Genomic DNA, 123,852 nt, shown 5'->3' with positions numbered 1-123,852 from the left:
CCAACATGACTTCTGCACAACACAACTGATGGTTCCAACCCCATTAAGAAGGCAAGAAATTCCACAAATGAGCCCTGACAAGGCACACCTGTGAAGTGAAAACCATTTCAGGTGACTACATCATGAAGGTCATTGAGAGAAGGCCAAGGGTTTGCAGCACTGTCAACTAAGCAAAGGGTGGCTACTTTGAGTAATCTAAAATATAAAACATGTTTTGAGTAATTTCACACTTTTTTGTTTACTACATAATTCCATGTGTGTTCATTCACAGTTTTGATGCCTTTAGTGAGAATCTACAATGTAAGTAGTCATGAAAATAAGGAAAAACCATTAAATCAGAAGGTGTGTCCAAACTTTTGACTGGTAGTGTATCTCTACAGTAATAATGAAAACATGCCCCTCCAGGGATAATGAAACTGAATTGACGTCCTCTAAAGTTTCCCCAATTGTATTAAATGTAAAAGCTTGGGTGTCAAGAGGTTCAGTGAAGATAAACAACAAAAGCAATCTGCGGGCGACCAGCTATCAGGCATGCCAAACTTTTCCACAAACAGCACTGAACACAGCCCTGATGAAGGTAAAGCTGGTGAACTTTTGAGAGTCACTTGACCAAGTTGCAGGTTGCTCAAAATTCCCCGCAATCAGGAAGGACAAAGCACAGCAAAGGATCTTCAACAGGGCCTCAACAAACTAGAGTGAAGCCTGGTGTGCCATTCCCAACCTTTGCACAAAAAGGGCGCTGTCACACCCTGATTGGTCATGAGGGGGATGCCACTGGCTCCCCTCAGTCATTAGTCTCCACACCCTGCACAACAGGTGACCTGAATCTGCTGTGATCGATCCAGAGGGATTATGACATTCAGCTAAAATTAAACGGCAGCTCAAGTTCAGTATAATGGGCCTGCTTAAATACATACAGTAGATACACTGCAGGAGATTTCAATGAAATATGGTGGAATGCTGCTTTTCTTTGTCATTTATGAGGGTAAAGAAGCACTTTGAAGATGTCTGTTTGGGCTCTGGAAAATTGTGATAAGCATTTTTCTTTTTTTTTTCTAATACTTTATAGACTAAATATTTAATGGAATAATAATTGGCAGTTTAATGCATGATTAGAAAAAAAAAGAAGCCCTACAGTAATTTGATTGATTGATTGATTTTAACTAATACAACCTCAATAGCAGTGACACACAATTTAATAGGAAGAGAATATTCCAATTAGTACTAAATAAACAAATGATACATTTAGCCTGTTTCTTTCAACAAGCTGCTAATTGAGCAATGCAAAAATGAAGGAAGGAAGATAATTTGTAATCTTGAAGGAAGGAGGAAAGAGGGGAAGGGGATGATCAAGTAAAGAAAGAGGGTAAGAAACATGCATTATGATGACACTAGAGGGCGGCATCTCACCAGGATAAGGACGCCTATATGTTTACTTAATTTGGTTGTAGAGAACAAGCAGGCTTCATTATAACCAGGATGACGGTCCGCTGTGATTCAGATGTGGGTTGACCAGACTGATCACTGCAGACAGTCCACAGAATGAGAGTTAAATGAACTTATACATTACATCCATTCATTTTTTATTGAGCTTAATCTCATTTAATGTTAATAATTTAACGGCTGTCATAATGCTTTGAATATTTGAACACAAGTACAATTAAATGTCACTTCTGCAGGCTGGGATGTGCTCCGCAGCTCCTCAGACTCTATTCATGACACTCTGCGTTTCCTTTGAGGTTTTCTTGCAAAATGTAGGCTAATAGTATACATTATCAAAGACCACTGTATTTTTTTTCCTGCAATTGTTTCAGATTTATGTTGATTATGAAGGATATTTGCCCTATAATTCAGCTTTTTTCCACTCCACAACAGTGTTATTAACTAGAGAAGAGGAGAGACGTGACAGTGATTTAACCTGCTCGCTGGGTATTCACAGTCATCACAGGTCTTTTGCAGATCGAGTATTTCACTGTTTAAAAGTGATGGGGAGGGTACATGGTTTGATTGAGAGGAAATTAAAAAATAAATTAGCTTTAATACAGTTATTTGCTTTTTGTTTGATTACTAATGTTTCACTGAATATGCGTAACTATAATACAAATTCAGTAAACTGCCATACTTTCTGTACAGGTTAGATAAATTGGCTGATAATGCCATTATTCGACAGGCACTAATACTGCTACCAATAATATACTCCACCCCCTTCAGATACTGCAGGTAAGACTGCAGCACTTTGAAGGGGTGGAGGAAAAAAATACTTGACTGAGGACTTGACTTGCCTTAAAGGATAAGTTCACCCAAATAGGAAAATCTGATCATTTTCAAGTCACCCCCATGCCGATGGAAAGTCAGGTGAAGTTTCGTAGTCCCCAAAAGCTTTGCAGCAAAACGGCGTTGCAGCATTTGCTTAAAATACTGGAGTAAATGGGGACTTGTTTTAAAGGGAAAAAACAACCGTAAAAAAAAAATAGAAATAAAAAACAGCTCCATACAGCTCATCCCGCTCAATCGAAGTCTCCTGAAGCGCGTTTTAAGTTGAAATCTTCGATGAAGCTGCCAAGCGAAAAAGCGCGACAGCAAAGTCTTTTCAAATCCCATTCAAATCAAAAACAAGTCCCCATCTACTCAGCAGAATGCTGCAACGCTGTTTCGCAGCAAGGCTCCGGAAATGTGTTGCGGAATAAGAAACCTCACCCGACCTCACATCTGCACGGGGAGCTTGGAGATGATGACTCAATTTTTATATTTTAGGTGATATTATCCTTTAACCAGGGACTTAACTTGACAGGACCTGTGATCTGACTTGCCTTGAAGTAAGAATAACCTAGGACTTGGACCAAAACACTTGAATCACACGTCTACTAATTCTTTATATGGCCATACTGAGAAAATAAGGACTAGCATTTGTAAAAAAAAGAAAAAAGAAAAAAAAGAATCAACAGCCTGTGAAGGAGGCAGTGTTCAGTATAGAGGCGGGTCTGCTGCTGTCCGTGGTGCTGATCTGTAGCAGCACTGCGAACAGCAGAGGCATTTCCTGCATCCCATCTCCTGATCCCACATCAGACAGCCGGCAGGTTAAAAAAAAATAAAATAAAAATCACGAGACAGCCGTCGGACAGTCATCACACCGCCGCATTTACAACTCCCATGTTTGAATCTTCGCGCTCTTACGCCTTGTGTTAATCAGGTCTGCCGGTGACGTCGAAGATAAAGACCCCGCTCGCCGCTGTCTCTCTCTCGGCTGCGCGGCTCGCCTCTTCCACCGGTCTCCCCCGCCGCACCGTCCCCCCTCACAGTCGCTCCAGCCCCGCCGATGCTGACACGCACTCCTCCTCCGGGCGGCGAGCACAGGGGCTTGAGTGACACATGCTGCGGTAGTCTCCCCCGCTGTATGGCCGTGGATTAGCTATATATGCTAATATCGACAGGAGAGAGGAGCCAGCGGAGGCTTCCAGAGTCTGAACAGGCTCCTTTGCAGCCATGGCTGAAGGTGGAGAAGGAGAGGACGAGATCCAGTTCCTCAGGACCGTGAGTACACTCTCCGCCGCACCGGTGACTGTAGAGCAAATGTGCCGCTCTAGGTTTTTTTTTTTCTCTCTCTTTTTTTTTTTTCGTGGCACCTTGTGTATGTGTGTGTGTGTGTGTGTGGGGGGGATTACGCCTGTCACTTGTCCTGCCTCACAGATGTTGTGTGTTTTCTGCCGTAGCCTCTGATCACCCCGTGCCTCCTCGCAGATCTCACAGGCGGTGACAGAGCTCCATTGTTTTGCGCATCGCTCGCTGACAGCTATTGTCTCTCCTGCAGCTCCAGAAGTTGACAGCGCTGTTTCCACCGTGCCCTGTGTGGAAACTTGCAGATTGCACCTCCATGCATTGTTGGGGTCATGGTTGTGTGCGGTTGTTTGGAGCCTGACGGTGTGGCGATATGCAATAAACTCTCTCTTCTTGTGGGAGCCTCTTCTCGTGTGCATGCATGCATGCTGTGTAATAAATTCAAACCCTGGCAGTGTGGGCTGCCTGTCCAGACCGTCACCCCAGGGTTCCTGTGCAGCAGCAAAGGGTCTAGGCAAATGAATATTGAGATGAATGCAGTGTTGCTGCACCCCAGCAAGAGTACTAATGCTGTCTTTCCTGATTTGACATAAAGTAAGTGTAGATAAAAAGAGGCTTTCATTTAGAATTGAGACTCTATCATATTTGCTCTCGTTGGCTCCAGTCCCTTCACTTCAATGGGAGAATATGTGTCACTCTGTAAAAAAAAAATGCATTGGAAGTGAGCGTTTGAGATCAGAGTTTTCTGTGGCCACACAGAGACAGGGACACTTTTACACTGTTGACAAAGATAGATGGTGACACGATCTGCTCCTCTGTGCTGAAATGCACCGAGAGACGGATCATGTCTGAAAATACACACAGTCGTCTAAGGGCGGATGAAGGAGCGGAGCGCTGGAGGTCTTCCAGATAGACCCTGAGACAGTAGGAGGTGTTTGGTTGCACATATCGCTGGCTCCGCCGCTTGTGGTTTCCCTTTATTAAGCTGCTCGCTGATGCGCAGCCTGCTGTACTTTGAGGTAAACGGAGCAGTGATTATGACAAGCCGGTCATTTGTTGGTGAAATTTCTCATTAATGTCCATTTTAAGGGCTTGATTGAGGTGTTTCAAAGACACTGTCTTGTAGCAATCAACCCAAAAAATAACTGTGTTAACATGTCAACATAGATCCATGCAGACAACATTAAGTAAGTGATGGATTCTGATATAAGGCGGTGTAGGGCTGGGCAATATTGTTATCTTGATATGAGACTACATATCTTCTTAGAATTTGGATATTGTTATGTCATGATATGGAGTAAGAGTTGTCCTGGCTTTAAAGGCTGCATAACAGTAAAGTGATGTCATTTTCTTACTTACCAGACTGTTCTATTCATTCTTAGACTTGTCTTTACCCAACTAGTCATTATATACACATTACTCTGTACATTAAACATCTCATTGTGTTAGTAATTTGTAAGTAATTTGTAAGAACCAACCCAGTGACCATTTTCCCGCCCAAAAGCCGTATTAAAAAAATGGCTATCATCACTGGTGAAAAGGTTTTCCAAACCGGTTCCAAAGTGAATGTTTTTGTCACCAACTATTTGATCCAAGTACTAAGTTGATCAAGCGTAAACACCAAGACCAATACTTGCTTTCAGCTGAGACGTTTGCATGTAATTCCTTAGGGGCCATTCGTTCCCCAGTTCGTTCGCACGATAACGCTGTTTTTGGGGTCTGAAAAGGCAAACTTTTGAAACTTGGTTCCAGAGTGCAATCCCGTGGTGTATGTATATTACGTTTTCGGAATGTGGGAAATAGCAATGGCGGCCTATATAGCATTGTTTGTGCTGCTGGTTCTACTGTGTACATCAATATTTGGTGCACTTTGACGCTTCAGGTACATGTGCCATCACCTCCTTGTGGAAGAAAGCATTTGTACTCAGGCATGTGGTGTTACGCTGTTGTGTTTAATTGAGTTACACCTCCACCTATGGGCCTGGCGTGCCTGCTGCATCGCTTTCAATCGCTTTTTGCGGATCTGTGTGCTCGATGACCGTATGAACATGACATTTTTTGAAACACAAACGACAAACATTTACGTTTTAGATAAAGATGTTCCGTTTTGAGTAAGGCCTCAAAATGATGCTCAGCCTTGATCTGCACATTGGATAAAACACGTCTCTGGATCCTGATAATACATAATAATAATGATAATACAAGGAATAGCACCTGTTTTTTTTTTTTTATATTTTTTGGCCTTTTATGGCTTTATTGATAGTACAGCTGAAGATATGACAGGAAACGGGGAGAGAGAGAGGGGGAGTGACACGCAGCAAAGGGACCCAGGCCGGGAGTCGAACCCAGGTCTGCTGCAGAGCCTCGGCACATGGGACGCGCGCTCTACCCACTGAGCTAAACAGCGCCCAGCACCCAACTGGAAATCTACATTGTAGTCCCAGTTGGTGCTTAGTGGGATACATACAACATACAGTATATGTATTGCAATGTCATAATATTATTTTAAGGCCACATTGGCCCTAAGTGGGTGTGTGCACTGAAAGGAAAAGCAAAGGAAGGAAAGAAAAAACTGCCACCTCCTCCGTATCTGTCCCGCAGCCACGCCAACCTTTTAACCACAGCGCGTAGAGGTCACCACATCAGCATGCCTGCCACTCCGAAAAAAAGAGCTGACATTTTAGCACCGCTCCTCCCCTATTTCTGTGGTTTGAACTTAAATGCCACCAAATCCACGACCAGGATCTTTAGAAAAACGAGCTTCGGAAGAGTTGTGTGATTTTTTTTTCGCCTACTTCGCTGTTTTTCGTCCCATTTGTCGGATTCACTGTGAACAGTTTTTTTTCTTATTCTCCAGCAGATGTAACCCTGGGAGAAGAAGCGAGATGACATTGACTAATAGGGAACTGCTGTTGCTTTAAAAAAGGGCTTAGCAGCTTGTTGCATCCCTCCACACAGGGAAGCAGCTGACAGGCTGGATGGTGTTGGGATGGGGGGGCCAGGCAGCAGCGAGCGGGCTTGGTGTTCATGAGTGTAAAAGTCTGTGAGTGTGTGTGTGTGTGTTGAATGCAAATGTGGAGCCGTAGCTGTGTGGTGCAGTCAGGCTGCACCAGACGTGCCACAGCAGAGCACAGTGCAGAAATTATTCATCAGCCCAAGCATGGCAACGGCTGAACTGCTCGCTGCATGGGAACAGAGCAGATTCACACGAGTGCGTACATGCACATATGCATTTATGTAGTACATGACCAGAGTCAGTCCTGCAGAAACACAAGCTTTACACGTACCTTTCTCAGACCCATGCCTGCACACACAAACACTGGCCCTGGGCTCGCCTTTCACAGCTTGTAGCACCAGGCGTCAGGCTGTGCTGCGAGGATGCGCGGAGGTTATGTTTCTTTTGCCGGCAGCCCAAATGTTGCTTGTTATTGGAGTCGAGGAGCTTGATAAAGCAGTTCACAAACTGCCTTTTCTCTAACAACGCAAAAGTAATTTCCCTGGAGTGGGAGCAGAAATTACCCCCTTGCCGGACTGATGCCTATAAAGCCAACTCAGTGGGAGGAAAAGGAAGGGGAGAGGTTGGGCGCGGGGGGGGTTGCAAGAGCGAGGATTTCTCGGCCACGGGTAATTTGATGTTACAGGAAGAAGAACGGTGTTGATGGTGAGCCTGGAGACGCAGAGAAAATCTTCCCCTCAAACTGCTGTTTCATGTCAGAGGGGGCAAAGGGCGGGTGGGGGTGGGGGTGGGGGGGGTGGGGGTGGGGGCTGCGTGGAGAATTTAATAAGGCTGCATATTCTACAGGAACTTCATTCGTCCTGTTATGAAATTGGTTACATCCTCAGATGCACCGGCTTCGTTATAAGCAGTATAGTGAATAAAATATCGTCTTATGGTTACATAGCTCGGGCGGCTCATTATGTAAGAGCAGTTTTCTAAATGAATCGCTCGCCTGCTGTGCGTTGTGTCATTAGGGCAGACGAGGGAGAGGAAGTGGAGGAAGAAGAGGGGGATCTTAACAAACTTCTGTTCTTGTCTCGCTTGGCTTTTTCTGTTTCTGTTTTAATTTCGTAGAGCCGCCCTGACAGAAGCCATTTGTAAGTTAAAAAAACACACAGCATCCTTGAAGAAGCACAGACGCGCATACAAGCCCTCTGATAGAAGAATCCCCACGAGGCGAATATTAAATCTGGGTGATCTGTTAGCAGTTGGAGTGGGAGTCGAGACTTTGAAAAGGCCAGACTGGGGCTTTGACCGATGCGCTGTGGCAGCGCCGGGCTTGTTTACGAGGCAAGGTATCGGTGTCAGTGTGCGTCCAGGCGACGTCGACACAGATGTAAGTCGCTGACGTAGAACTAGCAGAGAGAAACGACCAATTCTGAGCGAGACACGAGGCTGTCGAGCAGCAAAGTGTTAATTTGTGGCTGCGCCCGTGACATCAGTGGCAGAGCTCGCTGCCTCCTCACCCACTCACGTCTCTGCAAACACCCTGCTGGGTTCTTCCTTTGTTGCCGTCGCTCCTCTCCGCTCCACGTTGCTTCTCTCTTCCTTCCCTCTCGTCACTTTTGCGCCTCACTTTTTCCCGCTTTTTCACTTTTATCTCCCTCTTTAATCTCTCGTCTCCTCGTGGCACTTCGCTTCTCCATGGTGACGTGTCGTGGCTTTGCATGTTATTAACAGTGATGGAATGTAACATTGGCACAACACGAGTACCGTACTTAGGTAAACACTCCAGGTACTTGTATTACACGCTTTACTCCACTATAATTACCTTACAGATAAAGATATTAGTTTTTTTGACATACAAAATATCAAATCAATCAATTCATCAAATATGATGTTTTGTTGTAATTTATAAAGATTGACGAGATTAATTGGAAACGGTTTCAGTTAGAGGTTGGCGCATTGTGGATTTTTAAATGCATTATGTTACCAAAGTTTCGCGCAGGGAAGAGCATTCGTTGGCTGATTATTATTGTTCTTTTGCAAAATCATTTTGTAGTTCAAGCTTAAAAAATGTGATGACTTGCTTGATTTCCTTGTTATTATTTTCAGCGGCAAATTGTTTGGGGCCCACAAAAATGTTTGAGAAAAGGGGCCCCTGATGGTGACAACAGCTCTAAACCCCCTTAAATGCGCTGAAGTACACTGATGCTAACTCATAACCAGTGTAACTGTACCATCAACCATCACCATCAACAAAGGTGCCCTTGGAACATTACTCCTTACTAAGAAACTGTCCGGAATCATCTTTGGTTCACTTTACCAGAGACCGCGACGGCCAAATTTTTCCTGACATCTCTCATCAAACGGCAAATAAGGATTTCTGCTCTCCGATGTGTCCGATATCTAATTGAATGCCCGCTTGTACACGACTTTCGCGCCACAAGTCTCTGCAACTTGCTTCACTTCTGGCTACTCCCGTTACCGTGTCACTTGCCCCGTGTATAATTACAAGAGATTACCATGAAATTATTTTCACTGATGGGAATTCAGTCCAGCACATCATTGCATTCTACTTGACACTAAGGAGGAGAGCTTTAATGTTATTATGATGGGGTCTGCCGTCATTTCATGGTTGAATTAAAAAAGTAATGGCTCAGTTTCATTAGCGACCGAAAGGCATTTTGAGCATAATGGTGCAGATTCTGGCGCGGAGATTGACTCCGAAATAGTGATTTCATGAAAACGGAAAAAGAATTCCGCTTTTCATGCAAATTGTCGCCGGGAATATCGCCTCGTCTAGTGTGTTTGTCATATGTTTTAACCAGCTGTTGCTGCGTGGGTACTGAAATGCAGAAAACCGATGCTGCGTTATGAATGCTTGACCTCGATTTATTTGTGCAAGTGTGAAATCGAATTGATTTATTATGGTTGTTTTTCCTGGAGGAATTGCGTATAAGTAAGGTGCGGTTTAGCCCAAATACTCGTTTCTGCACTGCGTACGTACGTCCTCACCCCTGCTGCTCTGTTGATTCCACTCATATCTCCCATTAGCAATCCCCCAAGACTCATCCGCAGCTCTCAGCGTTGCACTTTTAAGAAACTCAACTTGCAGAAAAGTAAGTTGGCGTAAGGTTTAATGAGGAGGGAGTCGGTGCTGCAGAAGGCTATTTCTCTGCGTTGCGTGATGAAGATGGACAGCTCAGATAGGACTATGATGTAGAGGGAATTAAGCCAGCGGGCCTGCCCAGAGACAACCCAGTGTAAAGCTGCTGTAATGAGCTATTGATCGAGTCACCAAATGAAGAAATTTCCTCAGTAATGTCAGTGGCATGCAGTAAAGGGGCCTGATTGATCTGCAGTTTCAGATAATGAATATTTAATATGGCAGTGTTAGACGCCTCCTCCCAAAGAGGACCCCGTTGTTGGTCGTGGACCTCCGACATGTCCGCCATTTATGTTTTCAACTACAGAATGAGAAGGTAGCACCTTTATTAAGACAGGTCTGACTAATGAATGCTGCAGTGATCCATGTTACTGAAGAAATATATTATACATCTCATATTAGAGAAAGACAGGGCTGCAACAGGTTATTTTCATCATTGATTATACATTTTAATCTACTGCTTAGTGTATTAAATGTGAAATGATGGCAAATGCTCATCACAAGCAGAGACAAACAGCTTGTCTTTTAATGACTCATGAATATTTTAACCAACATCCAGTATTAAAAGACAGTCACTGAAGCAATGATGTGAGACAAAAGCAGCAAATTGTCACGAAGGAAACGCTGACATTTTAAAGGTGAAATATGTAGCTGTGGGGAATGCATTCTTTTATCTCAAAAGAGAAAGCTTGTCATCGATTATCTTTGATGTCAAAAATAAAATAGAATAACGAACTCTCTTTGTTTCCATGACCGAAAAAACAAACTGACCTTTCAGAAAACCATAATTTCATCCTGTTTTACTTTGTTTACACGTGGCGGACCCTGCCACCTTTCTAGCTTCTGGGGACCTTATATTTCTCTGTGAACAAAACAGTAAACAAAATAAATATTTCTGATATGTCGTAGTATTACCTCATTATTATTGTAAATCTTTCCTCTCCAAAACTACATACCTGCTTTTTAAGTATTTAAACTTGAATGTCAACAATGAGCATACTGGAATTGTCACTGAATACAGTATTTTAGTTCTTAGACCCAAGAACATTTTCTTAACCTACTGTAGGTATGCAAGTAAATAAGCAAATAACAACCACACAAAACAATAAACACACACCAGATAAATTAGTAATAATTCATACTACGTTTAATACTGTAAACACTCAAGTAAACTTTGGGAATTATTTATCATATAAGAAGTCCTCATACACAACAAATCTAAGAGAAAACATCTGTGGGTTGTGATAAAATTCAATATGCTTGAATAATGCTGGACAATTAATCACAATGTGGCCAAGTGCAATATCCAAATTGCAGGAACAGCGAGTTTTTGACGAAGGTAAAACGCGTCACGCTGTGGCGTTATAAATGAAGCACTGCGGTGCCATAGAGATGCCCCTGCCTACAAATTACATTCTCAAGATATAAGGGAGCATGCATGTATGATAAAGACCCCAGCAGAGATCACATCATCACGATTTTTACACTTTTTTTTCAGTGAAAATGAAATGCGGAAATTGCAATTCCCACTTATACCATGAATTATTTTGCAATGTCTTTTATAATGATCTCAATTTGATTTTATTTGCATATCGTTCAGCCCTACGCTCAAACTTTTTGCGTGTGGCCAGCATCTTCTTAAAGCATATTCAATGATGTGCAGTACACCCTCTACATATTTAGAATAAACACCGTACGTACTGTATATTAAACCCCTACTGTGCAAAGAATCAGTAATGATTAGTGTCAAGACGCCTTTGGGGAAAGACTTGAATGAGTTTACAACTTACACTCTAATGTGTAGATCTAGTTAGAAGCTGAATGAAAACAATTACCAGACTTGCTGAAGTGGATTGTATTAACAATTCATATTTGCCTGCCTGTAATCAGCTATAGAGAGTTTAAAAACAAGGCCCGATTTGATTTGAAATTATTTTATTTATCCAAATCATATGCATATAAGCACAACAAGCTTCCAGGCCTCATCAGCACTCATGAAAGTTTCATATTTTTTTAAGCATTTTCATAAAGAAAGGGCTTCCTGCCAACTGATGAGACTAACATAAAAGTTTGTACAAAATGTATTGTGTTTATTATATTATTACAATGAAATAAAATAAGAACAAAACCCACCTTTTTGATTCTGTTATTGTCTTCTTTGTGCATAACAGGTTCATTGTTATTCACACCAGGGTGAAAAGAGCCCTTGAACCCAGACCGGTGCTTCCCTGGCACAGTTCACTTTCTGCAGGGACAAAATGATTTCTCTCTCTTATCTTTACAAATAGCACCGATGTCGGTGAGTCATAGCCCTTTTGGTTTCCTGGAACTTCTTTTGTGCTTCAGCCACCTCTCTGATATCCACGGCTTGCTGCTTTGGACCAGCAACAATGCGGCGCAATTAATCCTGCAGGCTCCACCGACAGCATACAGAAAAAAAAACATGCAAACATAAGACTGTTGTGCACCACTTCTGTTGTTTTCGAGCAGGGCGTCTTGTTGGCAATGGAAGATATACTATTATAATTGCTTTTGGTGTGCCATCAGTAGTAGTAGTAGTGGTGTGTAACATCACACCTCCCACAATAACGTTTGAAACACAAGTTGAGCTCATTTACTTAGAAGACACTGTCTGAACCAATTAGCTCCACATATCCTTCTGTAAGGCAGCGTGTGTGGTTCGGAGCTTTTGTGCTGCTCTCCATTTCCCTTCACCTCTTTCCATCTTGTTTAGCTTTAACGCCGAATAATACTCCAACACCGGAAGGCTGAGCGCACACTTGCAGCACAGGCTCCACCCCCACCAGCCCCTGTCAGCTTTGGTTAGCTTCTGCCTCCTCCGTGGCTCGCAGGGCCATCTCTGTCTCTGCCTCTATTTTGCCATCGCTTCTTGGCAGTTATTGTTGGCACATGCGAGGCTGCATTTCCCAAAAAATCTGTGGCTTTCCATTAGTCATTGGTCGTAGTAAAGCTGTGCCCTCCACAAATTCTTTCACTGGTGTGGCTCCCTCGAGAGTAGAAGTAGCAGACGAGTTCAGGTACGTTCATAAAATCTAGCATGGCCTTGGCTGTTGTTGTAGACGTCGTTAAAAAATACTGTAATACTGTACTATCAAATGGATATTAAATATATGAGGTAGCTGCCACTATTTTACCCCATTAACAGATAAGAAGTTTGATATTTAGACTCCCCAAATTGCATGTTAAATAAGTTAATTGTTGATCATTAATGTCACCTATATGCCAGTATCAGGCCCAACAATGGCAAAAAAAGTCATTTTGTAGGTATTCGAAATGGTATTTTATAGGTTTTAAGTTCCTGGAAAACAGTTTTAAAAATGTGGATGACTCATCCTGCACTCGAGGGCGGGTACTAGTTTGGCGTCCAATGAATGCTCTCTTAATTTTTATGATGCCGCCATACAGATTGCTGTATAAAAACACGGCTATATGACTGTATTTGGTGTTTTGGTGGGTGAAACTGGATCATATTTTAAGGAGATAGCTTTACTAAAACAACTGCTAACAAACGCTAACCAGCAGCCTCCCAATGACCATCTTCAGAAATCGGGGCAGTACACAGCCCCCTGAGACAGACAGTAACAAACAGTGCTTGTCGTGGTTCCTAATCAAGAAAAAGGGGAACTACAGTAGACTTGCGTCTACCGGTGTTGTCAAGCGCTCTCAGTCTTATCTTTGTTTTCCCAGCCATTTGATGATGAGTCGCTACACACTGCGATATGTTGCACCGCATCAATTATATCCTCCTCCAAGGTGTCACTCTTTGCTGCCATTTTACTCAAAACAAACCCCCCCAAAAATCGCTTCCTAAATTCTAATTAGCAGCGGGGCTGGCACCGCATCCGTCCAGAACAGAAAAAAAGTTTGGCTCACCGAAAAGTTTCTGCCAAATGAAACAGATTTGAACCTTAAGCTGTAGCCTTGACTAAACAGTGTACAGCTGGTGATGGGCTCAAGTGAACAGTTACACGGAGGGTACTGATGTAGTTACCAAATCAAAGAAGAAGTGTCGCATGTATTACTTGCCTCCCTGCGAGCATTCCTCTCTCGGTTGACAACCTTAACATTTTTTCGGGTTTCCCCACCTCTGCAGCCGACATCCCTGTTACCACAGAAACAATGTCTGTGTCTCTGACATTTTACCACGGATGAACACCATTAAAACTCTCTCTTCTTTCAGCCATGCTTGTGAATCATTCTCCTCCTACATAAAGCAGCTCCGGTATCTGCCATAATTATGTCCAATGTTCTGTCTCCCCACTGTGCTCCTAATAGGCCATTTAGGCGAGTGTTTACTGCTGCAATCTGCTGCTGTTGAGCTGCACTTTGTAGGAGAAAGTTGAGTCTCTTTCTTTCGTTTTTTTTTTTAAAGCAACCGTTGACAGCCTTCCGACCGAAAATGTAATGCCGGATCGCTATGCTGCTGGAGAGCTGCTCTCAGTGACACCAGTGCATGTTATCGAAGAATCCTATTGACCCGGCTGAGGGTGTGTAATTGAGTAATTTGCGGGATCTTCACACACAGGTGCATCCGGCGCTACAACAATTGCTGTGCTGAGAGAATCCAGTGTTGCCCCCCCCCCCACTCCAGGTCGGGTGCCAAAGTCCCTGCCTTTTCATCTGATATTGACAACAGTGACGTTTCCTCACCTCATAAAAGATTCACACCTCTTTAACAACCTCTGCGTTGCACCACGCCAGCACAGACAAGGCGATATCGTCGCTTTATTGGGGCTTGTTGCTGCAGAGTCAACTATGTGTGTTATAAAGAAATGCACTATTCTGCCTCACCGGCAAGCACGGTTGCGAGGATGCTCGTAAAGGCCCGCGCATGCATGCCAACGCATATTCAACCCCATGTATTTGCACCTTATTCGAGAGCAAACACCCCATTATTTTGCAGCTTCCACTTTCTTCCGAGACTCTGCAGTGCTTCTGTGGAGAGCTTTTATAGCTGGGTCTATGTCTAGCCCTGCAGGTGAGGGAGTGCAGAGAGACAGTGGAGCATTTTTTATACCTCCGCTGGGTCTCTGCAGCATTGCTCAGTTTTTTTTTTTCTTTTTCTCAGCACTCCCTCCCAACTTACAGGAGTGTTTCTGTGGCAGTATAGCTGACGAGCTGACACTTCAAAAGTGCCTCACCCAGCTCTTAATGGCCTCTTCCTGAAACGTATGACAAATCAGACTGCTGCCGGTTGATATCTGATGCAGTAAAAATTGCCCTACAAGAGGCTGTCTTCTGACTCTGAGCCCCAGATGAGTTGAGATGTGTCTTTTTTTTTTTCCGGCTCTTTGTGTTTTCCACCTGCTCTTTCGTGACTTGTTGCTTAAGGTGGTTTGCCCCTGAATTCGGCAATTGCCATCAAGTCAGACTGTGTCTACACTCGCTATTTGCCTCCGTCTGCCTTCTCTCCCCTCGCGCCATGCTTTGTCTCCGAGGCTCCGCCGCGCTTTAGCTCTGACACCAAAACCTTTCACCTGGGCATCATCACCAGTCCTTGCACAAATAGAGTTTGACACAGCGGTGTCTCAGCTGCAGTTCAATCTTGGCTCTCTCCTGTGCCGGGGGCCCAGTGAAGCTATACTTACAAGCATGTGGATGAGTGCTCTGAAGAATTTTTGTCAGGTCAGGCCTTAAAGGACAATGGATATTTTTATCCCACAGAAGCTGACACTGCGATCAGTGTTATTGCACATATAAGGAATAAGTGTAATACCTTTATACACGTTTCTGTAGAACAGTTATCTCTCCGATTTGTGAGCAGATGAACCCGTTAGAGTATTAAACAGTGTCTTTCTTGGCAAAAGCAAAGTGTTGAGGACATGTTCCCTTTAGATATTTGGAACTGTGGGATATTCTAATGATATAGCCAACAACACCAACTGCGAGTTGTCATTCTTTCATGGCTAGGTGTTTCTGATTTATTCTAAGAGAAGGTAACTCTTGGTTGCGGCTTCACATTTGATTGACAGACATGGGAGTTGTATTTATTGTCTCATCTCATGCCAGCATGAAAGGGAAAAAGCTTATTTCCCAAATTGTCAGACTATTCAGGGCTCGAGACTAATGGCATTCCCTTACCGCAGGGACAGTAAATGTGATTAGAACGGACAGAGATCTTCCCCGGGATGCCTCCGGGACGAAAGGGTTTTTTGTATGCACTTGTGTGTAACTATCCCTGAGTAAATGAGAGACTAAACCAAGTGCTAACTACAATAAAGGGTCTAATGAAGACTTGTCATGCTGCATTTTTAGTGGCTATAAAACTATCACGTGTTAAAATCTACGCAGTAAACTCCCCGTCTACGGAGGACGGGCACGGACAAAATCTGTGTTGAAATCAACAAGATGAATAAGCTAGTTAGCTGTTAGCTTTTAGCAGCCGGTGGGCAGCAGTGTGTTTTGGTGTGTTTGGCTAAGGGAGCAGACAGCTGACGGAGGTGCTACCTCACAGCTAACCGAGCTAACAAAGCTAAGAGCTAAAAAACACAGCAGGACTGAGAGTTTATGATTTGCGGAACATGTTAAGTCTTGAACAGTGAACTACAGATGTATGGAAGTACTTTGGCCTGGTATATTTTGGAGATTATTCTTGGCCGCATCACATATACAGTACTCCTACTTCCCTTGACCTGAAATCAAAGTGTTGTCTCCATCTCTTCCCCACTTAGGTCTTCCTCTGGCGTCACGCAGTTGAAATACAGAGTCAAAATTCACGCTTCGCTTGCTGGACGCAGCGTGGTTACAAATGCACCTGTTAGTGCTGCTCTCCCTTTGGACCTCCCAAGAAAATCTCTTCCTCTAAAAATACACAACACATCGCTCGTCGGAAAGCAGAGGCAGCCTGTTTTCCCTTCCCTGTGTTCTGCCACAAAAAAGTCTCAGTTCCCTCGGCGGATGAGGATACTTTGCGAAGAGGAAGCACAAGGACTAGGAGGCCGTTTGTTCCTTTTGTTTCTCGGTGAAAACCCCAGCTTCAGTGCCATCGCGTAAAACAGGGGGGGAAAAAAGGCAACACTGCCCTTATCTTCTTGCATCGTCATTGTATTAGCGCTTAAAACTATCCGGACAGGTTTTACCCCGATTTTGTTCAACGGTACGGACAGTGGACGCCTGAAGCAAGGAAGTGATGAAAATGCTTACTTTAGCCCTTCGCATTAAAGTAACTGCCGGGGAGGAGAGGCAGTGCTGCGAGGTGCAGTGAAACACTTTACAGCCTCCCTCCTCTGCTCCCCTGGTGCTGAAGCATGCAGACAGGCTTAATACCTCCAGACCTGGGGGTGTTGATCCGCCTGCAGGGCTCACTTAGTAACACTTGTTTTATAAACTTTCTCCTCACGTGACCTCCAACAGCCTTCATTTTTAACGGAAGAAATACGTCTGACTCTTTTTGTAATATCCACGCTCTGATATGCTGCGACGCCGCACCGCTTACAGCAGCTACAAACATTCCGTGCCATTTAAGGTGTAGCCATTTTTCACCCCGAGCTATTTGGTTTGCAGCGATCGCCGTACCTGTCCAATCTTCGAGATGGATTGCCCCGGCCCATATGGCCGCTGCTGTTCACAGCTGTATAGTGCGAGTCTATGGTGATTGGGTAATTAGATTGCCCGCAGTGATTAGACAGTCCGGGTCTGAAGTGCAGTATGTGCCAGATGACTGTTGCGTACACACAAGCAAACAAGCTGAGAGGATCAAATATGAACGGGATTATTGAACCACCACATATTAGATTATCTTCCAGTGCCTTGGTGGTATCTTCTCTTCTATTTATTCCTAGATATTTGACTGAGCATCGGTAGAGTCTTATTTCAGAGTGCAAAAATCTGTTCATACTCAGAGTTGCTGTACCGTAGATGTTGGTGTGGAGAGACTGGACTGCCTCAGGAAGTATTGTTGATGAGGGCCTTTAGCATCCGTTGAGATATCGAAATGATACATTCTGGGGATGCATGACAATATCAGCATGTCGTCAGTGTCGGCCATTAAAGGCAACGACCCAAAATGAACATTTCTGCTGATGTGACATTCAAATTAAATGATTCTTTAAAGATGCAGAGAGAACCTGGTGAATTCATACTCAAAACAAATAAAGAGGTATCATATCACGAGAGTAACTGCGAACTGCTGCTAACTGTAGCTGCCCTAACATTCTGTTGATAATATTAGCATTTAAGAAACTTAAAAACTTTTTTCAACTGAAATTCTTAACTATTGCACCTTTAATTCTAGGCATGCATCACAAAACTGTTGTCTCAGTAGTGTACTTATTTTTAACCCGAGAATATGTACATACAAATGTTATTTGTCTGCACCTGCCAGTGGGCAACTGCTATAACAGTAGGTTCAATATTTAATTCAACTCTGGGAAAGACTTGATGATGTTCTCTGCAATTAGGTGGAAAATGATACGTGTATATGTCAGTATTGGCATCCGCAATTGCCCAAAATGAGTAGTAAAATGTTGGAGTATTGGATTTTGGCAAAAATCCAATATCCTGCATCTCTAATATATGCAAACAAACTTGACCTACATGACCTGTGTTTAATGATTCTTCAAACAACATGCTGTGTCCACGCCAGTGCAGTCTACAATGCAGCTGCGTGCATTTTGTGCCAGCGTCTGGTCACTGACACTGTTCAATAATGAGCTGTAAAGCTGTCATCCTCAGCTCCCTTAGCAAAGCCTTTAAAGGAGGTTGAAACTTCAGTGGATGTTGGGATTAATTTATGGTGTCACCCCGGCCTGGGAATTTTAATGATCTTTGTGTATGTGTGTGTGAGAGTGAGTTCCTTGTTCTCTCGATGGCTCTGTTTGCCTTTCATTCTGCCTCTCTCCGTCTCTATCGTCCGTGCTCTGGGGGCAGTGTGTTCAGCAGTGGGCCTCGAGATGAGCGTTAGCACTCCCATTTACACAGCAACACTGAGTCACGAGGAACAAAGCTTCGCTCCTCTCGTCCAGCATTTTTCTCTTTCTCTGTCCATCTCGGCTGGTGTTAGACCACAGTATGAGAGAGAGTGTGAAGCTACAAGTCTATGAATCACAGTAAATCGGCAGATAGCATGTGTAACAACCACCAGAATATTCTGGAACAAACGTTTCTTGGCTTACAGTGCTTCCTCGGATAGTGGAGGACAATTACAGTACAGGAAAATATACACTCTACAGTCATTGTTATGCAAGTAGTTTAAGTCCTGTCATGCTAATAATGATATCTTGATTTGATCCTCATTAACAAATACAGTATGAGGGACAGGTTGTCCAAATGCTTGTTCATTGGAGAAAAGTTGAATGTAGCTCTAGACCTGCTCCATATGTTCTTGCACTGCCAGGTGCCAGTCTACATCCAGTAAGTCAGACTATGCACTGTATGAAAAGTGTCATGAGATAACTTTGTTTCAAAATTGACCTGAGTTGAGTTTATCCTGTCTTTTTCTTCCTTATAATGCTACATTGTGAACAACAAGTCAGCTGTTGTAGTCAGCAGGAAGAGAGCTAGTTAGCTAGCTAGCAGCCACTGGGCCGCAGAGTTTGGCTAAGGGAGGTAACAGCTAGCAGAGCCAGTAGCTTACAGTGAGCTGAACACGCAGCATGACTGAGAGGTTCTGTTCAGAGGAAAAAGAACCATTAAACAGTGAACTGCAGTTTGATGTGACAACACAGGTTTACGCTTATGCTAATACACGTGCTTCAGCCTAGTGTTAAGGTAAAAGTAGTGTGAATGCTAATACATTAGCAACATTAGCCAAAAAAAACCCATTTTGAGTTTACGTGTACTTCAAAATAGTTAAAGTAGCTAGTCCTGTGGTGTGTTTAGGTAAGCAAATAGCTAGCAGAGCTAATAACTAACAACTAGCAGAACAAACAGTTTTGGCTCAGAGGAACATGAAGCATTATAAAGTGAACTGCAATTTAATGTTAACAAGTTTACGATAAATACATATACTGAAGCACCTTGATGATTTTGATGATACCCGTCTTTGTTACATCACATTTAACATGTTCAGTGTACACCAACATGATCAGGAGGCATACACAGAAGGTCAGACCAATAACTGCAGTATGTTTTAACAGGACGTCATTATAGACTGCGGTCCTCCCCTGTCCTGTTAACCATGTGAAGATACCCGGGAAACACATGGTCTTTTTTCTGTTTTTACACTCGGAGAGTATTTGTGAGTAAAATTTCTAGGCAGGAGAGAAAGCTTGTAGGGGGTACAACCACTGCCCAGCTGTATTTTGTTCTGCAGTGCCTGGCCAGCTGTATCAATCTGTCCAGAACAAAGTCTGCATGTGTGAGCCAGCCTCTGTACGTTGTTGACTGGCAGCAGCAGGTCCCCCGGTGATGATGGAGACTTATTACCTAGTGCGCTGTTCAACGGTGTCACACAGGGACAAAGGCAAGTAGAGGCAAGTGCTGTGGTCTGCTGTGTATGTGTGAGGCATTGGCTTAGCTTGCAGGATCTTTTCCATCACCTTTCCTTTTTCCTCTCCTCTCTCTCTTCCTCCCTGTGGTGCTATAGCCTTTAGCCTCCTCCCAGAGGGCCGCTCGGTGCCACCCTTGGATCAGTTTGCCGTTGATTCACTAGATTCTTTGGCACAAGATCAAGCCGAAGAAGATAGACCAAATATGACCTCAAAGAGTGAGGCAGAGAGCTGCTGCAGCTGCAGGAGTGGAGTCTGGATTTTATCGCCACAAGTCTTTACTTTGATGGGGTATACTTAGCAATGGTAATTTCTTCTTAACGGGAGGTGTAATTGCCTCCCCTTTATGAACTCCTTTAGATATTTACACACCCTCATGCACCAGTGCATTCTTGTGAGACTCAGGCATGTACACAGACAATTAGTTTGGGTTGAGGCAATTTTCGCAATTCAGCTTTGTGTGCAAGCTTTATGTACTGCATTTTAATGAGGTGACAGAGTGAATCGTTGTCATGATCGCATGGCTCGTGGCTCTGTTGGTTGTCAAGGCATAGAAGGTGAAATCTGAAGACAAATGAATGATGACACTCTTTGTCATGTTGTTGCTGCCCTATGGGAGTTGTACCACTACACGCAGTGTTTGTTATATTCTCTGCAGCGTTTATGCTCTGAACCGAGCTAGTGTATCTCACATGGACGAAGATGAGCGACGGTAACGTCACGAGTGAACAGAGTGCTGCTGGCTGTAAGAGTGCAAGCTGTGGTAACACAAGCCTTATGGGAGGCATTGGAGCAGCGCACGAAATACCCGAGCAATTCAATTGAAATCACACCCAGACTCCGAGCGCACAAAAAAAACAGCAAACATACAGTTTCCTGCTGAGAGGTAGTTTGCTCTTTTCCACTCCAGCTCCGGCTCTCCGGCTCTTTTTTGTGTGTGTGTGTGTGTGACTGTAAGACATTTTGTAACCGCAGCTTTACACAAGGTATTGTAGCGCCTCCAGGATGCACTTGACTAGTGACAATGCAGCCCTGGGTGGTGCATGATAAGGTGGTAAGAGGTTCTTTTTGCTGCACTACCTGCTGTAATGCTGTTGACATCTCCTAAACCAAAAGCTGCTCCAAACCACTCCTGAGATTGTTTTGGTCCAGGTACTTCAGTCCCTCAGGGCTTTGTTTGGGATTGTTGCGGCCTAAAATGCTGGATCTCACTCAACATTTCCAAAACATTGCAACGCATCGTTGCAATAGCTCGCATGTTGCAATGTTTACAATATTTTCCTTTGCCAAGGAGATTATGTTTTCACCAGTTGGTTGGTTTGTCAGCAGGATTACACAAAAAATAGTGAATGGATTTCCATAAAACTTGAATGGAGGATGGCCCAGAATAGACCCCATTAACTTTTGGAGCAGATCCTGAAAAAAGGGATAGGACTTTTTTTACTGTCTTAAAAATTTCAAAACAAGCCATATTTAGTTGTACATTTTGTTAATTACTCAGGGAATAATGCATGGATCTTGATGAAAAAAAATCAGGGGCATTTAACTGGCTGGGGTCTATGAGTGAGAACAATTTCACGCGGATCCAAACAAAAAATCCTGATCGAGCGGATTTAAATGTGTTTTATCTGATATTGGATTAGGCTTGATTGAATTAAAGGGGACTATTGGGCCTTTGCAGATGTACACACTCTACTGATTGCTCTTCTAGTTTACAATGAAACTCTTGGAGAAGGTGTTTAATTAGCTCTAATTTAATTACACATCAACTTTGCATTTTGGATAAAGCTTTCACACCATGTTCAAACACTTTATTTGAGACTTTGTACTCCTAATTTTCTGTATCACATAACACACATAGTTTGTTGCACAAACCGTAGTGTTGTACACGGTGCAAAACAGTTTACCGCAACTTTTGTGCAGAAACACTTTTTGTTGGTAAATGTGAGACATCCGCGTCGCGCATGTCTGCATCCTTGCAACCAGAAGGAACCTAAAAAAAAAATTTGCTTTGGTGCCTGACTCTGGTGCCAGCTAGCTGTATTGAAGTCTTCAGGAGATGCATGGAGAAACACACTAAAACCCAATGAGTTCTTTCATTTTCTGGAGGAATTTGCACATCAGAAGTCAAACGACGTAGATATGTTGGGTCTTAGTTTGTTTCTCCATGCAAAGCTGGATTTGGTGACATAAAGACCTTTCCTTCCTTTTAGCCAGAAACAAGGAAATGAAATGTATGGCTTAACATTGCTATGATTGGTGAAACTATACGTATTGGTTAAATTTGCAGCAGAAAGTTGCAGTGATTGGACCAATTCGCAAAGTTGTGCTGAATTCACAGGAGCTGGTTAATGTTGTCTTAATTGCTGCGATTGCAGCAACATAACTTCCTGGAGGAACTGACTTATTCCAGTACTTAGAAAAAGCCATTATCAGAACGACGTTACAGTCCACAAACCCTTTGACTTCTCATCTCTGTTGTCCGGAGGGCTGGAATAGAAAACTAAATATGCAATCTACATAAAAAGGAAAAACAGAAGAGGTGAGAAAAAAAGAGATGCTCTTTAAATGAGTGCACACTTGTAAGGGCCCTAATGCCAGGATCATTTTTCTCACAAGCCATAGCAACCCATTAGTTGCCTCTAAACTCTGTAATCACTCCATACGATCATCAATGATGATCATTTATTTAGAAGCAGTATTGTAGTGCAGTCCATGCCAGCAACAGTACAAGGTCAGACCTGTAAGGGCAGTGCAGGCACGTTTACACACTCTGGTGTTTTAAAGGAGAAAGTCTTTCATGTCAGCCTGGATTCGTTCACAGTTCACCACAATGATTGACTCCTGCTGCCTTGTTGAGGAGACCTTTGGTGCGCCTACCTGTCACTATGCAAAAATCTCTACCAATGTCATTATTCCCCCCCCAGGGCACCAAGAGAGCGTGACTGGCTGAAACCGGGAGAGTGAGCTGTGTTGTCATCACAGCCCCGCTCATTGATATTCTCCAGCGCTCCTCACACAAGTCTCATAGGAGTTTTACGCTATTGTTGTGCACACACACGCTCACATATACACACATAAGCTCACGCATATACACGGTGGAGATGACAAATGCATGGATTTACACAGAACAAAGACAGAAGAGGGAGCGAGCGTGAGAGAGGGAGTATTATGATAGAGTGAAATTCAATCTCAAGGTGCCCTTGGAGACTCAACTCGCTTCTCACATGCAGGAGAAGGAATGATTGTGTTCTTTAATCTACAGAGAGCTGAGGCCCTGACGTCACAGTATGGTTAGGTGTTCCGCTTCTGTACTTCAATGCAGTCTTGTTGAGCCGGTCTGAGACGACTGGATGTCAACAGGATGAATTCTATTGACTCTGTTGATTCCCTGGCTTTTCATCTAAAGCTATCAGTGGGTTGACATTTTAGAGTGAGAAAGTCTCAGTTGCTGTTGCATGGATTTAAATAAAGTGAGCTGCACACATTCATGTTCCCCGCAGGATTAACTTTTGTGCCATTTGAATCTCAAAATTCCAATTTATACCAGCAAAACTATTGTTAGGTGTCCGTAACAACATAAGACATACTGTTGGACAAGGCTATGGTAAAGGTCCTTGTTTTTTATTAATTTACATTACTATAAAAATGTATGTGACAGTTGAATTAGGTTTTCTTTTTACCTACTCTTGTCCCCGGCTCTCAGAATAGCACTCTAATTTTGCTTGACTTTTTCTAACTGTTGCTCACAGTCAGCCAGAAATAGCAGATTCTCCAGATTTTTTAAACCTACCTGTCCTGAGTTGAGGAGCGCATTGTCTCTCCTTCAGGTCAGGCTGACATCACTCAGTGTGTGACTTTATGAATGATTGATAGGAGTGAGCGCCCCCTCCTGCTCTGTGGCGATAGGGGATGAGGGGTTGGTGACGGAGGGGGGAAGAGACAGACAGAGACAACTTCAGATACTTAATCGCACCTCAGTGTCTGGGTGAGACGGGGGGGGAAAGGGTCCAGTCGCGGGCTAGACAGAGGGAGTCACATGAGAGTACGCCTCTGATTGAAGATGCAGCTGTGTGTGTGCGTGTGTGTGTGTGTGTGTGTGTGTGTGTGTGTGTGTGTACGCGCGTCCGTTGTGTGTGCATCTTGGCACTCAGACAGGCAGGAATGCGATGCGTGGATCGATACTGTCCTTATAGGACCCAAATCAGCCCTGTGCTCGCTCTCCTCAACCGGGAGACTGATTGCATGTTCTGACCCAGCCAAGTGTTGATTTACCATAGAGGGCTATTCATTTCAATCTGCATCTAAGTTGAACAAGATTTTCCTATTGATCCAAGACTCTTAGCATTATCCAAAGTCTTTCCCATAACAGTCCCACGAATGGCACGATCAATTCCAGCAGTCAGTATTATCTCAATTATGTCTGCTCTCGGCTCCACTGTACAAACAGTACACATGGATCCCATACCGTGCGCTGATCAGCCATACAATAACCACTTACAAGTGAAGTGAGTAACATTTAATATTTTATGGCAGTGGCACCTATCAGTGGTGGGGATATATTAGGACATTTTGTCCTCGAATGTACAGGTGTAAGGATCTTGATGGACGTTCAGAATCTGCAGTGGTTGGTACCTACAAAGAGTGGTCTAAAGAAGGACAACAGTTGAACGGCTCATTGATATGCGTGTGAAGGGAGGGCTGGTGCATGTTGTCCAATCCCACAGAATAGCTACTGTACCATAAAGTGCTGATCAAGTTAAAGCCAGCTGCCTGTTCACTGCCGTAAGTGGCCACAGTGGACACGTTCGCATCAGAACTGGACCATGGAATAACATTTTCTTGTACATTACATGGGTAATGTTCTGTTGGGAAATCTTGGGTCCTGCCATTCATGTGGATGGTACTTCTATACGTACCACCTCTCCCTGCCACGCTGCAAAAACGGATCTCCATGCTAACAACAAATCTTTTAAGAACAGTTTTTTTTTTCATATCGACAACAGCTAACAACATGCCAAGCTTTAGAATCTCTCCCCGAACCACATCTGAGGCGCACGTGAGCGTCAACTGGAAAAAAAAAAGGGGGTCATGCGTGCTATTTGAAGGCCCCAAGGCTCATCATATTGATTCCCATGCAGGTCAACACAAGTGTCAAAAAAAAGGGCTGTAAACACACATGCACTCAGAGACACGCAGGGGCAGATGCTAGACATCTTTACCCTCTCTCTTTATCGCTCATGCATCATGCTGCGCTGTAATGGAGAGCTTTACAGTTACTACTACTACTCCTGCACTCTGCTCTCAGCACAATTCCCCCTTACATTAAATAATGCAGCTGGCCATTGTGCAGCTACGTCCCGTAGCAGCCCATATCAGCAGATTTCCGCTCACTCTGCTATCTCGAAGAGTAACTATGCCCAATTCAGCATTTACGGGGCCAATGCTATAAACCCAATCAGTCCATTTACACAAGAGCAGCATCAGATGTTTGTTTTCAGCTGTTGTTCTCCCAAAAGAAATGCATATTGGGGGGAATTTCTCTCTACTACGCCGGCCTTTTTTGATGTATATAATTGCTACAGCTAGTACACCTTCACAAAGACAGCGAGCCGCCTTAAAACCCACATGGCTCATCCGCAAGATTTAGATTGTTTACTTATTTATGGCTCCTCTTTATGCCTTTCTTTGTGTGAAATGTTATGCATAATGTTGTCGTTAATCATTGATAAGATGGTAACTTTTCCTCCATTATCCCTGTGCCGATGGCTGTTTGTGCCCATGTACCTGAAGCTAATATATTCGGAAAGGCTTGTCCAATAGTCACTTGCTAATTCTTTAATGCAAATATCAGACAGCAAGTCATTCTTTAGGTCAATTTATCCACAACTACAACAAATACAGGCATATATGCTCAATTATATCCACACATACAGCGCATTCATACGCAATTACTAATGCGACATCAAAGCGATCCCTGCCTTTACATACATAAATGCATCAATTTGCGCATACCATTATTTTTTTTATCATACAACGCGCCAATCAATTGCCTCATTTGTACCATTTAACAGAGTAAATAGCCCTAAAGGAGATTGGGTCAAATCAAAGGGATCAGCCATGGATGGTCTCTGTTTGATCATCGCATATACCCCCCCGCCAATTAGCTGTGCGGAAGCTGAGAGAAAAGGATAATTTGTGAAGGAGGGGAAATATGTTAGTTATTAGATTTATTTCCTTGTGGTGCAGCTGTCTGTCTTTGTTTATAGTTTTAGTACAATGTAGTTCCTGAATATAACCTGTGCATAGAAATGATTGAAAAAGACAGTTGTCAAAACTTAAAGATGCTATATGTGAAAATCGAGCTGCCTGCCAAACGACCTGCCAAAATGTCAACACAACCGCTAACTGCTGCTAACTGTAGCTGCTGTTATCTGGTTAGCTCAGTTAACCGTGCAGCTGGCGAGCGATCCTATTCGCTCACTCTGCTCAGGCTGGGAGCTTGGAGCGCCCATGGGAGCGATGGTGTTAGCATGCTAACTTCAATAGATATCCTTACAATCCAATACACAGACGTCTTTGACATAACATCAAAACTGTTATTTATACATATTTGGTAGATCATTTTAGTTTAGTTCAACACATATTGCACCTTTAATGTCAAATTACATAAACTGCAGTACTGCTGCAAGTTTTTTAGAAGTCAGTTTTTTCTACTCTTATTTTGAAAGTGCCTCACTGAAGGAACAAACAGTACAAGTGATGCTGCTATACCATTGTGCTAGACCTAATTCAACCTAACTCAATAATCAAGGAACAGGTGACTCATTGCATTTATGGTCTTGTTATTGCGTCCTGTAGTTTGACTTCTCCTGTTCTTCCCCTCCCACTGTGGTGGTGAAGGACCAGGGATGAAACACTTGAAAGGCCTTCGTGTCAGATAGGTCAATGTACTAGGATATGCATGAACATGTATGGATGAATTTGTGATCTCTGTGGACGCACGCTCATGGCGTCCACACTTGCATACACACAGACTGAAGTCTGTTTTGTCTTGACAGGATGATGAAGTGGTGCTCCAGTGCGTGGCCTGCATCCAGAAGGAGAATCGCAAGTTCTGCCTGGCTGCTGAGGGGCTGGGCAATCGGCTGTGTTACCTGGAGCCCACATCTGAGGCAAAGGTAGGCACAGTAACTCCACTGTTGCACCTTTTTTGATCCTCTCTGATCTGAAAAACACTGTGGAGAGAACACAGCGACGTCTTCAAAGCTTAGCTCCTTGATCAAAAGTCATCTACGTTTGGTTACTTTGCACTTAGGTAATCAATTATATGTTCAGGCACAGAAACTAATATATTCGGCAAATGTCACATGAAGCAGTATTTCAGGAAAGTGCACAGGATGAAAGGAATCGAGGGCTCCATGGAAACCAGACATGCATTTAGTTCATCCTTGTTTAGGTCGAGCAAAGATTCAGTGAAGCCAAGCAGGGTTTCACAGGAAGGCAGCTGAGCCGAAAGCCGCAACAGCATCCACTGTGGTCTCCTTGATGAGCTTTTCTTCCCAGGGTTCACAGACGACGGCGCATCTCTGGGGGCCCGTCGTCAGATGATAATTTCCTGAAATTACGCCCCTGGACGTGTTTGATGGATTGTTTCATAAACAATGCTGTCGTTGGCTTTAATTTCCTACAGCTTTTATTGCAGCTGAGCAGCACACGGTTGGAAGCGCTGACGCATTTGCTGGTTTTGTGCGACTAAGTGCAAAGTTTTAATTACGACAGTCGAGTTAAATTTAATTGTTTGCCTTCGGAATCAGCAGGTTGCCACCCAAAAGCGTTATGGAAAATTATGAAGCACATCCTCCACCTTTTTCTTCAGTAAGCTATTAGGCAGACGATGATTGGCTGTCGGAGAGAATCGTGACCATCCCGAGACACTCTCACCTTTCGCTGGCCCCTGTTGCTGTGCTGATGATCCGGCATTAATGTTTTCCTACAGCAAAGCACGTTGACAGCAGGCCTAATGGGCTTTTTCCACATTGATTGTCTTTTAATCATAATCCATTAGTATTGTGTGAGATTAATTTTGCTCCGGCTCTGACACCAGGCATATACAGTGTGTAAATGTGTGAGTCACGAGAGGGACAACATGAGGAGGCTGGAGGAGGAATAAAAGATCCTTGTACTCCTGGCATTTAGAATCTTTTCCTCTTTTTTCGACCACCTCCTCCAACGGCTCACACAAAGAGTATCTGTGTGTGTGTGTGCGTGTTATTGTCCACAGAGGGAGGCGAGGCTTTCACCCCATATTGGATGGTAATTATACCTGACAGGTGTGATGGATGTTCTCCCTGTCTTGCACTTTGTCTTCATTGCCTGCCGGTTTTATGAAAAGGCATCAACCCACCTTTGGGATCGGCACCAGAGAGGTGAAAAAAAAAAACCACAAGATGGCAATTTAGAAGTGGGCCTGGGCAACTGAATCGGATGCCTCCCTTTTCCTTGGTGAGCCGGTCTAGTAATGGGGTACAGAACCAGCACGACAGGATGTGGTTGATTTAAGGTTTGCACAGTTTAAATGGCAACATCAATCAGCCTGTGAGGAGCTGGTTGATTGTGATGTACGACCAGCAGCTCCTGCCTGTCAGCGACTTAATATTATGACCACTGGAGGGTAGATGCCCTGATACCATAAAGGCGGTGATGCTGTGTCATAGAAGTGTGCCAGTATGCGAGTAAAGAGAGTACCATTTGATATTTGGTTTGTTTTAGTTCCTTCCTTCGACCCGCCAATTAACAGTTTTAGCGACTCTTCCAGTTATGCTGAAAAAAAAAGGAATGGCAGAGTACGAGGTCACCTCCTCAAGGCAAACAGACTTTAACCCTTTTTGACCCTCTCTCTGGAGACTGGAATAGAGACGTGATCCATCCTTGCCCACCATCTAGCTACACTCTTTCCCTCGTTACACTTCTGCTCATAAAGAAAAACGTCAGGGCACGGCAAGGCAGCCGTAAAGCTGTCTCCCCGCTCTGCCCTGTGAGAGGACATCCTGACAGGGCTGGATACTCATCATCCCTTCTGGCTCTTGTGGACCTTCATTTCGCTGCCTTGCTCTCTCAAGATGGTCCCCTCCCCACCAACTGTTACAGTCCATCGCCCGGCGAGAGAAAAGGTCGGCTGTTAGTCACCCAGAGAGATAAGGGCGGGACAGGATGGCTTGACACCAGGACAATTTTTTTCTGATTCCCCCTATAATGACACTGCTGGAGAGAAGGCTGACTAATGTGGAGTGTTGTGTATTCAAGTTCAAGCAGGTTGACGTGGGAAATATACCTTTTCGTTTTGTTGTTGAGAGTTTGATGAAAAGATAGATACGACTCTCACATTTCTGTGTTGAATATGAAGGTCTGTAGGGAGACATTTAGCTTAGCATAAAGAGTGTAATTTTGGAAACGGAAAAAAAAGAATATGCCACCATAATGAGATATAACAAACAACATAAAACATTTGATTGAGCTAGAGACAGGCTGGTAGGCACCGCTGGACTCTCTTTAGCTTTGTTCTTTAGCACCTAAATGCTACTCGGCTACTGTGTTCGTCAATTTTTTTGGAAGTTGTTTTTTATTTTTTGGCTGGAACAACTGCCTATTGTTGCAGCTAGAAAAACAACACTGGCCTATGAGGGTGGCGAGACTGAGCTTTAGCTGTAATTGCTGTTGTAGTTCTCTGTGGGTTCTTCAGTTTGGACGATACCTGTCACACACAAGTAGCCATATTCAGTGTTCAGAAGATTTAACAAACAGATATGAGAGAGGCGTCATTCTCTCCTGTTTCTTTAGACATTTCGGATGAAAATTAAAGCATCTCTCAAAATTAAACTAATCAATCAACCCAATGACGAAGTTGAGTGATTGAATGTCTGTAGTCCACAGCCGGCCAGCGAGAGCATCTGGAAATACTGTTGGCATGTGTTGCAATAAATCAAGTCATCTCTATAAGGTTTCACTTTCCTACACTTTAATGGTCAGATTTGCCGTGGCTGTGCACAGCGGTGGTCATTTTAGTCTTGGAGATCTAATGCAGGGATATTTAAATATATCCTTTGATGCTTCACCCTAAAATTGAGTTGTGTGAAGTTGAAAATGAGGTTAGCTATACCTGTGTGAATGAACCAGTTTGGGAGGAGTTGAGATACTCAGTAAGGAGGTCAGTGAGGGTGTTTAGGTTGATATCATTTATCTTGTAGCCGCACTTCTACTTTCCTCATTGTGTCAGTGAATTTCCTCTATCCCCTCCTGTCCCGTCCTGTTCTGTCCTGGTTTGGGATGCAATTTGGCTTCCGTGCCTTTGTCTAATAGCGCTCCGTCCAAGACCTGGCTTATCTGAGCGCCGACTGACCTGAGAGCACTTAATCTGTTTCTAAAGTACCTTTTAATGAATATTGCCCACTTGATTAAGACGAAATTGGTTCGAGAGCGGTAAAAAATGCAGTAGTCAGCACGGACTTTAGGGCATCTAATCAGAAGATCGCTGTAGATTCAGGGGGCAGCTTAATTTTTTTTCTGGCAATGTCTGAATGTTTTGCTTATCTAGCAAAAAGTTCATTGAATCAAAATCAGTATTGCTGGGACAGGTGACCGTAGTGATCATTTGATGATGACCAAAATGAAAAGCAACAAGCCTATCATAGTGTATTCACTGTGCAGGTGCATTGTGAATCACCTATAACTACAGCAGTGACATCCATTTCAAGTAGCTTTAATCAATGTTTTTATCAACAAATAGTCATACAATGGATCAAAACAAATGAACAACAGGTCAAACAGGTGAAGGGTCACTTAACTAGTGAAGCAGCCTTTAATGAGTATTTTAGCATCTTTTAGCCAATTGTTTTGTTTTTTTGGCCCCTGCTCTCACTGCACTCATTTTGCACCTTGGTGGTCTCATAACAGTCCTTGGACCTGTGTGAAAATGTCCCAATTTTTGGGCCGACTGTGCCCCCTCCTGTTGCTGTTTAGAGAACATTTTGACTCAGTAACAACACACCATCAGGAATGAACTCTGGAATAAATCTTCTGAGGTACTCTTGTCTTCTGCTTCTTATTTATAGGCTGTTAAACTCTGCTTCATGCAGCTGGAAATTATTACTATGAGAATGTGTGAGAAGAAGATATGTGAGTGCTGCATGTAAACCCACCTCCCTGTTTTTGCAGTATGTACCTCCAGACCTGTGCATCTGCACATTTGTGCTGGAACAGTCTCTGTCAGTACGGGCCCTGCAGGAGATGCTGGCTAAGAGCGGACAGAACAGTGAAGGGGTAAGTACGCTACCTGTGCTAAAACACACACACACACACACATACACACACACACATAAACAGACAGGATACAATCTTACAATCCATACTTCAACTCTTTTCATAAGCCATCCCTGAGTCATGTACTGTATGTCCCATCCTGTTAGATGTTCAAAGAGAAGGTTGTAAAACAGTTTATTGTAATGAATGCAGTCAGCTAGGTTGAACACTCTTAACTTGTTCAGTCACTATAAAGAGATTAATGGGCAAAATAGGCCCATTACAGTGGCCTGGGGACCCCGACTGCAGCGAGGTCCGGGCCCCCATGAATATTGATGAGGATGCCGTGGTATTACTGCAGCTTTTCCTCAAGTGCCTCGTGCACTTTTGCCCATTTGATTAACACCGAGCCTTGAAGGAAAACAGCTTCATTTCGCTGCATATTTTTCTTTGTGAAATAATGTCCCTACAAGCAATTCAAGCAGCTGGCAGTTTATTTGGCTTTTTTCAACAGCTTCAGGAGTCTGTCAGGTGGATGAATGTGCACAAGTAATCATTGTTTTTAGTTGTCTCCTTGCAAGTGTGTTTGCCTCTCTCTCTCCCTGCTGTGACACATGTGTAACTCTCCCGTCTTTATCTTCTATCTTCTGTGTATAATCTCCATCTTCTGCATGATAGACACGCGGCCCGGATCGATGGGTATGTTCAACACTCATACCATTCCCCTCTCATCCCTAATGCATGCAGCAGTAGATTAGTCACAATACACAATTTGTTCTCTTACTCTCTCCCCCCATTGGTGTCCTACAATATGACTTATCCTCTATCACACGTCATCTCGGAACATTCGTCTTTGCATCAGAAAGCAATAATATTCTTGGATTATGCAGACACCAGGGCCGATGCTTCTAAGTAACTAATGATCGTATGGATTTTTTTGTGTACACTGGGTGAGAAGATTGTGTGTGAGCTCCTACCGAGCTGACAGAGACAAATAGAGTTTTGTATAGACTTCCCAATAAGGTTCCCTGCACCCATCAGCTCGCACACAACTCTCTTTCCACTGCTGGAGAACTAGAGCGGCACCAATGCTGGATTAGCGTCAGATTAACATTAGTCTTGTCCTCGGGGCATTCAGATGGATGCTCATTGCAGTATCATTTGTTTTATGCAATCCCTACCACGTAGGATAAGCTCTAATTTGTCACAGTATCTTTTGCTCACTCACTCTTGGCTGTGTGCTACGAGATACCACGAGATGATGCAAACGGCTGAGGCCAAGACTTCTGCAACAAGGCCGAAAATGATTGTGAGTGATGTGGTCAGAACAGCTCTCATCTTGAGCCAGGTCACTCTATTCATGCCACATGACTAATGATGGTGAGAATGTCCATTAATCCTCACAGTCTTCTCTTCTATGGTAAATGAATGTTTCATTGCTAGAGCTTTGCTGCCGCAGTAGAATCTGCTGCAACAGAGGGACAGAAGTCAAAATCATTGGTTCCATTGGCCCTGCAGGGAGTCTTAGAGCTAGCTGGCAGGGAATTATGAACCACATCAGAGAAAAAAGGCTCTTCAAAATATTAAACGCTAAATTAAAGCTCAAATGGGCCCATTTTACTGCTGGTCCAGCTTCGTTCCTCTTGCATCAGCACCTTCTTAAGACCTTAAGGAAACACTTGAAGTCCAACTGAATTAAGATTGCATCTTTTTTTCTACTGCAGCATATGTAGAGTATGTGTTCTGTAAAACACTTTGTCCTGTTTTATCCTTTGAGAAAATATCAGAAACCAAAAGGGAGATAATGATTTTAGACGATCTTTTTAGTCTCCTTGATCGTGCCTGCATTTTAAATACATTTTTCTGAATACAGTTAGTTTTCTGCTGTGTAGATGGAGCCATTCAAACAGCTCATATTATATAAGCGGTGGGACTCAAGAACCGGTTACAGATGAGAACCGGCTGTAAATTGTATGTTGGAGTTCATCAGTTCTTTTTATCGATCTCCCAAACAAACATTCAACAAACAACATAGCGTACTGCTGATGTCATGTGTGCAGGCTGGATAGCTAACTGCATAAACAAACTGCATATAAACCTCCCTTATCCTAACCCTCGACTTCAGCACGGTCCTTGCCTCTTCAATACCAACACTAGCAACACACTTTCAGGCTTGTTAGCTGCAGCACAAGTATTTTTTTTTTTTCTTTTGGTCCCTGACTGGGGCACAGCCTGCCAAAACAGACATGCTCCTCCAGCGGCTGAGAGTGAAATGAGTATTTCTCATCCCCATAAACCTTTCTCATTAATTTTCTTGTAAAGTAAGGGATTAAAAATTCGAAAAATACTTTTTACTTATTTTTTTTTGACTGACTTACAATAACCAAATCTGATTTCAGTTGGACTTTAATAGTGTTGCGTTTCATACTTGCTGTCAGACTAGGAAGATTTCACACCTTATTTCCCTTTATAGCAAACAGCCCAGAGGCTTCCCGATGACTAAGATTGGCCATTTTTACTGTGTAACCTCAGTGTTTTCTCTCTGCTCACTTTTATCTGTTTTCGATATTGTCTACCTATTCATCATTCTTCGCCCGCGCTGAAATGCCACTGGAGGAAGCGCCATTAAAGGGGAAATGGAGGTTGAATATGTCTCGGCTGTGGCTCTGAAATCAATACGTCTTTGAACAGATGGGCTTATCAATAGATGGTGGCTGGAGCAAATCGGTAGTGCAGGCTGTTTAGCTGGAAGACGCTGAGGAAGACGACACACTTGCAGCTCGTGTAAATGCCAACCCCTGTTTAGCTCGATATCCACCAGTGAGCATTCTGGTGTGAATTTGTCGTCCAAACCCAAAAGGCGCTGACCTGTTTGATTTGAGGGTCACTGGTCAAAAGTGCAAATGATGACATCAGCCGGTCAAAGTAACAGAGATGCTCCGACAACATCTGCTGTGCCCTAGTTTCTTCTCCTCCTCCATCACTGCCACTTCTTTTTCTTTTAGCTTTATTGAGAGAAACCACAGTACTGCGCCCACACACACACACATATAATGTAATGTGCTACAGGGCTCACACACTGGGAGGCTGCGTCCTGCTAAATGTCACGCCTTTAAATTGATATGAGGATGTCACTTGTGGTCAACAGCTGGACAGGAAATAGAGCACACTGCTTGTTTCTTCTCTTACACCTCTTTGATCCAATTGTCTTTCCCTTTATGGTTCAGCGAGCCGAGGGTAACACAGTTTTACTCAGTGCAGTTGCTCGAGGTTGTATTGAATTTTTGCTGCAATGTGTCTCCACATGTAGAAGATTTTTTTCCCCCACTCATACGAGCCACAATTCCCTGACTCCATTCTATCTGTATGACACAGCGCCCAGCCATGGGATAAGGAAGTAAGCGGAGGACTCAGGGTTTATTGGTTGTGGTGATTGCAGCTGGATATGCCTCGCCGCATTAAGCTCAGTACCTCAGCCAGGGTATAGCAGTAGCCAGAAGCACAGGAGAAGCCTGGAAGCCAGTGCTGCAGTCTGCACGACACAACTGCATCAAATCACAGGCTGGCTATTGTCCCTGTAGCCAGTCGAGGGGGCTGTAGGGGGGAAAGAGAAAAAAAAGAGAGAATTCAAACAGAATCAAAGACAGGCTGTGCATAGTAGGGTGTTTTCACGAAAACACTGCCATGATCCACATGATTCATGCATCTCAAGAGTTTCTTAGCTTTGGTAAGTCTTGACCACATGCAGTGGCCGTAGTTTCAGTTTAATGTGACATTTTATGGTTCTGGCATTGATTCAGAAATCATTTCTGGATCTTGTGCCAGTGGTATTGCTCTGTAAAATGCCAAAGAATGTTTTCCTTCATCCTTCTCAAAATAAGGCATTTTGACAATCACATAATCCCCTAGAATAGGGCTGGGCAAATAATATTGCAATATTTCCCTGCTATATCGCGATAGACAATGCATATGTTACTATTTTGGTCCACTGGAGCACTTCAGACTGAATCAAATATCACCACCTTGCGGTGTTTCCCACACGTAGACTTTACTTTGGCAGGCCACCCAGGTATATTAACAGACATCAATTATGCCACATCACAATTTAATGAGATCCAAATCTAAGATGATATGCAGTCTTACATCACTATGGCGATATAATACCATTATATTGCCCAGCTCTAGCCAAGGACTTTATATTAATTTGTACCAAAGACAAAAATAAGGCAGGTGCAGGCAGAAAGGCTCAGGAGAACAATAGTCCTTTCTTAATAATGACACTCTTTCTTACCTTAATGCTTCCTAGAGGCTCATAAGGAAGGTGAGTAACATGGGAGCTGCTTGCCGAAGAAAACCAACAATAGCTCCTCTTTATCCCCTTTGCATCTCTACCAGTAGAGATATCATCTGTTCCCCTCCTGCATCCTAACCCAACCCCATAAGCGGCGGAGTCACTCCCTGCTAATGTTGACATTGCATCAGAAAAACTGACAGTAGTTGTGCATCCTTCCCACATTCCTGTAGTCGGAGTGCTGGAAAGATGAGTCCGTATCCTGTTCGCTCACGGATACAGGAACCAGTAACACCATCTCCTGTGGCAAGTCAGATTGCATGTCTTCATTGGCGAGATGGGGTGGCAAACCCTTCCCAGGAGATGTGTGCCCCCGAGCTTGAGGTCATCATCGTTGGCGCGAAGGGTCCTCGCTGAGGTCAACTTTCAGTGTCAGAGGTCGGATGTGGATTGAAGCAGTTGGAGTGGAGGGAGACCACTAGGGCTGATCTGTCAGGGGCTTGAGCCTGACGTCTAACTACTTATTGTGTGTGTGTGTGTGTGTGTGTGTGTGCTTGTGTGTGAATTATCTCCTCAGGCAGCACAGAGCGGCGGACACAAGACTCTTCTGTACGGACATGCCATCCTCCTGCGGCATTCCTTCAGCTCGATGGTAAGAGCTAACCATCAGTGTCACCATCATGAGAACATGAAATTTAAACCCGATCAGCAGGAATTTAATGAAAACTCCACCAATGGTACAAATTTAGGTTGAAACATGTGAGAAACATAGTTTAAAACATTAAAAAAATACTAAAATTATCCACAAAATGGGAAATAAATAACAGCTTTGACTTTATATCAAATCCATCTATTTGTGTTGAAGAGATATACACTGAAGTTAGTATGCTAGCCCCAGTCCTGAACACCTCTTTCTCCCAGTTGCTAGCAGTGTCAACAGTAACACTAAGGGGAGTGTTGGTAGTGTTGGAGTATACCTTCACGGTGGCCAATTCTAAAGTATTGCACCTTTAAATTGTAGTCAGTCCTCTGTATAGTGGTGTCAAAAGTACCGAAATAGGGATAAACACCGAAACACCGTGTTTTGATAGCCAGCATGGCACTCCTAAAACACTGTTGGACTCAAATGACCTTTTTTATTCTCCCTTTTCAAAACCTGATGCCTACGTTCCCCACAATGCAATTTAGCCACTGTGCGATGTCACTTGAGGCAGTTTATCAGAATACTCACAGCTACCTGGAGCAACAAAAGGTTTTATGCTACTTTTTTCATGTATGCAGTCGTACTCCCCGAGATTTGTAAACACACTTTAATGTGTAAAATTGGTGGAGTTAGCCTTTAAACATGAACATCAGCATTTGAGCGAGGTCTACTGGACAGAGAGAGTATATATGACGTCTGTGTGGTTTGATGTGTGTGTTGACCACAGTACCTGGCCTGTTTGAAGACATCAAGGTCACAGACAGATAAGCTGTCCTTTGATGTCGGCCTGCAGGAGGACTCAACAGGTAAAAGAACACCTTTGGCATGGTTTGCTTTCATCCGCCTCTTTTCCCTCTTTCATTCTCTCTGGCTCTGTCTCTCTTTGTTTGTCACTGTCTGTCTCCGCCTACTTTTGTCTCTCTCTCTCTCTCTCTCTCTCTGAACTTCATTTGTTCATGAGCGCATGTTTTTTCTTCTTCCAGCACCTCAGATAATATTCCCTGCAGGAGAACTGTAGACACAGTGATGATTAAATCTCCGCCGCACGTTCGATAGTCTTGTCGTGGTATCCTGATACGCGGACTTCCTTATTTTGCAATTGTTATTTATTACACACCGTGCAGCAGACGAGCAGTCGCCTCAATGTGACTTAAAGAGATTGTTGCCGTGGCGCATGCACGTGTGTTCAAATTGTCATTCCTGACTGCTCTCGCCTCACTGCTTTATCAGTAATTACAGACGACATTGTGGTAGTGGCAATGTCATGCTCTCAGACCTGTTCACCATAAATGAGTTCCTTTAAATAAAAATGTGGAGGCTATATATATATATATATATCTATATATATATATATATATATATATATATATATATATATATATATATATATATATATATATATATGTATATGTGTGTGTGTATATATATGTGTGTGTATTTATATGTATATACACACTGTAAAGTGTCTACTGTGAAATATAATGTGAGTCTCATAAGTATATAGTTGTATATTTGTCCATATACATCTCCCACTGCTTCATTAAATACTTCAATGAAGGTAATCACCCTGAATCTTTTTTCTCACCTGGATTGATCAGACAAGCGAAAATTCATCAACAGTTACAAATTAAAGGAACAATTCCTGATTAGAATGAAAATAATGCGGATCAATTGAGGGTGAATTATAAAGGTTCCAGAAATGAGGAGTTTTGTGATGTGAGTTGTCATCCATTCTTCCCGCTCTAGGTGAGGCCTGCTGGTGGACGATCCATCCGGCCTCCAAGCAGAGATCCGAAGGAGAGAAAGTGCGGATCGGTGATGACCTCATCCTCGTCAGCTTGTCCTCAGAGCGATACCTTGTAAGTTCGTTGTTTGCCATACATCCCTTGATGCTGTAGCAAGTGTGTGTGTGTATGCATAATGTCGAGGTCTCTGTAGGCGAACTCTGCTTCTCCTGATGTGACAAAATTTCAGATTATCCCAATCCTGTTACCACATACCACACTCTCCCCATGACCTCTCCTCCTGCAGGAGGCTTAACGTTAAAAGCGTCAACTTCTTCCTCCTAAATGACTGCCAGACTGCTAACAATTGCATTAAGTAATGTTTGATTTGCACTGGAAATGTCTGCTACGGTGGATTATGACTTCTTTAGACTGCTGCCAGTGCTGTTTCAAATGAGCCTCCGCCGTTATCATCCTCCTTGCATCCCTGCATCCAACCGCCATTAATAATGGTTATGTACCTATTGTGCTTCTGAGCTGACCTTTTCAGCGCTAGGCTTCCTTTAGTATTGGACTTTCCTGCCCTCTAAGTTTAGCATCATAGCACAGTGCTATGTTATCCCCGGGAAAAATGTCCCCTGTGATCCATGAAGTTGGTGACAGCAGCCAGGCGGTGTTTACCCCCCCCGTGGCGGCAGGGGGCATAGCCAGATGACCACTATCGCCTTACAGTCGCTGATGTCAATCCGGTAGTCTGTCCACGCTGTCGTCCTGACAGTGGTATGTGGGGACAGCACCTAAGGGCCGCAGAGGGACTCTGGGGAGAGAGGATCTGGACACAGCTGCCACAAAACTGTGTTGTTTGGAGTCTGATACACAGAAATTGTGGAAAACACACCCATGTCCAAGCACAGTCACACACACACACACACACACAAGCACAGCATTACAGCCCCCCAGATGGTTTAAATCCCCATACTCTCATGGCATCTGTCAGTCAGTGAACAGGCTGGAGTTTTCTTTTGGATCAGTGATTACAGAGAGAGTTTCAAACCTAAGCTGAACTCTGCCTGAAAAGTCAACATTTGATGTTGAATTTTCAGAAATCCAGTGATGATCTTCTAGAGATTGATTGAAAAAAAATCATGTTTAGCATAATCTTATCGCATTAAATCATTTCATTCTGTAAAGCAAAACTGTAGAACCACACAGGTATACGGAAATGATCTCTCACCTTTCATCGTTGCCCGCTTACATACTGTGACAGTTCAGCCCATTTAGTGTCATTGGTATTGATGTATGCAAATGAGTAAATGCTGGATTTTATTACCTTCTGTCCTGCAGCACTTATCCATCTCAAATGGCAACATCCAGGTGGATGCCTCCTTCATGCAAACCCTATGGAACGTCCATCCCATCTGCTCCGGAAGCAACATCGAAGAAGGTAGAGCCTGAACACAAAACCTCAGCCTTCATTGTTTTTCATCATTTCATTATTCTATAGCATTTCTTCAGCTTGCAAATTAAATGATTCAAGAGAAAAAAAATATATAAATTAAAGATTTAAAGGAAAGGAGCGGGTGCAGGCTGTCAGATGAATTTTAACACAGTATATCTCAAGATGGGTGCGAGTTTCCACTAATTAGTCAAGTGAAGGCCCCCAAACATTCAGCACAGTTCTGTGTTTCTGAAGTAAACAAATGCAGCTATTTCATAAGTAAGCGTCTCATTTCACTTGGAGGATCTGGTTACATCCAATCTAAAAGTGTAGTTTTTTAAAACCCACTTTTGCAATATAGACAGTTTGCTTTGCAAGATTACATCTCAGAGATGATATGTGTCAAAACAGGAAATGAAAGTCCCCAGATCTAAGTCATCTGTCCTTCCTCCTCCAACAGGCTACCTGTTGGGTGGGCATGTGATGCGGCTCTTCCACGGACACGACGAGGTGGTGGCCATCCCAGGATCAGACCAGAGTGAAGAGCAGCAGAGGTGAGAAATTCAAACTCGATCACACTGGAGTATTAGGGGGACACACTGTGGTTGTGGTGAAGCAATTATGTAGCATACGACAAGTTAGCTGACCTGTAAGTTACCTACCTCAGCTCCCACCTTGCTTTACAAAAATGCCTCTACCCTGAATGACACTGGACTCTCCGGGGGGCCAAAATGGCCACTGTGTTATTTTTGTCCACAGTGTAGCTGCTTGGTGCCAACACAGAGGAGGTAGGCCGCGGGAAAAAAAAATGGCACACTGGGCTCAAAGTGGGTCAAAACAGTGGGCAAGGCCCATTCACATTCGCCAGGTGCCAAGAGATGTGTGTTCCTCCTGGGCACAAACACATACACACATTGGGTCTATTTTTAGAGCAGAGCACGGCGAATGTGAGGGGCGGGATTAGATATTAATTTCCAGCACTGGCCTTTTTCCCTCTGTTGTCCTTGAAATCAAACAGACGGAGCAAGCTTTTTAGAGGTCTTAGAATTTTCTGGGGCAGATCAAACACACTCCAAGCTGTCAGCGGGGGGTGATGAGTGATTTCTTTTATCTTTGGACCCAGTCACCCATATCGCTGATAGACAGTGTAGCTGTGGGTTATCAGGGCGCACATGTCTCTGTTTGAAGGATGTGGTGCTGTTGTCGGCAGAGTAAATACAGCCCGTGCTGTAGTTTGTGTGTGTGTGTGTGTGTGTGTGTGAGACATCCTCACAGTGAATTTCAGTGTGACAAATGAGAGCAAAGAAGTGGTGTTCTACGAAGCCAGGACGAATGACCTTGACAGCATCAGCAGTGGCTAGACATTTTAAAGCATCCTGCTGACAGACCACCCACTCACTCTTCTCTTGCATCCCCCAGGATAGTCAACTATGAGACGGGTAAAGCCGGTGTGAAGGCCAGGTCCCTATGGAGGCTGGAGCCACTCCGAATCAGGTGGGCTGAGTTTCGCTCAATCTGTTATCTATCCCCTTTCCTTCCTGTTAGTGACTACATATTTTATAGTTTTTTTTCAACTTCAACCATTCTCCTATTTTTTCATTCTTCCTCTTTTTGTTTTTTAGTCCCCTTTTTCCTTTTTCTCTCTCCACCCATTTGTCCCTTCTTCCCTCTTCCCTCCTGTGATTTGATGCTGGGCTGTGGCCTCGCCTTCTTTTTATTCCTCTGTCTCCCTCCATCTTTCTCTTTGCTTCTGTCCTTTGATCCCAGCTATTTTACAGCCTCAAGGGGTTGCAGCTTTCCCTATTTCTTTTTTGTCAAAATCACTCTTTGTCACATAATTTTAACCCTGGTTCGTTCTGATTTTCCTCAAAAGGACATAATTAGAGAAATGTTTTTCAGCTATTTGATAATCATTCTACCACATGGCATGCTGGATAATTAACAGCTGGCAGCAATGTTTGGATCAACTAATTGGCAGATTATAAAAGGCAGACTTTGTCTCCTTGTATATTAGCATGTGCGCTTCATTTTATCCTGTTGGTGCGTCCTTCCTTTACAGCTGGAGTGGGAGCCACATCCGCTGGGGTCAACCTTTCCGACTGCGGCACCTGACCACCGGTCACTACCTGGCCCTGACCGAGGACAGGGGGTTGGTGCTGCAGGACCGGGAGAGGTCCGACACTGTCGCCACCGCCTTCTGCTTCAGAGCCTCGAAGGTTAGTACACACAAGGGCACAAGATGTAAGCACTTGACTCCCTGCTGCTCCTCAAGGTGACCTGTGTCACATGGGCTCAACCGCACATTTTCTCATTAAACACCGCTGGGGACAGTCACCTCTCAACCTTCACAAAAGAACCGCCCACTCCACTCGGACTAGAAAGTCACCATTTTTCCAAGGACAATGAAAATTATTGGACCAGTGAAAGCTGCACTGTAGAGGTTAATTTAGCTGAACTTGCAGACTCTGGCTGAACCAACCATTTAGCCTTACTCTGTGTAATGGAGTCTCTAGATATGGCCGGTGATTGTGAACCAATTAGTGACCCTTCCGATTTGGATTTAAAGCACGCATTATAGAGCACAAGTGAAGTCATTTATCACTGAAGTCCTCACGTCGATTATGGGCTGCAGTTATATCTGACCCTAATAGCAAAACAAATACAATCATCTCACTGTGATGGATAGAGCCGTAAACAGCAGATGCAGATGACATTTGGTTGGTGGTTGATTACGAACAAATCTGCATGCAGTACATCTGAATATGCACATTTTTATGATTGAGCCACCATGCTCGCGTTCCACCCTGACAGCTTTTGACGTTTTCATTTTCTCCCTTCTGTGCAGGAGAAGCTGGAGCAGAGCCCCAAGCGGGACATCGAGGGCATGGGGGTGGCGGAGATCAAATACGGGGACTCGCTCTGCTTCATCATGCACGTGGCCACGGGACTGTGGCTCTCCTACCAGGCACCCGATGTCAAATCTGCGCGTCTGGGTCCCCTCAAGAGACGAGTGAGCGGAGACGAACACGAGCACACACACGCGCTTTACCGTCTATCGGATGCAAAGCACACAGGAGAGCAAAACAAAACTAATAAATAAATGAGATTCCTCGGAGCGGATAATTATTTTTAGGGTAATGAGTTGATTGAGTTAAGATGATTGCACGTTAGTTTGGATATTTGCCTCGACTAAATATAAACCCTGTCCCTTGGCGAGTGTGGCAGAAGTGATAGAGCTGTGTATGAGCGATAATGTGCACGACAATGTGTCCTCCATGTAAACACAGCCAGATAGCCTGTAGTGTCAGCACCTGTGTTCCAGACATTGTGGCTCGGAGCTGGCTGAGGACGGCTGGACACTTTTGCTCCATTAAATGACTTCCTCTTAGTCTTTTGGTTCCTTTCCCTCCTTATTTCCCTGCATTCTCTCATCATGGTTATGTCTCACACTCTTTCTCCTCCTCCCCTCTCAAGGCGTGCCTGCATTCTGAAGGTCACATGGACGATGGGTTGACCCTGCAGCGCTGTCAGCACGAGGAGTCCCGCGCCGCACGAATCATCCGCAACACCACATTGCTCTTTAACCGATTCATCAGGTATGTTTGACAACACTGCCATCCCTCACTAATGCACGCAGTGATGTGGTGACACAAATTGCCCAATTAGGCCAAATTACAGTCCACATTCGTCTTGAGTCACTTTATGGGGGTAATCTGCAAAACATCCTGTGCTGCTACGCCTTGCGCAAGCGCCACGCTGATGAAGGTAGAGCATCATTATTGGAAAGAGATGATAAAACGAGGGTCCCTCAATGCAACACATTGCCAAATCAGATATGAAGCCTAAAAAAGACATCCAAAGCCCCCGCAGGACCCTCACACAGTCCAGACAAATTGTGATGTAGTGTCCCTCTAGGCTGCAAATTCACCCAGTGGAGAGTTAAGCTCTGGGCCTTGTGAGTTTTGACTGAGTGCGGTGCCGAAGCCCCAGACAGCTCACTCAGTGGTCCAGTCATGCGTTTCCAAGTGGCAAACATTGCGACGGCCGTCACGGCTACGCACGGCCAGCTGTGAAAAAAGGAAGCCACGGAGCACGTAAGTGGATGCATCCAGTGCCCATATTTGTTATCAAACGGCCTGCCGTCCCTCGGGTCGGGCTCTGGGCCACTCACGGCAGGAACATGTGAGAGTCTGTCAGCCTCCCCCCCCCCCCCAAGGCTGTGACACATACATCTCCCCGCACCCCTCCCTCGCATAGGACAGGAGCTATTTTTAGCCAGCCAGCGGAAATCAGCATTTCAGCATGGATGAACCTGTGGGCTAAACATTGAGTTAGTCATCACAGCCTCTCCTCCACTCGGCTCAGTCACTACCAGGAGGGTATTCATTTGTGATGAATGGTTCATTTTTGCAAACTATACCTGTCTGAATTTTTGTATGTTGACGTGTCTGTGGTCTTTGTGTCCCCCTTCCCAGAGACCTGGATTGTCTGGGCGTTAAGAATAGGGTGCTGGTCTCGCTGCCTGTTGAAGAGGTGCTCCAAACCCTCAATGACCTCATCGCCTATTTCCAGCTCCCTGATGTTGAGCTCGAGCACGAAGAGAGGCAGATCAAGCTGCGCTCCCTCAAGAACCGGCAGAACCTATTCAAACAGGAAGTGAGTTTCACCATAAATGAAAGGCGTAGCAAACTGACAGCACATGAAATATCAATTAATAACACCCCGGGCTGTTGCGCAGTGCAGCAAAAATATTAAAAACTCCCCCTGGAGTAAAGATTTGACTTGTGATTTAGGCAATTTGAGTAAGTGACAGCACATATGAGTGAGCCGAGAGCAAATTGGCAAAAGACAAAGTGTGTGAAAGGCTAAAGCAGTTGATTCTCTGCGGTGTGTTTGAATGCCGGCATGTATTTGGAAGCATTGCGTTTGAGGGTGTCAGCACTTTTTGGTGTTATAAGTTTCTCCCGAGGCTGGCCCGAGTGCACTGAAGCCTTCCACTAAGCCTCCAGGACCCAAATTGCTTTCATCAATTACAAAATGTCAGCTGCCTCACTGAGGGGGCCTGTGATGTCAACTATCCGAACTCCCTTTAGCTCTAACAGGCTCCAACAGCGTGTTTCCTCAGGCCAACATGCACAAGTGTGAATTGGCTCAATGAAATATATATAAGACTTTTTTTGGTACATATTTCAGCATTTCACCTCTCATCTCACTTACCTGTCTTCCCATGATAATACACCAAAATAGCACATCCCTGTCCCACCCCTGATATATTAGATTTAGAAAGGTCAATTTGTCACCATAGAGACCTGACTCATGATTTTTCCTGGCATTATAAATCATCTCCAATTTCCATTTTATCTTCTCACCCCCTCCATTTAGCATATCTGATCACTATAGATATTCCCCTGTAGTATAAATCACTGTGACACAACCACCAAATGGGACATGAGAGAGCTAAAGGGCTGCGTTCGGCATGAATCGCTAATGAGAGCTTGTTTTTTAAGGCACAATATGTAAGAATCAGCCACCTGTCAAAGTCATACTAAAAACAAATAACTGCTAACCTCTGCTAACTGTAGCTACGCTTAGCTAGTTAGCTCAGTTAGCCTTGCAGCTAGCTGGTCGGACTGGTAGCTCAGGGATCAGGGGACTGTTAGTATTTACGCTGCTAACTCAAGAGCTTTGGACCAGGATGGGCCGTGGCTAGCTGGTTAGCATACTAACTTAAGTAGATGCAACACAATACAGATACTTCATAAGGTCAGAACTGCTCATTATTCACCTTTTGTTGATAATTTAAGTTATCTTTCATTTTTTTTTACTTGAATTCTAGCACATAACGCCTTTAAGTATGAATGCCATTGTTTAAATTGCATGAATTTCATATGTACCTTTGAATGAAGTTATGTTATGTTCATGTGGTGCATCTCTGTGCATTCTTCAGGGCATGCTGACTCTTGTGTCCAACTGTATCGACCGCCTGAACGTCTACAACAGCGCCGCCCACTTCGGCGAGTGTGCTGGGTCAGAGGCCGGGTCCGCCTGGAAAGACATCCTCAACCTGCTGTATGAGCTGCTGGGTGAGAAGCTGCTCTGCACGCACAAACACACACACACTCACACGAACGTTGCTCAAATCAATCCCAGGGCCCAGTGCTTGAGGATGAAGTAGCTGCGAGCGTGTGCAGACAGGGAGTTTAACCAGCCATTTACAGACGTCTCATAGTGGCGGATTGCACGCTGCCAGAATTCAGACAGCTTGGCATGTACACACAGACACATAACGCATGCGCCATAATGCCCCACCGTCTCCAACACTCGCATATATACTCGCATTGTTGGGGAAAGACTTGATGGCGTGTGGCCCGCTGCGTACAAAGGAGCTTTGAGGTTTATGTGATGTGCTTCCAACAATGTCAGTCGTCACACACGCTCCAAAATTTTGGGTGTCCCCTATAGGCCAGATGGCTTTTTATCCATTGGATGTCAGTTCTCATCGCAATGCTGTTTACTGCTTTGGTTGCGCGCTCTCGCTGTTCTCTTTGTATTCCTATAGCACGACGTCATCAGCAGAGATCACTTTAACCTCCTGCGCTGCCAAACATATGCTCTGTCAGACGTAGACGTGCCTCTCTAAAATGATCTGGCAGGAAAAGTAAATATTTCTTTGCTCTTTGCTTTCTTCTCTGCTCTTCCTGCCTGCTGTCTTCTGCTGCGTCTGACAAATACAATGCTTGGCTTGAACATTTCCTTCAACATCTGTGACATAAAAGACGCATTTGCGAGCAGGCACGATTTCCTTCCTGTCGTGATTTGGCTGTGTTATTGTTCCCAAAGAAGAGGACGTGGGTAGCCCATATGTGGAGTGTATCAGTCAAGCTGCTGCGTTGAAGCCCCTCTGCCCTTCAAGTGTGTCCTTCACAATCTTATTTACACTGATTTCCCCTCCTGGCTTGTACTGTATTAGTGTTCCAGCCACGTCTCTCTCTCCCACCGTTCCCTCCTCCACACACCTGCTTTGACACAGCACTAAGTGGATTTGGGATGCCTCCCTCCTTTCTTTTCCTGTCTGTCTGCTTTGGGTGACCCTGTCTTTTTTTTTTTTTTTTGAGGATGTATGTGGGTGTGTGTGGAGGGGGGGTTTGTCCGATGTGTTTATGTCTTTTCTCCCCTTGTGTCATTCCCTCCTTCTATCTTAAGAATCTTCCAAATTAATATGTATTAGGGTGTCAAAGCAGAACCTTTGTCCTTCCTTGGCTTTTGGCGTGCATAAAAGGTGTCCACCTTTGGGTGACATTGTTTCTGCTCGGGATCCATAACGCCACTTAGAACAAAAACACTCAATTCTTTTGATATTTGACTTGTGCACACTGTCTTTGTACCCCGCAGCGGCGTTGATCAGAGGGAACAGAAACAACTGCACCCAGTTCTCCCACAACCTGGACTGGCTTGTGAGCAAGCTGGAGAGACTGGAGTCCTCATCAGGTAACTCATACTGAGATATCACAAAAACTACCTAGTTCCCTTTAATACTAATCCAGCCAAAGTCTTGAAAAATGCATAAAAAGATGACGCTGCTCACTTAAAAATTCTACACATACATCTACTTTTAAATGTATGGTAAGGAATGTATGAGCAGCACCGAGTGTTCCCTGTCGATCTATGCAGGCTGGATGGCTCATTGACGAGTGTCCTCTGCGGTGTCTTTCTGTTCTGCGGGTGTTGACTAATTGATGAATTTTGCGGCCGTTGCAGGCATCCTGGAAGTTCTGCACTGCATTTTAATTGAGAGCCCCGAGGCCCTCAACATCATCCAGCGAGGACACATCAAGTCCATCATATCGCTGCTCTACAAGCACGGACGCAACCACAAGGTGAGCAGCAAAGAGCGCTGCTGCGGTGGAGGGTTAATCTGGGGTACCGTCTCTGCTGTGATATAAGATAATGACACATGTGGGCTTTACATTTTCATGTAGAATGTGGATGAGATTCAAGGAAAATGTTGAGTGGATAAAGATGAATGGAAACCACATACTTACTTGAATAAGGCAATAAATAAATGAAATATGATCCTAAAAGAGTAGTTTGACGTTTTGGGAATTATGCTTTGGGAAAAAGTATTTCTTCCACCCGTGCCAGTGGTGTAAACACCAACTCTCCAGCTCTCTCTAGCTGCATGGCTAACTGAGCTAACAAGCTAAAATACAGGTAGCAACAGTTAGCTACTCTGGGGATATGCTGCCCCTGTTTATCGGGAGGTCAACTATGCCAATCTTATGTATTGCACCTTCAAATAGATCAGACACACTGTGGTAATTAGTGAGCCTTAGAGATCCTGGTAGGTTAATTTGTAAGGTAATGAGGAGAGAGACTAGCTGTTACCCCTGTTTGTGTCCTTTATGCCATGCTACAGCTCAAAGGCTGCTAGTTCCAGCTTTATTTTTACACAAAAGCGGCATCATTTTCCTTGTGTACCTCTTGGCAAGGAAGCGAAAGAGTGTATTTTCCAAAACGTCAAACGGTTCTTTTAAGATGCACACTGAAATAACTTGGATGTTGTCAGAAACTTTTAGCGAGGCAAGAAAGCACACAACAGCCACTGAAAAAGTGCCTGTTTATCTTGCATCCAGTCATCTCCAGTTCTCTCCTCATTAGGCTCGCCAAAATGCTTCACTGGATGCACATTCATTTCCATAACAGTTCCCTTTGGGCCTTTTTGTCACCTCTTTTTCTCTTTAGCTACTAATTCATTGTGCTTACCTTCTACCAGCATACAAACTTCCGTCTTTGACAGAAGGCTCCCGGGGGTTTGGTCGCAGTGTGTCCCCATCATGAATCAATCAGTTTAACAGTGAAATTAGATCAGGAGCAGGCAGTCAGCTGGCCCAGGTCATAAATCAGACAGGATGTATCATTTTGCTGTGGAAGCAGGAGGAAAGGGCCAATGATAAAGCGTAGGGTACACTGGTCTGTCACCCTTGGCTGAGCTTCCTGGCCCATTTAATTCTATTGCTTTGTTAGTCCGACATCAAAGGGATATTATTGGACTTGTTTTTGCCCCCACTAAGCATCTCTGAGTAATTATGCAGTGGTTGCATGGAAAGAGTCTGTCCGTAGAGCAGCAACCTGGACAATGATCGGGGATAGAGATAATGAGTCATTTTTGGACAGAAATGGAGTCTTATGCAGGGTTTAACAGCGAGGTCAATGTGTAATCAGTTATTGGGAACTGTTGTTGATCTTCCTCTTGATGTTGTTGCTTATTCCCCCTCCGGTCTCCACTTTCTTTTTTAGATTCTGGATGTGCTCTGCTCGCTGTGTGTGTGTAATGGCGTAGCTGTGCGAACCAATCAGAACCTAATCTGTGATCACTTGCTGCCCAAGAGAGATCTGCTGCTGCAAACCCAGCTGGTCAATGATGTCCAGAGGTTAGAAAAGCCATCCAAGCCAAAAAAAAACCAACTCCTTTCAACATCATGCTTCTCATTCTCACATTTAAAAATGCAGTAGTTCAAAGTATGGTATTCCTCCTTTATTACCAAGTGATTAAAGCCCTAGTCTGGGATTGGTGCAAGGAACGGGTTGCACCAGCTGTGCGTTAATCCAAGTTTGTAAGTACTCCTAGCGTTCTTTGTCACTGCTAGCTACTTTCAAAATAGTGATTCACTAAATTGAATTGCAGGATTAAAACTTAAAGGGGTTCTATTTAATCCCTTTACATGTATTAATCACTTTTTTACTGGACGTATATGAGCAGATTGTAGTCAAAAAGTTGAGACACTATGCATGTGTGCAATTGCATCTCAGTGCTTCTCTCCGCTCTGCTAACGGAGAGCAACTGTAGCTAATGTTAGTTTAGCAATGGAGTCCACACAACACAACACAACAAAGCAGTTCCACAGAGCCCCTTTAAGGAACAATAGGAAAATTAGAACTAGCGATAGTGAAAGAGTTGTCATTAATGATAAATAAAACACCAAACATGCATATTAGATGAATAAAATGTATACGCTTTGAAATAACTTTTTGGAAGTTATTGTAATCATTGTGTTTGGATCTACACATGTAAAACTACATGTCCAGTATAGACCATGTGCACAACATAGTCTTTAAATTGGACAGTGAACCACACACACCCAGCCGTGACGTGATGGTTTGGACAGTGAAGCGCTGTATAAGGAGGGAGATGTCTTTCACATCTCCTGTTATCTTGTACTATCCTTACCCCACACTTTTAATCTGCATACGATGAAAACGAACCATTTGGGTGAGGTTGAGATAATTATAACTCAAGTTTTATCTCTAAAATCTCTCATATTCTTGGCTCATATTCTTGACACCAGCAAAACGATCCGCTTTGCCCTGCTTTGTTTCAAGATATCGACTTTTAAAGAACTTCCTGAACCAAACATATTAAACTAAATTAAATTATCATGTCCTAAGGGCAAACTTTTTCATTATTTTTAAGAAAAAAAAAATGTATTAATGTGAGAATATCTCACTTCCTCTGAGGGACAACTAATGATTTCCTGTTTCGCTTCATCGCCAGCATGAGACCGAACATCTTCCTTGGGGTGAGCGAGGGCTCAGCTCAGTATAAAAAGTGGTACTATGAGCTGATGATTGACCAGGTGGACCACTTTGTGACCAGCGAGCCCTCCCACCTGCGGGTGGGCTGGGCCAACACTAAAGGCTACGCTCCCTACCCTGGAGGCGGAGAGGGATGGGGAGGCAATGGAGTCGGAGATGACCTCTACTCGTTTGGTTTTGATGGACTCCACCTCTGGTCAGGTCAGTGGAGGAACAAAATTGATGGAACTTAGCTCCTATCATGATAAACTAACATATTAAAGATGAGCGGTATCCCTGGGCTACTAGCTACAGCTAGACACGACCGGTGCCCTGGAGGGATGATCTCTTCGCCCAGAGTGTGTGTAACAGTGTGCGTTGGTGTGTGCAAATTTGTGTGTTTAGTCCTGTGTGTGAGAGAGAGAGCCATGATCCATGCCAGCATCGCTCACTGGGTCGTATTTCACATAACTGTGTGTGTGTGTGTCCCAAATAGGCCGTATCCCGCGGGCGGTTGCGTCCATGAACCAGCACATCCTGACCTCAGAGGATGTGGTGAGCTGTTGTTTGGACCTGGGAGCTCCCAGCATCTCTTTCAGGATCAACGGACAGCCCGTTCAGGGCATGTTCGAGAATTTCAACACAGACGGGCTCTTCTTCCCTGTCGTCAGCTTCTCTGCGGGGGTCAAGTGAGTCTGTATTTGTTTCTCCTGCGTGTTGTCTCAGACGAACAGACTCCCCTGAAATTCCTGGATGATGAATGAGCCACGCAGAAGATTAGATGAGGCAGACAGGCTCAAGCCAAAAGAAATGCGCGGCATATTGTGTATACAGCACACCTACACTAACACAAACACTGCCTGTGTGAAATCCATCTAATCCACCTCCTCATTCTGGTCCAAATTCATTAATCCTCAAGGCCTTGAGATTGGACCCAGGTTAAAAAAAAAAAGAGGCTAGCTTCATGCTCTGCTCTGTTGCCATGGCTACCACAGATAGCGTGATTGACAAGACTTTAAAATGAAATTTCAAGCTCCGGCGGTTTTTCCATGATTCTATGATTGACTCCGACTTTGTGGAGCAAAGCAGCATTTTTGCATTAGCAGCTCTTACACTTTGAAGCCCAGAGACACCTGACACCAGGAGACCAGTCTGATTTTATTTGGTCATGAAAGCCGCCCGACAGTGAATTCAGTTCTTACTGCCTGATTAAAACGAATTCTCAGAAGGTAATAACGTACCTGATGGTTTATGAGCAGTGGTGAGGGAAATGAGATTGCTTCAGCAAATTGTGCTTCATATGGGAATTGGGGTGGACTGTTAAAGCAACTTGTTGTTGTTGTCCTGAGTTAATTCATCCTCCGTGGCTGTTCAGACTTTGTTTCATCAGTGTTCATCCTGCGGCTATAATCCCTCTGTGAGGCTGTTGTTAGGCACAGTGATTCTGTGAACTGATATTTGTATGGTTATGTGCTCAAAATGACAATGTTAACATGTTTATGTTAGCCAGTCTTTCAATGTTCAAGTATTAGTTTAGTATTTTGCCGGCATTTGATCAAAGGCCAAGTTTATTCAGATGATCTTGAATGCAACGTTTGGACATCTGTACCACAATTAATGGCAATCCATCCAGCAGCTGTTGAGGAATCTTTACCGTCGTCATGCCCAAATTTAACTGGTCAAAAAATGCTGCAAGCTCTTTGAGCCTGACGGACAGTGCCTGGTTTTTCACCTGTGATGAACACAGTGTATGGCCTATCGCAAAAAAAATTATGCCTCAAGGTAAGAAGTAACAGGAACCTTCATAGACTTGCACAACACAACACAGAAGTTCTGCAGAGCCCCTATAAGTTTTTTTTTTTTTTCATTTTACAGTATAAATAACTTATTTGAAGGGTTTGTCAAAGTATTAATAGTACTATTCACTTTGTGTAGCCACAACTTTGAGAGGTTTGGTCAGTAACCACAGGTCCAGAGTTAGGAGTTGGTGCTTGGTGGTACTTTTTCTGGGCGTCTGTTTTTCTACTCTGCTCTGTTGTTCTCTTAAGTTAGTTCAGTAATTGCCCTGTACAGCTGTCATTTTCACCGCTAACGTCACTGTTGGCAGTGGGAGTGTGTAGACAACCATAATCCCCCTATAGCATCAAGAGTTTAGATCAGACAGCTGTTATAGTTATTTTCTGTTATCGTAACATTTATTAGCCATTACCCAAAAATCCACATAATCAAATCTGACTATCAGCTCATGTTTCATCCATCTCTGACTTTTAATGATTTGCAGAGTATATGTTCATCATTTCGTCACCTTATAACCACTCCTGCGTGTGTTGCGACACCTTGCAGCTTGAGCTTGAAACTGACCCAGTGAACAAGGTGAACATCTCGACGGATTTAAGCGTGCCAGAAAATGACAGCCCTACATCTTCCACTCTTCAATAATTGAGGGCTGCAGTCAGAATGGGCTCGGTTGCGTCACCACTACTACTTGAGTTGCTATTTTTGGTCGGCCTCAGGAGAGCCTCTTCACAGTGATGGCCTGAGACAGGCTTTTTTTTCAGTCTCAGAGCTAAACTTGTCCCTGGAACGGATTGAAAAGGAGAAAAAAAGCTTTTACATTTAGCCGCGTGGTTGGCTTTATTTTTCAGTGGCTGCGCCGTTCATTAATAGCTGTCTGATTATCACTCATGATTAAAAACACCGTTTGTATTTACACACACTTTTCCCCTTATTAATTAACCTTTCCTCCTACATCTTTAGTGTGTAGAATGATAGAATACACCGGCAGATGACCATTATCTTATCTCCCCAGGGTGCGTTTTCTGTTGGGCGGTCGACACGGCGACTTTAAGTTCCTGCCTCCATCGAGTTACGCTCCGTGCTACGAAGCCCTGCTGCCGAAAGAGAAGATGAAGGTGGAGCCGGTGAAAGAGTACAAGAGGGATGTGGAGGGGGTTCGAGATCTGCTGGGCACCGCACAGTTCCTGTCGCAGGCCTCCTTCATCCCCACACCTGTTGAAACAGGCCAGGTAAACTACGGAGGAGAGCAAAGGACTGATTCTGAAGATGAACGCATCAATAACCCTGTGAGTGTTATAACTTTTTCATGCCTGTCCCTTCAGGTTGTCATGCCACTTCATTTAGAGAAGGTTCGAGACAAGCTAGCTGAGAACATCCACGAACTGTGGGGCATGAATAAAATTGAGCTGGGCTGGTCGTACGGCAAGGTGAGGAACATCACACCTCTGGATCGAGAGATATAAAAAAAAAAAAAAAAAAAAGCATAACCCATACATTTTGCCATGTTTGTGGAGAAATAAGCGTCATAATTGCACATTTTCTTAACAGATTTGAGTTAAAGGCCAGCTTGAAATGCATTAGTTGTTAGCAGTATTAGAACTGAATCATCAAAAAGCCTGTAAGTCATCTTGCTTTCTCTTTTATAATTTGCGGTTCACACCAAAAAAGAGGGTAAGTGGAAAGAACACTCTCATTTTTCCATGTTAGATGCTTTTCATACCATCCATTTAGATACCTCATTCCAGTTTGTTTGTAGGTAGAGGATTCATTGTGTCCGTACTTTAGTATAAATCATGAACTACACAGTATTGTTTCACCAAAGGGCAGAACAGGGTGTTTTGGCAATTTCAGCGCAGCAATAAACCCAGAGGAAAGGCTGTATTTTATTGTTGTATTGTATTTAGTTTCTCCTCTAGTAAAATACATTTTATTGAGTCTTTAAAGGTGTAGTTTTGGGGAAGATTTCTCCCTGAAAAGACTTAAGAAACACACTCTCTTTCACCTGACAACACAGTTTCATTCTGTTTTACTTTGTTTATATTTGGCGGACCCTGCCACCTTTCTAGCTTCAAACAGTGTTCTGGGGACCTTGTTTTCCTCTGAGAACAGCTTCTTTATTCGGTTATGGACAAAATTAATATTTCTTCCTTTGTATTACCTCAGTGATATTGTAAATATTCAAATTCTGAGTTTGAATTTCTTCTCCAAAACAACATAGTGCCCCTTTAAAGACATAATCCTACATCCAAATGTAAACCCAATGCCGGGTTGTAAATACTGATATAGTCTGACATTTCGGGAAAAATGCTTGTATGTTTTCTTGCTGAGAGTAATAAGAGGAGATCAATAACATTCACTCAGCAAAGCTTAACATAAAGACCTGAAACAAGGGAGTACAGCTAGCCTGGCTCTGTTCACAGTTCACAAATACAGGTCAACTAGATGCCAGACTTTGAGTATGGATTGAACAAACGAGGTACAACATGTTCATTAGTGAGCTTTAGATCCGTTGATGAGTTTTAGCCAGGCTCGGCGTTTCCCTCTGCTTCTAGGGATAATGCTAAGCTAACCGTCTTCTGCTCGTAGCATCATGCTTAACAAGCAGATCTCTCAACGAGAAAGAGTGTAAGTGTATTTCCCAAAATATCATATTATTCTTTCAAAGTTTGCTTAAATGTGCACCAAGTAATTTTAGGGAAGAAATTATAATCAGAAAAGAAAGATCTTCATCGATATTTGATTTTTTTTTTTTTATGCTGAAACAAAGTTGCTTTGTTTTCAAGACTAAATAAATTGAATAAACAAAGAAAGTTTCATACTGTTTTACTTTGTATTTGGCGGACCCTGCCACCTTCCTAGCTTCAAACTGTGCTCTGGGGGCCTTATCTTCCTCTGAGAACAGCTTGTTTACACAGCTGTGGAAAAAAAACATTTCTGAGTTTGTATTATTATCTCATAGATATTGTAAATATTGAAATTGAGTTTGAATTTCTTCTCCAAAACTACATAGTGCTCCTTTAAATCCTCAGAGTTAGTAAACACGGAAGTAGAAAGCTAAGAAAGATATGATCGGTTAAAAAGATCACTCAAAATGACCTCAGCTATATATGTCACTCTGCTTGCCATTTATGTGGTAAAAACTTTCATAATTTGTCCCTTTATGTCTTCAAAAGACTGATTCTGGTTTATTGTGCGTTTGCCAAACAATGAAATGATCTGCAAAATGACCTGTTTTGCCCTTAAAGGAACAGAAAAAAACACAAACAACAAGATGGAACACAGCTCTTATGTCTATAATACAAACATCAGAGTCCTCCCTTTGTTACTAACTGTCAGCTCTGGTAAGGGCAATCATCTCCTCCAACGGCTCAATGGGATCTTCAATTTAGCATGAAGGTATCGAAACGAAGTTAAACATTTTTATTGTTTAGCTTTAATTACTTAAGTTTAGTGTGTGTGTATGTGTCAGATGGTATTAAAACATTGTTGAGAGATAGCCAAGGGTAACAGTATTTGATGCAGTTTGGATGTGGTCACACTGCAGCTCATTCTATGCTCTTTAGTTGTCCTTCATTGTGATTAATTACAGCAGCAGTCACAGTAGATGCCTTCCAGCAGAGGGAATAAGCAAAGCACCGTTTGTTATTTATCCCCGGCTGCATAACGATACTTTTTTTTTTTCATTTATTGTTCGTCGCACAAATACAATTCTCTCTGAGGAAGAACCGCCAGAGAAGAGATTTCCCGTCGAGTTCTTGTACTATTCACAAAAGAGCTGGCTGGTGTTCTTTGGACCCACACACGCACACAGCTGCATATCTGTACACAGCCCTGCATGTTTTCTTGGTCAACATCCGCCATTGCCATGCCGCCTCCTCTGAGCAGCATTGCCAAAGGGATTATTTGGCAAAAGGTGCAGCCTCGAGAGAGGACTTACACCTCTCACTTGGTATTCCAGTCGTACACCTTTCTACCTCCCCCAAGAAAACATGCTCCCTTGTTCCTCTTTCATAACATGTTCACTAGAGTAGACTGTCTTATCAATGCAACCAGTAGCAGCCTGTACTGAAACCACATTCCCCTCCTTGTTGGTTCACAACGACACCGACTTACAAGGCTGTGTGTTTCATACGTATATATATTTAGTAAACTTTCCCACGTGACGTACATACACATAAGAGCTACTGCAGACCAAAGTTGCAGGCAACAAAGGGAAAGCTGAAGTATTGTTTCTGTGACTGTTCTTTTTTTCCCATAGATAAGGGATGATAATAAGCGGCAGCATCCGTGCCTGGTGGATTTCTCCAAGCTGCCAGAAACCGAAAAGAACTACAATCTGCAGATGTCAACAGAAACTCTGAAGTACGTTGAGCATTTGTGGATTGATTTTCTCCGCAGCGCTTGTGTCTTTGAAGAGAAGAAGAAAGAGAGAGTGTGGGAGGAAGTCAAAGAGAGAATCAGACCGATTAATTACAAAGAAGGCCAGATGAGTTTTTTGTTTGTTTGTTTGTTTATTAGCAGTAGTTAGGAGCATCACACGCGTGACTGGAGGTAGATACAGTTAAGACTAGTTCAGTCAGCTAACTCACATGTAATATGTTGTGACGTGAGTGTATAGGTCTGACAGTGTTTCCTCCAATTTCCTCTGATGCAAAATTCATCAGAGGAATTTGCTAAGGAAGATTATTATGACATTTGAAGGGTTCATCTGCAAAAGCAGTTATCTCTGTTTTGATTTCTCTCTCCAAATCATATTGTTTGATCTTGTACTCTGGGGGGAAAGCAATCAAACTGGTGTTTGTTTGTTTCTTTAGTTTTAAGAGCAGCTTTTATCCGGTTTTCAAATAAACCCTTGATTTATACTTAATTTCCGTGCCTGCTTGGTCATGCATTAATCTCTGTATAACTGCATTTAGTGGCAGGACAAACAAAACTGTAGACTGAATACTGTTTTCTCTCTAATTAACCAGTCATATCAAAACATTGATTAATTATTTCATTTTTTCATTCATTCATTTTTTTTAAACAAAACAAAAGAGGACCAAAAAAATAAAATAAAAAATAAACGCTATTTTAAGATTGTTTCACAGTGGCCAGTTCTAAGGCACAAGATTTAGTTTGAATGCTGCCAAAGTGCATCCTTCTGTATCTGTATCTGCCCCCTCTCTGCTCTGTGTGTGTGTAGTACAGTCCCAACCTCAGTCAAAAAAAATGCACAGACATGAGGCTTGTGACGCACACACAGAGCACAACAGATGTAACGTCACGTTGTTATTCGCCAAAGGTTATCACCCGGAACCCCCCCCCCCCCGAACAGAACAAAATCATAAGAAAACACAGGAAGAGGGCAGGGTCTGCGAATACAGACGATAACACACTTCTAGTTGGTCCGCAGTCTGTACATTGTTTTTTTCTTTTTTTTTCTAGGAATATCCGCATAGTATACCTTTAACCAACCGATACATTTTAATTTGGTTAATTTTACCTCAAAACCAGAGCGTGTGAAAGTGTGTAAAAGTCATTACTTACAGTCTAAATGAAGTTGTACAAACTTAAGGATTAAGAAACATTAGCTGTAAGATAAATGGTGTTTCATTTCCTGTGTCACTCAACCAAACAAGTCTTCTTGGTCCGTTTCCACTTGTCAGTGCTCTGGTTCTCCCCATAAAGGTCCCAGTGAGACTTATTATAAGTGTTTTACATAAACGCTCTTTAAGTGATACGGGAGAAGGTTGAGGCTCGCCGTGATTAATCTTGATCTGTGGCTGTGGCAGACACATCTAGGTGACGCTGATGGCTTCCCGAGTGACATCAAACTCATTTTTCCTGTCACTTTGTCCTCTCGCAAGGTGTGAAGGAAATTTGTCAAAAGCTCTTTACACCCAGTGCATTCCTCAGAGTGTTCTTTGGCCTTTTTTCGCTCCTGACAGATTAGGACATGCACAATTGAACCCATCACTGCTCCATTTGAACACTCCCAACCCCTTCTATTGGTCCTGTTGGATCTACATGTACTGCCCAGGTGGTGGATTAGACACAATGTACAGGACAAGCTTCATTCATTTGCTCCCTTTATGTTGTTTTCTCCCACAGGACCCTGCTGGCATTGGGCTGTCGTGTGGTTCAGGTTAACCCAAATGCTGAAAGCTCCCTCAAAAAGGTCAAACTCCCGAAGAAGTAAGTGTGCATGCTTGTATTTAGTGTATAAATCCCTTTAGAGGACACATATTCGTTTGAGACGAAGCTCAGTTTAGATTGTTTGTAATAAGTAATAGGAGACACAAAAAAGTTAATTTATATATTCACCATAGATGAAACATATAATATTTTAGGCATTTCTATAGTAAGAGCAATTCCCTATCTTTCACTGTCTTCCTTCCTGAAGCTACATGATGTCCAATGGTTATAAGCCGTCTCCTTTGGACCTGTCCGACATCAAACTGACTCCAGGTCAGGAGCTACTGGTGGACAAACTGGCGGAGAATGCACACAATGTGTGGGCCAAGGACCGCATAAAACAGGGATGGACCTACGGCATTCAGCAGGTACACTGGACGTTTTCATGTACTGCAAAACAGACTTTTATTTGGGTAAAAAAAACCAAAAAGGAACTCGCACTAACAAGGGTTAGAAGCGTGTGTGTTTTTCTTCTTCCCTCTGTTTCCAGCTTTGCCTCCTGTATTTTTTATGTGCTCAGTTTCTCCTTCATGCTTCATTAATTCACCTCTCATACAGTCTATACCTTACAAGTGCAAGTGTCAGATGGTTTGTTGGGCCTCACATTTCTCAGCTATACGTCATTATTCGATATGCAGCAAGATGTTCTGCACTGAAAGGGCAACAAGAACATACTGTGCAGAACGCGCCGATCTCTCCTCGTCTGTTGGACAAAGAAGTGCTAAAACTGAATACAGGGCTACTGTTGCTTTTGTTCGTCTGGCTTTTTGTTGAATTCGGGTACCGTTGCCATGAAATTGGATATAACACACTCTCCTGAAATCACAGATTCTCCACTGCTTTGCGGATTTTCTCCCACAATGTGATGCAGAATGTGTCAGTCCTGTGAAAATATGTATTTCAAGGCAACATGATGTTAATCTTGTAAAATCATCTTTTTTTAAAATCTGAGTGTAACCATTCATCCTTAAATAGAGATGACTAAGCAAATTTTAATAAACAACTCTCTTAGTCTCAATTACTGATTAAACTGAAATAACAAACTGAACTTAAAGGACAACACAGTTTCATACTGTTTTCCTTTTTTATATCTGGAAGACCCTGCCACCTTTCTAGCTTCAAACAGTGTTCTGGGGAACTTATTTTCCTCTGAGAGCAGCTTGTATATTCAGTTATGTAAGAGATGGTAGTTCTTAGTTTGTATTTGTACCTCATTATTAGTATAAAAGTGACAATATTTGAATTTCTTCTCCAAAACTACACGATGCCCTTTTTCTGAGTGAAGGTTTATGAATTTTACCCTATTTAGTGTGGAAAAACAAGGCTTTCTGTATGATAGCCGGACACATTAAAGGTCTGGAAAGAGGGAAGAGTTCTATAATCAGATATTGATTCAGAGTAAGCATCAACACGCGCCACGTTAGTGTTTTTCCATTTATCCCTGCTCTGCCCATTTAACTAGTGTAAACAACTGAAGTTACATCAGCCTGTTAGTTTGCATAAATAAACACTTGAGCATTCATATAATACATATACACATTATATCATATGTGAACTTTCTATTTCAACCTTCTAACCGTCAGTAATTGAAGGTACCTGTAAATGTTCACACTGTTTGGTTAGCATGTGACCAGGTAACCGAGTAGCGCTTTGGAAAAATGCCACGAGGTTTTCATTTCAGCCCTTCAGTGAAAGTGAAATCAGGGAAAGCTGCGATGAGAGACCAGACAAATGAGCCTGTGATCGCCATTGCCGGCACAAGATTTCAAATTAAGCTCCACAAATCTGCTTAAGTAGTATTAATATGATGCTTCCACGGTTGAGCCTCAGTGGGAGTGCAGCTATGGGAAATGACACAAGAAAAATAGAGGAAGTGATGGGCAGCAGTAGCCCAGTGGCAATAAATGGCCAATTAACTTCCCATTTAGGGGGATTGTCAGCACACTTGTGAGAAACACAACAGTTGGCCTCCCTTAAGCCGGCCTACATTTGATGAGAAAGTGCACACAATTTTCTCTGACTGCCTGTTTTCTCCCTGCAGGATCTGAAGAGCAAGCGTAACCCTCGTCTGGTCCCATATGTTCTGCTGGACGAGCGCACCAAGAAGTCAAACAGGGACAGCCTGCGGGAGGCTATCCGCACTCTGATTGGCTACGGATACAACATTGAGCCCTCGGACCAGGAAGGCGGTCAGTCTGACTCGTGAATGTATGCCTATCAAAATGCACAGGTGTTTAAGTTGTATAGCACAAATACAAATGGTGTTATGCTCTGATAACAATGACTTAATTATCCAGTCCAGATATAAATAAGTGTTAAATGATTGCTTTGACCTCACCCAGTGACTGTTTTGCAGTTCCATTACTGATTTCTTTATTTGTTCTACAACCTGACACTGTGCCTGCCCTTTCGGCCCAGTAGGACAGATTGTTGAGCGGATCAGCGTTGACAAGGTCCGCTTCTTCAGAGTAGAAAGGACGTATGCGGTGAAGACCGGGAAGTGGTACTTTGAATTCGAAGCTGTGACGGGAGGAGACATGAGAGTGGGCTGGGCCAGACCTGGCTGTAAACCAGATGTGGAGCTCGGCACAGACGAGCTTGCCTTTGTCTTCGATGGATACAGGGTGAGCTATATCCATCTCTAAATATGTGCGTTTTTTGACTCTATGTGGTGCAATATCGTTGAAATAAGTGTAATTTTCTTTATACTGTTGAGCCACTTCTTGTCCTTTTCCCTTTATTTGAATACTTGAAGTTCTTAAAAGAGATGAGACTTAAATTGAATTTATTGCAGGAAAAATTATTTACTTAAAGACTCAAATTGAGGTTAAATGACTCCCGGTGGATATTTTATATTGTTTATGAGCTGCAATTTATTTTCATTGTCAATTAATCTGATGATTATTTTCACGTCAAATCTATTAATTGTAAGCCTATAAAATGTTGAAAAGCACATTCAAACAGTCTTCACACCCAGTGCATTCAGTAACAGTAAACCCAAATACTTTCATTTACTATCAAGCAGGAAATCTTTTCATTTAAGAAGCTGGAGCCAGCAAATGTTTGACATTTTTGCTTGAAAAAAGACAGAAACGATAAATGGATTTCCATAATAGTTGGCTATTAATGTTCTATAAAATCTACTAATCGTGACAGCTTTATAGATAAGCTCCGATCTACTCCCAACTGTTGAGTTATATGCTTTTAATCTACTGTGTACAGGGTCACTGTTTAAACATGGGCAGCTGTTTGTTCGGGCGCTGCTGGCACGCCGGAGACGTGGTGGGCTGCATGATCAACATGGAGGACAAGTCCATGATCTTCACCCTAAATGGAGAGATCCTCATCACCACCAAGGGTTCAGAGCTCTGCTTCACTGACTTTGAAACTGAGGATGGTGAGGAAATGTCTCATTACAGAGCTGGCTGTAGAAAGTCGGCAGTGTTAGACTGATAAGGTGATTGTAGAAATACTTGTTGGTCATCTTTTTGATAAAGATATCACATGCAGAGCAAGGAGCATTAAGCGAGAAGGACCACACTGGGGATATAAGTGAAAAAAATAAGCGGCTCCCTGTAACGGAATCACCCTTATTTAATGTGACACTCGTAAATTGCCTTTTTGAAAAAGCTGGATTGTTTTTCGCTCCCTCTCCTGCTGTGTGTGTGTTCTTATTGTGTCCTCTCTCTGCTTCTCTTCCCTCTCCCTCCCCCGCTTCCTCCGGCTGTCCTCCAGGTTTTATTCCTGTGTGTAGTCTCGGTCTGGCCCAGGTGGGTCGCATGAATCTGGGAAAGGACGCCAGCACCTTCAAGTACTACACCATGTGCGGCCTTCAGGAGGGATTTGAACCCTTTGCCGTCAACATGAACCGAGAAGTCACCATGTGGTTCAGCAAGCGTCTGCCTACTTTTTACAACGTGCCAAAGGACCACAACCACATTGCAGTACGAATGAAATTAGTTACATATTTGTTGTAATATAATCAGAGGAGTTATGATCGAATGAATGCAAATGCTTTCCTTTATTCTGAAGGTCACCAGGATTGACGGCACCGTCGACAGCCCTCCATGTCTTAAAGTCACCCACAAGACGTTCGGCACCCAGAACAGCAACGGTGACATGGTGTTTTGTCGTCTCAGCATGCCTGTAGAGTTCCACTCCATCTTCAAATCCTGTCCGGTCGTAGACATGAACGGAGTCCACGAGGAGGACACCCTTAAAATCAAGCACAGGTACTCAGCTCCTGAGAATCGTGAAATTTACAGCATACTACTAGCAAGGTTACCAAAATGAGTTGTGAAAAAAACATTTCAGTTAACTGAAAAAAAAAGGAGATGATATAATAAATACATATAAATAGACTGTGAAAAGGAAAACTAACTGAGATACTATTATGTCCTGACAAAAATGGGATTAAAATGCTCAGGAAATGTCTTCAATTCTAATCTCTGTCAGTTTAAATCCCTCACCTGGTTTGCACTCGATGATAAACCTGTTGAGTGTGGTTTCCGACAGATATCCGTTGAGATCTGTGAGGCACAGCGATGAAAGCAGACGAGTGGACTACAGCAGCATCACTACGGTACTGGATGACTTTTTTTTTTTTAACCATTTGCTTGCAACACCTGTGGCGCAACTTGGCTAACTCTTTCATGTGTCCCTGCAGTACTACCACTCAGTGAGAGTATTCGCCGGTCAGGACCCTGCTGGCGTGTGGGTTGGATGGGTTACCCCCGACTACCATTACTATAGCAATAACTTCAACCTCAGTAAAAACCGAACAGTCACCGTAACCCTGGGTGACGAGCGAGGCCGAGTCCACGAGAGGTGAGGAGTGAAAACCCATTTTCCTTTTGCACTTAATTGTTTAAGAGAAATTATGACGTTGTTTTAGGCAGATTAACGTGCCTGTTTGTGTTTTTGTCAGCAACTATAACTCCTCCTGTGGGCACCAATAACTGGAAGATGCTGTATAAACAGATAATGATTTACACTAATCTTCACGGGGGAAGTTATTGTGCCATTAACACTCAAAAATGTCTTTTTAAATGCTTACAGCTACAGTATATTGTCTTTGCAAACTTTTGAGTTTGCAAAGACAATATAATGTAACTATAATGTCAGGACCCAAATGCAGTCAGATTGAAAACAAAAAGTGAGCTTTTAAAAGCTGATGTTCATAATCGAGAATAAAAGCACGCAACAAAACAATCAAAAACACTCCTTAAAGAAAACAAAGAGAACTACAAAAACCAAAAGTACTAACATGGGGTTCAAGTTTTTCTCAACCAAATTCTAAGTCAAGACAAGTTGAATGACTGATATTCTTACTCTGATAGCGTGAAGAGGAGCAACTGCTACATGGTGTGGGGTGGCGATGTGACGAACGCTGCTCACACCTCGAGTCGCAGCAACGTGGACCTGGAGATAGGCTGTCTGATAGACTTGGCCACCGGCCTGGTGACATTCACTGTCAATGGCAAGGAGATTACAACATCCTACCAGGTACTGAAACAGAAACTTTGCAGATCGCAAAGTATTGCTACAAAGTTGGTAGTGTATGCAAATGAACAATATTAAACTTCTCTCCATTCTGAGTGAGGGGTGTCTCATCAAACTCCATTCAAACTGTCTAAACTATAAACTATCAACTAAGATTCTGTTACTACATTACCTGTTTCTCACCTAAAATGTTTGGAGTGTTTTCAAACTTAGTAAGGACTTTCTGTATATTCAAGGTTACTACTTTTTGTGATTTTGCCTGTTGACCATTCATTTGTACCCTCTGCCATTTATTCAATAATGCATCGATCCACCTGTGAGCCATTACCTGTCTAACTGTCAGTCCACTCTTCCCTCCATCGGTCTGCGGTTTATCCTGTTGACCTTGAACTCAACTTCTCTCTTTGCATATTTCACTAAAGGCACCGTGACGTCAGCATTGTTGAATTTCAGACTTAGACTTTGCCTGTTCAGAGGAACTTAATCTTTAAGAACTTTAGGAAGGGTTTAATCTTCTTATGTTCTCCCTCACTGAAACTGTTAGAAGCATCACCCGGGCGCTGAGTCATCCCGCCAGCCGACACTCCCGGATGATCATGCACACGCGCGCACTTAAGTAGCGGCGTTTCATGATGCGTCATTAAGCTGCTTTCCAAGAGTCATGCTCTCTCGCTGCTCCTCAAGCCTTTGATGTTTACTTCCTGTTTTGGACCTGTTATTAACTCATCACTCCTTTCTCTGCTGCAGGTGGAACCAAACACCAAGCTCTTCCCTGCCGTGTTTGTACGACCCACCAGTCCCAACCTCTTCCAGTTCGAGCTGGCTAAAATAAAGGTAGAGTCCCCTATTTATTCCATTACAACACTTGCTTGGTGTTTGGTGGCTGTAATACCATGACAAATGTATAAGAAAGAAGCAGAACACACACAGTATTGGTTTAGGAGCTTAAAGGTTTACTTATTGTACCTCACACAGTGATGTAGCCCCCACACAAGATTATGCAGCAATCCCTCTAGCTAGGTCAATGAGAGTAATATTTTACCATGCCTACACCAGCGATACTAAGAGCTTAACCAAAAATGTGGGTGCTTGTCAGAGACTGTGTGACTAAGCAAGAAAGGTAGCACTGACACCATAAGCATGATAAATAACTCTGAGACAGATTGTGACTGGCTTCCTCCTTACAAAAATGACAGTGTCGTTTATTCACACCTTTCGAAATGACTTTCTGCACCAGAGCAGGAAGTAAGGTGTCTTGCTGGCACTTTAAATGCGTGTTTGGAGATGAAAACATGTGATCCTCCTTAAATCACCCCATCCACGTCTGGTTGCCTTGTCCAGAATTCCATGCCTCTGTCGTCAGCCATCTTTAAGAGTGAGCACAAGAACCCGGTGCCCCAGTGTCCACCCCGTCTAGACGTCCAGACCATCAATGCCGTTCTGTGGAGCCGCATGCCTAACACCTTCCTCAAGGTGGAAACAGCCAGGGTCAACGAGAGACACGGCTGGGTGGTGCAGTGTGTGGAGCCCCTGCAGATGTTGGCTGTACATATTCCTGAGGAGAACAGGTGCAAAATTAACGGAATGTTCAAATTTGAAGTGTTTTAAATTGAAACTGAAACTGAAACTCTAGAGCAATACTCAAGGTCAGAAACTAAACAGGGAATCTCTAACCAGCCTCTCTCTCTTCTTTTCGAAGGTGTATCGACATCATGGAGCTGTCCGAGCAGGAGGACTTGAGGATATTCCACTACCACACCCTGAAGCTCTACTGTGCCCTGTGTGCTCTAGGCAACACCCGCGTGGCCCATGCCCTCTGCAGCCACCTAGACCAGTCACAGCTCTTATACACCATCGACAATCAGTACCTCTCAGGCATGTTACGCGAGGGATTCTACAATGTCCTCATCAGCACCCACCTCGAGACAGCCAAGGAGGCGCGACTCATGATGAAAGACGAGTTCATCATCCCCGTCACAGCTGAGACACGGTCCATCCGCCTCTTCTCCGATGCTTCCAAAAGGCACCTCCCGCCAGGCGTGGGGCTTAGCACCTCTCTCAAACCCCGCCTCAACTTTGCCCCGCCCTGTTTCATCAGCACCAAAATGGGGCAACATCTGTACAGCCCCCAAATCCCACTGGATGCACTGAAGGAGAAATCCATAACAATGTTGACGGAGGCTGTTCAGGGCGGCGGGCACCACATCCGAGATCCAGTAGGAGGAGGTGTGGAGTACCAGTTTGTGCCAATCCTGAAACTCATTAGCACCTTGCTGACTATGGGTGTGCTAGGGAGCGAGGACGTTCATCAGATCCTACTGCTCATTGACCCGAATGTTTTCAGAGAGACACGTGAGGAGGGAGCCACGGGGGCCACAGACAAAGAAGGACTGACGGGGGCGGAGGAGAAGGCGGTGGAGGCGGGAGAGGAGGAGGCAGCCAAAGAGGCCAAACAGCCGCTGAAGGGACTCCTGGAAACGAGGCTGCCTGAGCCCGTCAAACGGCAGGTAACGGATGAGCACACGTGAACAGATGTGTCATCATCTTACATGTTTGTAAACCACTGAAGGTAATTCGGCAAAACATGTCAAATCAATGAACATCTTCATCTGCAAGTGCCAATTCAAAGCTAAAGACTAACACAGCTGTGCTCTCAATCACATGCTCCATAACTGCTCCATTGTTATAGTACCATTCAGAAGTCAGTCAAACATGAAATGGCTCTGTCCTGTATTGAACAAATGATCTCGTGGGTAGAAATGTCTCTTTAATAAGCTGGATTATATGCAAGCCATAAGGCGGCTTGTATGTATTCCTAACAGGCTGGCTCCTGACAGCTGCGTCTAGGTGTGCTGCGGTGATGTAATGCTGTTTTTCCTGTTGTCGTCTCCTCCCCCTGTCTGCTCCCCAGATGTGCGAACTGCTCCACTACTTCTGCGACTGCGAGCTGAAGCACCGCATCGAGGCCATCGTGTCCTTCTCCGACAACTTTGTCTCCAAGCTGCAGTTCAACCAGAAGTTCCGCTACAACGAGCTGATGCTGGCCCTCAACATGTCCGCCGCCGTCACCGCGAAGAAGACCAAAGAGTTCAGATCGCCCCCTCAAGAGCAGGTGAGATGGGGCCATAGGTAGGAAGTAGAAGCGGTCTGAAACAAAACACATCACATATACAAAAACATACGCTGAATAAATTTTTATGATGTATATATCATCATATATCATCATATTGAATACGTAAAAAAAAGCTAATTTTTATCTTTTGAATAGATATATATTATTTTTTATTTAGTTTATTTAGAGTTTATTTCTTTTTTTCATTTGTTTATTTTGGAAAGTGAATAATATCATCTCATTACGATGCAATGTTCTGCTGGGAAACGTTTGGTACTTGCGTTCATGTGGATGCCACCTGACGTGCACCACCCTTTCACGGCAGCTGCACTCCCAGATTGGCCAGCAGGACAGTGCACCCTGCCACACTGCGAAAAACTCCTCAGGAGTGGCAGGAGAAATATGACCACAAGTCTACAAATCCCCAAGATCCCAATCGAATCCGGCGAGTAAGGAAAAACCTCCCATGCAAAAATAAAAAAAACCTTAATCCGAGGAAAAAAAGAATAGACAGAATATATGCTACAAGAAAAATATACAAAATATACATTAAGTGAAGAATAAAGGCAAGGTCTTCCACGTCACCTGTTACTTCTTTAAATGTTGTGCTGACTGGTGTTTAAAAGGGCCGTGCACAGCTGCAGAGGTGCTTTCACTGGTTGTTGCTCGGGTTTAATGTGGGCAGGTGGCAGGTGTAACAAAGATAGCTGTAGAGTGAGGAACACCCTCACACACTCCTCAGAGAAGTGAAGTCCCCAGCGCAGGTGTACTGGAGGTGTGTAGGGCCCCTTAATTCTCCCTCACTGTTTGTTTGTTTGCAGTCATAAAACTGACTCTCCTTTGATTGAGAATACTTCTGGTCAAGTCTAGATCCGTGCTAACACCAACTTCCAGTGCAGCGGTGACATCTTTAACTCGTCAACATCACGACAACCTGCACCTCTGTTCATGTGATCCTGACAGCTCTCACATGTCTGCCATGTGACCTTAGTGATGCTTATGTGACATAAAGTTTCAGATCAGCCACAGGGGGGAGCATGCAGAACTATGCATCAGTTATATCTGATTAATCTTACAAGAAAGGGAAAAATGAATCTATAATATCTGAACAGCAGGAAACGCCTTTGGGCTCACTGCTTCAAATGATGCATGTAACTAGATAATTCAGGGTGAGATGTTATATAGTGTAACATACATGATGACACGTCATTTCTCTCCTCACCCACAGATTCCCCTTTTAGTTTTTTGTATCTTTGAATTTGCCCATTTCTGTTCCCAGTGAATAAGAGCCGGTCCTTGCTCAAAATTTCTCTGAAAGCACACAACAAAGCCTCGAGGCGAACTCATCCTTCTTGTCTGTGGTGTCATTGCGCCAGTGAGAGTGCACACACACACACACACACACACACACACACACACACACACACACACACACACACACACATACATACAGAATCCCATCAGGGTCACAGCTGGATATGGAGTCCAGTGCTTCACAGCTACTTTAATGACTTGTCATGGTGTCCTTCGGTGAGTGCAGAGCGAGAATTAGCCACTTACGTTGTTTTGGTTTTTTTTGACCCTGTGAACCCTGCGATGTGATCAAATGGTCAAATCGCTTTTGAAGGTAGAGTAAGGGAGGATTCACTGGACGTTGTTTATGTGTATTTGAGTGTCTGTGTTTGTGTTTGCGTCTTAGATCAACATGCTGCTGACCTTCAGCATGGGCGAGGACTGTCCGTGTCCAACTGACATCCAGGAGGAACTGTATGATTTTCACAACCAGCTGCAGCTCCACTGTGGTGAGATGTAGTTTTTTTATCTAGCTGCTTGTTGGTTTCATTATTGTTTTGAGGCTTGATACAATTATATTTAATTGCTCTGATAGATTTCAAAATAAGGCAGTGCGGATTAAAAACTGAAAAATAGACAGAATGGAATGGAATATCCAGAAAACATATACCGTCTTTGTCATCACTGTCTTGAGCTGCCATTGTGTCAACATCAGCTGAATCGTAGCAGCACTTTTTCCCACAAATGCTTTCTTTTTCCCTCTCTGCATCTGTCTCTGTCTCTCGGCAGCAGTGTTAAGGTTCAGCGCCTCTCGGATTGCACTGACATCTCGATGTTTTGATAAATAATTGAATTGCCCAACCATCTGTGGCACAACCGACCTAATGGCAGTTTCAGGCGTGCCACGCGGCGGCAACCTGCCGTGGCACCCTCCGTACGGAGAGCAATAACAAAATCGACATGAAATTGTAAAGAAATGTGACATTCTGTACATCCCGCTTCGCGCATTATACGCAGGGCATGTACGCTAACCCCACAGGAAGTCACGCTTGGTTGAGATATTGCTTTAATATGCTTTGCTGTCTGTGCACATAGGGATGTTTATCTGTTTGTGCCATGCAGGAATCCCTATGGAGGAAGACGAAGACGATCAAGATTCATCTATCAAAGCGCGCCTGCTGATGCTGGTGAACAAGATCAAAGGGCAGTCTCACAAAGCTGAGGAGCCCACAGAGAAGGAGCAAGCTGCACCATGTGAGGGTTTCACTTTTTTATAGTATCAGTCAACCACATTTGCCCTGCTGTAGCAGCAATGCCTGGGTCTGGACGATAAACTTATTTCTGAGCGTTGGCTCATATTCAGTTTTGAATCTGATCATGTAATTGTCACCACAGTAACACACACAAACAGTGCAAAATCGGTAAATTAAAGTTTTCCGACCGGGAAACTTTTTACTAGTATGATAAAAGGATTCTCAAGCAATTTGTTTTATTCTCATTCTGTACTGCAGCCACAACATTTGTCACCCTCCTGTAAAAGCAGAAGCTCTCACACCCGTTATCCATTTACGCCCCTCTACATTCTGCTTGTTTATGGCCTCTTTCACCTCTTTTTGAACGAGTCCTCTGTCTGTGCCACTCGCTCAGAAGGAGGGGAGAACATTAAAAGCAGGAGCTTCTGTATAGCAGCTCTAGCACCCTCACCCTCGCTTTCTACCTGCCTGCCGGCGTCATGTGGACTGAGTCACAGGGTGGCAGTCATTTCCATTTCAATTTCTTTTCAATTTCATTATGGTAATACGGGGGCTGGGTGCAGGAGGAGTGAAGAGCATCTTCCGTCAGCCACTCTGGGAGGCGAGCGAGGAGAGATGAGAGAAAGCACATCAGCGATAAAACCAAATCCTTCACCTGATTAAACCCGCAGACATTTACGCATGTGCACGGACACAGGGACAAAAACCATTTTATTCACGGGCACTCAATAACTGGTGTGCCACAGCAGAATAAATACAGAACAAGTTGTATCTAATTTTCCTTCTCGAGTACCGCTCCGTGCAAGGGACCACCAATCAAGTCGCTGATTGCAAATTATTTCTTACCTGGTAGAAAATACATTCTACTATGTTCTGTTGGCCTTCAATGTGGAAAGAAGTGTTATTTGAAACAGTGGCGCATTGTTTAATATTAGGGTCCTGTTTATTGGCGAATGTTTCCATTTATGGAGGCAATTTTTTTTCTTATTCGTGACCTTTCTTGAAAATGACCCTGTTCTGGCAATAAAACAAGACACGTGTGTCCGCCTTTAATTGCACAGATAGGGACTAACTAATGTGAAGCGCGGCATTTTCATTGCCTCTGAAAAACCCCTCTGAGAATCTGGCCATCATACGAGCCCCATCTATTCTCGAAAGCAATGCTGGCAACGAGAAGTGGCCAAATTGCGCATGGATAAATTTGGGCTGAAATATGTGTTGCTGACTGCAGACGCTTAAAGCCAATCTCTCCACTGGGATTTGGTGTGACCCTGAAGTGGAGCGTATGAGACCACCACATTGATCTCCCAGGAGCGAGGAAGGATGAAAATAGAAGAGTGTGTGTTTTCCCCTTAAAAGAGTGCTTTGGGTGGTGGTGTTGGTCATAGTTTCTGCAGGGTGTTGTGGAAGTAGTGATTGATTACACGGCTGGTTTGCGGTGGCAGCTGCAGTTCAGGAGCATCTACTTCTGTAACAGCTGGAGGCATCAGGAAAGGGAGGAAAGGAAGTGGAATTATGTAAAACCACTGCAGGCAAATTCTCTTATCTACTAAAAGTGTTTTTCTTTGTGATTAAGTACAATTTATGTTGGCAGTGAGTGTTAAAGCTTGACTTGGAAGCCACATTTGTGTTTTCTTGGTGGGGAAGGTTTAAATTTGTTCCTGTCAGTGGCTTTTGCATAGTAGATAAACACCCAGTGGTTATAAGATGAAGGCAGATGCTACTAGCGCACAGGTGTCTGTAGCAAAGCTTCACTATTTGCACCTACATCAACATTGTTTCCTGAACCTATCCGAGTAGTGTTGGTGTCTATGTGGACACCAATACAGCAGTGAATAACAATATTTACAACAAGGCTAAGTTTCTACTGACAAACCAGCTTTACTCAAATATTAAATGCTAACGTCAGCATGCTAACATGCTGCATCGCATTAACAGTTCATCCTCTGGGGAACATGAATGCCTGTACCAAATAATATGGCCTTTGTTAAGACATTTCACTCAAAACTGCAACTTTTACATTGCTAACTGAAAATCCTAGAGGTACTACATGAAAATCACCAAAGTCAGTAGCATTCATCCTCTGGGGACCATGAATGGGTGTACAAAATGACTTTGCAATCCACCAAACAGTTATTTAGTTATTTCAGGCTAGACCAAGTGGACCAACTTACATTGCCATCCCTAAAGCAATGCCTTTGATTAGCCCGTTAAACTTGTGTATGTTGCGCGTTCAGTCATATTGATAGCATGTATAGTTTGAAATCGCGTGTACATTAGGTGAGAAGTGTATGCGGCAGTTGGTGTATATTTTGAAAAACCCAGATAAAATCTCGTATATGAGGAGGTCTCGCCAGGAAAACGTTCAGAGTGAAGATGGCATGATATATTCAGTGCTGTTACTCAAAATATAACTTCTCCCCCCCATCACATCATCCTGCTCGGTGAGACCCTGAAGATACAATAGGCGCCGTCGTCTTAGCCGTTATTTCTTTGGAATGAAGTAAAAGGAGCGCCAAAGTCGTTTTCCTCCTCTGATGAATGGTCCATCCAGTAGCAGCATTTAATGCTCAGACGTGATGACTTGCCCAGAAGAAATGTGTGTGTATGAGCGCATGGGGATGGCGTGTGAACCCTCACACCATAAAACAAAAGCCACCGACTTTCATCAAAGTAGCACTAGCCGGGTCAGATTTGTTTGTTGCAGTGTAGTGAGGGAAAAAAGTGAGGGGGGCGGGTGTGTGTGTGTGTGTGTGTGTGTGTGCGGGTGCTACACAGACAGAGGGAACGGACAAGTGTGTGTGGTGGTGTGACAGAATGAGAGTCAGGTGTTGTGAGGCATCTTTGGCTGAGAGGAAGAAATGTTGCTTCTCATTTTGGAGCAGGCTGGCGCTTCTGCCCTTTCTCTGACACCCACGCAACTCTCGGCGGCGGCGGGATCAGTTACCGCTGACTGTGACATTCTGCCCGCTCCCCACCCATTAAAACAAAGCACACGCACACACACACACACACACACTCTTGCAGTGATTGACAGCCTGGTGTCAAATAGTCTTTGGAAAATCCAACAGATCCAATCAACCACACAGACACAGGGGTCCTAAAAAACAATCACCTAATTGCAGTACTTTTAAGGAAATCAATCGCGTATAAATGGCTCCATCTTTTATGGTTCTGAGTTGTTTGATTGATGTCGCTCTCTCCTTTGTGTGTTCATACCTCAGGAGCGGACGCCCAAATATACATGCACACCCTCACCCACACACCTTATTGATCCAATTTTAATGAAGCCTTGAGGGTAGCCAACATTCGAGCTGTCCAAACAAATGTCTCCGTTTGACCACAGCAGCAAAAATATTTTACTGTACAGAACTCTTAATACCTTATCCAATTTATGTGTTACATAACTGGGCTTCCTTTGCTCTATGCAGGAAACGTGCTTTCTGGTGAATGAGCTCGCAAAACTGTGTGTCCTCTCCCATAGAATAGGAGGAAATAGCTCCCTTCTTCACTTCTTTAAATGCCGGGGCTCGTAGCGCTGGCTGATACACATTAGCCTGAGACATGGGAAATACTTTGATGGAAGCCTTCTGCCTTTTTTTTTTCTGTCAAGGTCTTATTTATACCACTTTGCCAGTTTGTGAATGCAGCCTTTGAAATGCAGCTCCTTTTGTGTGCATTGGGAGCACCCAGTGAAGTGGAGGCTCTTTAAACATAAATCTAATAGAGCACTGTGTCGGATCTCTGTGTTAATGTGTGTAGAAGTATGGAGGGTTGTTGTGTCGTAGTGTTATTAGAAGGAAAGCTATGATACATTTTCTTCTTAATATGCAGTAAGGATTACAAGACATTGCAGCAACTGGAACAACTTCTTCTATGCTATTTTAAAGGCAAATATTATCTTACTGAGATGAGAAAAGGCCTGTATTGTTTTAACCAATGCTCCCTCTTGTAATTAACAATTCTGTAATAACACACAGCTCTAGTTTCTTTCTTATAATTACGGGTAATCAATTTTTAAGATTTCTAACAGTGGAATACTGATTTCCCTTGTGATATGTCGGTATCGTCACAGTCCCACGACGCTATTGCAGCATTTTTTTTATCATGATGTTGCAACCTTCGGTATATCGTTACATCCATATTAACAATAGTTCAAATTAGTGACCTATGAAAGGGCTAATTTCTATTAGATTATTATCAGTTCCTTTAGCTTTAGCTCAACTGAGCATTTTAGTGCCTTTCAGCTCATTGTTTTGGATTCATTACCAAAAAACGTCCCTGTTTTAGTTTACGATCACCATTTCCAGCAGCAGAACTGAGCCTTACTGAGTAAAAAACTTCTGATAAACATAATGTATGTCACCTGAACACAAAGAGTAGCTGGTGAACACAGTGGAACAGTTAGCAGTACGGAGGAGGAGTTGGTGGGGACCCAAACAGAGCTAAAAGGAGAGCTTTGCCAACACATTTAACAAAATGACTTTATAAGACTGCTTTTAAATGATGTTATTTTTAAGCATTGATCATTGTTTTGAGCTTATTAAGATCATGTGCTTATTTTCTTTTCAGCCAACCTGAAGGAACTCATATCTCAGACGATGGTCAGCTGGGCCCAGGAGTGTCACATCCAGGACCCAGAGCTAGTCCGCAAGATGTTCAGTCTACTGAGGAGGCAGTATGACAGCATCGGGGAGCTGCTGCGGGCCATGAGGAAGACTTACACCATCAGCGCTGCCTCGGTCCAGGACACCATCAACCTCCTGGCATCACTCGGTCAGATCAGGTCTCTGCTGTCTGTTCGTATGGGGAAAGAGGAGGAGAAGCTCATGATCGATGGACTTGGGTAGGTTGTGGGTGCCTCAGAGGATCTGTACTTATGTTAAATATGTTCGAGTAACATGTATTGTATGTAGGAACAATCGTGATCCTGGTCTTGCTAGTCACATTTTTTGTGAATTTAATTATCCTTAATGTCCTTTTTTCTCTCCAGGGACATCATGAACAACAAAGTTTTCTACCAGCACCCCAACCTAATGAGGATACTGGGCATGCACGAGACTGTCATGGAGGTCATGGTCAATGTGCTCGGAGGAGACAAGTCGCAGGTTTAACAACTTCTACCTGTTTATGTATCGCTGTTAAACAGAGCTCACCACGCCACCTCTCCAGGAGTGTTGTAGCCCTCTAAGAAAGTTTGTGTTTCAGTCCAGTTTTTGTGTGTTATCATTTGTGTGTGTATATGTGAAGCATGGTCACAGGGTGAGCGGGCATTAATGAAGACGCGGTCCCAGTAGGTGGGCTCTCTCCTCCGGCTGACAGCATCAGAGTCTGGGAGGGAGGGCAGAAAGGGCAGATTGCGGCTGGCTGACTGTGTGAGGGTGTCAGGCCTTTTAGACGTTAATTAGGTAGAAAGACATACAGGGGACTGGTGAGGAGCCTGGAGAAAGTCATTGCAGTGAACACAGCATCCCTGAAAAAAAGGTGTCTCCAAAACCACTTGGTGTCAAATTAGTGTTTTCTTTGGGCTGTGACAAACTGTTAGCAATGTGTCGGTATGAAAGTCAATTTTGTTTGTGTTTATAAGTACATAAGTTTTTTTGCCTGAGAAATAATTTCAAGACAAAATGTGCTTGTGCTTAGTAATTTGTAAAAATCTATTTTGTGGTTGTGAATTACCTACATACTGTATGCATTGTTTTCAAATTCAACCGAAGAAGATGTTTTATCCTACTTATGTATCATTCCACCAGGAAATTGCCTTCCCCAAGATGGTTGCCAGCTGCTGTCGCTTCCTGTGCTACTTTTGCCGAATCAGCCGTCAGAACCAGAAAGCCATGTTCGACCACCTCAGCTACCTTCTGGAGAATAGCAGTGTCGGGCTGGGTGGGTACCTCCCTCTTTGATGCTGTTGACATTCGGTATATACAAGCTCTGAGTACAAGTCGACAGCTTTAGGTCCGTCAGTTTACACCTGGCAGAAATGTGTGTCAACATACATCTTGAGGGACCTCTTGTGATTAGATGTCATTTCAACCATCTGTGATGTACAAATATACACATAACAGGAACAAACTGTTCCAATGTTTTTAACACAAAGATAGAAATATCTTCACGTATGTTTGCCAAATTAACAAGAAGTCCATAATAGTTAGGAATCTGTTATAGACAGGGTCTCACAAAGTTCATGAAGTTTCTCCTGATGTAACAAGTCTCAACAGTTTTCTTGCTGGAGTCTGGGGACTTTCCTTAGGCATCAAAGAAGTAGCCTTTATTAGATACCATTTACTGTTTTCTGCACTTTAGTCATTAAAACAGACAGGCGGGTACAACAATGTCTTGCCAAACTGACACTTCTTACAAGAAAAGAAACATCTCAATGTATTGTAACTGAATTTGCAGCAACTGCTTTACAAAGTTTCTCCTCAATCAGTAACTCTTAAAATCACCTGATTTGTTAAGGGAGTCTGGGGATATTGCGATTACTAGTTCAGTGGGTTGTTGAAACACACAGTGCTTTCACACACATCTGCTGCAAGCATCTGCAGGTGAAGATAACCCAAACACGTCAAATGCATCCTCAATCAGTCTCGGGGGTGTTCACACCCGTACTTAAAGCTGTTTAAATTGCTATGCTGTAATCTATCACTCTACTTTGTGGTTAGCCAAATGGCTACTGATGCTGTGCTACAACATTATTTTACTGAATGAGGGCCACACGACGTGAGCAAGAATAAACCAAATTCTACAGACTGCAGGAAATACTATGCGATTATGGAGAGTAATATACTTGTAAGGGGCCAAACATACATAAAACGTACATGTAAACGCAGCTCTCTGTTGGATGAAAGATGAACTTTTGAAACTACAGGCATTCTCATTAATATGGGTGACATGTATTTTGCCATCATAGGACTTGTTCTGTGCCTCTGAGCTCACATATATCAGCCTCGCACCTTAGAGGATGTGTGTGTGTGTGTGTAATTGTGAGTCTGAGTGCCGAGAATCTATCGACTCATCTCTCATTCTGTTAGAAGATGGCGGTGCCACAGTCTTAGAGAGCACCCTGCTGGGGCGAGAGACTGTCTCCCCTGGATGCGCACACACACACACTCACACACACTCACCCACACACGCACAAAGTCAGGAACAAATGCACATGCGTGTGCACACACACGCACGCACATATGCACACTTCTCAAATTGCTCTCTTATGTGTCAGTATAAGCGAAATAAAAATGAAACCTCAGAGTAAAGACTTCAAGACTTCCTTTAAAACATATACGAGCTGTAACCACACTGTATGTATACAAAGTGCTTCATAAATCCTTAACAAGAGTAGGAGCATTCATTGGTCGAGAAAACTTTCCTTCAACACTATCGTTGACCTGAGCTGCTGCCATGATATTTTTGGAAGGGCTGGAAACAGCACCCCCTGCTGTTTGCACCACATTTAGTTGAAACAGGAAAACAGGCACAGACTCATTTTAGACAAAACAGAGTAAGTGGATGACTGTGGGTGTGCTTTGCATTGTAGCTTCACCAGCCATGAGGGGATCCACCCCTCTTGACGTGGCTGCTTCCTCTGTGATGGACAACAACGGCCTGGCTCTGGCACTGGAAGAACCCGACCTGGACAAGGTAACGCTCAGTCTCTGCATTATCATACACAGTGTTTCTGCTCACTGTTGAGTGTTCACGTGCATTATCTTGTATTTGAAATCATCTAGGATGAAATGATTAAAGGGACATTAAGGAACTCCAACTCATTATGATATTTACAATATTAATGAGGTGATTATACAAACTCAGAAATATGTATTTTCTTCCATAACTGAATAACTGTTCTCAAAGGAAAAATAGCTGGACAGGTGAAACTATATGAAATTGCGTTGTACTTAAAAGCCAGTTTGTTTATTCAGTTGATTCAGTCCTGGATATAAAGAGATATCTATATTCAGTTTGTTTAGACATAAAAAAAAAAAAAAACTATCAAAAAAGATATTTCTCTTCTGATTAAAATGTATTCCCCTAAGCTACATAGTGCACCTTAACACATGGATAAGTGTTGATCTATATGTGATGTCGTGTGCCTTCAGGTGGTCACCTACCTGGCAGGCTGTGGTCTCCAGAGTTGTCCAATGCTCCTGGCTAAAGGTTATCCAGACATCGGCTGGAACCCCATCGAGGGGGAGCGTTACCTTTCCTTTTTGCGGTTTGCCGTCTTCGTCAACGGTATGGCTGCAATTACCATCCAGTCTTGTTCTCTCTGTCTCTCCCTCTCTCCTTCTGCTAAACAAGTAGAAAAGACTAGCAAAGGCTCAGCTATATTTGAAAGACCTTCAGTTAGCTCCTTAAGGCAAGGTCTACCTAGCGAGGGGTTTATAATAGAGCTGCAGAGTGTTCATATTCTCTGGCTCTATAATTTCCTTGTTTGTTCTCATATGATTTTGTTTTTTTTACCCCAGGCGAGAGTGTGGAGGAGAACTCAAGCGTTGTCGTGAAGCTGCTCATCCGTCGTCCCGAGTGTTTCGGGCCCGCCCTGAGGGGAGAGGGAGGGAATGGCCTGCTGGCTGCCATGAAGGAAGCCATCAAGATCTCCGAGACGCCCGCTTTGGACTTGCCGGGCTCTGTGCACGGAGTCAGCTCTGACGTGTAAGCCATAAAGATCAAGCAAAGCTTATCAAATCAATGCCGACTAACCCTTAAGATTAGCTGCTTATCTCCCCATCGCCTTCGCGTCTTTGCTCTGATGCCCTTTAAAAATTGTTGTCCTCTTTCCTGTCTCTTCATGTCTCCGCTTTTCCCACCGGTAGGTCTGCTGATGGTGATGACGAGGAGGAGGTTGTACACATGGGGAACGCCATCATGTCCTTCTACTCTGCGCTGATTGACCTGTTGGGACGTTGTGCCCCAGAGATGCATGTACGCTTGATGGAATCTGTGTATTTTCAGGTTTTTCTGTCATTGGATGGTTTTTCCCTGTTTTCACTTCCCTTTTGTTTTCTTCAGCTCATCAACAAGGGGAAAGGTGAGGCTCTGCGTATTCGCGCCATCCTGCGCTCTCTGGTACCAACTGAAGACCTGGTGGGAATTATCAGCATACCGCTCAAAATGCCCATCACCAACAAAGGTGCGCGTCCTATTCACTATCATACTGCTACAGGGTGCGCAGGTTATGAAAGTCTGCATATTCGGTGCTCGGCGAAAGGTTATTGATTTCAATTCACTGCTCATGCCTTTTTAATCAGTGCAACGCTTTACTGCACATAGCTGCGCGTAAGCCAGATCATTTCTATAGCAAGCTGCCTTGCTCTATTGATTGATCGGCGTAAACATGGCAAGACTCGCCTCTTAAATTTGCTGCGCAGAGCACTGCCACACTGGCTTTGTCAGCAGGCCAGGAGTGAAGACAAGTGAGAAAACTCTCATTCGCATGCTGCTGCTTGCTGCCCTAATGAATACACATGACTCCACTTATCAGACAGGACTTACGATTATGTACTGTAGGCCATTCTCTGGGTTATTTCACTATTGAACACCTGTGTTTGTGCCTCCCTTTTTCCTGCCTAAATCTCTCTCAGATGGGTCGGTGACAGAGCCGGACATGTCTGCCAGCTTCTGTCCGGATCACAAGGCCCCCATGGTGCTGTTTCTGGACAGGGTGTATGGCATCGAGGATCAGACCTTTCTGCTTCACCTGCTTGAAGTGGGCTTCCTTCCTGACCTGAGGGCGGCCACCTCTCTGGATACGGTAGGTGAAGCTGATGATGCTGAGCGAGAGAAGTAACGAATGGTCAGACTCTGTAACAAGAACTTCTATAAGACTTTCAGACTTTCATCAATAATATCGGGCAACATTTGTACTAATGAGGACGTCCTCAGTGGTTTAGTCTCACGTTGGTTGATCAATGTAAATGTTCTCATCTAAAAGTGTATGTAGTTGTAAGTAAACAAACAAAAATCTGGCTTTTTCACATTCAAACTCTCAAATCCATGGGATGCTGACTTTTGGCTGAATTAAATCTATATTCACATGATATGTTATAAATCCCAGCAGCACACAAAGGGAGACATTTTTAACACCTGGGCTGCAATGAAGTCGGCTTTTTTGGGAGCTGGAGTCCCGAAGTGTGTGTAGGATGTTTACAATGCAGGAGGTAGTTTAACCCCTGGTAACGTCACAGACATCCAGGACAGACCATGGGGAACCTGGCCAACAGTCTTAATATGGCGGAAGCTAAGAATATCAATCAGCCCTCTGTCTGTCACACTGACTTGGTGCTGTTCACACTGACAAATTCTCATTCTAATGCAATCTGTGCAGCATGTGTGCAGCAACCCTTTTGTGTTGTTTGTGGTTGTAATAGAACCATGCCCTTTTTTTTTCTTGCTAACATGTTTTACAAGAAGATTTGATTTATTACTGAGCATCCTTTTTGATATCATTTTGATAGAGACTCCTAGTCACAAAGAAAACATTATGTGCATTTAAATGAAATAATGTCACCGCTGTCACATGTTGTATGGCCCGTCATTCTCTCTTTCTGCAGGAGGGTCTGTGCACCACAGAGACGGCCCTCGCCATGAACCGCTACATCGGCTCCGCCTTGCTGCCCCTCCTCACCCGCTGCGCCCCTCTCTTCGCTGGCACCGAGCACTATGCCACCCTCATCGACTCCACTCTGCACACCATCTACCGCCTCTCCAAGGGCCGTTCGCTCACCAAGGCCCAGAGGGATGCTATAGAGGAGTGCCTGCTTGCTGTCTGCAAGTGAGGAGCATAAAAAAAAACTTTATATGCAGAGTTACAAGTTTCCTCTAGGTTGTGGGCCTTTTTGTAAACTTGTGATAATAGACCAAACACTTGTGGTATCTCAGCTGGCAAGAATAGAAAAGATCAACAGGACCTTGTATCTGCTTTCAAAAAAAAAAGAACTTCAGCTCAGAGCTGGGTTTCTTTAGATATGCCTCTGAATTATGGAGACAAAAATGGTGATAGTCTGAGGATGTTCTGGTTTAAGGCAGCCCAGGGCAGCAGCGCTCTTATCTCTTTCTCACCTTACTCTGCAGGCACCTTCGTCCCTCCATGCTGCAGCAGCTCCTGCGCCGCCTCGTCTTTGATGTGCCCTTGCTGACGGACTACTGCAAGATGCCTCTCAGGGTGGGCAACCGTTTTCTCACCTTCTTTGCTGTCCTGTATCTTGTGTTCATCTCTTTACCGCCTGTTTCTCTGCTTGTATGTTTCCTGTGCGCCTTTTATTTTATTTCCCTTTTCTCCTTCACAATCTAACCCTTGTTTTACTCTGTGTGGTCCCTTGCTCAGCAACGCTTTACTGCCTTAATTTATTAGATCGTCAGCTCTGCGGGGGAGGTACCAACAACTTATTTCCACCTGCTCCATTGCAGGTGTGCCTTCAGTGCTCTGGCGTTCAGCTTTCTCTCTCACTCTCTCTCAGTCACACACACTCTCAAAGGTGCACATTTTTAACACACCCATGCTGTTAATCATCCCATGTGGGAGACGTGGGCTGCTACAGGAGGGAAAACAAAGGGGATGAAGTAGTGGAATGTGTGATTACAGGCTTGTTGCCTCCACCGCTCTGCTCCATCTGTCTGGCAACAGGAGAGAAATACTGAACGTGTAATATGTTGTGACTGGCCTATGAGATGGTGGACACACTTGTTTTATACCTCCATGCACACATTTGGACTTTGGAGTGTGGGAGAGCTGATTTCCTTTGAGGCTCTGTTTGCTTTACATGCGTGGCTCTGTGCCAGTATGTGGTGAGAATGTGCTACCCGTCTGACTAAATCCTGTATATTTATCACTCTGCTCATCTTGACCTTTGCCCTGTGTTTGTCCTCCAGCTCCTAACCAACCACTACGAGCAGAACTGGAAGTACTACTGCCTCCCGTCGGGCTGGGGCAGCTACGGCACAGCATCCGAGGATGAACTGCTGCTCACAAAGAAAATCTTCTGGGGAGTTTTTGATTCTCTGTCACAGAGGGTGAGTTTTTCGTATTATACTTTTTAAAGAGGCACTACGTAGTTTTGGAGAAGAAATTAAAATTCAGAATTTACATTAATGAGTAAATATTCAAACTCTCCTCATAATTGAATAAACAAGCTCAGTGGACAGTAAGATCCCCAGAACACTGTTTGAAGCTAGAAAGGTAAAACTGTTTGAAATTGTGTTGCCCTTTAAAGTCAGTTTGTTTCTCCAGAATATTCAGTCATGAAAACAAAGAGAGTTTGTGTATTTTGTTTGTTTAGGCATAAAATAATCCATCAGTGAAGATCCTCCTCTTCTGATTAAAACTACAAAGTGAACCTTTATGGTCCTTCGCAGTTTTGTAGTGACCGCCTCTTTTCCCAGCAAAAGTAATTAACATGTTCGAGACTGTAACAAAAGTGAAAAAAAAAGTTAAATAAAAATTGCCCTAATTCATCACAGGCTTGATTAACATGTATCTTTGCGACAGAACTATCAGCACATGGGGTATTACTTGAGGTCTGTTCGTGATGCAGAAGGCTGAACTCAGCACATCTCTCTAAATGCACACTCATGAAAGCAGGCTGTGCTAAGGGCCGGCCTGAAAACATCAATATCTCGACAGCCGTCATTGATCCAAAGCCTCTAGCAAAGCTGGTTCTCTGGCTTTTAGAATAATTCTTCATTAATGTCTCTGCTGCCGGCCCCCTTCACTGATACACTCGGGCTGGAGAGGCTGCACAGCTTCATTTAAGTCCCACCTTAACTGAACGACTAAACGAATGAGCGGTGTTCCATTAAATAAGAATGCAATTTGTGCGGCCGCGCTTGTACAGAATTCAAAGAGCCAAGTTTTGCGTGTACTCTGTAAGCTTTGTTTCTCTCACCATGCAGAAATATGACCCAGAGCTTTTCAAGATGGCCATGCCTTGCCTCAGTGCCATTGCTGGAGCTTTGCCACCGGACTATGTGGACGCCTCCATCAGTACCACTGTGGAAAAGCCTGTTTCTGTCGACGCTCAGGGCAACTTTGACCCAAAACCCATCAGTACCGCTAAGTAAGCCACGTTCAAGCCAGACATTAATGAGAAATATTCAGATCAGCCTAGTATGAACAGTACATTACTTCAGTTGTAAACACTTGCAGACACAAGCTGACTAATTGTCACACTCTGTTTCCAGCATCGCACTTCCAGAGAAGCTCGAGCACTTTGCCAACAAATACGCAGAGCATGCCCATGAGAAATGGTCAGCAGAGAAGGTAAGGCCAAAGATAAGAGCTTTCGCTTTGGAAAATTGGTATTAAATTGCGCAGTGTTTGACACAGAGCAAGTCACAGGTGTTGTAAGAAAAGTAGAGGACACTTAAAATGTCTCTCCTTGAAGAAATACTGCACTCAAAATCATCAGGAAAGCATTTCAGCCATTTCAAAGTGAAATAGTTTGATATTGTTCTTTTTTCCAATATCACAGCATTGTTTCTTTTGGTGATGCCTCCTCTTTGTTATGATTGAAATTGATACTCTGGGCACGCTGACAGTAATTATGCTAGTCTGTTTAGACGGCCTCTGCTCTCTTTTGTGCCAACTGCTTAGTCTGCATTGTTGCATCTGTCAAAAATTTTAACAAGAGCTGAGGACAGCAAGAACTGACTGTACCATGGCTCCTTGATCTGTTATGCGTACCTAATCTTTTACCCAGTCTTCCAAATGATAAATCATGTCCTGAAGGGACTCTGAGAGCAATGAAGATTTCTTCCACCCACGTACGTCCCTCTGTGCTTGTGCCTCAGGTGCTGCTGGGATGGAAATACGGAGACTGTGTGGATGAGAAAGCCAAGATTCACCCTCAGCTCAGGACCTACAAAGGTCTGACAGAGAAGGTAGGAAAGTCTGAATGTGAGATTTGCGGGGAAGATAAGCACTGAAGAGATAACTGAAAGATTGAGGCTTCTGGGCTTGGTCCCTGTACCCTATTTCTGTCTTTGTGCTTCAGGAAAAAGAGATTTACAGATGGCCAATTAGAGAGTCCCTGAAGAGCATGCTGGCAATGGGCTGGAGCATCGACAGGACCAAAGATGGAGAAAGCATGTCACAACAGAGGGAGAGTGAGAAAATGCGAAAAATCTCCCAGGCTTCACAGGTGCAGTGCAGAGAATGTGGCAGAGACAAACAGCAATGTTACATTGTGCTTGTTTTCTAGAAAATCACCAGACCATTAAAATTGTTGTTAAGGATAATTTAATGAGTAGAATAAATCCATTTGTCCTCAAAATCATCTCGCTTTGGGATGAAGTATGATGGTAAATTAATGATCAGTTTATTTTTAGAATAGAATCATATATCTTTATGAGACAACATGTCATGTCTTTGCATTGTCTTTTTGCCATTCTATTATACAAAAAGGTTTAAAAGTGCCATACAAAGAGCACATGTATATTTACTGTATTTGAAGCTAATGTTAATTATTTCTACGTGTGTTGGCCTTACTTACAGCCAACTTTGCTAACTATTTCAAATGTTCACCTATCCTTAGTGAACTATTTCAACTGTTAATTTGCACTACTCTTAGCTACATTAACTATTTTGATTCTGTATATTTTAACAATTTCAATAGTTTTTCCTTGTTTTAACCATTTGACTTACCTCTAGCTAATTTTGTGGTGTGCCTACCCTGTTTGTTAGGACTAACTATAGTAAAGATCAGCACTGCACCTGTTTGTAATCCTATATGGCCTTTTACTTTTTTCCTTAACACAAACCTGTAGATATGTTTATGTGTTTTTGACTTATCATAATATCTTTTTTCAGCTGAGTTGGAAATCACTGCTCTAGGCTTTCAGCTGCTATCATTTAATCTTCTTCTTATTTTTAGGAAAGTACCACTTGTCAGCACTTATTGTTTGCAGTTGTAAACATTCAGACACACAGTTATTTACTGTGAACACAAAGCTGATTTTGTTGCTAATCTCCTTGCATAATGGACCGAAAGCCTACAGACACAGACTAATCCTTTAACAAATGCTATTAAAGCTGAAATCTTGTGTTATCAAAGTGTCGATTTATGACTAATAAAACACTGTGTCTAACTGTCTTTTTGAACATTTCCAGGCGAATGGCTTCAATCCGAGCCCAATAGACACAAGCAGCGTGGTTCTATCCAGAGAACTGCAGGTGAGTGACCTCACGTTTGTTCCGTCGTACTCCTTTTCTTGTTAACATCAAGCGATCTCTCAGGCTGAATACGAGATGAAAGGCAATATTTCCTGAATGTGAATGAGTAGCGTGGGCGAGACGTGCTCCTCACTCAGATGTACTGTTTGTCTTTGGTCCAAGGGGATGGTGGAGGTGGTGGCTGAAAATTACCATAACATCTGGGCCAAGAAGAAGAAGAGCGACCTTGGAAGCAGAGGTGATTTCTATGATGAAGTCAATCATAATCAGCGCATATTACAGAGAGATACCTGCAAACATGAACGAATGGACAATATGTGGTGTGGGCGGATGTGGAAGTGCCTCTAGGTTGTTGCTGTGTTTATGTGCACCTGTGAGCATATGAGTGTGTATGCCTCGCCGGTCTTCACTAAAGAGGTTCAGCTGAGTGGTACATCCAATTCGTGTCACCATCTGCCTTCACACAGACCCGGACAAGTGCTATGGCTGATAAATCTTACTGAACAACTGGGTGTGTCTGCGGTTTCAGGTGGGGGAACACACCCTCTGTTGGTGCCCTATGACACTCTGACAGCCAAAGAGAAGGCCCGTGATCGAGAGAAGGCCCAGGACCTTTTCCGCTTCCTGCAGATCAACGGCTACAGCATCACAAGGTCAGTTGTTGATATTCTCTTGTTGATTTCTTGCAGGAACTTCCTAATTTTTCCTTTTGATTGTCAGCACTGTCGGAGGAGTTCTTTATGAAATGCTGTAAAAAGAAAATCTAGTGGTATTAAAGTGTTGATTTGAAGCTAATATCCTCCTGTGTTGCAGAGGTTTGAAGGACTTAGAGCAGGATTCTTCCTCCATGGAGAAGAGGTTTGCTTACAAGTTCCTCAAGAAGCTGCTCAAGTATGTCGACTCAGCTCAGGAGTTCATTGCTCACCTCGGTAAGCAGATAGTATGTAGGACCTCACTATGAGAGACTTAAGTGGACTAACTACTGACTATTAAATACGGATTTTTATGCTTTCAATCCAGAGTCCATGGCTGCTAGTGGCAAAACAGACAGGTCCCCTCATGAACAAGAAATCAAGTTTTTCGCCAAAGTAAGGGTGTAATGTAAATAAGGATGCTCTACATATGTAGAAAGCAATTTTACAATACATTTTCATCAACCTGATCTGCTGTTGTCATCATCAATGTCCTCTCTCAGGTTCTCCTTCCTCTCATCGACCAATACTTCAAGAACCACTCTCTCTACTTCCTCTCCTCCCCCAATAAGAACCTGAGCAGCAGTGGTTACGCCTCCAACAAGGAGAAAGAGATGGTCACCAGGTACATAATCAAGACAGTTTCATTTACCTACAGCTTTGAAGCATGACTATAACTCTTTACTTAAAATCCTAAACTTGTATGATCTTAACGACTAACTGATTTTCCTTCCTCTGTCTGTCCTTCACACCTCCAGCCTGTTTTGTAAACTGGCAGCTCTTGTCAGACATAGGATTTCTCTCTTTGGTAAGCTGATGTGTGAATGTGTGTGTGTATGTAACTTATCAACAAGTCTTTTTAGTAAACCATCTCTCATAAGATGACATGGAGCTTCCATATCAAAGAGCTTCCATAGAATGCATATACTGCATTGCTGGATACAGACATCTCCAATGCAGTATATGGAAGCTCTATGATATGGAAACTCTTTGATAGGTAGACATCACTCATCCCGTATTGTCAGCTTGTTGAAAAAAATAAAAACACATTTGCAGTAATATTAGTGAGAAAAAGAAACCCTAAAAGCACACTTACATTCTGTTTTTGTTTTATCAAAATGACCAGAAACAGAGGTCCACAAGTATTCAGCGAGAGTGAGTGTCCACTTCTGGCTATGTAGGGGTGTATGTGTGTGCGTGTGTGTGTGTATGTGTGCGCGTGTGCTTTTCCTTTTATCATGTCATTAGTTGATGACTTTTGAGATCTCATGAACTGAATTGTCTTGTGTTATTACAGTCAGCTTTTTGTGCAAAATATAAGACACCAAATACTGGAGCATTGTATCTGTATCTGTAAAAACTGCACTTTTTATTTACTAATTATGTTATAAACAAACATGATATAATGTGATAATTTTTCCTGCTCTTTAGGTGCTGTTAAGCTGATTTTTTTTTCCTTTGTTCAAAGTCAGACTAGCTAGCTGTTTCCCCTGTTTCCAGTCTTTATGATAAAGATAAGCTAACTGGCTGCTTGCTGAAGCTTTATATGTACTTGGCAGACATGAGAGCGGTATCAGCTTTGGCCCCTGCCACTCAAACGATGATTGATTATTTAGATTATAAGGCTTCATTCAACTAAACCACTGAATTCATTATGTCATGGGGCCCCTTAGCCATATTCGATATGCCACATCCAACTGAGGTGGTGAACTAGATAATGTTCCACTAACCTTATCCAACCGAGCTTGCAACCTATTTGACTGGAGGCTGTGGGGTGTGCAAAACACAGACCAGAACTCATTGTTGCCATAAGAGGCTCAGTTCAGGTCCAGATAGACAACTAAACATGGTTCACAATGGGTGTTCACGTCACATTGATTGTTTTTTGTGTTTTCTTGTAGGCAGTGACTCCACCACCATTGTGAGCTGTCTGCATATCCTGGCACACACACTGGACACCAGGTGAGTACAAATATGGCAGCATATGAAGACTAACAAGGAACCTGGCAACTTCAAAGCTGCTGTAAGCATTTTATTTTTTTATTAAATAAGTGTTAAATAGCTCTATATTCCAACAGTAATCACTGTTATAGAGTGTCTGGTCAGGAACCCAAGTCGCTCGTCCTTCTGCTGATGCAGGGAAAGAGAAAAGACACTTTCTGGTAACCCTGCTCACTTTGTCCAATCAGGACAGAGATTTGTTTGTTTCTGCTCGGGCAAGGCACAGACAGCAGGACCCTCCTGTTTATCGGCTATGGCTGAGCAGGGGAAGCTACCAATTCCAGGGCTCATGCTGATGGTTTATACCACCAAAGACGAAGAATAGGACGGAAATATTGGAGTGATAGTTGTGACGAGAGTGGAGGGAGGGGATTGAAAATTGCTAAATGGACGGGAAGTTAGCTAAGCTTTAAGCTTTCTTTTTTGAAAGGAAAAGTAAAATTAAAACAAATTAAATTAGCAAGAGTGATAACGTGATAGTGCTAAATAATAGATCTCTTTGTCATAATGAAATATCTCTTCATTTTCATGACTGAATAAATAAATTGTCCTTAAAGGACAACACAATTTCATACTGTTTTTTTTTTGTTTATATCTGGCGGACCCTGCCACCTTCTAGTTTCAAACAGTGTTCTGGGGACCTTATTTTCCTCTGAGAAGAGCTTGTTTGTACAGTTAGGCCAAAAAATAAATACTTTGTTATATTATTACCCCATTGATATAGTAAATAATAAAATTCTGATTTTTAAATCTGTTCTCCAAAACTATGTAGTGCCCCTTTAAACAAATGTTGTTTGAAAATCCAATTACGTGTTTCCTGTGTAAAACAGAGTCTAACCTCTGCTGGACCCTGTAGAGGAGCATATTTGTCATGAGCATTTTCCTTGAAACAGTTATTACTTCGTCGTCTTTTGGGAGGCACTGGCATTAACAAAGATCATCCTCTGGCATTTAAATAAGCAAAACAAATTTCATACGCCACATGTTGCCCAAGGCTTATAGTGTTCTTTAGACACAATGCACTGTTTGTTAATTCATCTCAGGCATAATGAGGCTAAATCGGCAATGTGTTATTCCTGTGTCTCGTTTGCGCTGAAGAGCTACAGTCAAAGCCCACAGACTACGTCTTTCATTTCTCCTTCCTACTGGGACACATCAAGGCTTAACAAGGAGTAATTCATTCAGCAATGTTATGAACTGTGACGTGCTGAAAATGGACGGACTAATCATATTAATGCATTGTCTGACTTCAGAGTGTCATATGTGTCTAAGCTCCAACACTGGCAAACTCACCTTGGATTTAGATATCCACCTAATTCATTAAATGAATCATCAATGTGTCAGTGTAAGGTTGACGCTCATGTTTCGTATTTCATGACTAAAACGGTCACAGACTGTGAGAATGATGTATTTTCGTAGTGAGCGTGTCCCGCTGTGGGTAAACAGTGTTGTCCTTTGCATACCAAAGGGTATCCAATGGTTTATTATAGCTCTGCCCTTGCGTATCTCCTCATTTGCTTTTCAGTCGTTAATCACGCTCCCTTTCACGCCAACAGAACGGTGATGAAGTCGGGCTCAGAGCTGGTGAGGGTGGGGCTCAGGACGTTCTTTGAGAACGCCGCAGAAGACCTGGAGAAGACGTTCGAGAACCTCAAGCTGGGGAAGTTCACTCACTCTCGCTCGCAGATGAAAGGGGTGTCGCAGAATATCAACTACACCACCGTGGCTCTGCTCCCCATTTTAACCGCTCTGTTTGAGCACATCACTCAACACCACTTTGGAGTCGACCTGCTTTGTGAGTCCTGAAGGCAGAAGAATGATCAAACATGTTGTGCGAGAGGCTGCTAAAAAACTGGTGTCGGGTGTCAGTGTTAAGTTTATTTTAAAGCAGTGATTACAGGCTTCTTTCGTCCTGACACCACGGAACATTTATTTTGCTTGGTTACACAAAAGCGCTGTAAATTCCCCCAGTACTTTAGTCCCCCAGTACAAAAGCAAAATATTAGCAAAATAACTTTTCACAATGCTTAGTCCATGATCAACGGCTTTGATGGTGGCTATATTAGGACATCCATGTTCAGATTGGTCAGTCCGACATCTTTCGTTCAGACTAAAGTATCTCAACACCTATTGCATAGATCGGCATGAATTTTGATTCCCTAACTTTTTTAAGTGCTACCAGCAGGTCATTGTGATCCTCAGAGCTATTTCAAGCTCCACGAAATAGATTGGTTCATTATTTAGTTTGACATTAATGGTTCCCAGAAGATGTATCCTTTTGACTTTTCTTATAACACCACCTAAATGTAGTCCCTTCTGGCTTTTAGTAAAATGTCTCAACAACTATTGAATGGATTATAAATTATAGATATCTACATATATTGTGATCTGGATATTCATGTCTCACTCAGGATAAACAGAGATAATTTTCTTTTTCCAGTGGACGATGTTCAAGTATCCTGCTATCGAATCCTGACCAGTCTCTACGCCCTGGGCACTGGGAAAAACATCTATGTAGAAAGGTATCTCATTGCCATCATAACATCGTGCTAACTGTTTAAAACCTCAGTGAAGAAACTAACTGATATCTGATGCAGATAATGACCAACTGTCCTCCTCCTCTGTGTCCCTCAGACAGCTACCAGCCCTCGGTCAGTGTCTGGCCACCCTGGCTGGAGCCATGCCTGTAGCCTTCCTGGAGCCGATGCTCAACACTTTCAACCCCTGCTCCGTCTTCAATACTAAGAGTGCCAGAGATCGAGCCAGTGAGTCATGTGTAATTATTCTGAAATAGAAGGGTTTATTACCAGGTGTGGCAAATCAAACAGCTATTATTATGGATAATGGACTTGTCCTTCTTTACAACCTTCTTATCATTTGTTTTAGAAAGTAGAAGTATAAGAAAAGGATGATATATATATTTTTTCCTACATTTATAATAATTATGTAAAATCTTCTCAGATATCAGCATTTCGGATTGAGAGAACACACATTGTTGTAATAGTCCTCGTCATTGTAAATCCCCTTGTGTTGCTTTCAGTTTTAGGCATACCAGACTCAGTGGAGGAGATGTGTCCTGGGATGCCACGGCTAGACGGTCTGACAAAGGACATCAATGACATGGCTGAGTCTGGAGCGCGGTACACGGAGATGCCTCACGTCATCGAGGTGGTGCTGCCCATGCTGTGTAACTACCTGTCCTACTGGTGGGAGAGGGGGCCTGAGAACCAGCCGGCCAGCGGGGGCAGCGTCTGCTGCACCACCGTCACCTCAGAGCACCTCAGCGTCATCCTGGGCAACATCCTCAAGATCCTCAACAACAACCTGGGCATTGACGAGGCCTCGTGGATGAAGAGGATTGCAGGTGGGCACTGGTTGCACTGTGATGAGCCTGCCTCATTACTTTATACTTTGAAGGCTTTCAGTGTTCATGCTAACTACCCTGTTTTATCATTCCAAAAACTGCTAGCACTCCCACTTGAAACAATAAAGTAAAAGGGCTATGTATTTGAATTTAGGAAAGGAAAATTAGCAAATGTAAAAGCTTTAATGGTTAAATGCTCATAAAGTAAACTATTGTTTGGAACAAGTTAAAAGTTATGCATTATTCATCTGAAATTTTTTCTGAAAATTAAGATATTTCCCAGTATACCTACACATTTCAAATTGAATTAAGTAACATTTTCTCTCTCTTAAACGTTTCAGTTTACGTGCAGCCCATCATTAGCAAAGCCCGTGCAGACCTCCTGAAGAGCCACTTCCTGCCAACGCTGGAGAAGCTGAAGAAGAAGACGGTGAAGGTGGTGTCTGAGGAGGAGCTGTTGAAGGCAGACAGTAAGGGAGACACCCAGGAGGCTGAGCTACTCATTCTGGATGAGTTTGCCGTGCTCTGCAGGGACCTGTACGCCTTTTACCCCATGCTTATCCGCTACGTGGACAACAACAGGTTAGCTCACTGAATGGAGTTGTTTAAGGGGTATTTAGGAAGAAACGGTGCGGGTGTTAGTGAGGATGCATTAACATCTTTTACTGCAGGTCCAGGTGGCTGAAAGAACCAGACGCCGACTCCAACGAGCTCTTCAGAATGGTGGCTGAGATATTTATCCTCTGGTGCAAGTCACATGTAAGTTCTGTCATCTCCATTCTTCTTTAGATACTAAAAAAAGGCAACCTAAATGAATTCAAACACAGATGGATCACAGCTATCTTTCTTTGACATTTTTTGCCAGAATTTCAAACGAGAAGAGCAGAACTTTGTGGTCCAGAATGAAATCAACAACCTCTCCTTCCTGACTGGAGATAACAAAACAAAGATGTCTAAGGTAGGTTTTGTATTTTCTCACAACCTCAACTTTATGTCCTTATTCCGGCAGCAGGTTAAAAAACCTTTCTAGTCGTGTCACAAAGAACCTTTACCGTTCAATTGAAAAAGTTCCAGAAATAAGCAGGATCATGACTGACTTTGACTTATGACTGTGTGTGTTGGTGCGCGTGCATGAATTTACTCATGCATGCTTGTTACGCTAAATAACAGAAACTAATATTCATCCTTCAGTAGACAAATATTCCTCCATACCTTCAGCCCTCCTCAGATGTACGAGGGTCATAACATTTGATTTCTTGTCTGCCTGGTTTAGCCGTTTGAAGGCAAACAAATGGTTTGTCATTGCAGTGCACGTCCACGCGAGGACCGTGTGCGCCCATTAACCCTCCTCTCATCGTTTTCTCTCTATCTGTCTCTCTCTCCCTGTCTCTCTCTCTCTCTGTCTCAAACAGTCGTTTAAGGAAAAGGTAGAGTGATGCAGTGCATGTGCCGTTTACCCGCCAGCTTATTGGCTTCTGTGCTGCAGTCGCCATGCAGAGAAGCCAATAGCTTGTGCTGCTGTGCTATATAGTCTATAGTGTAGTTAAATACAGTATCGTGTCACCTGATTATTTGTGGCCTCCATTCATCACCATGTGAGACATGGTAACTTTGGTCATTGCTCATTCCCTTATGGGCGGAACACGTCTCATCTGGAGTAATGAGGCCCAACCCTCCTGTAACAAATCATGTGATCTCTGGTGTGTTTGCCGTTGATGGATTGTGATACCCCCGGTGTGTTTGGTCAACAGTTAGCTCGAGCTGTGTATGCCATGTTGTGGTTGATGTGCGGTAAGCGTGTGTGCGTGTTTGTGTGCGTGTTAGTGTACGTGTATATGTCAATATGGAAATGAGTGTTTTCACAGAGCCAGCTGCTTTAATTTGGCTCCGAAGTGCGAGTCGCTGGTAACATCTCGCTTTCCTAACAGAGGCAGTCTGCTAGCTCCACTTTTCAGCTGAGGTGTGAAACTTTTTAATGCTTCAGTGGCACGGATTCAGCCCGGTCACAGATTTTCGCCTCGGTTGCCTCTGGCTTTTGTTCAAATACAGTGTGAGTGCTCCCACTGTGAAGTATGCTCCAATGAAATACTGGTAAGGTATCAAGTTAGAAGTTGAGAGGAAGTGCTTTGGTGCAATATTAAATACAGCAAATATCGGACAATATAATGAATTACCTCAAAAGCAGCTTATTAAGCTGACAAAGCTTTTTTTTTTTTATTCACCACTTTTTGTTGTCTAAGGGTGTTATCGTGATTTTTCTTTTCAGTCTGGGGGACAAGACCAGGAGAGGAGACACAAGAAAAGACGTGGCGAGTTCTACTCTATCCAGACCTCGCTGATCGTGGCCGCTCTGAAGAAGATGCTGCCGATCGGCCTCAACATGTGTACCCCGGGTGACCAGGAGCTCATCTCTCTAGCCAAAACTCGCTACCTCCTGGTGAGACAACACTTCATGTGACTATAAAATGTCCTTACACTCGAGCAGGTACACTCATTGAAACAGTTATATACATGTTTGTGTCCCTATTCTTGCTTTTGTTTAATAGAGAGACACAGATGAAGAGGTCAAAGATCATATTCGGCAGAATCTGCATCTTCGAGTAAAGGTGAGCATTTCCGAATCAATATCATGACTGTGAGGGGTTACAAGCATCCACAGGCTGTATATATTGTCGAGCCTGACCGAAACTATCAGCCAATATTTTTTTCCTAGATATATTGTATTTGCATATATTTTAACTGATATGCACTGATTTGAAAACTTTTTCTTCTGTTTTCTGAGAAAGATTACAATGCTAGGGGTATTTTTGAATGATCAAATCCCTAGTGAAGTTTACTGTTTCTGTGCAGGCATTTCAGACATTAAAGGTTACTGTTAGAATCTCAAATATCCGGCCTCCGTTACATATCTTTGTCCCAAGTGTTTTAGGAATCATTGCAAAAAATGTGTTTATATTGGCCGATATATAGATTTCTTTTTACTTCCTAAAACCTGCATCAGCTCCGAAAATGTAAGTATTGGTTGGGCTCTAAAATACTGTATTTAACATGTTTATTTGTGACACCTTCTTAGTCGGAGGATCCTGCAGTGAGGTGGCAGCTAAACCTGTACAAGGACGTAGCAATGAGAAGTGAGGGGCCTCCAGACCCTGACAGGGTGGTGGACCGTATCCAGAGGATCTCTGCTGCTGTCTTCAACCTGGAGCAGGTCAGCCTCAAACATTTATACTGTAAATACTTAAACATATTATGAGCCGTGAGTGACACTCAGGGGTTATTGATTCAAAAACATACAGCTAATGGCGCCTTCAATATGCTGACAAAGACCAGTGATGTTACATTTTATTGCCCAATGTAATGTTAACACTCCCACAAAATCCCAGAATTTGTTCACTGCAGCCCACTAGTGTACACTAAAGTACAGCAATGAGTTACGGTCCCCAGGTGGTCCAGACCTGGCAGCCAGAACATGGGTGCAATATTTTAGCCAGCTATAGCTGTCCCTATTCTGGCCCAGGTCCCAGTGCTGTGTCATTACAGTAGTACCCATGTTGTGGCCACCAGATCTGAACCACATGCTGACCGCAGTTTATTGCTGCATTTGGGCTGAATGTAAGTGGGCTGTTTGGGCCATGAATGGGCAGGACACATTTTAATTCTCCATTCATCACAGCACATAACCAAAGCTCATGCAATTCGTGGAAGATATCTCTTTCTCTTTGCTTTAGTTGGTTCAGACAAAAAGAAAAGCGAGTGTGCACCCTAGACGTGACATCGGTGTTGAAACAAATTGCAGTGATGCTCCACAGCAAAGTTACACTGGGCTTTCTCCTGCACATCCCCTTTCCCTTATCCACAGTCATATGAGTCACCAAAATAAAAAAAAAAATAAAAACCCCACTGGCACTGAGCAAAAAAAAAAAACCTCATGAAAACAGCAGTTCTCAGTTCTCAGAGACAGGTTTTTTTTTCTTCTCAGGTTTACCTGATAGAAAATGTGTTGATTAATCACATAATCTCCTTCTGTTCCCATCAGGTGGAGCAGCCACTGAGATCCAAGAAGTGTGTATGGCAGAAGTTGCTTTCAAAGCAGAGGAAGCGAGCAGTCGTCGCCTGCTTCCGCATGGCTCCACTTTATAATCTGCCGAGGTACGACGGTATACATTACACCTTCAGCCTCCACGTCCTTGTTGAGCTGTTTATAGCCGAAAATCATGCTAAATAGCCGCATTATGATGATTCCAGGATGACACCACACATTCAGCATCAGAGAGGCTCCCCTCGGTACAACTAGCAGATGGGAGACTGTGTGGCGAGTGTTGCGACATCATCTCTGTGTTTACTGGCCCAACACCACCACACTCTCTTCTTCTTCTGTCTGACTCACAACTCTCCTTTCTCTCTTCCTGGGTTCTGACCCTGCATTAATGCACAGCCTCCCTCCCTGCATTTGTAGAACAAATGTCTGGCCCGCAGCTGTTATCAAGGAGGAGAAAAAAAAGGGACACTAGCAATTTCATGCCCTGCTGCTCTGTAACTCAATCACAGGAAGTCAGGCAGAGAGCTACAGTAGGGAGGAAAACAATTATAAGGCCCAACCTGGAGGTGGCCATCTTCAATATGTGCTCAGGCGATACCGCCCGCCTCCCTGACAGCATGACTCATTTATCCAGAGTCATTGACAGTGAAATATGACACATCAGAGTTAATTATTATTAGACAGTATTTACAGTGTGCGCACAATTGATTGTTTTTGTTTCGGGTAATGGATTTGCGTTTGAGCTCCTGGATAAATGTCGAGTTTCACGCATTCAGATGTCATCATTTCTCTGTTGTCTCTCTATTCAGCCTTTGTTCTCTCCTCAGTTTCACACTCTATTGTACCTCCTTCCCTCAGGCACGCAAATAATAATTACTTCCTGAATGCCTACCGACATATTTGGCTGGAGATAATGCATGAGAGCACAGACTATGACAGTCTGCTCTCCATGCTGACGGTAAAGTAATATTGACCCAGTGCTGCTACTGTACGAGTTTGCATATCTCTCTTAACTACCCCGCCTTCTCCTCCAGGCACGATGTATGCCACAGATTTAACTCCAATTCAGATTTTCCCGCTGGTTTTTCCACTGGTCCACATCGGGAAAGTTATGCAGATAGATGCTTTGAAGGAATTCGGGAAATTTTTGTGAATTGCTTTCTTGCTGGAGGTTAGACGAGAATATTGTTTACACTGACATGCACAAAATGTTCAGATTTCTAATTCTGAAACAGCTATATTATTACTGCTTAGCTGTCTAATTAAAATGTATATTCAGCTAATACTCCTGTTAACATACGGCCATGCATACTCTGCCCTAGCAACTTATTCAACCATGCGTGCACAGCCTCTGTCTTTGGTGCATTTCCAGAAACTTGTTCTTACCCAAGTCTGTCATTATCTAGTCTGGGATATAGTAAATAGTCTTTATCCTTCGTACAAGAAATGTGTGTTTTTCTTTAAGCGTGCATATCTACCCCAGCCTTGAGGTTGGTTTGTGTGCAACCCATCCGTGATTAATATCCCTAATTGAGACGCTTATTCTGTATACATTTTTTAAGTATGCTATTAGAACCTGAATTTAATCAGCATAATCCCAAAATGCTACATTGTAAATAATGTCTGATGCAGAGTATCCAAACAGAATACACTGTTTGTATGACCCATATCTAATTTGGAATATCGTCATACACAGACTCATACTGGAAAATTAGTGTGCATGTAAACGTAGCTACCGAGACCGCTCTCCTGTCTGTATGCGAAATGTGAAGCAAGACCAAGCAGGCAGTTAGTTTAGCTCAACATATAGGCTGGAAACAGGCTCAAGAGCAGTCATTTTTGTTTGTTTATTTTTTACCTAAACAGATTAGCTTTAGAGGTGCTTATAAGTATATTTTTGTTCTTTTTCTCACTTTGGGACAGAGCTGCACTAGATGTTTCCGCCTGCTTTCAATCTTTGCGGCTAAACTAATTGTCTCCTGGCTGTAGCTTTATGTTGTTTGATGGCATGAGATTTTCATTCGTCCTCTCATCTAACTCTCTGCAAGAGGGCAAATAAGTACAATTCCTTAAATGTGAAAATATTCCTTTAACTGTTGTTGATGTGTCAGATACATAGGTACTTAGATCAGCTCTTTAATCTCATGTGGAATTTTAATTTCTGCCTGCCAATTAAAGTTTAGGAATAGATTTAAAAAACATTTTTTAAAAGTGACATCATCAACAGTCTGTCAGAGAGCATATACATCACAGCTCTGTATTTATGAACAACATTTCCTCTCCGGTGACCAGTTGGATGTGCCAGCACCCAAAACTAACCAGCATTAACCTCGCCTAAAGAAACTTCTCCCCTCCTTTGCTCTGCTCCTATCTAACCCAGGCTGGTTTCCTCTCACCCTTCCTTAGGCATCGCTCTATTAACCTCTTCCTCCTGGCCTATCAGAGAATATGGATAGAAACAGAGGAGTACTCCTTTGAGGAGAAGCTAGTGCAGGATCTTGCAGTAAGTACTTGTGTCGTCTCAGCTGTGCCCTCTTGTTGGTACTCATATGCTGTGGGAAGCTAATGGTCGCCCCGTCAGCACCGCTTTCCTCCGATGTGTCATTGTTCAAAGTGCTTCAAAGCGTCCCAACGCCACCACGTTACCACCGGGTCGCACCCACTCATCCATACAGTGTTTTTCAACTTGATACCCATTTTTTGTGGCAAGCATGACATCACCGCTGATGTCAGAGCCAGCTGGTGTATTTTGACCACTTTGTCCCATCCAGCATTCGGTAAGTTGGCATCCTGCCACGATGCTACGACTTACCAATGACATTTTAGATAGTTGTGACGTCTTTCTTAAAATATTAAGAGTCATAAATCATCACAATCATGCATTGAGTGTGTAGGGGAAGGAAAAGAAACACAGCTTTCTTAACAACTTCACAAGAGTGCTTCAGAAATATTTTGCACTTCGCAGCCCATGATAATCTAGAGCACAATATGCATAGCTTAATTAAAAATGCTGGAAGGATTCACGGAATGGTGTAACAAATGAAGTTTTCTTATCTGGAGACAATCATGAAGGCATGCTGGAACTCAACAAACCCCACTGTGCCAGTGGGTGTTTTTTTTTTCTTTTTTCTTTCTCGTTTTCAATAATGAAGTGGAGATAAAGATTTGAATTAATACAACTATTCTGAAAATTTCATCTTTCCTTGGCCCTTTTAACAGTCACATCTTCTCCACATTACTTGAATTGAAAGCCACAGGGCACCACATAAAAAGTTTAGACTGCGACAGATGGAGAACTTTTAGCAAACACACACACTTGCAGCAAAACTCCACAGAAAAGTAGTTCCACTGTGCCTGCTGTCACGAGCGGTTTATCATAGGGAGTCTATGATAACGTGTGAAAAGCGCTCATGGAGAGTCATGCTTAACTCCATTCGCCACCTTTTAAACCTGCTGAACATCATCCACCCTAAGTGTGTGTGCCAGCATGTGTGTGTCCATGTCTGTGCATGTGGTTTCTAGTCTGCATGTTGTCTATTGCTGCCTGTTTTCTGATACAACCTGATTCTCCTAAGGTAAGTGATGTACAGTAACTGCACTTTGTAGCTGGTGTTGATGCGGCACACGCCTGAGCTCCGGTATTTACTTGTATGACTTTGTCTAGAAAACGCAACCCAAAGTGGAGGAAGAGGAGGAGGAGGAGGTCAGAAAGCAGCCGGACCCGCTTCACCAGCTCATTCTCCACTTCAGCCACAACGCTCTGACTGAGTGCAGGTGAACACACACTCCGGTGTCACACACACCTGGCCACCTGGCACCGACGCTTTGCTCCATCTGTTCTCCATAATGGTTTTGGCCCGCATCTTAGCTAATAAAGAGCGGCATTAAGCTAAATCATCAGCAAATATTTCAAACGAGGAGAGAAACACAAGCAGTTTTTTTGTTTCTACGTAGTCCTGCTGCTTACTTTACATATATTGCATTGCAACAAGGTTTAACCACCAGATGTTCATCTTCTGTCTTGTTAGTTCTATAGAAGAGGATCCCCTGTATATTGCATATGCAGATATGATGGCAAAGGTACTTCATTCTCATTCTCAAAATTGCTTTCCCTTAAGCGCATACCGTACAGCAAAATCTTGCAGGTTTGACATCCTGCTCTCTCTTTCAGAGCTGTGCTGAAGGTGAAGAAGAGGAAGACGAGGAAGGAAAGGAGAAAACGTTTGAGGTGCTGTTGATTTCTCAGGGCGACTCATCTGCGTTTCACTTGCGTTGTCGGTTCACATTCAGATGTTTTGCTCACCCTATTATCTTTTTTAACCATTATATTTTAAAGTGTCTCTTGAGAGTCCCCCAACTTAAAGATGCCCTGTGGAGTTTTGTTGTAAATAAACCTTGTGTATGTTTACATTCAGCCTTTCTTACCAGAACACATCATGTGTATCCTTGTGTAGCTCTAACAAACATTTCCTTCCTGATAAAACATTTGAACAACACGTTTGAAACCTACATTGTTTACATTCATGTTTAAAGATCTAGTACATAGAAATTCTGCATTTAAACACCTAAAAAGACTCGACCCTTTTTTATATATTCTGTTGAGTTGTGTACCTAAACTATGCCAAATGTTTCCTACAATGAAAAATCTGTTTGCCTTTCATATTCAACACAGGAAAAGGAAATGGAGAAGCAAAAGATGCTGTACCAGCAAGCCAGACTACACGATCGAGGAGCTGCAGAGATGGTGCTTCAGATGATCAGTGCCAGCAAAGGTAAGAAAACACACAATCATCTCCCCGCCTTCTTTTAACTTCCACCAGTAGTACAGCAGCTGTTAAATATTTGGTTCTGTGCTCGTCAGGTCGACTTGGTGCTATCGTGACTTTCACCCTCAAGCTAGGCATCTCGATCCTCAACGGGGGAAACATACTGGTCCAGCAGGTGCGCTTCAGTCGGCATGCAGAATTTGTATCGTAAACAGCATCGGGCTAGTATTCACTGTGCTTTTATCTTGACACAGAAAATGCTGGACTACCTGAAGGAAAAAAGAGACGTTGGCTTTTTCAAAAGTTTGTCTGGACTGATGATGTCTTGCAGGTAATGAAGCCAGAAAAAAATATAGAACAGAAAGCCTGTTAAACTGGGGCTGTGAAGTTTGACAGAGCTATTTGCTTACCAATGAGAGAAGCTCTAATGAAAATAAACCCTTGGTTGCATTATTGGAAGTATAGGATCTAGTCTTTTTAGAGCTTGACCTATATTATGAACCAGAAGTCAGAATATTGCAGTCCATTTGTGACCATTTTGTTTTAAAGTGTCTCCAACTTAAAGGTGCTCTGTGGAGCTCTGCTCTGTTTACATTCATTGTTTCTTACCAAAAATGCATTGCGCGTACCCTGTAGGTCTGACAAACATGATTAATCCATTTACTTTCCCTTAAAGCATCTGCAAATCTGATTTTTTTTTTAAAGTTAGAAACCTGCATTGTTTACATTCGTGTTTATTTGCAAGCAGTCTTCTTCTCTACTCCACAGGGTAACTTTAATGGAAGTGTAGTGCTAAATAACATGTAGTGTGCAGAAGTACAGAATATAGAACCTATATGAACCATAAGTCAGACCCTGTCTTTTCTCTCCCACAGTGTCCTCGACTTAAATGCTTTTGAAAGGCAAAATAAAGCCGAAGGTCTGGGGATGGTTACCGAAGAAGGATCAAGTAAGTGAGGATAATAAACATGGTAAACAGTCCACAGTATAAGTGATTGATTCGTCCGCTTCCAGGAGGCTTTAAATCACGCTGATGCAAAGCAATACATGGTATATTATTGTGGCTCTGAATTAAAAACATACAAGTCAATATCTGCGCCATAGTATTAATTTATGCTCTGTAATAAAAAGCGCAGTACAGACAGAACCTCAGTATTACAGTTATATTGTTTTGTTGTCAAATGCTGATCTGAGAGTATCTCAGGAATAAAATTAAACACATTATATGAAATCTTTAGCTTTGTTTGTGCAGCAGATGGAACTTCTTCTTCACCACAGCCCAAATCAATGCACAAGCTTTGCCGTGACATGATGTGTCTCATTCAGCCTCATGGCGCCGTTTGTTTTTTAGTCAGGCTGCCGGACAAACGCAGCGGCATTAGCTCGACGAAAAACCTACTCTTTAATCTGTTCTAAGAGTCCATCTCCACGTCACGTGTCTCATGTATCATGTTGTACGTCATCGTCATGCAGGTAAACCTGTGCTACTGTATGTCTAAGTCCTGTCTCGGCCTTTGTCTGCCACACAAAAAGCACTTGCAGTCATATCCACATGAAAATCCACATTGAATCAGAGCTCTCTATTTGATCTGATGGGTAACATACAGTATATGAATATATTTTTCTCATGCATATTCCAGCCCATTTCCACTTCATAAGCTCAGGCATAAGTGATGGTAACTGTTAGTCTGTTATACTGAAGTCTAAACACCTGCCCTAGCGAGCAGACTGTACTTCTAAGGCTTTGTTCAATGGTAGCCGCATGTCAATGTCGCAAATCAATGTGAGTATGTAAAGATATATCTATAGCGCTATCATTCTCTCCTGTTCCTACTTCTTCTGATTGAATATCAATGTCTTCTCCTTTGCTTATGTCTGCTTTTTGTTTTGTTTGTTTGTTTGTTTTCCCTCTGATCATGTTTTTTATCTCATCGGTCGCAGTCAACGTGAGTGAGCGGGGTAAATACATGGTTTAGATTCTACTCATTCTATGCAATGCTGACATCTTGATTGCTCTCCGTTCAGACCCTTCCCCCACCTCTCCCCCATCCCCCACCCTCCTCCTCCTTCTCCCTCTCCCGCTCCTCCTCCCTCGCCCTGAATGCAATACAACCACTTTCTTTTGTACCTTGGACTGAAGGAACGCATGCATGCCCTTCTGACATCTGGATAGATTGTTCAGTCCAGGGTCAGGTACCCCAAACTGACTCAAATCTCTCCACTTTCCTTACACTTTCTTTTTGTAAGAAGTCAGTGCTTGTCATTTGTGTGGGACCTTTTTATTTTAATTTAATTTTAAGAATACTAACCAGCGTGTAATAAGAAATAAATCTCCCAAAGCTTTGATTGTACGTTCCAACAAAGCTTTGCTGGCGTTAAACGATAAAGATCAGTTTTATTCCTATTATAAACCCTTTTTTAATTTTGTGAAATGATGCATTATACCTTGTCTGTGTGTTCTGAACCCCAACTATAGTGCACATAATTTAATGCCCTTTGACGACTAGACAGCAGCTTTATGAGGACGTGAAAGCTATGCAAGCCCTGATGCCTGTACTGACATTAAAAATGATGGGTCTCTGACCTTCTTGCCACTGAAAGGGACAGTTAATCTCATTTCCTGTCCTCAGGTTCCAAGGTACTGCAGGATGATGAGTTCACTAAGGATCTCTTTAGGTTTCTGCAGCTTCTCTGTGAGGGCCACAACAATGGTAGGTGGACACATTTTCCATAAGCCAGAATTAAAGGAGATGCACGACTCTAAACAAGACAGTTTGAGAGCAGGCTGGGTTGTGTCCATGTACGTCTCTACAACCGGTGATCTTATTTTAACATCTGTTTTAGATTTTCAGAACTTCCTGAGGACTCAGACAGGGAACACGACTACAGTCAACATCATCATTAGTACTGTAGACTACCTGCTAAGACTCCAGGTATGATATGATGTTGTCAGGAGGAGATTTTTGAGTATGACAAGACAGGATGGGCCGCTGCTACCTGGTTAGCATGCTAACTTAAGTCAGATACATAGTACATAAACAATTCTGACAGAACTTCAAATCTGTCATTTCTTGGCCATCTGTTGATCATTTGACTTAAGTTTTTAATGTTTTAAACTACAATTCTTACATATGGCAACTTTAATGTGCTAAATCACATCCTTTAGAGCTTAACTTTCACAACTAATTTTCAAAATTTTGAAAAAAGCACATCACAATTTCCCACTGCCAAAAGTTTTAGTATTCAAATTGACATAAATTGCTTTTTTGTCCAACCAACAGTACAAAAAACCCAAAGACTCTTCATCAACTGTCAAATGTACAAATAAAAACAACAGATAACAGCAAATGTTTGACAGTGTTTTTGCTTGTAAAAATTTATCCTCCCTTCTGTTAGGAGTCCATCAGTGATTTCTACTGGTACTACTCTGGTAAGGACATTATAGACGAGGCAGGTCAGAGGAACTTCTCCAGAGCGCTGGCGGTGGCCAAGCAGGTCTTCAACTCCTTAACTGAGTATATACAGGTACCATAACACAACACACTGCGCCACAACAAGTGCTAATAAAAATCTTGTGCTCAGAAAAGATTGATTTTGACGCTGTGTGATTATCTGCAGGGTCCGTGTGTCGGGAACCAGCAGAGTCTGGCTCACAGCAGGCTGTGGGACGCGGTGGTGGGCTTCCTGCATGTTTTTGCCAACATGCAGATGAAGTTATCTCAGGCACGTACTTTTGTCTGCAATAAAGTGGTGTTGCTGCTATCTAGTTTTACTGTGCAAGTACAATTGTGATATATTTGTACTTAAGTTTCTTTTTTATCTTGTCCTTTTTAATCCACTTCATTCATTTGACAGCTACTGTACAGTGTCATTACTTTAGAATAAGATTATACATGTGGAAGAATTATGCTGAATTATAGATTCAGTATAAAAAGTGGTTAAAATTAGCTCCACTAAATCAGCTACTAGATTAAATGCGATCTTTTGGCTTTTTGTCTTTATTGGACAGTTTTAGAGTGTGGATGAAGAAAGGGATTATGGGGAGAGAAAGAGGGAGGTATGATGTACGCCAGAGAAAGCCTGCTGGAACTTCCTTTATTTTAATGTATAAGCCGAAATGTAATATTGAGGCCAGGTGGTTAATGTTAATGTTAAGACATATACTGTATAAGAGATTTTATGGTATGCCTCTTTTTAATTTGGCTCCTAGATGTCCCTAAATTCTGCTTATACATCCATACATCATTGATAATAATCCACTATTATTAAAAATGAATAATAAACTATAATTACATTTTTACTTGTAATACCTATTTTCATTCTCCTGAGAAAACTAATCTTCCTCTACTTAAGTTACATTTAAATCACTTCATCCACCAGTGGTGTTTCTCTTTGTCAGACACAGAAACCTAAAATATCTGTAGCCACTAGAGGTCTCTCCAGGCTCAAGGATAACCTCAGGCTACTGCAGTACAATAACATTCAACATTCCACTCAGCTATATGATGTATGACTCCCATCGATGGTATTTCCTCCATGCCCAATAAGCCAGAAATGGGATAAAATCCAGCCGCCTAACCTTATCTCATGGTCATCAGGAAAAGGCTTGGTCTGACGGTAGAAGCCAGGATGAAGGAGGGCACAGGTGGAGAGGTTTGAATTTAGTGTAGCGAGGTACGCCGCAGATTTATGGCATGCTGCATACGGGCTCCAGAGAGGGCCTAAATGAGTCAGACTGACCTAGCCATCTGCTCCGAGACAGTAAAATAACATTAACCCTGGTGCTGATGGATCGATGTTACCTAGAAGGCCCTTCTGGGCCCCCGGCAGGGCCGTTGTGGGTCCCCGCTATCTGAGGCAGCCTTGATCTCTCAGGGATATTAGACAGGGTGGTTGTATCCTTACAGGGAGTCTGTGTGATATAGTGTTAGTCACAAGGTTTCAGTTTTTTGTCTTCTCCTAACAGGACTCCAGTCAGATTGATTTATTGAAGGAGCTACTGGATCTGCAGAAGGACATGATCGTCATGATGCTCTCTCTTCTTGAAGGTTTACTCTTTGAACACTTGCTGACACCATAAGAGCTGCGCCAGTGGGATTAGTTTGCAAGGATATTGTCTCTTTTATGACTCTCATTAAACAGATTTCTTAGCTTAATCATCTTTTCTAACGTGGTTAAATATTTCCTAAATCAGCTTTGTTTAATCTGCATGAAGACTGCTGCTTGTTACTGCGTGGACTGACAAACTTTTCTTTGGTCTCCTTCTCCATCATGACACAGGTAATGTTGTCAATGGTACTATTGGCAAACAGATGGTGGACACCTTGGTTGAATCTTCTAGCAACGTGGAGATGATCCTAAAATTCTTCGACATGTTTCTCAAGTTGAAGGACCTGACTACCTCAGACAGCTTCAAGGAGTATGATCCTGAGAGCAAAGGGGTCATCTCAAAGAAAGATTTCCAGAAGTCCATGGAGAACCAGAAACAGTATTCCCAGTCCGAGATTGAGTTTCTCCTATCCTGTGCCGAGGCGGATGAGAACGACATGTTCAACTACGAGCAGTTCGTGGAGAGATTTCACGAACCTGCCAAGGACATTGGCTTTAATGTAGCTGTGTTGCTGACCAATCTCTCGGAGCACATGCCTCATGACGCCCGCCTCTCAACGTTCCTCGACCTGGCCGAGAGCGTCCTCAGCTATTTTGAGCCCTTCTTGGGTCGCATCGAGATCATGGGTGGTGCGAAGCGCATCGAGAGAGTCTACTTTGAGATCAGTGAGTCGAGTCGTACCCAGTGGGAAAAGCCTCAGGTGAAAGAGTCAAAGCGGCAGTTTATCTTCGATGTCGTCAATGAAGGCGGGGAGAGCGAGAAGATGGAACTGTTTGTCAACTTCTGCGAGGACACCATCTTCGAGATGCAGCTTGCCTCCCAGATCTCAGAGCCAGACGCGGTGGAGCGCCCAGAGGAAGATGAGGACGACAACCAGAGCGTGGCGGAAAACCCGGAAGAGGAAGAGGAGGAGAGTTTGATGTTAGAGGCCTCCTCGGCCTTTACAGTCGCCTGCATCTCTATGAGAAAGAGCCTCTGCCACTTCCGCCAGATGCTCACTCTAAGGAGCATGAGGCGGCAGTACAGAAAATTCCGGAAGATGAGTGTGAGGGAGATGGTGCGAGGTTTCTTCTCCTTCTTCTGGATGATCATCACAGGCCTTTTCCACTTCGTCTACAGCCTGGTTTGGGGTTTCTTCCACATCTTGTGGACCACTATGTTCGGGGGCGGCCTCGTTGAAGGCGCCAAGAACATGAAGGTGACGGACATTTTGGGTAACATGCCAGACCCCACCCAGTTCGGGATCCACGGTGACGTGTTGGAGATAGAGAAGATGGAGGCGAACGAAGCGTCTGCGCTGGCGGAGATGGGTCAGATGGCTCAGGGAGAATCAGCAGAGGCAGACCTGATGGCTGAGCTGCTGAACATTCAGCCCAAGAAGGAGGGAAAGCATGGCGCTGAGCCCGGACTGGGGGATGTGTCTGAGGTGGTGGTGGGAGATGCTCCATCCATCGCCAGCGCAGTCAAGCAGAAAAAGGCACAGGTCGGTAGTCATGTTTAATCCTATTGAACAAGGTTACTTCTATTCCTAATCATGACTAATGACTATATTTGGCATGTTAAGGAAAAGTCCCACATACGTTCCCTTTTAAACAGGTAGAACTGTCAAGTGACTGATGGTCAAAACAATGTATTTGTTACAGCTGGCTGCAAAGAAGAAGGCTTCAAACGGAGACTACAAGTCGGATTCAGAGAAAGGAGAGTGAGTGTTCTTAATTTTATTCATCATTCATCCACAGGAGAATTGCTATTGATAAAAATCCTTTTCATATATTTTTTCAGCATCTAGAGACATTTTCTGAGGGTCACAGAGTGTTTCGGCATGTCTTTCTTGTTAAAAGTCATTTGAAGAACAATCTTCATCAATGAGCTTTAATTATGAAAATCGTCAGATGCTTAATAGGAGTTATTTAAGTCTGAGCCTGCTGGGAATTTCTAGGGACAGGATGTGTCCGTCTGTCACTAATAGAGGAAATGTTGTTGCAGTTCGGAAGATGGTGAGAAGAAGGACCACGACAAAGGCAAAGACGAATCCCCTCTGGAGTCTTCAGTGGAGGAGAGAAAAGCCCGGAAGAAGAGGCTCGGCCAGAAGAAAGAGCCACCCGAGGCCTTCATGGCCAGCTTCCTTGCTGGCTTGGAGGTCTACCAGACCAAGATGCTGGTCAGATATTTCCCTCAAAGTTGTCTTAAAAAAGCATAAATAAGCTTGTTGTGTACATACAACTTATTCAGGAATTAATTTTCACAGAATTACTTGGCCAGAAACTTCTACAACCTCCGCTTCCTGGCACTTTTTGTTGCCTTTGCTATCAACTTCATTCTGCTCTTCTACAAGGTAAATTTGAAAAAAAAAAGGCATGATAAAATGTAGAGTATGTACAGATTGAATGCGGATGTGATTGCTTTTTCTTAATACATGTAAATGTCTCATTGTCCTTCAGGTGACTGGTGATTACTCGGATGATGAAGACCCCTGGAATGGCCGCGGTAGAGTAGGGGAAGAGGAAGATGAGGGTGCGCTTGAATACTTTGTCCTGCAGGAGAGCACAGGCTATATGGCACCGGCGCTTCGCTGTCTGGCTATACTGCACACGATCATATCTTTCCTGTGTGTAGTGGGATACTACTACCTAAAGGTGCAGTAACACCGACTGACAAGATAATACTTTAATACTTTAGTTTGGATTTGTTAACACTTCACATTTAGACTTTTAAAGGTGTGAAAGGTGCGATGTATGGGAGTGAGCAGTGCAACTAGTGGTCTGGATTATAAGCTCAGAGCACTGGAGGAGTGTGCTAGCAAGGGAGCTTTGAACCAGGAATGGATGGGGCTAGCTGGTTAGCATGCTAACTTCAACGTCAGCACAATACATGAACGTTAGAGCTATTTCATCACATTCTGTTGATATTCTTTGTTCATTTTTGAATGTTTTAAATTAAAATTGTTACATATTGCACCTTTTAAATAAGGATTTTATTTTCTTTAAATTCCAAGCATTGCCACAAATGCAGATTTGTTATTGTATTTTAAAAGATTATTTAAAAAATATTAAAGATTTAACTAAAAGAAATAAGAATGTGAAGTAATAACTTTTTCATCGTTATGTCAAAGATGTTTATGTATTGTGCTGCAGGGATACTCAATGAAGTTACCATTAGAGAGAGTCTGATAGTAAACAATGCCAACATTCCCCTGGTGCTCCGAGCTACCAGCTGGGGCAGTTAACTGAGCTTATTTGCTAGTTAGCTAGAAGCAGTTACTCTGGTGATATGCTGCCTCCTAGTTGTTTGGAGAATAAATTCGACAAGTGGCCAATTCTTACATATTGCACCTTTATGTTTTATTTTTCAGTTGGAACACTTGTGTGTTGTGATTGTATACAAACACACACCTTCATACACACTCACTTTTTCCCTTTTTCAGGCTGCACGCGCAGCATGTCGACATCTATAACCATCTGTAATTGTGTTATGTTTTTTGCTTTACTGTGCTAATGATGCAGCCAAATTCCCTTTATGTCCAAGGTGCCCCTGGTGGTGTTCAAACGTGAGAAGGAGATAGCGAGGAAGCTGGAGTTTGCCGGCCTTTACATCACAGAGCAGCCGTCGGATGATGACATCAAAGGACAGTGGGACAGACTGGTCATCAATACGCCGTGAGTCATTCACTGTACGCTCATTAACCTCCAAGTCTTTTACAAACAAGAGTTTAATGCTGTTGTTTTTTTCTCTGTTTTTACCAGCTCCTTCCCCAACAACTACTGGGACAAATTTGTCAAACGTAAAGTAAGTGACTCATGTCCTCATAATTTGCATGTTATCTGTTATGCACACAAACCCAATCTGGTGATATTTACTAAATGTCAGCTGCAGTGTCATCCTCTTCCTCTGCTTCTGTTTTGTCGCCGTTTGTAGGTGATCAAAAAGTATGGAGACCTATACGGAGCAGAAAGGATAGCAGAGCTGCTGGGGCTGGATAAGAGCGCCCTGGATTTCAACCCGACAGAGGAAGCCGTCGCCAAGGAGGCTTCACTGGTGTCATGGTGAGGGACTGGATGGATAACGAGCAATAGGCCGGAAACCCCTTAGAAGCAAAAGTAGAAAATATGAGCTCCTCATATCAACATTTCTCTTTTCCCAGGTTGAGCTCAATCGATACAAAGTACCACGTCTGGAAATTGGGAGTGGTGTTTACAGACAATGTGAGTTTCAGTACAGTTTGGGATGATTCATTACTTTGTTTTGTGGTTTTATGGATGGTTAAGTGATGATTTCATGGATGGATAGATACATGTGTTGCTTGATGATATTATTGCCGGGCAGACGGATTCTCATTTTGTTTCTTCACCAGTCATTCCTGTATCTGGTGTGGTACACCACCATGTCCATCCTGGGCCATTACAACAACTTCTTCTTTGCCGCTCATCTGCTGGACATCGCCATGGGGTTCAAAACCCTCCGCACCATCCTCTCCTCTGTCACACACAACGGCAAACAGGTATGGGCAAGGAGGATGCAGGTCTTTTTCCCAAGCAGCAGGGGTCACTGCAGAGTTGCCACTGTCTGTTTATTCTCTGATGTGCAACCACAGGCCAGTTCCTATCACAGTTTCCATCCTCCTGCCCCACTGATGGCATCTTGGGTAACACAAGTGTGCAGCGTTTGTCAGCTCTGCCAAATACTGTAGAAACGACTGTGTTAACTATCAATTATGTCTGATTTTGCTTTAGGTGGCATCACAAAAGATTATCATGATCTATTATCTGTGATCCGCAGCTTGATTATGGCTGGAAATTCTGTAAACTTCAGTTTTTTTGTGCATTTTATCGCAACCTTGGCACCAGGGTACTCACCATTTAACTCCCAGGAGAATTATCTGTTTCTCTGCACTTTCTGTGCGAAATGTTGTTATGGATAATGTGAGTTAAAATGACGCTTGGTTGAGCAAGAACCTGCCATCTAGTAAAAATGTTATGTTAACAGTTCTTGTATCTTTTTAGCAACATTTTAAATCTTAAGATCTAATCCTCATTTTGTAGGAAGTGGGATTTCAGTCTCTTTTCTAATTGATAAATCTTGAGGCTAAATAAATACTCAGGGCCTGCAGGGCAGTGGCTGCAAAAACATCATGGGCAGTGCCTGCTCGGGCTTGTGAGACAGTGCTTTTCAGGTGGGGGGACATCAGACAAAAGGGTGAATAGACGTGCTAAAACTGATAATGGCCATAATATAGACACTGAAGGCTAAAGGAAAGGATGTAAGTGAAGGAGGCAAGGATGCATAAATGATAATTAAGATGCACACAGTATCCTCTGACATTTGAGTTCAAATGTCTCGATTGCCTTAATTTCATCCCCGATTCTGACTGTCAGTCCTTGCAGGGATTCTCATGTCAACTGACCAGAGGCAGCAATCAAAATTAAATGTCAATCTCCAAGGGTGGAACTACGCCCAAATGGCGAGGCCGCAAGGAATCGCCGACACCTCTCGTGCTTAGCTGCCTGTGGGCAGATCAATCACACTGTCAATCCCAATGCGGGCGACTGATCCTTGCTGTTTAGGTTCACACGCAAATCAGTTACTGATGAAACTGATGTGTGTGTTTCCCCTCGGTGCTCTTTTCTCGCCACCAGCAATCCCATCCTGCCCCTCGTGAGGGTTACACCGCTTTTTATAGAAAACGAAAGGGAGCTGGTGGCTTTGCCCCCGCTGCGTCTAGTGTGTTCACCCCAAGAACATAAATAGACAGGAAGTTATTAATGAAATTTTACTGACTGCTGCCTGTGTTTCTCCTCAGCTGGTGTTGACAGTGGGCCTGCTGGCAGTTGTGGTCTATCTCTACACTGTGGTGGCCTTCAATTTCTTCAGGAAGTTCTACAACAAGAGCGAGGATGAGGATGAGCCAGATATGAAGTGTGATGACATGATGACTGTAAGTGTACATTACATTTATCTTTGACACCAGACACCAAAACTCTGCCATAAAGGGGTCTGAACTCACCCTCCCTCTGTGTTTGCACAGTGTTACCTATTCCACATGTACGTCGGGGTGAGAGCAGGAGGGGGCATCGGGGACGAGATTGAGGACCCAGCCGGTGACCCCTATGAGCTCTACCGAATCCTTTTTGACATCACCTTCTTCTTCTTCGTCATCGTCATCCTCCTGGCCATCATCCAGGGTAAGACCACTTCAGAAAACATTTCCAAATGAATCTTGGAATTTATAGGTTCAGAAAGTCTGAGACCACTAGCCACCTCTACTTGCCTTTTTCTTTAATGACTACATTCACTCGGGCTGGCATGGACCCTACAAGTTTGTAGACAGCCCTGTTGAACATTCATGCAGGCACTTAAAGACGTAGAGAGCCAAGCTTTTCTGTGACAACACGAATAGCTTTTTGGAACAGTGTCAATTCAAGTGAGATAACAGGAGTCATCAGGTTTTGTTCAAACTTATAGGGCCCATGCCAGCTCGAGTGCATGGTGTCATCAGAGCGAAAAGGGGGACACACCAAATACTGAGATATTCTGAAATTTGCAACTTTCGTTGTTAACGCTGGTTAACCTAAATGTCGCGAACGCTAGCTAGCTGATGTTAGGGCAGTGCAGTATGCTCAGCGCGTACTGTAGAAATCAGCCATTTTTACGAGTTTTTTCCACTCAAGACTCTTGATGGTGCCAAAACACCGACACTACATGATACTAATGCCATTATACTATTGGCTGACAAACCAACTGTCAAAAATCTCACATAAAAATTGGATCAATATGACCTGTTAACTGATTTTATCAAAAAAATTTATAATTTCTGAGTATTTTGACTCGTGGTCTCAGACCTTTTTAACCCTACTGTATAGGCATAAAATGAATGATATTCCTCACAGACTTTGTAATACTCTCCATCACAGTAGTATTATCTACATTTACACTCCATGCTGTATTTGCAGGAAGTGAAAGGTGTAAGATTGTGCTCGTATCAATTACGCAGACACAGTGTATGTGATATCCTCAGAGAAATGTCTTTGTGGTGACAGGTTTGATCATCGATGCCTTTGGAGAGCTGAGAGACCAGCAGGAACAAGTCAAAGAGGACATGGAGGTGAGAGTGGATTTCATTCCCACCAATAGTTGTTAATCCATGGAGTACTAAGGAGGTCAGGTGGGCCTGAGGATGGGTGGTTTTATCCTCTGAAGGAACATAATATGATCTAGAGACTTTATTTCTATGCATGTCCGTATGAAGCTGAAAGCTACAAAAAAAAAAAAACAGCTACATTGTTTGAACTATTAAATGAAGTTCACTAAAAACAAAACCATATTACAATCATATAACAGAGCACCATAGTACTATAACAAAGACAACTAAGGAATTAATTGAACAATTTTCTTAAATCTCCATATTATCATACTCAGTCTGGTTTATAGACTGTAAGCGTCTTAACTTTAACATGTCTGTTAAAAAATGTAATTCCTTTCCTTTTAGGACAATTTATGTTTAGACATGTGGCCTACTTTTGTGTTTTTTTAACTCTCCATCTCATTTGAGCAGCAGTCAGTCAGGCAAGATGAAGGTCAGAGTGTACTTTTGGTCATTTTTTATTTTGGTCCTGAAGAGAGATTGCATTTACAGAGGGGAAAAGCAATATTTAGTTAAAACTACTAGCGAATTAAAGTCTAATTTAGGTGAAACATTTACTATCTAGGACTCCAAGAGAGGGCACAGAAAGTCATGAAGTTCTGGGTTAAAGACCTCAAAGTCTCACTTAACTGTAACTTTTTCTCAGAAAGTTTAGAAGACATTGAATAATGATACTCAGCTTGAGTAGTACTGACAACTATAAAATGTCCTTTTCATTATTATATTGCATAAACGTAGTGCACTGTGGAGGACAGCACCTGCCAAAATCAGAAATGAATAAAGAACTGGTTCAATAAATACATTCATATGCCAGTAAATAAATATAAATACATTTGTTTATAAATAAATGTAAGCATTGATTAATTAATAAAATGTGACTTAATAGATATTTCATTATTTAGCTTTGCATTTAAATATTTGTTTATCTTCCCATTTCATCTTCAATTTTGTAAATATAAATTTTTTTTGCTATGTACACTTATTTCTGTATTTGTTTCCATATTATTTGCATTTCCCCCCCACTTTATTTCCACAATTTTTTTTTTTCTTTTGTTTATTTATTGATCACTTTTGGCAGGTTCAGTCCTCCATAGAGCTCTGATTATCTTTTAATTTTCTGCTCTTAGACCAAATGTTTCATCTGTGGGATCGGTAACGACTACTTTGACACAACACCTCACGGCTTTGAAACTCACACCTTACAAGAGCACAATCTGGCAAACTACCTGTGAGTATTCCACCCTCCAGCATTTTGTATTACCTTTAAATTGACTTTTCAGACTTCATGTGTTTCATATTATCGTCATGTCTCACCAGCATGTTTTGCCTCTTCTCCTGTAATTTAACCACGTGATTGATGGGTGTAGCACATAACCACAGCATCAGGGCCAAAGTCACTAATAGCCCCAGTGATCCAGAACATGAGCTCCCTTCAGGTATTCTTTCCATCTGTCCCTGTGTTTCCCCTGCACTCCCTGCTTATCCAGCGTTGCTGTATCACGCCCGTGACAATAGAGAGTCGCAGTCCATTTGCGCTCTCAGTCAGCTGGCCTGAGGATATGAGAGCGACCTCATTATGTTGCTTCATTACTATTTAATGCCATGAACTTTATTGGAAAATAGGTTTGTGATAGCGTGCTCTCATACAGTATTCATCATGATTTGGCAAGCTGCGATGCCCGCGGAGATACAGCGGCCCGTTGCCATTTACACTTGATTTGGGAAACAACAGGTGATTCGGTGATGGAGCTGGAGATTGAGTAGCGTAACTTTGTTTGACGCTTGCGTCAGCAGTGGTCTCCTGGTGACACAGAATGTGACATTTCCTGCTTTCTCTCCTCTCTGCTCTGTGTTTTAAACTGTGATCAGATGATCATGCAGCAGAATGTGAAAGATTTTTGGTCTGACATTTTTGTTTTGTCTCATTGGCCTTTTTTTCTGAAAGGTTTTTCCTGATGTACCTTATCAACAAGGATGAGACAGAGCACACTGGCCAGGTACAGCATTACTCTACACTAATGACCTTTCTCTGAGGAGTCTACAGCCAATCAAAAACAAGGAAGCAATTATTTTACTGTCACTACCAGAGATAGTGTGTAAATGGTTCAAGGAGAATATCTAATTGCAATTTGTCTGAGCAAAATCACTGTTGTTGCTGTGTTTTCTTCGTTTAGAAAACCACAGACCTGTATTTGTAGTCTAGTCAATATTAAGAGTTGATTGTACCAAGCATTGACACAACCATCTTGTGAAAAACACTCAATCGATTGTCGACAAAAGAAGTTAATTCAAACATGCACACATTCGGTTCTGATGCAGCATGTAATCTGAAAGATAACTAGTGTCTGAAGAAGAAAAATTAATGTAGCGAGTAAAAAGTAAAATAATTGCCTCCAAAACATAGTGTAGTGAAAATATAAAGTAGCATTAAATGAAAATAATCAGTGCAAGTGCTTCAAAATTGTACGTCTAAATAATTGTAATTTTTAATATATTTTTTGATATAAAAATGATTAGTTGTTCAGTGCCAGTCTCAGTGTATTTTGGTATAAATGTTCATATCATAGACTGTGTATAATAAATTATGGCCAGAGCTTCCATGTCTGAGAAGTTAAGCCAATATGGAAGTGGCATAAACCTGCAACTGCAGGGGAAACTCTACTGGTTGCAAAAAGAAACCCAATTATATGTAAGCTTACGAGAAAATGCCCTCAGTAAACAGTTTCCTAATGAGTTCATGGTATCAACCACTAGTTTCAAGTCTTCTTCAATCCAGCATGATGTTCACTGTGTAAATTATAGTCCCATTCAGCATGACATAGACGATAAGGCAGGGTATGCTTTAGGGCGTAGCTACCTTGTGATCGACAAGTTGCTATCATTTATACAGTCTATGGTACATACTGACAAATGACCAAAATATATGTTATTTATAATTTTGACTAACACATCAATGTCCATCCATGGCTGTCTGCCTCCAGGAGTCGTATGTGTGGAAGATGTACCAAGAGCGCCTCTGGGATTTCTTCCCAGCTGGAGACTGTTTCCGCAAGCAATACGAAGATCAGCTTGGATAGAGCAGATGCATCCTCTTTACCTCTGTCCGTAATAAGTGGGCTGCTGGAACATGTAGTCCTACACACAGCTGCAGGACTACAACACCACACAGTCACCCCACAAATGTTTCAGACTGGCCGGAGGAGAGACGAGACAAAACTTTTTTTTTATCTTAAAAAGAGAAACGTCTCCTCCTCATGTCAGGTGTGCCCGTGTCACCGTTGGTACAGTGCCAGTCTACGAGGTGATGACCCGTAACTTGCCCGGACATTTCGGTTCTTTAGTTCTGGGACTCGTTTTTTGACAGCGTGTTGCCTTTTACTCCACATAACCCCAAATCATTGCACAATTTTTGTTTTGGTCTTTTTGAGAAACACTGGGTTGTGTGGGGTTATGGGACAATGTGTCAGTCATATTATGCACAAGAACCCAACTTCAATATTTTAAGAATGTTGAACCTGAGACTTAATGCCAAAATAAAAGAGGGGGAGTACAGTAGATTTACATAGTGCGCAAATATGTGGTAGGGGGAAAGTTTTTTGTTTTTTTTCCAGATGTTGTAATCTTGCATATTGAGATGATGTTTTAGAATGAAGTGGCAAAAAGGTTTATTATAGAGGATTTAAAAAAAAAAAAGCCTAATTTTTTTCATGAAGTGCCTTACAGTACTGTAACTACATTACAATGAAGCTATGCAAAACTTTTGTTTTTTCTTTATTGTATGTAAGTACAGTAATTTTTCTGAAGCAGTAACAAGTAGCTGTCCGGATGTGTAGATTGTGGCTGGACTTTTTCATTTCAACATGGAAGACACAGCGCTGGTTTGACTGGACTGACTCTTTTTTGCTGAATGCAGCATAACTGCAAAACGTTCAAGGTACAAGCTGTAAAAATGACACATCGGAATTTACTGGACACCTTCAAACGAGAACAAAAATTCAATTGCTATTGTATGGCCATTTGTATGTAGTAGCTTTGCTGATCTGTGCATTTCTTTTGATGGGAAAAAATAAAGAAATCAATGCAAGAAAATTGAATGACTCATATTTGACATTCTCCACAAAAAAAAAAATGGTGCAAAGTTGTCATGTCCAATTTGTTTATGTCTATTTCACCATGAGATCACGTCAGAGGGATCATGTCTGTAAAGCCATGAAGCCAGAGCAGTGAAGCCACGCCCCCGCTGCTACACAGTGCGGTGTTCACTCTTTGTCCAAAATGATTCAAATTAAACATGCCACATATCCTAATTGCACCAAATACAACACTACACTTTCTGTTGTACACAGCAATAAACTTGAGCTATACCAGTAATATACATACAGAGATTCCTTGTTTTCCAATTAGATTATATTCCATTTGTCAATAGATCCCCCTAAATCCTACACACTGGACCTTTAAATCTGTTCCTAAACCTTTTCACGCCTGCATCATAACAAGACAAGTTATTTCAAGTCTAAAAGCTCTGAGACAGTGAGTCACTTCAGTCCCAAAATCAACACGATGCAACATCTGCCCCTGCAGCTCATTAAAATCTTTTCAAAATAAGATACCTTCTGTGCTCAAACAGCCCTCGGCTTTAGTTCTAAGTTAATGTGACTCACCCCGAACCTCAAAACTATATCACAACTGTGACCATCCAGCAGCACTCTTTGATTACACTGCGGTAAGAAGCGTTGGCTGAGTAGATGTGTACTCCTGGTTGGTCAGGGAGGTAGGACGGGGCCTCAGCAGTTTTTAGCCCTGTTACCCATGGTGCCACCTGTCAGCTCGCATCATGTCACCACACCTCAGGCACCACACAGGGCTGCAGCCTGCTGCTGAGAGCAGCTCTGCCTCCTCGACTTGTGCCACTTACAGCTTTAACGTGTTGACTGGTTTTTATGGCTCCAGCGCGCCGTGAGGAAATTATATTTTATTAAAAAGCGACACGATGACATAACTCTTCCAAACAATGAATAGTTAAAAAGCCGCATTCATCACTAGTGTTTTTCAAAAGCTGTGACTGTCGTAGTTCAGCACAGACTAAGTAAATACAGCTTTGTGTGCACCCAGAAAGCAAAAGTAATATCAGAACAAAGTCAATTTAAAGTTTCATATTACATTCCACGCTCTAATAAGCAAAGGGGCTCCGATATTATTTAGCGTATTATGTTGCCGTTATGGTGACAGGGGAAACAGTAATGTGTGAAACCACTGATATGATCATTTGATAATAATTTGACATAATAAAAGCTGTTGGAAGCCGTTCCCAACATGAAATAGCAACAATTAAGCCATCAAATCACTGGGACATATTATACCTAATCAATTTCAGTTTCCCATTGTTAAGGCTGGTGGCTTCAAAATGAGGTTAGGCCTCTAATTGTTCTCTCAAATGGCTTATGGAGGGAATTCAAACACGTTTACCAGCCGTCGTGTTTCGGCAGATATGGAAAGAATCGTGTCAACCCTTGATCACGCCTGAAAGATGCTGATGAAATGCACAAACAGCTCACACGTAATTTGAGTTGTGTGTAACACAGAGAGCTTTCTGCTTTATCAACAGTTTGCTTACTCCTTGTGAAATTCAGGAATCTGGGATGGACAGAGAACAAGAGCGGGGTGGAAACAACAAACTCTCCTGAGAAGAACTGACGTGTTAAACTGCCTTTACACAGTTCCTCCATTATGTTACCTGTTTGTAAAATAAATGGGACAAGGGGAGGGGAGGGGGTCGTTCAGAGGGCAGCTTGTGGGTGACAGCTCTTCACACAGACTCTAGGGGGCCCGATCTCCCGCATACAGCCATAATAAAACAGGACACCTTGCCAAACTCTTAAGTTAGATTGACGCAACTCGGGGGACATTTTACACTTCATTCAACCACTGTCCGCAGGTACAGCTTGTTTTTAATTACATATTGCACTTCTAAATGACTATTAGATTGAATTTACACTGCTAATCTGAACGTATTCCCTATCTGTGTGAAATTTAGTAGCTAATATCTGTCTTGCAATCTCCCAAGAAGTGCCAGCCGTTCCCCTCTCTCCACGATCCCCACAAATAACCTATGTCTGATGTAACGCAGCTGAAAGTCGTATCCTGTAGCCTGTCATCCCGGGCCTCGCGTGGTGTGCGCCGCTGCGGAGTGACAGATACGTCTCGAGAAAAAAGCAAGCAGCTTGAGTCACAATCCGCGCTGTCACCTGCAGCCGACGACCTGTAGAGAAACCTCCGACCGGTGACAAGTCGCTGCATATGGCCCCGTTGATGTCGGTGTATCGCTGAACCTTTCAACCAACAGCACACAGCAAACAAAACCTTAACAGCTAAAGCGAGTGTGGGGGGGGGGGGGGGTAATTTCCCTCCTCATCGAACAAGTTTAATCAAATCTGATGGAGCCAATAATGGATAACAGAATTCCTCTTTGTCTTACAGATGTGTCGGACTGCGTGCTGCTCACCTCCAGCTGATAGCTTAATTGTCAGGAAAACTGATAACCTGCCTCTGTTTCGTTTAAGACATACCACATTTTGTGTGTCATTTGCTAAATATTAAATGTAATTAGTTAATTGCATGACTTCACACAAATTATCTTTACTCAATTTTGGGCAGTAAAATGAATCTGTTTACATGCAAGCGGTTGCGATTTAACAGTTTTGGGACCCTCTGAGTGAAGCATGATCGTTTATCATTGACCTGTAAAATGGTAGAATTGTTATAGTTAAATGGGTGGAAATTGCCCTCATAATTTCCCAGAGTTAAAGGTGACCTCTCTAAATTGGTAACTTCATCCGATTTTTACTTCAAAACACAGATATATTAAGGTTTATTAAGAGAAAAGCAGCAAACTGTAAGTGAAAAGCACTCGATGTAACAAAACTGTAATAGTGGTTCAATGCTAACGTTAGCTAATGGGTCATCAAACATCTAGCTCACCTCAAAATATGGCCCAATGTCCCTCTAAAATGTCACTGTCTCATAACTTCTTAGTTTCTACTCAACGAGTAAGTGAAAATTAAAATCATTTTTTGTAAGATTCCCCACTTTTATACTGTATGACCTGCAACATGGAACACAGCAGTGTAACATTATCCTAGCATTCAAGCTTCCAACTCCAGCACGAGGTCATAGGAAAATGGTGTGCATAGGGTCAATGGCAATTTATCTTCGCGGCTCACGCATAAAATGTTGACAGATGAAGTTTTTTTTAAGTTTCATTTCGTCACATTTGCAGATTTCCTTCATCGTCCCCTGACGATTCGTCTGATGTCCCCCTGGACGTTATAGCGACAGGCAGCCAAACGAAATGCATGGTTACTAGGGGTGGGAAAAATTTCAGATTCTTCGATGCATCGCGATTCTATCTAGAATGACTATGTCTCGATGCAGATAAGTTAATAATCGCAATTTTAAAACTGAAATGAGTTCGCCCACTGCAACATTCAGTTCGCCTGCTGCAGAGCCCTACAGAAAGCATCTGCTGATTCTCTGCTGTACACTCATGCACACCGAACACACATGTGCAAGTTGTTTATGTTTGAGCTGCGACAAAATGGCTGCAATAGCTAGCACCAAGCCTATAAGACTGGCACCGACTTCTTTGAAAGCTACTGTATGGCAGTATTTTGAATTCCATGAAGTCGAGGGGAACTCAACTTAAATACTTCGGCAACACAACTCATTTGAGAACCCACCTTGCACGATACTTCCCAGAGCTGGGAGAAAGGCAGTGACCTGTTGCAGATGCCAGCCAGAGAACGATGGAGCAGGCGGTGGCACAGCTTCAACCGAACTCTGAGAGAGCGAAGTGGATTACCAAATCCATTGCAAGTTTTATTGCATTGGATTTAAGACTGTATCCAGTTGTGGAGAACGTAGGTATTCGGATGATGGTGTTACTCTAGAGCCAAAATACAAAATACCATCTTGGTGTAACTTCACTGACACAGCCATACCGACGCTCTACAGGGAAACTAAAACAGAAGTTTTGGAAGCTTTGATGAAAGCGGGTAGGTAAGTAGCCATGTTTCAGTATGAGAGCTGATACATAGGTCCATAATGTGTTGAAATGCAAGCTGCATTGATTATTGCATTGAAAGCTTTTTTTATTTTTATATAGACAGTACACTGTTTTTCTCTCAGGGATATGCTCATTGCTTGTAACAGGATGATTCTGAGTTCACAGAAAGTCATATCTATTTGTGACAAAGAAAAGCCTCTTCTTTAATAAAATATTAGAGAAGGTAATTAATCTGTTGATTGTTTTTTTTAATGATCATCACAAAAGTAGGAAGTGATTAGCAAACTCTGAGAAGCAAACTCAGATTTAATTATTATTATTATATATTTTTTTAAATCATGCATGGAAATGTACACAAAAAAATTGTTGCATCGAGATGCATCGTTAATAGGTTTAGAATCGAATCGTTGACCCCAGAATCGGAATCGAATCGAATCGTGAGGTGCCAAGAGATTCCCACCCCTACTACGGATACGGATTTCCATTTGAGAAAGTGTAAGTCAATGCAACACACTAAATAACAAAGGTAAGGTCGTTTTAAGACATTTCAGTGAGTAAATGTTACATATTATGTCTTTAAAACAACAATGTGATGCCGGTGAAACCACAGAAGAGTTCTTGTGTTTGGAAGGTGCAGCTGTCTGAAAATAGTACCAAATGAGTGTTTACCGATTCAGCATGAAGGTAGTGACCTCTCCTCACAGAGAAGCTAAATCTGTTCGGGGCAAACTATGAACAGATGGAAACAGCAGCACAAAGATAAAGATGCTCAGCGGTTATACGCTGAATAGGGGAGCACTTTTACCTGAAAAGTACTCTGTGGCTGTGTGTGCGAGTGAGTGTGTCTGAATGCGGCAAGCGCCCTCCGCGCAAACGTTAAACCCCCTGTCCTCGGTTCACACTGCAGTACTGGCATCCACTTCTTTGACAGATGTGCTCCTCGCTGAAGCACACTCTACAGTACATCAGTAGAGTTTATGTGCCATTTTAAGTGTGCATGTGTCAGACAGTGATAGAAGATGAAACCCTTCAAAGTCTGTGCTTCACAACCTCGTTTTTTCTCGTTTTAAAACTGCAGAATCGTGACATCTGTCAGTGAACTCGTACGGCATTATTGACCTGGATCGCAGCCTCGAGGAAGTCAGCGGGATTGGGCTCAATCTTAAGATCTGTCAGTGTCACTGACCCTTATTGGGGGGGGCTTGAGGCCAAGTGTGATGTGGCCTTCATTGTGAAAGGACCGCAGTTCCCCTTCGTAGCCCATTTAAATGACACTTAAAGCACAATGTGTCATATCTTCGACATCTAAGGCTTTTCTCTCGCTGTGAAACGTTTGACTTGATAGATCTGGGTTATGGAAATTGGCGAGGTCTGAAGGCGCGAGAACACAGTGGGTGAAGTTTCCTCTGTTGTTTTTTCTAGGACACGTGTGCTGGACTGGGGCACTTTTTCAGAGTGAAGAGTGGGAACGCATGAGTGGGAAAACCCTTCACTCACCACTGTCTGTGAGAGAAAAGAGCTTTTTTCTGTCAGCTCCTGTTTCATTCATCCTCCTCAGCCTGATTCAGATCGACCTCCTGCGAGATCTGACGCGTTTTATTTGTGGACATTTCCTTTAACGTGGCTGCTGCCAAAACAATGTCTCCGCATGAAACTGAAACCACCAGGCATCTTGTTGAACTGAAATCCTGACAGATTAAACAATCCATTTTTTTTTATTTCCAGCACCTATAACAAGTACCTGAAACATCGTCTCTGGTTTAATGGACTGTCCTGTCCTTGGATTCTTGCAGAGAACTAGGTTTTACGTTCTTGTCCAGGGGATCTGTTACACATCCAAGGTCAGACGGAGGCACTTTAGCCCGTGGCTGTTGAGTAACCGAATGCTGCGGGGCCAGCAGTGCAGACGGACAGTGATGCGAGGTGAGCGCTGCTGAGCGAGGGTTGAAGTGAGCTGAACAGGCTGCTTCGTACTCCACGGGTGTTCTATTGCGCTGATACTGCAGGGGACGAGTCAAGTGCAGATCCAGTTCTGACAGCGGGCCAGACATACCTGGAGAGGATGGAAGATGATTGTGAGCGTGCAAACTGTGACTGTTCAGGCTTGTACCGTATGTGTACAGATCAGCGTTTGATGGAGTTATTTGTAGTCCTTTTCTTGGGGGGGGGGGACACACACATTTTGTTAAGAGATTAGCAGATCAATGCCTCTTTCATGTCTGTCCATCACTATATGAAGCTGTAAATATCCACCAGTTTGTTGAGCATAAAGACTGACTTTGTCCAAAGGGAGCAAAATCAGACTCCCGCCATCTCTGTGTGTTGAAACAGAATGCGAAGCGAACCGGACGCAACTTCGTCTGAGGCTTCATGTAAACACGCCACCGCAATTATTTGAAATGTGTTAATTAGAGTGAAAAGCTTTGAATTAATCTGAATCTGAATTTGCTGATAGTTATCCTACAGCTAATGTTGGTGCATTTGCTATTTGGGGGCACATAAGCTACAGAAATCTGAGGATGTCATTATGGTTAATAACTCGTTATATCTAGGATGCAAAAAAAGTGATATACATTAGTTTTGGCTGAAGTCAAGCAAGCTGAGTCTTTGTGCTAAGCTAACTGGCTACTGCTATACACCCAGGACATCATTTTCTAGCGTCTTTAAAGTTGCACCTGTTCAACACTGTCCATCAACTTTCACTGCCTACGATCAACAAGCATCAGTGACGTACACACAGAGTCCACCTCCCCTCATCCTGTGGGAGTCCTGCGCCCTTTTGGCCTCGAAACACAGTTCTGCTGTCGCCTGCAGCAGCTCGATCCAGGATGTTTTGGTGGAGACATTTTTCTGATTTTCTGTTGCCTGGGTTTTATTGCGTGCATTTTATTTTCTTTCGAACCAGACATTGGTCCGAAGCAGCCTGAAGTCCAACATTGGCTCGCAGGGCTCCCCTCCTGGATCTCTTTCCTTTGCTCCTGGGGCGGTCCGGCTGGTCTGGCTGAACGGCCGAAAGGTGCCGCGGGCTGTGATCGTCCCCCCAAAAAATCTACTGCTCTTAATTCAAACCCTGCCTCCCCCTCTGCAGTGCCGATGAGCGTATTTGTCTCGTAGGTAATATGCGTTTTAGCAATAAAGCTTTAAACAACAGATTACAACAAAAATATAGCAAGTTTGAAGGAGCTACTCCTTTAATATATCTTATAAGACACATTTTAGGCTACGCCAAACCCCCATTCCTGGCACTGCTTAAGTTTTCTGCCGGCTACACGCTCTCAGATATGATCCAAAGATAGATGGGTTTAAGCCTGCAGACGAACTGGAGCACAGAGGAGAGGAGATGAGAGCACCACACAGAGGATCAGACAGACTACGAGGAAGAAAGAACAAGTGTGTGAGGCGGAGAAAGTGATAAAGTGCTGAAACATGTCAAGGATATCACCATCCATCCTTTAATCTCGCTTCACACCGACTCCACCAGCTGTTCTCTGCAGAAGAAAGTTCTGCTACACAGAAATGCTGTTCCAGTTCCGCCACCGAGCCACAAGAAACACGGCAGAGTCATCCTCAGCCTGGCACAGACACAATTGGATGGTTCCAATCATGGTAATTGCGGTGCAGGTTGTAGTCAACAGTAATTAGCCATTTGTTTCTAATCACCAGCTCGTCATTTAAAGCACCGAAAGCTTCCTGGATAGAGTTTATCAGAGCAGGATGCTACCTCTTCACACAGATGATATAATTGCCGTTCGATCGCATGTCATTCACGCTGAGCAGCAATGAAAAAACTAAGACGAACATTTGCAATACTGCTTAGCATAAGCAGAATCAGATGATGATGATGGTGATGACAGTGACTGTATAATCCAATCTTGCTTGCTCCTCCTGTCGATGAATAATACATGTTATTATCGACGCAGAGAATGAATGGGGTGACACTGATGCTGACTAATGCGAGTCGGGGAAGGGCACAGAGGTAAGTCTCTCAAAAGCTTCTCGACATCGCCCTCCTTTCTTCTGAGCGGTTTTGGGTTTCCACTTCACGGCCCATTTACTCTTCCCTGGATGTGAGCCAGAATCAGCTCGTGTCATTTGGAGCATCAGAGCAGTGGGTGTGTTGGATAAGGGAAATGGGAGTCCCATTGGACCTTCTGTCATAGCTACAGCCCTGTGCATAGCAGTGAATGAAAATATCTGCCCTTCGTTTGCTTGTTCTTGAAATGGTTGTACGGGGTCATGAC

General features: G+C 43.1%; 1 protein-coding gene across 8 annotated transcripts; it reads left to right on the top strand.

The window, feature by feature from the left end:
* Positions 1-2,905: 2,905 nt before the first annotated feature.
* On the top strand, positions 2,906-115,638 carry LOC115597678 (ryanodine receptor 3). 8 transcript variants are annotated; one of them, XM_030443841.1, is made up of 107 exons: positions 2,906-3,531; positions 27,172-27,291; positions 31,325-31,429; positions 32,087-32,107; positions 35,715-35,729; positions 36,277-36,351; positions 37,130-37,208; positions 38,149-38,261; positions 39,471-39,570; positions 40,025-40,118; positions 40,984-41,058; positions 41,624-41,780; positions 42,410-42,574; positions 43,039-43,160; positions 44,040-44,220; positions 45,512-45,647; positions 46,957-47,052; positions 47,323-47,441; positions 48,862-48,995; positions 50,117-50,358; positions 50,633-50,825; positions 52,946-53,162; positions 53,256-53,360; positions 53,602-53,604; positions 56,192-56,295; positions 58,027-58,110; positions 58,319-58,478; positions 60,152-60,299; positions 60,532-60,734; positions 61,333-61,507; positions 61,846-62,054; positions 62,143-62,342; positions 62,626-62,692; positions 62,777-62,937; positions 63,450-63,615; positions 64,360-64,446; positions 64,954-65,180; positions 65,312-66,119; positions 66,524-66,724; positions 68,424-68,526; positions 69,140-69,271; positions 73,843-74,116; positions 74,264-74,378; positions 75,024-75,156; positions 76,808-76,911; positions 77,370-77,505; positions 77,739-77,925; positions 78,087-78,195; positions 78,283-78,403; positions 78,855-79,024; positions 79,824-80,044; positions 80,344-80,434; positions 81,142-81,282; positions 82,162-82,325; positions 82,450-82,528; positions 83,059-83,148; positions 83,262-83,408; positions 84,377-84,439; positions 84,602-84,677; positions 84,969-85,092; positions 85,253-85,368; positions 85,460-85,527; positions 85,635-85,756; positions 85,890-85,939; positions 87,033-87,093; positions 88,689-88,927; positions 89,573-89,654; positions 89,767-89,897; positions 90,173-90,496; positions 90,838-91,078; positions 91,168-91,255; positions 91,362-91,454; positions 91,909-91,923; positions 92,763-92,933; positions 93,043-93,102; positions 93,570-93,704; positions 94,533-94,645; positions 96,942-97,038; positions 98,200-98,309; positions 98,564-98,615; positions 98,707-98,763; positions 99,208-99,307; positions 99,397-99,476; positions 99,556-99,632; positions 100,177-100,250; positions 101,243-101,260; positions 101,932-102,012; positions 102,146-102,234; positions 102,698-102,826; positions 102,920-103,024; positions 104,268-104,349; positions 104,582-105,894; positions 106,055-106,113; positions 106,398-106,572; positions 106,660-106,746; positions 106,853-107,047; positions 107,937-108,067; positions 108,155-108,197; positions 108,327-108,454; positions 108,553-108,613; positions 108,763-108,909; positions 110,209-110,343; positions 110,434-110,590; positions 111,446-111,510; positions 112,677-112,777; positions 113,495-113,546; positions 114,531-115,638. In XM_030443841.1, the coding sequence occupies exons 1-107, from the start codon at positions 3,484-3,486 to the stop codon at positions 114,624-114,626; spliced, it is 14,700 nt and encodes a 4,899-aa protein (XP_030299701.1). In that variant the 5' UTR covers positions 2,906-3,483; the 3' UTR covers positions 114,627-115,638. The 8 variants fall into 8 exon arrangements, with proteins under 8 accessions (XP_030299701.1, XP_030299702.1, XP_030299703.1 ...); XM_030443842.1 differs by lacking the exon at positions 91,909-91,923; XM_030443843.1 differs by lacking the exon at positions 101,243-101,260.
* Positions 115,639-123,852: the final 8,214 nt, after the last annotated feature.

This window comes from Sparus aurata, chromosome 16 (assembly GCF_900880675.1).
Source record: "Sparus aurata chromosome 16, fSpaAur1.1, whole genome shotgun sequence".
NCBI lineage: Eukaryota > Metazoa > Chordata > Actinopteri > Spariformes > Sparidae > Sparus > Sparus aurata.
Note: the sequence above shows the minus strand (reverse complement) of the source record. Positions and strands in the feature narration are given on the sequence as shown.

What these genes read in the sequence shown, in the direction of transcription:
- LOC115597678 (XM_030443841.1), top strand. Translation starts at nt 3,484, where the DNA reads ATGGCTGAAGGTGGAGAAGGAGAGGACGAGATCCAGTTCCTCAGGACC. An exon ending in GTTGTGCCCCAGAGATGCAT is followed by an intron (nt 78,196 to 78,282) that starts GTACGCTTGATG and finishes TGTTTTCTTCAG; the next exon opens with CTCATCAACAAGGGGAAAGG. An exon ending in AAATCTCCCAGGCTTCACAG is followed by an intron (nt 83,409 to 84,376) that starts GTGCAGTGCAGA and finishes GAACATTTCCAG; the next exon opens with GCGAATGGCTTCAATCCGAG.